The 141307-nt window shown below is 47.0% G+C and overlaps 5 protein-coding genes and 2 non-coding genes across 12 annotated transcripts in view; 4 read left to right on the top strand and 3 right to left on the bottom strand.

Annotated features, from left to right (window-relative positions):
- LOC104665830 (radial spoke head 10 homolog B) overlaps positions 1–39989 on the bottom strand; it is a 47400-nt gene extending 7411 nt beyond the window's left edge. Inside the window, exons 1-18 of the mRNA XM_030932199.1 lie at positions 39926–39989; positions 37214–37334; positions 36759–37097; positions 35243–35318; positions 34095–34163; positions 30029–30202; positions 28027–28112; positions 26979–27099; positions 25420–25596; positions 22055–22199; positions 20300–20421; positions 16680–16869; positions 13155–13269; positions 11984–12063; positions 11389–11537; positions 6162–6269; positions 5178–5321; positions 1362–1490 (exon numbers count right to left, since the gene is read on the bottom strand). Of these exons, the coding sequence (XP_030788059.1) occupies positions 1362–1490; positions 5178–5321; positions 6162–6269; positions 11389–11537; positions 11984–12063; positions 13155–13269; positions 16680–16869; positions 20300–20421; positions 22055–22199; positions 25420–25596; positions 26979–27099; positions 28027–28112; positions 30029–30202; positions 34095–34163; positions 35243–35318; positions 36759–37012 (2139 nt within the window). The 5' untranslated portion in view covers positions 37013–37097; positions 37214–37334; positions 39926–39989. The remainder of the gene's footprint in view (positions 1–1361; positions 1491–5177; positions 5322–6161; positions 6270–11388; positions 11538–11983; positions 12064–13154; positions 13270–16679; positions 16870–20299; positions 20422–22054; positions 22200–25419; positions 25597–26978; positions 27100–28026; positions 28113–30028; positions 30203–34094; positions 34164–35242; positions 35319–36758; positions 37098–37213; positions 37335–39925) is intronic.
- A 2525-nt stretch (positions 39990–42514) lies between these two features.
- PMS2 (PMS1 homolog 2, mismatch repair system component) lies at positions 42515–82935 on the bottom strand. 2 transcript variants are annotated; one of them, XM_030932197.1, is made up of 15 exons: positions 82676–82935; positions 79536–79675; positions 76966–77052; positions 76685–76787; positions 75413–75596; positions 71788–71955; positions 70028–70125; positions 67512–67611; positions 63623–63707; positions 60550–60705; positions 57532–58390; positions 52626–52793; positions 48043–48143; positions 46750–46919; positions 42515–42817 (listed from the first exon to the last, which is right to left on the bottom strand). In XM_030932197.1, the coding sequence occupies exons 1-15, from the start codon at positions 82777–82779 to the stop codon at positions 42674–42676; spliced, it is 2667 nt and encodes an 888-aa protein (XP_030788057.1). In that variant the 5' UTR covers positions 82780–82935; the 3' UTR covers positions 42515–42673. The 2 variants fall into 2 exon arrangements, with proteins under 2 accessions (XP_030788057.1, XP_030788058.1); XM_030932198.1 differs by lacking the exon at positions 60550–60705.
- Positions 82929–98478, top strand: AIMP2 (aminoacyl tRNA synthetase complex interacting multifunctional protein 2). 2 transcript variants are annotated; one of them, XM_010367736.1, is made up of 4 exons: positions 82929–83176; positions 88860–89066; positions 92138–92369; positions 97948–98478. In XM_010367736.1, exons 1-4 carry the CDS (start codon positions 83042–83044, stop codon positions 98334–98336), a joined length of 963 nt encoding a protein of 320 aa, XP_010366038.1. In that variant the 5' UTR covers positions 82929–83041; the 3' UTR covers positions 98337–98478. The 2 variants fall into 2 exon arrangements, with proteins under 2 accessions (XP_010366038.1, XP_010366039.1); XM_010367737.2 differs by having other exon boundaries at positions 82933–83056.
- LOC115898481 lies at positions 90885–91020 on the top strand. The gene has a single exon (XR_004058208.1). It is a non-coding gene; the product is annotated as a small nucleolar RNA SNORA42/SNORA80 family (small nucleolar RNA).
- Positions 98479–99115: 637 nt separating the features above from the next.
- Positions 99116–139715, bottom strand: EIF2AK1 (eukaryotic translation initiation factor 2 alpha kinase 1). Of its 4 annotated transcripts, none has more exons than XM_030932212.1 (15): positions 139459–139715; positions 134539–134697; positions 127733–127866; positions 126620–126657; positions 124147–124246; positions 122907–122987; positions 121287–121386; positions 119622–119682; positions 117528–117855; positions 115140–115251; positions 114001–114101; positions 104250–104364; positions 103945–104027; positions 101992–102261; positions 99116–99782 (listed from the first exon to the last, which is right to left on the bottom strand). In XM_030932212.1, exons 1-15 carry the CDS (start codon positions 139574–139576, stop codon positions 99651–99653), a joined length of 1932 nt encoding a protein of 643 aa, XP_030788072.1. In that variant the 5' UTR covers positions 139577–139715; the 3' UTR covers positions 99116–99650. The 4 variants fall into 4 exon arrangements, with proteins under 4 accessions (XP_030788072.1, XP_010366036.1, XP_030788073.1 ...); XM_010367734.2 differs by having other exon boundaries at positions 102028–102261; XM_030932213.1 differs by having other exon boundaries at positions 119622–119679.
- ANKRD61 (ankyrin repeat domain 61) lies at positions 107055–112783 on the top strand. Its single transcript, XM_010367733.2, has 3 exons — positions 107055–107270; positions 108823–108920; positions 111685–112783. The coding sequence occupies exons 1-3, from the start codon at positions 107055–107057 to the stop codon at positions 112685–112687; spliced, it is 1317 nt and encodes a 438-aa protein (XP_010366035.2). The 3' UTR covers positions 112688–112783.
- Positions 138000–138103, top strand: LOC115898445. The gene has a single exon (XR_004058180.1). It is a non-coding gene; the product is annotated as a U6 spliceosomal RNA (small nuclear RNA).
- Positions 139716–141307: the final 1592 nt, after the last annotated feature.

The raw sequence follows: 141307 nt of genomic DNA, 5'->3' as shown, positions 1-141307 counted from the left end.
GCTGAAAGACCCTCAAACAAAACAAAATAAAATAAAAACCCCAAAGACTTGAAAATGTCCCCTGGGTCTGTTGGCACAGTATTTATTGTATAAAGTTAACCATAGATTCATGTATTAATGGCTTTAATTATTATTATATTTTTTGAGACAGAATCTCGCTCTGTTGCCCAGGCTGGAGTGCACTGGCAGGATCTCAGCTCACTGCCACCTCTGCCTCCCAGGTTCAAGCAATTCTCCTGCCTCACCCTCCTGAATAGCTGGGATTACAGGCACCTGCCACCAGGCCTGGCTACTTTTTGTATTTTTTAGTAGAGACAGGGTTTTACCATGTTGGCCGGGCTGGTCTTGAACTCCTGACCTCAAGTGACCCACCCGCCTCGGTCTCCCAAGGTGTTGGGATTCTAGGCATGAGCCACCGCGCCCGACCTAAGGGCTCTAATTACCACATGTATGCCCTAATGCCCACATTTCCACCTCCAGCTGGAGTTTGCCTTTGAACTCCAGTCTTGCCTCTGGCCGTGCTACTTGGGCCTCAATTCAGGCACCTTTAAGCTTAACTTGTCCAAAATCAACCACTTATTTTTGCTCCCCAAACTCAGCCCCCTGCCTCCGTCTTCCACATCATCTTAAATGGCCACTCCATTCTTCCAATGCTCAGCCAAAACATCTTGGACTCATCTTTGCCTTCTCCTTCCCTCTCAACCCCCGCAGCCTTCAGAACACCTCAGACCTCAGCCCACCTTAGTCCCAGTCACCATCACCTCCCACCGGGATGGTTCCAAGAGCTTCCTCACTGGTTTCTCAACAGTGAAGCCACAGAGCCTCCTGACGCCTCTGCTCAGACGCTGTCCCATCCCATCCCACCTCACCCAGAATAAATGCCAGGGCCCCACCCCAGCCAGATGCCCTTCCTGTCACTTAGACCTCGTAAGTGGGAAGAAGCAGAGCTTGCCGTAACCGGGGCTAATTCTGGAGTCAAACTGCCTGGGCACAAACCCCCCGCTACACGACTCACTGCTTATGCAGCTGTAGCCAAGTTATTTAACCTTCCTGGGCCTGGCTTCCCTCCTAGAGAGAATCACAGCACCTGAAGGTCATCGGGACGCTGAGTTGGTCCCTGGGGACGGCTCGGAGCCAGGTAAACACCCAAAAACGCAATTAGTGCTGTTCGCCTGCTGCTGTGTCCCCTCCTCCCTGCCGTGTCCCCTCCTCCCTCCCGTGTCCCCTCCGCACTGGAACGTAATGTCCATGAGGGCGTGGGTTTCTGTTCACTGCCAGGCCCCCAGCGCATGGTAAAGAGCTCTTCACAGAGCAGGCACTCGGTAGCGGGTGTCTCTACACGGTTAGTTGCCAAGACAAACCTCTGATTTCCTTATTTTGTTAATATCAGGCCAGAGCTCTAACTTGCTGGAAGATGACCTGGCACTGTCAGAGTGAGCAGCATCTGATTCGTGGCTCATGACCGCACTGGGACTCTTGTTCTGGGCATCCTAAGCAAGAACAAACACAGGCGTCAGAGGACTTCTGGTTTCCATAGAGATCCACACAGGCACACACGCGCGCACACGCACATATTTTAATGGGGTGTAACTGATTTACAATGAACTACACATGAAGTATACCCTTGGATGTGTTTTCACATGTCTATACCTGTGAAACCATCGCCTCAGTCAAGACAGTGAACAGAATCAGGCACAGTGGCTCACGCCTGTAATCTCAGCACTTTGGGAGGCGAAGGTGGGCGGATCACCTGAGCCCAGGAGTTTGAGACCAGCCTGGGCAACACAGTGAGACCCCATCTCTAAAAAAATAAATAACAGGCCAGGTGCATTGGCTCATGCCTGTAATCCCAGAAGTTTCAGAGAATGAGGCAGATGGATCACTTGAGGCCAGGAGTGCAAGACCAGGCTGGCCAATACGGTGAAACCCTGTCTCTACTAAAAATACAAAGATTGGCCGGGTGTGGCAGTGCGCACCTGTAATCCCAGCTGCTTGGGAGGCCGAGGCAGGAGAATCACTTGAACCCAGGAGGCAGAGCTTTCAGTGAGCCAAGATTATGCCACTGCACTCGAGCCTGGGCAACACAGCAAGATTTTGTCTCAAAACCACACACAAACACACCCACACCCACACACACCCCCCCACACACCACACACCCACTCCCACACACTCCACACCCACCCCACCCCCACATTCCCACACCCACACACACACTGAACTTTTAGGTACCCAGCCCGACGCCCGTCGTGGATGTGAAGGCTTCTCCACGCTGGGACTGGGAATGCAAACTCCTCCCAGCCCTGCGTGAGTCCTTGAGGTTCCTCCCCTTCTTCCCGGCGGCCCTTCCCTGAGGTCCCAACTGTTCCCTCACATGCGTGCGCACTCAGCTGGCGGCTCAAGGCCAGCCTTCTGCCCGTCTCTGGAGCTTGCTGTCCCTCTTCACAGCACACTTTCCTCCGGGGAACAAAATTCTACCTTTGCCTCCCCACATGACCGGAGTGTGCGAAGCTACCGTGAGCTGAGCAAGAAGGATCGGCTTTAGTAAGTTTGAAGCCGAGCCTCTATGATCTCTAAATCACACTCCCAAACTGTTGGTCAAAAGGGAGCAGTGATTCCCTTGGAGCATGACATGAACGTTCAGGTTCCAGTGTATTCTTAGTAGAGACAGGGTTTCACCACGGTTGGCCAGGCTGGTCTCGAATTCCTGACCTCAAGTGATCCACCCACCTTGGCCTCCCAAAGTGCTGAGATTACAGGCGTGAGCCACCGCGCCTGGCCTGGGTGTCCGTCCTTGTGAGCAAGCCCTGGGGACCTGTTTAGCATCCCACGCACACTCAGGAACTGTTCCCCGACAGATCTGCTCCTGAGCAGGCTGTCCACTCTTAGAAACACTGGATCCATGTAACAAAGCATCTCCTAGTAAAATACCTCTGATTTCCTTTTGAGACGGAGTCTCGCTCTGTCGTCCAGTCTGGAGTGCAGTGGTGCGATCTTGGCTCACTGCAAGCTCCACCTCTCAGGTTCATGCCATTCTCCTGCCTCTGCCTCCTGAGTAGCTGGGACTACAGTCACCTGCCACGATGCCCGGCTAATTCTTTGTGTGTATATATATATACACACACACACACACACATATATATATATATATATATATATTTTTTTTTTTTTTTTTTTTTTTTTTAAATTAGAGACCAGCTTTCACCATGTTAGCCAGGATGGTCTCGATCTCCTGACCTCATGATCTGCTGGCCTCAGCCTCCCAAAGTGCTGGGATTACAGGCGTGAGCCACCACGCCCGGCCAATATCTCTGATTTTCTCATGTGTAGTCTAGTGGCCCACTCGGAATGTCGGTATGCACTGTGACCTTCATTATGAAATCTCTGCTGTGGCTAGGAGTCCACTTTCTGGGTCATGGCCAGGAAACTCATTTTCCCAAACTTAAAAAAAAATCTGTACACACTTCCAAAATGTGAAAAAGACATCTTGGCCGGGCGCGGTGGCCCATACCAGCACTTTGGGAGGCCGAGGCAGGAGGATCACTTGAGCTCAGGAGTTTGAGACTAGCCTGGGCAACATGGCAAAACCCCATCTCTACAAAAAAATGCAAAAAGGCCAGACACAGTGGCTCAGGCCTGTAATCCTAGCACTTTGGGAGGCCGAGGCAGGTGGATCAACTGAGGTCAGGAGTTTTTTTTTTTTTTTTTTTTTTTTGAGACGGAGTCTCGCTCTGTCGCCCAGGCTGGAGTGCAGTGGCCGGATCTCAGCTCACTGCAAGCTCCGCCTCCCGGGTTCCCGCCATTCTCCTGCCTCAGCCTCCCGAGTAGCTGGGACTACAGGCGCCCGCCACGGCGCCCGGCTACTTTTTTGTATTTTTTAGTAGAGACGGGGTTTCACCGTGTTAGCCAGGATGGTCTCGATCTCCTGACCTCGTGATCCGCCCGTCTCGGCCTCCCAAAGTGCTGGGATTACAGGCTTGAGCCACCGCGCCCGGCCTGAGGTCAGGAGTTTGAGACCAGCCTGGTCAACATGGCGAAACCCCATCTCTACTAAAATATAAAGAATTAGCCAGGTGTGGTGGCACATGCCTATAATCCCGGCTACTCAGGAGGCTGAGGCATGAGAATCACTTGAATCCAGGAGGCAGAGGTGGCAGTGACCTGAGATTGTGCCATTGCACTCCAGCCTGGGCAACAGAGTGAGACTCTATCTCAAAAAAAAAAAAAAAAAAAAAAAATTAGCTGGGTATGGTGGCACATGCCCGTAGTCCTGGCTACTCAGGAGGCTGAGGTGGGAGGAGCATGTGAGCTCAGGAGGCCAAGGCTGCAGTGAGCCGTGACTGCACCACTGCACTCAAGCCTGGACGACAGAGTTAATCTCTGTCTCAAAATACATAAAATACGCCGGGCGCGGTAGCTCAAGCCTGTAATCCCAGCACTTTGGGAGGCCGAGACGGGTGGATCACGAGGTCAGGAGATGGAGACCATCCTGGCTAACACGGTGAAACCCCGTCTCTACTAAAAAATACTAAAAAACTAGCCGGGCGAGATGGCGGGCGCCTGTGGTCCCAGCTACTCGGGAGGCTGAGGCAGGAGAATGGCGTAAACCCGGGAGGCGGAGCTTGCAGTGAGCTGAGATCTGGCCACTGCACTCCAGCCAGGCGACAGAGCGAGACTCCATCTCAAAAAAAAAAAAAAAAAAAAAAAAAAATACATAAAATACAGTTTCAAAAGGAAAAAGGAAAGACTTCTTAAATTACTTTCTGGAAGGGTTAGTAAAACCAAGATAGTTTTGATGATGGTTTAACCATTCCAGAATAAAGTCATTCCTTGCTCTGTCTTTTTTTTGAGATGGAGTCTCGCTCTGTCGCCCAGGCTGGAGTACAGTGGTGCGATCTCAGCTTACTGCAAGCTCCGCCTCCTGGGTTCACGCCATTCTCCTGCCTCAGCCTCCCAAGTAGCTGGGTCTACAGGCGCCACCACCACACCTGGCTAATTTTTTTGTATTTTAGTAAAGACAGGGTTTCACCATGTTAGCCAGGATGGTGTCGATCTCCTGACCTCGTGATCCGCCCGCCTCGGCCTCCCAAAGTGCTGGGATTACAGGCGTGAGCCACCACGCCCGGCCCTCCTTGCTCTGTAATTCTAAGATTACCTAATTCTAAGACATTGTGTGTTACCTGATTGAGTATTGTATAAATAGTTTCATGTTTATTTCCAGACACATCATCAGTTGGAACATTTGCACAGGATTTAGTCATTTGGTCAGTAACACAGATGAACGCAAAGCTTAAGAGAGCTTCAAAGAATTCCAGGAAAACCAGCTGAAATAAAAGAAAACACAGAGAGTTTCCATCATTCTGACACACCTGGAGACAGGGCATTGATGGATTGGCGTTATTTCCTGACATCTGAATACGCACACGTTTGCACATGCACAGACATGCAGACACGTGCCCAAATACACACACATGCACAGACACACACACAGACACACACACACACACACACACACACACACATATTCTGTACTTGTGTTCAGACTGCTTTCAATCAAATCTTGGTTCTTAGACTGGTTACAGTGGCTCACATCTGTAATCTCAGCACCTTAGGAGGCTGAGGCAGGAGGATCGTTTGAGCCCAGGAGTTTGAGACCAGCCTGGGTAACACAGTGAGACCCATTCTGTACAAAAAATTGTTTTTAAAAAATCAGCCGAAGGCCGGGTGTGGTGGCTCACGCCTGTAATCCCAGCACTTTGGGAGGCCAAGGCAGGTGGATCACGAGGTCAGGAAATCGAGACCACCCTGGCTAACATGGTGAAACTCCATCTCTACTAAAAAAATACCAAAAAACCAAAACAAACAAACAAAAAAAATTAGCCAGGAGTGGTGGCGGTGCCTGTAGTCCCAGCTACTTGGGAGGCTGAGGCAGGAGAATGGCGTGAACCCGGGAGGCAGAGCTTACAGTGAGCCAAGATTGCGCCACTACACTCCAGCCTGGGCGACAGAGCAAGACTCCGTCTCTAAAAAGAAAAAAAAAAAAAAGTGTCAACGAAAAGGCTAATGAAAAAAAAAAAAAAATCTTGGTTCTTTGTTCTTGGTATCCATGGCAAAACCAACAGCCTGAATTGGATCTGTACCATTTGTGACGGCTCTTTACAAACCTCAGGTTCAAAGTTGCTGTCAACTCCATCATATATGAAAGGATTATCCTCTGCTATGACTTCCATAAATATAGCTGCTGTTAATTCTTTATTTATCATTTTAAAGTCCTGTAAAAAAGAAAATCAAACCATAACTGCCTATAATTGTAAACAGCTATATATTTTAATGTCAATTTATATCAGTACAGTAATTAAGAAAGTGTACCAGAAATTAATATATTTTTTCTTTTTTTTGAGAGATGGATTCTCACTCTGTCGCCCAGGCTGCTGTGCAGTGGTGCAATCTCAGCTCACTGCAACCTTCACCTCCTGGGTTCAAGTGATTCTCCTGCCTCAGCCTCCCAAGTAGCTGGGACTACAGGTGCACAACACCACGTCCAGCTAATTTTTGTATTTTTTAGTAGAGATGGGGTTTCACTATATGTTGGCCAGGCTGGTCTCAAACTCCTGACCTCAAGTGATCCGCCTCCCTCGGCCTCCCAAAGGGCTGGGATTACAGGCATGATACATTGCGCCCAGCCATAAATTAATATCTTAAAGACTGATAATTTTGAAAAGCATTCTGGATTAACATTGGTATGTACGGCCAGGCATGGTGGCTCACACCTGTAATCCCAGAACCCTGTGAGGCCGAAGTGGGAGGATCACTTGAGCCCAGGCTTTGGGGGATCAGCCTGGGCAACATAGCAAGACCCTGTCTCTACAAAAATTAAAAATGTAGGCCGAGCATGGTGGTGCATGCCTGCAGTCCCAGCCACTCAGGAGGCTGAGGTGGGAGGATCACTGAAGTCCAGGAGTTTGAGGCCACAGTGAACTGTGATCACAACACTGCACTCCAGCCTGGGTGACAGAGCAAGACCCTGTCTCAAACACACACATACACACACACACACAATTTACCTCTCTATCCCTTCTCGAGTACCTCCAATATAACAGTATTTTTTGGCACAGAACAGGATATAGAACATGGGAGAACAGAACATGGTCCAGGTGTGAAATATGAACACAATGCTGTAGGCTGAAAAGCACCTGGGGAAACAACGTACTGCACAACAAAACCGGTTTTACCACAGAATAACTGACATGAAGAAGAGTTACGCTCTTCGCATTGGTTAAAGTCACAGTTTCCAAGAACCTATTAATAATGTTAAGTGGGGCTGGTCTCACGCCTGTAATCCCAGCACTTTGGGAGGCTGAGGCAGGCAGATCAGGAGGTCAAGAGATTGAGACCATCCTGGCCAACATGGGGAAACCCCAGCTCTATTAAAAATACCAAAAAATTAGCTGGACATGGTGGCGGGTGCCTGTAGTCCCAGCTAGTCGGGAAGCTGAGGCAGGGGAATCATGTGAGCCCGGGAGGTGGAGATTGCAGTGAGCTGAGATCGCATCACTGCACTCCAGCCTGGGTGACAGAGCGAGACTCCGTCTCAAAATCATGATAATAATAATGTTAAGTGAGGACTTACCGTACCCAAATGTTCAGGTTTCAGTATTTTTTTAAAAATCACTCATACTGATCAGCCTGGGCAACATGGTGAAACCCCATCTCTACTAAAAATACAAAAATTAGCCGGGTGTGGTGGCATGCACCTATAATCCCAGCTAGTCGGGAGGCTAAGGCAGGGGAATCACTTGAGCCCGGGAGGCGGAGGTTGTGGTGAGTTGAGATTGCGCCACTGCATTCCAGCCTGGCGACAGAGTATGACTCTGTCTCAACAAAAAAAAAAAATTAAAAAATTTTAAAAAAAAGTTAAGTGAGGACTTACTGTACTCAAATGTTCAGGTTTCAATATTTTTTTAAAAATCACTCATACCAACCAGCCTGGGCAACATGGTGAAACTCCATCTCTACTAAAAATATAAAAATTAGGCCGGGCGCGGTGGCTCAAGCCTGTAAACCCAGCACTTTGGGAGGCCGAGACGGGCGGATCACGAGGTCAGGAGATCAAGACCATCCTGGCTAACATGGTGAAACCCCGTCTCTACTAAAAATACAAAAAAAAAAAAAACTAGCCGGGCGACCTGGCGGGCGCCTGTAGTCCCAGCTACTCGGGAGGCTGAGGCAGGAGAATGGCTTGAACCCGGGAGGCGGAGCTTGCAGTGAGCTGAGATCCGGCCACTGCACTCCAGCCTGGGCGACAGAGCGAGACTCCGTCTCAAAAAAAAAAAAAAAAAAAAAAAATATATATATATATATAAATTAGCCTGGCATGGTGGCGGGCACCTGTAATCCTAGCTACTTGGGAGGCTGAGGCAGGAGAATCACTTGAACCAGGAGGCAGAGGTTGCAGTGAGCCGAGATCATGCTACTGCAGTCCAGTCTGGGAGACAGAGCAAGACTCCACCTCCAAAATAAAAAATAAAAAACAAAAACAAAACAAAACAAAAACACTCATACCAAGAACCAGGAAGATCTCAAACTGAATGAAAAAAGAGTCCGCGGATGCCATCACCAAGACGACAGGGATGACAGGGATGTTACAACTGACTGACGGAGACTGTAAGACAGTCATCACAAAAACACTTCAATGAGGCTGGGTGTGGCGGCTCATGCCTCTAATCCTAGCACTGTGGGAGGCCGAGATGTGTAGATCACCTGAGCTCAGGAGTTTGAGACCAGTCTGGGCAACATGGTGAAATTCTGTCTCTATTAGCCAGGCGTGGTGGCGAGCACCTGTAATCCCAGCTACTCGGGAGGCTGAGGCAGAAGAATCACTTCAACCCACGAGGCGGAGGTTGCAGTGAGCCAAGATCATGTCACTGCACTCCAGCCTGGGCGACAGAGCAAGACTCTGTCAAAAAAAAAAAAAAAAAAAAATTATTCAATGGGCAATGGCAAACATGCTTGAAACAAACGAAAAACTGAAAAGGGCCAGATGTAATGGCTCACTCCTGTAATCCCAGCACTTCAGGAGGCCCAGGCAAGAGGACTGCTTGAGCCCAGGAGTTCAAGATCAGCCTGGGCAACATGGCAGTAACATGTCTGTACGAAAAACAGAAAAATTAGCTGGGTATGTTGGCACACATGTAGTCCCAGCTACTCAGGAGGCTGAGGTGGGAGGATCGCTTGAACCCAGGAGGTCGAGGCTGCTGGGAGCCAAGATTGCACCACTGCACTCCAGCCTGGGTGAGAGTAAGACCCTCGCTCAAAACAACAAACTATTTTCTCAGTTACACAGTAGGTTATCATCCATTTTTCTTACGTAAACAACGTTACGAAATTTTTAAAAACTCCTTAGCATTAGTATTTGATTCTGTTTAATCATTTGTATTCCCACAAGTACAAATTAAAAGTATCATGGAACAGGCCAGGTGCAGTGGCTCACGCCTGTAATCCCAGCACTTTGGGAGACCGACGCAGGTGGATAACAAGCTCAAGAGATCAAGACCATCCTTGCCAACACGGTGAAACCCCGTCTCTACTAAAAACACAAAAATCAGCTGAGTATGGTCATGCACGCCTGTAGTCCCAGCTACTTGGGAGGCTGATGCAGGAGAATTGCTTGAACCCAGGAGGCGGAGGTTGCAGTGAGCCGAGATCGCGTCACTGCCCTCCATCCAGCCTGGCGAAAGAGCGAGACTCTGTCTTTAAAAATATATATATATCATGGAACAAAAACAACCAATAGTATGAGAACATTGTATAAATAAGATGTTGTCACTATTTTCCCAAGTAATAACTTTTGAAAATTCCATTCTCAATAAACTATAATTGTTTTAAATGACATTCATCCTCCCCACTTCCTTTTTTTTCTTTTCTTTTTTTTTTTTTTTTTTTTGACAGAGTTTTGCTCTTGTTGCCTAGACTGGAGTGCAGTGGCACGATTTCAGCTCATTGCAACCTCTGCCTCCCGGGTTCAAGCAATTCTCCTGCCTCAGCCTCCCAAGTAGCTGGGATTACAGGCTCCCGCCACCACACCTGGCTAATTTTTTTTGTATTTTTAGTAGAAACGGGGTTTCACAGTGTTGGCCAGGCTGGTCTCAAACTCCTGACCTCAGGTGATCCACCCGCCTCAGCCTTCCAAAGTCCTTCCTTTGTATAAAGATTTCAGTTGGCTTTATTGCTATTCTAGGATCAGGCAACACTTTGGTTCGTCAAAAAGAGTAAAGTGTTCCTCCATTTTCCTTTTTTGTTTATTGGGGGATTTTTTTGGGACAGGGCCTCCCTCTGTCAACCAAGCTGGAATACAGTGGCATGAACACAGCTTACTACAGCCTCCCAAGTAGCTGGGACTACAGGTGTGCACTACCATGCCTGGCTATGTTTTTTTATTTTTTGTAGAGAGGGGGATCTCACTGTGTTGCCCAGGCTGGTCTTGAACTCCTAAGCTCAGGTCATCCTCCTGACTCAGTCTCCCAAAGTGCTGGAATTAGGGGCATGCAGCACCGCGCTCAGCCCCATCTTTAAATGGCCGGAGCTGCGTGAATAAAGACACTGTAGGCCAGTCAGGCGCGGTGGCTCACGCCTGCAATCCCGGCACTTAGGGAGGCCGAGGCAGGTGGATCACCTGACGTCAGGAGTTCGAGACCAGCCTGGGCAACATGGTGAAAACCCGTCTCTACTAAAAATACAAAAATTAGCCGGGCATGATGGTAGGCACCTGTAATCCCAGCTACTTAGGAGGCTGAGGCAGGAGAATTGCTTGAACCCAGGAGGTGGAGGTTGCAGTGAGCCAAGATCGCCTCATTGTACTCCAGCCTGGGCGACAAGAGCAAAACTCCATCTCAAAAACAATAAAATTTTATATATTTTATATTATTATTATATATAAAATTATATATATATAAAAAGTGTGTGTGTATATATATATAATATATATATTTATTTATTTTAAGACAATGGCCCATGTTATATATAAATATATATGGCCAAGCTGGTCTTGAACTCCTTGACCTCAGGTGATCCACCCGCCTCGGCCTCTCAAAGGCTGGGATTGCAGCATAAATATATATATATATATGCATGCCATGGGCCATTGTTATAGGCCATAGGCCATTGTCTTGCCCTAATCTGTGAGCACATTGGGCAGGTGACAGCTGTTTCTGTTCCTTCCACAACCACAGACCACTGTTCTGCCAAGAGACTCCATAAACATTCAATGGTTCTGAAAATCTAGCCAGATCGTCACCTGATTATTTGCATATCATAGCTGGAATATCTTGCCTCTCTTTAATTAAAATCAAAGTGCCTGTAAATAGAAAGCCAGTATTGAACTTAGGTGGTTACTTTCAGCATCCAGAGGAAGTGTCTCATCTTCATTGTAGGCTCGTGGGGAGGCGCTGCGCGGGGTCTGCAGTAAGCTAGATAGATCTCCCAGCACTTATTCATGTAATTCATAGAGTAGAGCGTCCGCTGTTGCTCACAGAATAAATTGCCTAAAAATACAATGTTCGAAAAATGATTACAGATTTATATTTTGAGAAAAAAAAAAAAACAGCAGTAAATACAATCCTATTGTTTTTGGTTTTTTCCGAGACAGAGTCTTGCTGTCACTCAGGCTGCAGTGCTGTGGCACGATCTTGGCTCACTGCAACCTCCGCCCCCCAGGCTCAAGCGATTCTCCTGCCTCAGCCTCCCGAGTGGCTGGGATTACAGGCATGCACCACCACGCCTGGCTAATTTTTTGTGTTTTTAATAGAGACAGGGTTTTGCCATGTTGGCCAGGCTGGTCTTGAACTCCTTGACCTCAGGTGGTCCACCCGCCTCGGCCTCCCAAAGTGCTGGGACTGCAGGAGTGAGCCACTGCACCCCCAGCCCAGATTTATATTTTGAGAAAAAAAAAATGGGGCAGTAAATAGAATCCTGTTGGTTTTGTATTTACCTTTTATCTGGCAGGCATTTGGATGAATGTTCTCGGTCATCAGTTTTGTAAAACACAAGAAGAGCGATGGGCTTCTCTTTCTGTGATAAAGATCAAAAGATACGATAATTACTTTTTTAAAAGAGGGAAATTAATTCCCTTCTCCTTGAGCATAGACTAGACTTAATAATTTGCTTCTAATGTACAGAGTATAGAAAGGGAAGGCTGGAGTCAGTGGCTCACACCTATAATCCCAGCATTTTGGGAGGCCAAGGCGGGCGAATCACTCGAGGTCAGGAGTTCAAGACCAGCCTGGTCAACATAGTGAAATCCCATCTCTACTAAAAATACAAAAAATTGGCTGGGCTTGGTGGCGTACACCTGTAATCCCAGCTATTTGGGAGGCTGAGGCTGAGGCAGGAGAATCACTGGAACCCGGGAGGTGGAGGTTACAGTGAGCCGAGATTGGGCCACTGCACTCCAGCCTGGGTGACAGAGCAAGACTCCATCTCAAAAAAATAAATACATAAATAAAAGTTTTTTTTGAAAAATGATATAAAACCACTTTTGCTGTAAGACAGACAAGAAATTGTGACATAAGAAAGAAAAGTTGGTTGTGATTATTTGTTTCTGCATGAAAAACCCCAAGAGATATTTGCAGTATTGACCTGACTCAGATATGAAGGGTTTTCAAAGTTTTGATCTAGTGTCTCACGGCTTTGTGGTTCATATTTGTGGAAACGTTGTGTTCTGAGTCCTTCATTTCAAGGGTATGTTAAAAAAAAAAAAAAAGACTGCTGAGGCTGGGCACGGTGGCTCACACCTGTAATCCCAGCACTTTGAGAGGCTGAGGCAGGTGGATCGCCTGAGGTCAGGAGTTCGAAACCAGCCTGGCCAACATGGTGAAACCCCATCTCTACTAAAAATACAACAACAAAAACATTAGCCAGGCATGGTGGCACACGCCTGTCATCCCAGCTACCCAGGAGCCTGAGGCAGAAGAATTGCTTGAACCTGGGAGGCAGAGGTTGCAGTGAGCCATGATTGTGCCACTGCACTCCAGCCTGGACAACAGAGCAAGACTCTGTCTCCAAAAAAATAAAAATGACTGCTGAAGAAAAGAGGGCTTTATGACAATAGTACAACTTAGCTGTGCTCCGTCCCCCACTGAGGGTCCAGAAATAGTACTTACTGGAATTCTTCGTGATAAATGTGGTACGCCAAACGCAGGAGGTAATTCAAAAATGTTCTCAGAAGTATTGTTGTAAATGGAGAATGGATTTCTTCAACTGGTATGTCATTAGTGGCTAAAATAAGAAAATTGGAGAGGATGTCTGATATTTGCTAGAACCTTCCATTTTATTTGTTCCTGGTATACAATTTGAGGAACTGAATATGAGAGAGTACTTATTTCAAAATGCTCTGAACATGTATAAGCATCCAACTAAAAATTTAAAACTCTATGAAAGCCAGGCACAGTGGCTCACGCCTGTAATCCCAGCACTTTGGGAAGCTGAAGCAGGCAAATTGCCTGAGGTCAGGAGTTTGAGACCAGCCTGGGCAACATGGTGAAACCCTGTCTCGGCCGGGCGCGGTGGCTCAAGCCTGTAATCCCAGCACTTTGGGAGGCCGAGATGGGCGGATCACGAGGTCAGGAGATCGAGACCATCCTGGCTAATAGGGTGAAACCCTGTCTCTACTTAAAAATACAAAAAAACTAGCCGGGCGACGAGGCGGGCGCCTGTAGTCCCAGCTACTCTGGAGGCTGAGGGAGGAGGATGGCGTAAATCCAGGACGCGGAGCTTGCAGTGAGCTGAGATCTGGCCACTGCACTCCAGCCTGGGTGGCAGAGCAAGACTCCGTCTCAAAAAAAAAAAAAAAAAAAAAAAAAAGAAACCCTGTCTCTACCAAAAATACAAAAAGTTAGCCAGGTGTGGTGGTGTGCACCTGTAATTCCAGCTACTCGGGAGACTGAGGCAGAAGAATTGCTGGAACCCAGGAGGTAGGACTTGCAGTGAGCCAAGACTGAGTCACTGCACTCCAGCCTGGGCAACAGAGCGAGACTTCATCTTAAAAAAAAAAAAAAAAAGTCAATCTCGTTCCTTTACAAGACGAGCTATCTTGTCCCAATGTTTTCCACAGTAGTCTGAGACAATCTGATGAATGCTGCTAATTCTAAATGGATTTTAAGTATGTTTCAAACACTAAACTTTGACGTAAATGGGCATTTTTTCTAATACTTTATTTTTCAAGTGGATAATTTGCAGCTTACAGCTCTGCCTCCCAGAATTTGGCTGAAAGAAGTCAAACTTCCAAAGTTGTTAAAATGTATCACTTCAACTTCCTAATTTGAAATCAAGACCAATCCTAAGACTACTTAGGGCCTTTTCCAGACTCTTCCAAGCCAGTGGTGATTCTCCCCATTTCTTTTTTTTTTTTTTTTTGAGAGCGGAGTCTCACTCTGTTGCCCAGGCCTGAGTGCAGTGGTGCGATCTCGGCTCACTGCAACCTCCGCCTCGCGAGTTCAGGCGATTCTTCTGCCTCAGCCTCCCGAGTAGCTGGGACTACAGGCATGTACCACCACACCCAGCTAAGTTTTTGTATTTTTGGTAGAGACGGGGTTTCACCGTGTTAGCCAGGATGGTCTCGAACTCCTGATCTCATGGTCTGCCCACTTCAACCTCCCAAAGTGCTGATTACAGGCGTGAGCCACTGCACCCAGCCTTTTTTTTTTTTTTTTTTTTTTGGTTGTTGAGATAGTCTCACTCTGTCACCCAGGATGGAAATCTTGGCTCACTGCAACCTCCACCTCCTAGGCTCAAGCGATTCTACTCCTACCTCAGCCTCCCACTAAGTAGCTGGGAATACAGGCATGTACCACCACACCTGGCTAATTTTTGTGTTTTTAGTAGAGACAGAGTTTTACCACTTTGGCCAGGCTGGTCTCAAACTCCTGGACTCAAGTGATCCACCTCGGCCTTCCAAAGAGCTGGGATTACAGGCGTGAGCCACAAGGCCTGGCCGTCTCCCCAACTCTGACCTGACAATTCAGTGCTTTTTTACTGTAGATCGGTGGTCGGGGGAGAGGGAGGCAAACTTTCTGTAAAGGGCCGGAGAGTAAGTATTTTAGGCTTGGTGGACCAGACAGTCTGCATCACAACCCCTCCGCGGTGGTGCTTTGGGGTAAAGCAGTCACAAACATGTGAGCAAATGGGCGTGTCTGTGTTCCAGTAAAGCATGATTTAGGGGAACAGGGGCGGACTGGATTTCACCCTGGGACCATGCATGGCTGGCCCTGCTTTTGTAGGTGACCTCGTACTGTTGCTGTTACGTCACGACACTGTCTCTTCAAGTACATCGTAATCACAGGGGAACAAGACCACGTGCTGATTTCTGGAACACTCTTCTCCCAACCTGCGCCTTCACCACTCCCTTCGCATTTCCCACTGCTTTCCAGATAACACTGTGACACTGTCCTTTAAACCAGCGGTCCCCAACCTTTTTGGCATCAGGGACCGATTTTGTGGAAGACAATTTTTCCATGAATGGTGGGAAGGGGTGGGGGGACTGTTGGTTTCAGGATGATTCAAGCGCATTTGAATTACTGCACACTTTATTTCGATTAGGATGACATTGTAATACATAATGAAACAGTTCTACAACTCACCATCATGTAGACTCAGTGGGAGCCTAAGCTTGTTTTCCTACAACTAGACGGCCCCATCTGGGGGTGACGGGAGACAGCGACAGATCATCAGGCATTAGATTCTCCTAAGGAGCATGCAACCTACATCCCTCGCATGCCAGTTCACAGGAGGATTTGTGCTCAGTTCACAGAAGGATTTGTGCTCCTGTGAGAATCTAATGCCCTGCTGATCTGCAGGAGGTAATGCCAGCAATGGGGAATGGCTGTAAAAACAGATGAAGGTAGGCTGGGTACGGTGGCTCATGCCTGTAATCCCAGCACTTTGGGAGGCCAAGGCGGGCGGATCATCTGAGGTCAGGAGTTCGGGACCAGCCTAACCAACATGGAAAAACCCCATCTCTACTAAAAAACACAAAAATTAGCTGGGCATGGTGGCCCATGCCTGTAATCCCGGCTACTCAGGAGGCTGAGGCAGGAGAGTCACTTGAACCCAGGAAGCGGAGGTTGTGGTGAGCCGAGATCCTGCCACTGCACCCCAGCTTGGGCAACAAGAGCGAAACTGTCTCAAAACAAAAGAAAACAAAAAAAAAAAAACAGATGAAGGTTCACTTGCTTGCCCATGGCTCACCTTCCGCTGTGCACAGTTTCCTAACAGGCCACAGACCAGTACTGATCCATGGCCTGGGGATTGGGGACCCCTGCTGTGTGTGTGTGTGTGTGTGTGTGTGTGTGTGTGTGTGTGTGATGGAGTCTTGCCCTGTCGCCCAGGCTGGAGTGTAATGTCACGATCTCGGCTCACTGCAACCTCCACCTCCCGGGTCCAAGCGATCCTCCCGCCTCAGCCTCCTAAATGGCTGGGATTACAGGCATGCACCACCATGTCTGGACAATTTTTTGTATCTTTTAGTAGAGACGGGGTTTCACCATGTTGGTTAGGCTGGTCTCAAACTCCTGACCTTGTGATCCGCCTGCCTTGGCCTCCCAAAGTGCTGGGATTACAGGCATGAGCCACTGTACTCAGCCTGGGCCCCTGCTTTAAACCAAAAGATGTGAAGGATCTGGAATACTCACCACTTAATATCCTGTCCATATCAGCAAGAGTTAGTCTGTGGTGATGAAATTTGCAATCTTTTAGAAATCTCCAGAAGTGAAGCTTTGTCATCAGAAAGGTATTATCCAGAGAGTGGTCGCATCCCAGGCTGCTATAAAAGCTGTAGATTCTTCTTAATTCTGTAATATTTCTTAACACAGCATATTCTACCTGAAAGGAAGAAAGTCATGTGTGGATTAAGAACAAAAGACGGCTGGGCACGGTGGCTCAAGCCTGTAATCCCAGCACTTTGGGAGGCCGAGGCAGATCACCTGAGGTCAGGAGTTCCAGACCAGCCTGGCCAACATGGTGAAATCCCATCTCTACTAAAAATACAAAATTAGCTGGGCCTGGTGGCGGGCACCTATAATACCAGCTACTCAGGAGGCTGAGGCAGGAGAATTGCTTGAACCCGGGAGGAGGAGGTTGCAGTGAGCCAAAATCACGTCACTGCACTCCAGCCTGGGCATCAAGAGTGAGACTGTCTCAAAATAAATAAATAAAATTTAAAAATTATAAAAAGAACAGTCAGGCACAGTGGCTCACACCTGTAATCTCAGCACTTTGGGAGGCCGAGGCAGGCGGATTATGAGGTCAGGAGATCGAGACCATCCTGGCTAACAGGGTGAAATCCCGTTTCCACTAAAAATACAAAAAATTAGCGGGAGAGCAAGACTCCGTCTCAAAAAAAAAAAAAAAAAAATTAAAAAAAAAAACAAAAAACACAACACCTGTGTCCTACATTAAATGCGATAATACAAGTAAAGTAACGGCATTTAGGTCTTTCCACTGTAAGAACTTAAGAAGTGTTTTTTGGCCGGGCGCGGTGGCTCAAGCCTGTAATCCCAGCACTTTGGGAGGCCGAGACGGGCGGATCACGAAGTCAGGAGATCGAGACCATCCTGGCTAACACGGTGAAACCTCGTCTCTACTAAAAAATACAAAAAACTAGCTGGGCGAGGTGGCGGACGCCTGTAGTCTCAGCTACTGCAGAGGCTGAGGCAGGAGAATGGCGGGAACCCGGGAGGCGGAGCTTGCAGTGAGCTGAGTTCCGGCCACTGCACTCCAGCCTGGGTGACAGAGCAAGACTCCGCCTCAAAAAAAAAAAAAAAAAAAAAAAAAAAAAACAACAACAAGAAGTGTTTTTTTGTTTTGTTACGACATGGAGTCTCGCTCTGTCACCCAGGCTGGAGTGCAGTGGCACAATCTTGGCTCACTGCAACCTCTGCCTTCTGGGTTCAGGCAATTCTCATGCCTCAGTCTCCAGAGTAGCTGTGATTACAGGTGCACACCACCATGCCCGGCTAGTTTTTGTATTTTGGTAGACATGGGGTTTCACCATATTGGCCAGTCTGCTCTTGAACTCCTGACCTCAGGTGATCCGCCTGCCTCGGCCTCCCAAAGTGTTACGATTACAGGCGTGAGCCACGGTGCCTGGCCAAGAAGCATTTTATTCTTTCCACCCACCCGCCTTGGTCAATAAAATGCCATCTCCGACCAACAGTAAAAACAAACAAAAAAAAACAAGTTATCTGGAAAACAGACTTCCTTTCACACGGCATGTGCTGGCTTCCTCTCTCAGTGGCGGCAACAAAATTCTACTGTCTGCAGATCCTTATTCCTCATCAACACATGTGCAAAAATCCTCAACAAAATAAGTGGAATCCAGCAATATATAAAGTATAGTAGCCACGCGTGCTGGCTCACGCCTGTCATCCCAGCACCTTGTGAGGCCAAGGCGGGAGGATCGCTTGAGCCTGGGAACTCGAGACCAGCCTGTGCAATATAGTGAGACTGTGTCTCAACTGAAAATTAAAAATTAAAGAAATTAACCAGGCACAGTGGCGAGTGCCCATAGAGTCCCAGCTACTCAGGAAGCTGAGGCGGGAGGATTGCTCGAGCCCAGAAGGTCAAGACTGCAGTGAGCTGAGATCGCACCACTTCACTCCAGCCAGGGTGACACAGCAAGACCCAAGCTCGAAAAGAAAAACAAACAAAACAAAAAAAAAAACGAAGATAATACAGCAACACCAAGTAGCGTTTAGCCTAGAATTGCAAAGCTGGATTAACATTTGAAAAATCAATCAGGGTAATTCACCCTATTGACAGACTGGAGATGAACCAAATGATTCTATCGGCTGAAGCATTTCCTTTTTTTTTTTTTTTTTGAGACAGAGTCTTGCTCCGTCGCCCAGGCTGGAGTGCAGTGGCCGGATCTCAGCTCACTGCAAACTCCACCTCCTGGATTCACACCATTCTCCTGCCTCAGCCTCCCGAGTAGCTGGGACTACAGGCACCCGCCATCTCGCCCGGCTAGTTTTTTGTATTTTTTAGTAGAGATGGGGTTTCACCGTGTTAGCCAGGATGGTCTTGATCTCCTGACCTCGTGATCCACCCGTCTTGGCCTCCCAAAGTGCTAGGACTACAGGCTTGAGCCACCGCACCCGGCCCAGCTGAAGCATTTCACAGAATTTAACATCCATTCGTGATAAGCACCCTCAGCAAATTAGGAATAGAAAGGAATCCCTCAGCCTGATCAATAGCATGTACAAAACATGCAACTCACATCACACATAGGGCCGAAAGTCTGAAAGAAGCACAATTCCGCCATGTGCGGTGGCTCACGCCTGTAATCCCAGCACTTTGGGAGGCCGAGGTGGAAGGATCACCTGAGGTCAGGAGTTGGAGACCAGCCTGGGCAACATGGTGAAACTCCATCTCTACTAAAAATACAAAAAATAGCTAGGCGTGGTGGTGCGTGCCTGTAATCCCAGCTACTCAGGAGGCTGAGGCAGGAGAATCGCTTGAACCCAAAAGCCGAGGTCATGCCACTGCACTCCAGCCTGGGCAACAAGAGGGAAACTCCATCTCAAAAAAAAAAAAAGCAGCAATATTCATGCTGTTTGCTTTACTCACCTCCCTCTGTCACATTTCACCTTTTAGGATTTTCCCCAGACCCTTGATGCCCTTAAGCTGCTCCAAATTCCCCAAACAGGTAGCCCTGCCCTCTGCACAGCGTCCTGTTCTCCAGAACCACTCACCCCATGCCCTACCCTCTTCAATGAGACACTCAGAGAACGCAAAGAACAGGATTCGGGGTCCTAAGGGAGACAGGAAGCCCTGCCTGGGCGGCTTCAGGCATCTGTTACGCTGAGCATTAATTCCTGCTTTTGAAAACGCAGTTCAATTGAATAAACATGTATCGTCTGCCCGATCCAAAGCACTGTTCTAGGCTGGGCGTGGTGGCTCACACCCATCACCCCGCGCTTTGGGAGGCCGAGGCGGGCGGATCACCTGAGGCCAGGAGTTCCAGACCAGCCTGGCCAATATGGTGAAACCCCGTCTCTACCAAAACACAAAAAAATAGCCAGGTGTGGTGGCATACGCCCGTAATCCCAGCTACTCGGGAGGCTGCGGTGGGGGAATTGCTTGGACCCAGGAGGCAGAGGTGGCAGTCAGCCAAGATTGCGCCATAGCACTCCAGCCTGGGCAACAGAGCAAAACTCGGTCACAAAAAAAAAAAAAAGACATTCAACACATGACAGCAGTCACCAGCTATATTTCCCCAGGATGCAATTGATACCAATAAAAAAGATTTTACCTGCTTCTTTTCTTCAGGTCGGGCTGCCTCAGGGTACATGTCTAGGAGCAAATTTAAATCCAGCTCAATGCTCGACCCCAACACAGAATGACTTTCACTGCCATCAAGCTTTCTGATCAGTTCTAATGAAGGAAGGCAAATACAGGGGATAATTATGGTTTGTTTGGTGTTTTTTTGTTTTGTTTTGTTTGTGTTTTTGTTTTGAGACCAGGCCTCACTCTGTCGCCCAGGCTGGAGTGCAGTGGCATGATCTCAGCTCACTGCAACCTCTGCCTCCCAGGCTCAAGCAATCCTCCCGCCTCACCCTCCCGAGTAGCTGGGACTACAGACATGCACTGTCATGGCCCAGCTCATTTTTATACTTTTTGTAGACACAGCATTTCACCATGTTGCCCAGGCTGGTCTCGAACTCCTGAGCCCAAGTTATCCGCCTGCCTTGGCCTCCCAAAGTGCTGGGATTACAGGCATGGGCCACTGCACCCATCCTTGGAGATAACTATGAAAAGCAATGTTAAAATTTCTCAATGTTATGTCACAATGATTTTCTACCAAAATGTGATACAAGAATATTCCAAAAACCTACTAAGAATGCAGGCGGCCAGGTGCGGTGGCTCAAGCCTGTAATCCCAGCACTTTGGGAGGCCGAGATGGGCGGATCACGGGGTCAGGAGATCGAGACCATCCTGGCTAACACGGTGAAAGCCCGTCTCTACTAAAAAAATACAAAAAACTAGCCGGGCGAGGTGGTGGGCACTTGCAGTCCCAGCTACTTGGGAGGCTGAGGCAGGAGAATGGCGTAAACCCTGGAGGCGGAGCTTGCAGTGAGCTGAGATCCGGCCACTGCACTCCAGCCTGGGCGACAGAGCGAGACTCCGTCTCAAAAAAAAAAAAAAAAAAAAGAATGCAGGCGGGGCACAGTGGCTCATGCCTGTAATCCCAGCATTTTGGGAAGCCAAAATGGGAAGTTAAGGCTGCAGTGAGCTATGATGACACCACTGCACTCCAACCTGGGCAACAGAGTGAGATCCTGTCTCTTAAAAAACATTTTTTTAAAAGCAGTTGCAAGCCAGGCACAATGGCTTACAGCTGTAATCTCAACAGTTTGGGAGGCTGAGGCAGGAGGATTGATTGAGGACAGGAGTTTGAATCAGCCTGGGCAACACAGTGAGACCGTGCCTCTACAAAAAGTTTAAAAATTAGGTAGGCATGGCCAGGTGCGGTGGCTCACACCTGTAATCCCAGCACTTTGGGAGGCCAAGGCAGGCGGATCATGAGGTCAGGAGTCAGAGACCACCCTGGCCAACATGGTACAACCCTGTCTCTAATAAAATTACAAAAATTAGCCAAGCATGGTGGCATGCACCTGTAACCCCAGCTACTCGGGAGGCTGAGGCAGGAGAATGGCGTATACCCGGGAGGCGGAGACTGCAGTGAGCCGAGATTGAACCACTGCACTCCAGCCTGGATGACAGAGCAAGACTCCATCTCAAAAAAAAAAAAAAAAAAAAAAATTAGCTAGGCATGGTGGTGCACATCTGTATTCCCAGCTATAGGCGAGGCTGAGGTGGGAGGATCACTGGAGCCCAGGAGTCTGAGGCCGTAGTGACAGAGCAAGACTTTGTCTCAAATTGTTTTTTTAAAAAGGGAGTTGCTCACAGGGGACTTCTGTTTTCTGAAGCGTTCAGGGTATTTTCACGAGTGGACACCATGGATAAAAACAGATAAATTTTATTTCAACAGGTGAATGCTTCCTACCGGCACTTCTGGACAATCTTTGGGCAACTCCTGGAGACAGGTCCAGGCAGCTGATGAATTCAACTTCAAGATCTGGAAACCCGGCTATGTGGTCATTGGAGAATGCGCCTTCGTACACACGCCCGTTCTTGAAAGTTAATCGGCCCTGCAGACAGAAAAACAACTTTATGCAGTTTAGGAAAAGTTTTCTTAGAAAAACACTGGTAAGGCCGGGTGCGGTGGCTCACACCTGTAATCCCAGCACGTTGGGAGGCCGAGGCAGGCGGATCACAAGGTCTGGAGTTCGAGATCAGACTGGCCAACATGGTGAAACCCCATCGCTATTAAATATACAAAAATTAGGCCGGGCGCAGTGGCTCAAGCCTGTAATCCCAGCACTTTGGGAGGCCGAGACGGGTGGATCACGAGGTCAGGAGATCGAGACCATCCTGGCGAACACGGTGAAACCCCGTCTCTACCAAAAAAAAAAATCCAGCCGGGCGCGGTGGCTCAAGCCTGTAATCCCAGCACTTTGGGAGGCCGAGACGGGCGGATCACGAGGTCAGGAGATCGAGACCATCCTGGCTAACACGGTGAAACCCCGTCTCTACTAAAAACTACAAAAAACTAGCCGGGCGACGTGGCGGCGCCTGTAGTCCCAGCTACTCGGGAGGCTGAGACAGGAGAATGGCGTGAACCCGGGAGGCGGAGCTTGCAGTGAGCTGAGATCTGGCCACTGCACTCCAGCCTGGGTGACAGAGCAAGACTCCGTCTCAAAAAAAAAAAAAAAAAAAAAAAATCCAAAAAACTAGCCGGGCGCCTGTAGTCCCAGCTACTCGGGAGGCTGAGGCAGGAGAATGGCGTAAACCCGGGAGGCGGAGCTTGCAGTGAGCTGAGATCTGGCCACTGCACTCCAGCCTGGGTGACAGAGCAAGACTCCGTCTCAAAAAAAAAAAAAAAAAAAAAAAATTAGCCAGGTGTGGTGGCGTGTACTGTAGTCCCAGCTACTCAGGAGGCTGAGGTAGGAGAATCGCTGGAACCCAGGAGGCGGAGGTTCCACAGTGAGCCGAGATCACATCACTGCACTCCAGCCTGGGTGACAGAGAGTCTGCCTCATAAAAGGAAAAAGGAAAGGAAAGGAAAGGAAAGGAGGAAAGGAAAGGAAAAAGGAAAAGGAAAAGAAAGGAAAGCAAAGCATGAGTAAATGTACATCAATAGTTTTCTCAAGGGTTTGGAGCTTTTCGTTTGTTTTGAAAATACGCACTTACTCCACATATAGTCAGGCTCCTGGGTCTCATGCACTGTATAAGTTCTCTCTCTTCCTCCTTCTTCTATTCCTCCTCCTCCTCTCTCTATCTCCCCCACAATCTTTCTCCAATTTTAAGCACCTCTAGGCCACAGAATGTGTCTTATTAAACTAGGCTAGTGACCAGCAGAATGCCCATCACACAATAGAGACTCCCTGATTTTTTTTTTTTTTTTTTTTTTTGTGAGACGGAGCCTCACTGTCACCCAGGCTGGAGTGCAGTAGCATGATCTTGGCTTACTGTAACCTCCACCTCCTGGGTTCAAGCTATTCTCCTTCCTCAGTCTCCCAAGAGGCTGGGATTACAGGTGCCCGCCACCACGCCTGGCTAACTTTTGTAATTTTAGTAGAGATGGGCTTTCACCATGTTGGCCAGGCTGGTCTTGAACTCCTGACCTCAAGTGATCTGTCCACCTCGGCCTCCCAAAGTGCTGGGATTACAGGCGTGAGCCACCATGCCCGGCCAAGACTCCCTGAGATTTGTCAAACCCAGGTCAATAGTCAGTTACTGATTCAAAAGTGGGCAAATGACCCTATTTGGCTCAGTGAAATGAAAGACCCTTTTAGAGAGCTTCTGTCAAAAGTTCCTCCTTTTCTTCTACTTAGTATGGTATGCAGATGTGAAGGCTGGAACCACAGCAGCCGACTTGCAATCATGAGGGAGGAAAAACACAAGGGTGAAAGTGACATGGTGGGAGATGCTATGGATAGATGGAAGAGAAATTCTGACAGCAATGAGTTGCTGAAGCCTACATTATTCTGTATTACACATGGCAGACAACACTAGACGGTTAGTTGCAAACCAAAACCACCATCATACATACAACATACACACACACACACACACACACACACACACACACACACCCCAAAAACTAAATAACCACTAAATACACAGGAAATCAATGAGCATTGAAAATATTTTGCCAGGCACAGTGGCTCATGCCTATAATCCCAGCACTTTGGGAGGCCGAGGCAGGAGGATTGCTTGAGGCCAGGAGTTTGAGACCAGCTTGGCCAACATGGTAAAACCCACGTCACTACTTTAAAAAAAAAAAAAAAAAAAAAAAAAAAAAAGCTGAGCATAGCGGTGCACACCTGTAGTCCCAGCTACTCGAGTGGCTGAGGCACAAGAATCGCTTAAACCCGGGAAGCGGAGGTTGCAGTGAGCCGAGATTGCGCCACTGCACTCCAGCCTGGGTGATAGAGTGAAACTCCGTCAAAAAAAAAAAAAAAAGAAAAGAAAAAAAGTCATGTAATCACCTTAGCAAAACAGTACGTTACCTTATACAAAATAGATAATGCAATTTAATAGAGAATGATAAGCCTTTTGTCAAAAAGAGTTCTGTAGATGGATGGTGATGGTTGCACAACAATGCGAATGTATTTCATGCCACTGGACTGTGCACTTAGAAATTAAGATGGTAAATCTGTGTACTTTACCACAATCAAAAAGAAATCTAGAGTGCCTATACTTACCACAGACAAAATAGACCTCAGAGAAATGAAAATTACCAGGGTTGGCCAGTGTGGTTGGTGGCTCACACCTGTAATCCCAGCACTCTGGGAGGCTGAGGTGGGCAGATCACTTGAGGCCAGGAGTTCGAGACCAGCCTGGCCAACATGACGAAACCCTGTCTCTACTAAAAATACAAAAATTAGCCAGGCGTGGTGGCCCACACCTGTAATCCCAGCTACTCATGAGGCTGAGGAAGGAGAATCACTTGAACCTGGGAAGCGGAGGTTGCAGTGAGCTGAGATCGCACCAATGTACTCCAGCCTGGGCAACACAGCAAGACTGCGTCTCAGAAAGAAAGAAAATTAGCAGGGTTAATAGGAAATTACGTGATGACCAAAAGAGCCAGAGCACCAATGCATAATGACCCTCCACGTGTGTGCATAATGACCCTCCACGTGTGTGCGCCGAACAACAAACTTCAAATATATGAAGCAAAACTGACAGAACTGAAAGCGGAAATAGACAAATCTGCAATTATACTGGGACATGTCAACGGCTTTACATAATTTCAATGGCTTTACATCGTTGTTTGAAATGTGATCTTCCCGGGTCTGTACTCACTGTGCCATGTTTCTTATTGGAAACCCATTCTCCGTCGTACACGGCTCCACTGGCATAATAAAACTTGCCACGTCCGTGACGATGTCCGTTTACAAACTCCCCTATGTATTCATTTCTCAAGGGATACTGGGAACTGGGGATTCTCTTTAGAAACCACGTGTGTGTTCCAAAGCCATTCTGAAAAGAAAGCAGACGGCCGTCAGACAAGCGCAAATCCTCTACTCTTGACCCGAATCCCCTCAAAATTAGGATAAACACAATGAAAACTGCAAAGGGCGAAGAACTTGGACTCTGGAGTTGCACAGACTTGGGTTCAATTTCAGCTCAGCTGCTTATTAACGAGTCTTTCGAACTAAGGCAGATGATTTAAGACTTCTAAGTTCCTCATCCGTAAAACAGAAATAACACCTGCCCTTCAGCTTAGATACAAAGGAATTCGAGACCAGCCCGGCCAACATGGTGAAACCCCGTCTCTACTAAAAAGTGAAGGTAAGTGTATATAAAGTGCCTGGCTTGATCATGACAAGTTTCATTGTTATTTTAAATTTTGGGGTTTATTTGCTTTTATATATTTTTATTTTTTGAGAAAGGGTCTTACTCCATCACCCAGGCTGGAGTACAGTGGCACAGTCTTGGCTCACTGCAGCCTCAACCTCCAAGACTCAGGTGATCCTCCCACAGAAGCCTCCCAAGTAGCCAGGACTATAGGCGCCAGCCACCACTCCTGGCTAATTTTTGTATTTTTAGTAGAGATGGGGTTTCACCATATCGCCCAGGCTGGTCTCAAACTCTTGGCCTCAATCCTCAAGTGGTCTCCCAAAGTGCTGGGATTACACATGTGAGCCACTGCGCCCAGCCTAAATTTTTACTTTTTAAAGATACAAGTTGGGCTGCATGCTGTGGCTCATGCCTGTAATCCCAGCGCTTTGAGAGGCAGAGGTGGGAGGATCACTTGAGCCCAGGAGTTCAAGACCAGCCTGTGTAATAAAGTGAGATCTCGTTTCTACAAAAAAAAATTATTTTTTAATTAGCCAGGCACAGTGGCCGTGGGCACTTCTGTAGTCTCAGCTACAGGCGAGGCTGAGGTGGGACGATCGCTTGAGCCAGGGAGGTAGAGAGCCATGACTGCACCACTGCAGTCCAGCCTGGGCAACAGAGCAAGACTCTGTCTCTAAAAACAAACGAACAGACTGGGCGCAGTGGCTTACACCTGTAATCCTAGCACTCTGGGAAGCCGAGGCGGGCGGATCACTTGAGGTCAGGAGTTCAAAACCAGCCTGGCCAACATGGTAAAACCCCATCTCTACTAAAAATACAAAAAATTGGTGGTGGGTGCCTGTAATCTCAGCTACTCCAGAGGCTGAGGCAGGAGAACTGCTTGAACCTGGGAGGTGGAGGCTGCAGTGAGCTGAGATTGTGCCACTGCACTCCAGCCTGAGTGACAGAGAGAGAGACTCCATCTCAAAAAAAAAAAAAAAAAAAAAAAGACATAATACATGTGTTGAGAATCGGTGGAGCGTCCGCCTCTGGGTATGAACTGCTCCCCCGCCCGGGCGTACCTGGAGGCCCCTTTCCCACCGCCCGGTGTACTCTTCATTGGCGGTCAGCCACCTCATCCTCCCCTCCCCGTGGCGCATGTTGTCTTCCCACTGGCCTTCGTATATATTTCCAGATTTATAACTAGGATGAAAGAAACCGAAGAAAAACAATCAGTTACCTCCTACACAACGTTTACCTTTAAGACATTCTTTTAAACACTCCCCTTGATCTCCTTTGAAGAAATCCACCCCTTGTACCTATACAATCTTCTCTGTATTTAAATTCAGGCCGGGCACCGTGGCTCACGCCTGGAATCCCGGCACTTTGGGAGGCCGAGGCTGGAGGATCACCTGAGGTCAGGAGTTCGAGACCAACCTGACCAATAAGAAGAAACCCCGTCTATCCTAAAAATACAAAATTAACCAGGCATGGTGGCACATGCTTGTAATCCCAGCTACTCGGGAGGCTGAGGCAGGAGAATTGCTTGAACTCAGAAGGTGGAGGTTGCAATGAGCCAAGATCATGCCACTGCACTCGAGCCTGGGCAACAGAATGAGACTGTCAAATAAATAGATAGGTAGGTAGGCAGATAGATAGATCGACAGATAGGCAGGCAGGCATGAGGTCCTAAGGGAGCAGAATGAGTCACTTTATTAAACCTCCTGACTATTTAGTAAGGTGACAAAGTGGGTAAGAGCCAGGTTTTAAAAATCTTTTAATAATTCCCTATTGTATCATGATTAGTTAATATTTGGCCAGTTTTTGAGATGGGACCTCACTGTGTCACTCAGGCTGGAGTGCGGTGGTGCGATCATGGCAGGAGAATTGCTTAAACCCAGAAGGTGGAGGTTGCAGTGAGCCGAGATGGCACCACTGCACTCCAGCCTGGGTGACAGAGTGAGACTGTGTCTCAAAAAAAAAAAAAAAAAAAAAAAAATTCACTCTGCTTAGAGAGAAAATGTTCTGTGCAACGTTTGCACCTTACTTTTGAATATCCGAACTAAACATTATTTGGGCCCACAAACACTTCTTTGTCCACACCCCAAGCGCGGCCATGGTCATACCTACCATCTTATTCCCCAGCCCTTTTTGATGTTTTGCACCCAGTCTCCCTCATACCAACACGTACCCTCTTGATTGTAATAAATGGAGCCCTGAAACAAATAATATCATCTTTATAACCATCAAACCTCACGACACAAACGCTTTGTCAAATGTAAGGATATCAACTTAAAAACTAGAACCTACACAGAGGTCAATGCCATATGTAAGCAAGACATACAACCTGTTATTTTTCTGTTTTGCTGTAAAGAAAATGGTAAAACTGCCGGGCGCGGTGGCTCAAGCCTATAATCCCAGCACTTTGGGAGGCCGAGACGGGCGGATCACGAGGTCAGGAGATCGAGACCATCCTGGCTAACACGGTGAAACCCCGTCTCTACTAAAAATACAAAAATCTAGCCGGGTGAGGTGGCGGGCGCCTGTAGTCCCAGCTACTCAGGAGGCTGAGGCAGGAGAATGGCGTGAACCCGGGAGGCGGAGCTTGCAGTGAGCTGAGATCCGGCCACTGCACTCCAGCCTGGGCGACAGAGCGAGACTCCGTCTAAAAAAAAAAGAAAAAAAAAGAAAATGGTAAAACTGCTGCACAAGGGGAAATGAGAAAATGTTACAAATCAATTTCTCCTTAATAAAGTGCCTTATTGGCCAGGCACGGTGGCTCACGTCTGTAATCCCAGCGCTTTGGGAGGCCGAGGTGGGCGGATCACAAGGTTAGGAGTTCGAGATCTGCCTGGCCAACATGGTGAAACCCCGTCTCTACTAAAAATACAAAAATTAGCTGGGTGTGGTGGCACACACCTGTAATCCAGCTACTTGGGAGGCTGAGGCAGGAGAATCGCTTGAACCTGGGGGGCAGAGGTTGCAGTGAGCCCAGATCGTGCCACTGCACTCTAGCCTGGGCAATAGACCGAGACTCCAACTCAAAATAAAATAAAATAAAATAAAATAAAAAGTGCCATATTAAGGCACAGAATGACTGCACTCATCATATTCAAGTCTATTCATTATATCCAGTAACTATTAGTCAATTAAGTACCTAAAGAAATCCTGTCTGTTGCCACTTGGAGTGAACAGTTGAGCCTTCCATGTAACGGAAGGTCACTCTCTCTTAGGCACCAGAACCATCGTTGTTTTACCCATTTGGACATCCTACTCATTTTACTGCCTTCGAGTATAAGTGAGCATAGTGTACCCTTTGATCTACATTGAAAAGCCTCAAAAGGCTTTTTCACAGGTTTATCTGTGTGTGAGAGAGACAGAAACAGAGAGAGAATTTTTCTATCTTCTCTCTCACGATCAGGCAAACTCATTCCTTCCTGCAGCCATTCAGATGCTGCTGTCTGGAAGTCACCGTGCCCAGTCCCTCCAATATGTCTCAAGCAATCTGCTGTAAGCTAAAACACACACACACACACAAAACAACAACACAACTCAATAAACAGCCTGTTAAAGCCTGCATATGTCCAGGCACAGTGGCGCACGCCTGTAATCCCAGTACTTTGGGAGGCCGAGGTGGGTGGATCACTTGAGGTCAGGAGTTGGAGACCACCCTAGCCAACATGGCAAAACCCCGTCTCTACTAAAAATACAAAAACTAGCTGGGCGTGGTGGTGCACACCTGTAGTTCCAGTTACTTGGGAGACTGAGGCAGAAGAATTGCTTGAACCCAGGAGGCGGAGCTTGCAGTGAGCTGAGATCGCGCCACTGCACTCCAGCCTGGGCGGCCCTGTCTCAAAAAAAAATAATAATAATAATAAAATGCTTAATTTACACGATGTGAATTTCACCTCAATAAACAAAAAGTGAATATGCCCTGGACAGCGCCGCCAGCCCCTACTACCCGCTTCTCTCTCCATGTGGTGGATCAGACCCCCCCCGCCCCGCCCATCTCCCCCGCCCCGCCCATCTCCCCCGCCCTCCACGAGGCCGCACCGCCTACCCGTGGCTGCCCACCCCCCACCCCCGTCACTCCCGCCCCCTCCCCCGCCCTCCACGGGGCTGCCCCGCCCACCTTCCCGTGCCGCCTGCCATTGCACCAGTGGCCGATGTAGGACACGGGCTGGGTGCTGCACTTGAACATCCCGAACCCGTTCCTCATGCCGTTGACCACTTCCCCTTCGTACATGCTGCCGTCCGGCCACGTGTACACGCCGTGGTTCATCGGGACATTCTTCACAAAGTCGCCCTGAAGCAGAATGGCCATAGGGTGACTGAAGGAAGCGTTGGGGGTGGGGGCGGGAATCCCTAGTCCTGTGGGCGGTTCCAGGAGCTGCCTGACCTCTGATTCTGTTCTTGCCTCTCCTGTGGACACGCATTGAACATCCCCTCGCATTCTCTCTCTTCCTGGTCTGCATTTCCCATCCTCTCTCATCCGACCGACCACCTGGCGGAAGCTCAGGCAGGAGGAAATATCTGGGAGGCTGCAGGTCGACCGAGCTCAAAGGAGCGAGCAGGTGAGGTTGGGAAGTGCTGGCTTCCAATCCTGACCCGGGGAACTTCAGATTCTTAGAACTCACCTTGGCAGGGCGCAGTGGCTCACGCCTGTAATCACAGCACTTTGGGAGACCGAGGGAGGATTGCTTGAGGTCAGGAATTTGAGGTCAGCCTGGGCAGCCTAGGGAGACCCTGTCTCTAGAAAAAGATTTTATTTATTTAATTTGTTTTTGTTTTTATTTTCGAGACAGAGTCTCACTCTGTTGCCCAGGCTGGAGTGCAGTGGCGCCATCTCAGCTCACTGCAACTTCTGCCTCTTGAGTTCAAGCAATTCTCCTGCCTCAGCCTCTCAAGTAGCTGGGATTACAGGCACCCACCACCACGCCCTAATTTTTTTGTATTTTTAGTACAAATGGGGTTTTGCCATGTTGGCCAGGCTGGTCTCGAACTCCTGACCTCAGGTGTTCAATCCACCTCAGCCTCCCAAAGTGCTGGGATTAACAGGCGTGAGCCATCATGGCTGGCTTTTTTTTTTTTTTTTTTTTTTTTTTTTGAGACAGGGTCTCACTCTGTCACCTAGGTTGGAGTGCAGCGGCACAATCACAGCTCACTGCAGCCTTGACCTCCCGGGCTCAAGTGATCCTCCCAGCACAGCCCCCCAAATACCTGAGACTACAGGTGTGTGTGCCACCAAGCCTCACTAATTTTTAAATATTTTGTGGGGATGGGGTTTCTCTATGTCGCCCAGGCTGGTCTGGTCTCAAACTCCCAGCCTCAAGTGATCCTTCCACCTTGGCCTCCCAAGTAGCTGGGACTACAGTTGCATGCCACCAAGGTGCAGTGGTGCACGCCTATAATCCCAGCACTTTGGGGGTGCTGAGGTGAGAGGATCTGTTGAGCCCAGGAGGTTGAGGCTGCAGTGAACTATGACCACTGCATTCCAGCCTGGGCGACAGAGCAAGATCCTGTGTCTAACGGAGGAAAAAAAAAAAAAAAGCCTCGCTCGAAGGAAGTGAATTCACTGTTCCCTCCAGGCTTAGTGATGACTGGGGAAGTCCCTCTTTTTCCTTTTTCTTTTTTTTCCCCCAAGAGGGAGTATTGCTCTTGTTGCCCAGGCTGAGTGCGATGGTGCAGTCTCGGTTCACTGCAACCTCTGCCTCCCAGGTTTAAGCAATTCTCCCACCTCAGCCTCCCGAGTTGCTGGGATTACAGGCGCCCACCACCATGTGCAGCACATTTTTGTAGTTTTGGTAGAGACGGGGTTTCACCATGTTGGCCAGGCTGCTCTCAAACTCCTGACCTCAGGTGATCTGCCTGCCTCGGCCTCCCAAAGTGTTGGGATAACAGGCATGAGCCACCGCGCCTGGTCAGAAAATCCTTCTTTCTGCCACAGGTCATCAAAATATTCTGTAAACAAATCAGTCAACAGCCGGCCCCAGGGGCACGTGCTAGGGAATCCGCTCTGCCCAGGACGTCTGAGTGGGCAGCAGGCAGCACGCTGCACACCACGCAGCAGCGTTGGATCCTCTTCCAGGAACCTGAACTCCCTGGAGGCAGCCAAGTCAGCAGAGAAAAGAGGACAGCACAGCCTGGCCTGACCACTAGCCAGGACCCATGAGGCCAGCCGGCCTCTCTCTGAGGATGCTTCTAGGAGACCCCCGAGTCCTGCCCAGAAGCCCCCGACTGGGCTGGAGCGGGGATCTGTGCCTGCAAAAATGACCCCCCCACCTGCCGAGAGTTTCCCGCGACAATGAGGCACGGGGGGGTTCTTGGTAAATTACCATTTAAAGACCAGAAATTGGCCTGGTGCGTGGCTCACACCTGTAATCCCTGCACTTTGGGAGGCTGAGGTGGGCAGATCACCTGAAGTCAGGGGTTTGAGACCAGCCTGGCCAACATGGCGAAACCCCGTCTCTACTAAAAATACAAAAATTAGCCTGGCGTGGTGGCGCTTGTCTGTAATCCCACCTACTCTGGCAGGAGAATTGCTTGAACCCAGGAGGTAGAGGTTGCAGTGAGCCGAGATCCCGCCACTGTACTCCAGCCTGGGCGGCAGAGCAAGACTCTGTCTCAAAAATAAAATAAAATAAATAGTATAAAATAAGGACCAGAAACCTTGCATGTCAGTTGCTGTCGCATGGGAAGAGAGCTGGCATGAATACAAGGTGGGGGCCCAATCCTCAGGCTCCCCTGGAACTTGGAGATCCTCCTCGCCCCTCCAGTGAGGGTCAGTCCCTCCCTCTCTCTCCCTGCTCCTTTCACTGCCCAGCTGCAGTTGGCTTCCTGGCCCAAACTTGACTCGTTTCCATCATTGCCTGGGTGTTATTTGAATAAGTGTATTATGCGCATGTGTTTTAAATGTCATCATTACCATTTATAAACACCATCTGTTAGCAACTCTGCATTTAGGAATTTTAGAATAGCATTTCAGGCGCTCACTCACTTTGTGGGTGGGAATTGAGCCTGGTACAATCCCCTGGAGAACAATTTGGTCCTTGCAATCAGTTTAAAAATACACATTCTCGGCCGGGTGCAGTGGCTCAAGCCTGTAATCCCAGCACTTTGGGAGGCCGAGACGGGTGGATCACGAGGTCAGGAGATCGAGGCCATCCTGGCTAACCCGGTGAAACCCCGTCTCTACTAAAAAATACCAAAAACTAGCCAGGCGAGGTGGCGGGCGCCTGTAGTCCCAGCTACTCGGGAGGCTGAGGCAGGAGAATGGCGTGAACCCAGGAGGCGGAGCTTGCAGTGAGCTGAGATTCGGCCACTGCACTCCAGCCTGGGTGACAGAGCGAGACTCCGTCTCAAAAAAAAAAAAAAAAAAAAAAATACACATTCTCCTCAACCCCACAAGACAGGTGAAATGAAAGCCACATAATGGAATACACGCAGCCAGTAAAAACAGATCTGCATCCATGGATATGGTTTCATCTCAAAATTAAAGGTACAGGCCAGGTGCGGTGGCTCACGCCTATAATCCCCAACACTTTGGGAGGCTGAGGTGGGAGGATCGCTTAAGACCAGGAGTTCGAGACCAGCCTGGGCAACACAGCAAGATCCCGTCTCTACAAAAAAAAAAGTAAAAATAAATTAGCTGGGCACTGTGGAGCACACTTGTAGTCTCAGCTACTCAGCAGGCTGAGCCGAGAGGATCGCTTGAGCCTGGGAGTTTGAGGCTGCCGTGAGTCATGATCTCACCACTGCACTTCAGCCTGGGTGACACAGCAAGACCCCAAGAGAGTGTGTAATAAACTGTGTGTGTTTGTGAAAAGCAAGACAGACTACAGAAGGTCCAGGCTGCCGTGAGTCATGATTGCACCACTGTACTCCAGCCTGGGCAACAGAGCAAGACCCTGTCTCAAAAAAAAAAAAAAAAAAAAAAAAAAGGTAGGACAAGCTGCATACATGTTTGTGTGCTCTCTGTGCTGAGAAGGCGTGGAATACCCCTAGAACACACAAATGAAACCAGTAACAATTCCTCCTGGGTCCGGTGCAGTCATGAGTTACTAGATCCTCTGGTTCTGTGAATTTCTCGTAACCCACATGCTGAATTACATCCACGAAAACAGGCTGTTCAGTTGTGGGAAACTGATTGTTCTATCCAACAATCACAGTTTAGAACTATAACTGGTTATATGCCTCACCTCGTATTTTAATCCATCGGCCCAAATATAAGTCCCTTGTCCATGCATGAGTCCTTCTGAAAACATACCCTTCAAAACAAAGCAACAACAAATGCTTAGAATGCAGTTGACATATATATATGTGTATATATATTTGAGATGGGGTCTGGTTCTGTCATCCAGGCTGGAGCGCAGTGGTGTGATCATAGCTCACTGCAGCCTCGACCTCCCAGGCTCCAGGAATCCTCCCACTTCAGCCTCCCGTGTAGCTGGGACTACAGGCATCCACCACCATGCCCAGCTAGTTTTTGTATTTTTTGTAGAGACGGGATTTCACCGTGTTGGCCAGGCTGGTCTTGAAATCCTGAGCTCAAGCAACGTGCCCAACTTGGCCTCCCAAAGTGCTGGGATTATAGGCAGGAGCCACCGTGCCTGGCCGGCAGCTGACGATGGTCTCCCACAGCTGCCTTATCCCAGTGTCCCGTGTGTGAAGATGCTTGTCTGCGCACTCAGCAGCAGCTGCGTCCTACTGAGTCCTACTTTGAGCTGGCTCCACACTGGGATCCATCCTTCTCTAAAAAGGATCTAAGAGGGCCTCATCTTCATGACCTAAGGATGACCTCAGCTACAAAACTGTGTTCTTAACTGGGTGCGGGGGCTCACACCTGCAATCCCAGCATTTTAGGAGTCTGAGGCAGGAGGATCACTTGTGCCCAGGAGTTCAAGACCAGCCCTGGCAACACAGCAAGTCCTTGTCTCTACCAAAAAGAAAAAAAAAAAAAAAAAAAAATTTAGCCAGGCGTGGTAGCTCACGCCTGTACTCCCAGCTATTCAAGAGGCTGAGGAGGGAGGATCGTTTGACTCCGGGAGGTCAAGGCCGCAATGAGCTATGACTGTGCCACTGCACTCCAGCTTGGGTGACAGTGAGACCCTGTCTCAAGAAATAATAAAATAAAATAATCAGGAAAAGAAGCAAATCTAAAATAACTTGTATTATACTGAGCATTATTTTTACCTTAAATAGGTAATCAGGGTTCAGAATAAAATCAGCATGAAGAGCTTCCAATTTCTTTTGAAGCATCAGTGGATTTTACTGAAGATTTGCAAATCTCGGACCATCACCCCACACCTTCCTCCCCCTCCTGCAGGTTCTCAATTGGGCAACTCACACGATAGGTACAACCGCCTTGAAAGACTGCGAAGCCTTTTCCCTCGTACAGCCCACGAACTTTCTCCCCTTCATAGCTAGAGAGAAATAAAGGGAATTCAAGGTAATGAACAATGTGAATATACCCAGGTGACAGTGGGTTAAAATATATAACTATGTAATGGGAAGAATGAAGTCGAAATATATATACATATATATATACATAGCTAGAAAGTGGAATAGGTCACCACGGGTTTGAAGGTGGGATGAGGAATGAAGGAGTTTGGGGTTTTTTGTTTTGTTTTGTTTTTTTGGGTTTTATTTCGAGTCAGAGTTTCACTCTGTCATTCAGGCTGAAGTACAGTGGCGTGATCTCGGCTCACTGCAACCTCCGCCTCCCAGGTTCAAGTGATTCTCCCGCCTCAGTCTCCTGAGTAGCTGGGATTATAAGCGCATGTCACCATGCCCAGCTAATTATTGTGTTTTCAGTAGAGAGGCAGTTTCACCATGTTGGCCAGGCTGGTCTCAAACTCCTGACCTCAAGTGATCTGCCCGCCTCAGCCTCCCAAAGTGCTTGGATTACAGGCTTGAACCACTGGACCTGGCCTGGAGTTACTATTTAATAGACGGTCGTACAATATTGTGAATGTACTTAATGCCATTGAATTGCACACTTAAAATAATTAAGATAGTACATTTTGTTATATATGTTTCACCACAATAAACTCTCTCTCTATATATATATGCCATGGGGCTCTACGTTTGCCACTTGAGTGATGGGCTTACTAGAAGCCCAAATCTTAGCATCACACAACATGCCCTTGTAACCTGCACATGTAACTCCCTAAATCTAAAATACAATAATTTTTTTTTCTTTTTTTGAGACGGAGTCTCACTCTGTCTCCCAGGCTGGAGTGCAGTGGCCGGATCTCAGCTCACTGCAAGCTCTGCCTCCCGGGTTTACACCATTCTCCTGCCTCAGCCTCCAGAGTAGCTGGGACAACAGGTGTCCGCCAACACACCCGGCTAGTTTTTTTGTATTTTTTAGTAGAGACGCGGTTTCACCGTGTTAGCCAGGATGGTCTCGATCTCCTGACCTCGTGATCCGCCCGTCTCGGCCTCCCAAAGTGCTGGGATTACAGGCTTGAGCCACCGCACCCGGCCCAATAATTTTTTTAAATACATAAAATTACCTTCAGGCCAGGCACAGATTATGTCTGTAATCCCAGCACTTTGGGAGGCTGAGGCGGGTGGCTTACCTGAGGTCAGGAGTTCGAGACCAGCCTGGCCAACATGGTAAAACCCCGTTTCTACTAAAAGTACAAAAATTAGCTGGGTGTGGTGGCGGGCGCCTGTAATCTCAGCTACTCAGGAGGCTGAGGCAGGAGAATTGTTTGAACATAGGAGGCGGAGGTTGCAGTGAGCCAAGATCGCACCACTGCACTCCAGCCTGAACGACAGAGTGAAACTCCGTCTCGAAATAAAATACACCGCCTGACTGGTAGTGTTGTACCCTATGGCACCCCCATTAAAATCACCTCTCCACGATGAGTTTGGTCAGAATGGACTCTTCGTATTGGGTGGCATCTTCATTCTGCTGAACATTTCGGGGGTCTTTTTTGGGTTTCGCTTCGTTAAGCTGCATTCCCAGCAATGGGACGCCAGCTGGGGACATCTCTTGCCTAGTGGTGTTGCCATCTTGTTTGGAAAAGTCTAGATTATCAGAGAGAGATGAGGGAGAGGGGGCCGACTTCTCCCCTCTTTTGTCTGCTTTTTTCTTTTCTTTCACCATTGCCTTGGGAAGATCCAATGGTTACTTGAATCAAATGATTCCTTTGGTTCAGAGCTGCTTGTTTCAAAGCACTGATGAGTTTTATCTGAAAAATAAAAATTACATCTCCAAACACTTGGGGTTTTCACTTGTAGTTAAAATTTTAGTTTTACAACACAATGTCATTATCATTCTCCTGCCAAAGTCTGAAAAATTAGTTACCAGGGCCGGGTGTGGCGGCTCACACCTGCAATCTCAGCACTTTGGGGAGGCTGAGGCGGGAGGATCATGTGAATCCAGGAGGTCGAGATTAGCCTACGCAACGTAGTGAGATGCCCCCTCTCTATAAAAATAAAAATAGGCCGGGCGCGGTGGCTCAAGCCTGTAATCCCAGCACTTTGGGAGGCCGAGACGGGCGGATCACGAGGTCAGGAGATCGAGACCATCCCGGCTAACATGGTGAAATCCCGTCTCTACTAAAAATACAAAAAACTAGCCGGGCGACCTGGCGGGCGCCTGTAGTCCCAGCTACTCGGGAGGCTGAGGCAGGAAAATGGCGTGAACCCGGGAGGCGGAGCTTGCAGTGAGCTGAGATCCGGCCACTGCCCTCCAGCCTGGGCGACAGAGCGAGACTCCGTCTCAAAAAAAAAATAATAATAAATAAAAAAATAAAAATAAAATAAAAATAAATGAGCCAGGCGTGGTGGCACAGGCCTGTAGTCCCAGCGACTAGGGAGGCTCAGGTGGGAGGACTGCTTGAGCCTGGGAGGTTGAGAGATCACACCACTGCACTCCAGTCTAACAGAGCAAGACTCTGTCTCAAAAATCATAATAATTACAAGTTTCAAGCACCATCAGTTTATAAATATACAACCTCAACACTGCATTGGTTGTTCCCAAATTTTTTTTATTTTTGAGACAGAGTCTCACTCTGTCACCCAGCTTGGAGCACAGTGGCACAATCACGGCTCACTGCAGCCTCAACCTCCCAGGCTCAGGTGATCCTTCCACCTCAGCCTCCCAAGTAGCTGGGACCACAGGCATGCATCACCACACCTGGCTAATTTTTTGTAGAGACAGGGTCTTGCTATGTTGCCCTGCCTCCCAAAGTGCTGGGATTACAGGCGTGAGCCACCGGGCGTGGGCGCCTGGCCCAGTTCTGTGTTTGGGTTTTTCTTTTTTCTTTTTTCTCCAGAGAGAGTCTAGCACTGTCATCCAGGCTGGAGTGCAGTGGCAAGATCTCAGTTCACTGCAACCTCCGCCTCCTGGGTTCAAGTGATTCTCCTGCTTCAGCCTCCCGCGTAGCTGGGATTACAGGCGCCTGCCACGACACTCAGCTAATTTTGTTTTTAGTAGAGATGGGGTTTCACTGCGTTGGTCAGGCTGGTCTCAAACTCCCAACCTTGTGATCTGCCCACCTTGGCCTCCCAAAGTGCTGGGATTACAAGTGTGAGCCACAGCACCCCGCTGGTTTGTTTGTTTTTTTTGAGACGGGGGTCTTGCTACGTTTTGCCCAGGCTGGTTTCGAACTCCTGGCCTCAAGCAATCTTCCCACCTTCTCCTCCCAAAGTGCTAGGATTGCAGGCATGAGCCACTGAGCTCGGTCAAGTGCTGTGTTCTAAAGCAAGTTGCTTAATCTCCTCTTCCTCACAAATAGAAATAACAGTACCTTGTATCATAAGAATTGAATCGATGACACACACAAAAATCCCTAAGTACAGGATACAGAGCAAAGTCAATAAATTGAGTGATTATCTCGTCCTTTTCCTGTTTTCAAACTTGAAATCATTGGTTTCCTACTCCCTCTAGCACTGCCATCGATTGAGCACCTCTCATATGCGAGACAAGCAAGGAACGGTGTGCTGGAGTTGCGTTTCCAGCTCATCGTTGCTTGAGCTGTATTTCCAGCGCATCGTTGCTCTAGCTCCATTTCCAGCGCATATCTTTGCTTGTCTGGCATATGAGCTGCGGTGCAGGGTTTCAAAGCCATAGTTCACGACTTTCCTAATCTGGCCCCACCGAAAACACCCTGGTCCATCAGGCAGGATGCATAGTGAGCCATGTGGTGAAGGCCAGGTCTGGTCCCTTTTTTGTAGGCCCCCACGAGTGCAGTGGGCCCTTCTTGCCCTCTTCTTCCTGGATGCCATCCTCTGGCCACCCCACCCTCCAGTTGAACCCACCTCCAGCCTTCTCTCTTCCTCCATTATTTATTTATTGAAACAGGGTCTCGCTCTGTTACCCAGGCTGGAGTGCAGTGGTGTGATCTCGACTCACTGCCACCTCCGCCTCCCAGGTTCAACTTATTCCTCTGCCTTAGTCTCCCAAGTAGCTGGGATTACAGGCGCCCGCCACCACTCCTGGCTAATTTTTGTATTTTCAGTAGAGACGGGTTTCACCATGTTGGCCAGGCTAATCTCAAACTCCTAACTTAAGGTGATCCTCCCGCCTCGGCCTCCCAAAAGTGCTGGGATTACAGGCGTGAGCCACCGCGCCCAGCCAAGCTTTCTCTCTTCCTTCAAACACTACCTTGCTTCTTCACACCCCCGACCACTGTCTCAGCGAAGCCGCCCCGGGTCACCTAGCCCAAGCTGCTCTCACCTCTAAATTTAGAGGGGCCTTTACCACGAGCTTTTCGGTCCTCTGTCAGTGACCTACAAATAAGTGAACTACAAATCAAGCCAATTTCGTTTCTCAGTGCGTGTTTCCTAATGTTGCCTCTGTTCTCCTGGGCTTAAGGAGAGGCCATCTCTCTCCCGTGTCTACGGTGAGGCGGGAAGAACGGGCTCCCTGCACTGGTCGGCCCGGCCTAGGCCCTCCTCGCCCATCCCGCACGTGCTCGGGTCCTGGGAGGCCGCGTCAGTCCGGCCGGGAAGGAGCAGGACCCGGTTGCCACCGCTGTCCCGGCTCCGCATGACCGCGGCCTGGGGCGCTCACCTCGCTCCAGGAGCCCAGAGACCTCGCCGGGCTCGGGAGAGGTGTTGCAGGGCTCTCCTCGTCCTAGATCGCGCTCTGGTCTCCAGGCAACCGCGGACGCCACCTGGCCCGGCCTGTGCACACTCTTAAAGGGGCCGCGCGCCAGCGCCAAGCAGGTGTCCTTCCCTTGCTGGTCCTGAAGGCCAGGGGGAAAGGCTGGGCGCTGGAGGCGGCAAGGCCAGGGGTTTCCCAGCTCTGCTAACTGCTTCATCATAAAATAGGAATAACGCAGGCATTAGTTTTCCCATTGCTGTTGTAAACAAATTACCATAAATTTAGTGGCTTGAAGCAACACAAATTTATTATCCTACAGTCTGTAAATCAGGCCCACAGTGCTGGTTCCTTCCAGAGGCTCCGGGGAAGCGTCCGTTTCCTTGCCTTTTCCAGCTTTTCCAGAAGCGGTCCCCAACCTTTTTGGCACCAGAGACCGGTTTCGCAGAAGACAATTTTTCCACGGATGGGGGTAGGGGATGGTTTCAGGATGATTCAAGCGCGTTGCATTTACTGTGCACTTTATTTCTATTATTTTTACATTGTAACATATGATTAAATAATTCTACAACTCACCATCATAGACTCAGTGGAAGCCTGTTTTCCTGCAACTACACGGTCCCATCTGGGGGTGACGGGAGACAGTGACAGATCATCAGGCACCAGATTCTCTTAAGGAGCGTGCGACCTACATCCCTTGCGTGTGCAGTTCACGACAGGGTTTGTGCTCCTATGAGAATCTAATGCCCACCGCTGATATGACAGGAGGTGGCGCTCAGGTGGTTATACCAGCCATGGGGACTGGATCTAAATACAGATGAAGTTTTGCTGGCTTGCCCGCCCCTAACCTGCTGTGCACCCTGGTTCCTAACGGGCCATGGATCACTACTGGTCTGTGGCCGAGTGCTGGAATTCCTGTTCCAGAGGCTGCTTGCAATCCTTGACGAGTGGTACCTCCTTCCATCTCCAAAACCAGCAAGGCCGCCTCTCTCTAGCCAGCAGGGAAAGGTCTCCACCTTCAAAGGACTCACCCAGTGAACTGGGCCCAACCAGACAATCCAGGATAATCTCTCTACTGCAAGATCCTTAACTCGGCCAGGAAATATGGCTCATACCTGTAATCTCAGCACGTTGGGAGGCCGGGGCAGGTGGATCACCTGAGGTCAGGAGTTCGAGACCAGCCCGGCCAGCATGCAACATGGTGAAACCCTGTCTCTACTAAAAATACAAAAATTAGCCGGCTGTGGTTGTGGGCACCTGTAATCCCAGCTACTCTGGAGGCTGAGATGGGAGAATCACTTGAACCTGGGAGGCACAGGCTGCAGTGAGCTGAGATCACGCTATTGTACTCCAGCCTGAGCAACAGAAGAAAAAAAAAATTCTTTACTCAATCACACCTGCCGAGTCCCTTCTGCCATGTGAGGCAGCCTGGTCACAGGCTCTGGGGATTAGGACACAGCTGTGTTGGGGGCTGTTATCCTGCCATAGCTGCCAGTCTGCAGAGTTCGTAAGTGCGATCCCGCAGACGCCAGCACAGTGCCAGACACGACGGCACAGTTACTACTGTACTGCCTCCTCCATCCAAGGGATTCTGAAGCAGGAAGGGGAGCCCTCTCTTCCTTGAAGCCCAGTCTGGGGAAGGGGTGGGGCAGCAGGGGGAGTCACATCCGTCCTCACTGGGCCCCCAAGAGGACATCTTTACTTCCATTTTCAGCCCAGTTCAAACAGGACAAGGTTCCATGAAAACGACTTGAAAAGACAGACAGGGATTCTTATATTCCCAGAACCACTCAAGGCCAGTAACTGGAATGTTCTACAGTTCACACCCTGAGGAAACCAAATCACAGCATCAAATTATGGGAAAATCGAATTCTTTTTGTTCCCCTGCGAGGACAGTACTTTGCTACCTTGGCCGCACAGAGGAATGTTTAAAAATAGTGACCCCTGTCCCATCCAGTCATTTTCTTCCAGTCGGGCAGAGAATCCCCCTTGTTTAAAAATTTAATGGGAATCAGGACTGAGAATCACTAACCCAAAAGGACCCTAATTTTAAATTTATGAAAGTAAAGATGAATTTAATTATTAAGGGTTGAAAGTTATAGACTAAACTATGTCCAGCCAGAGCAAAGGGCTGAGTGACTTCCACAGTGGTTTGTTTTGTTTTGTTTTGAGACAGAGTCTTGTTCTATCCTCCAGGGTGGAGTACAATGGTGCGATCTCGACTCACTACAACCTCCGTCTCCCTGGTTCAGGAGATTCTCCTGCCTCAGCCTCCCGAGTAGCTGGGATTACAGGCATGTGCCATCACGCCTGGCTAATTTTGCATTTTTAGTAGAGGTGGGGTTTCTCCATGTTGGTCAGGCTGGTCTCGAACTCCCGACCTCAGGTGATCCACCTGCTTCAGCCTCCCAAAGTGCTGGGATCACAGGCATGAGCCACCACGCCTGGCCCAAGTGTTCTTATTTTTATAAAATATGTTCCTGACTGGACACACACACACACACACACACGAGTGCATGCAAACAGGGAAAAAAAAAATTTTGCAAGTAGCGCTCCATCTGGTTTGAAAAGGTTCTCAAGATCACTTTTAAATGGGTCTGATGTGTATTTTTTTTTAAGTAGCAGATTCATTTGAAAACAAAAAAGGTGAGTGAAGACCCTGTCTTTCAAAACATAAAAATCTGCAATAAAACCGATGATTCCATACAGCAACTACTGTCAGTTCTGCGAAATGACACCCAGGTTGGCAATGTGTCTCATGGTTGGCCTTCCATGGGGACAGTTCCAGGGATGGTCCATCTCCCCCATGTGGGTGATCAGTTTCTTCATCTCGCTTGTATTAAGAGCAGTTCCAATCATCACCTGAGGACGAGACACAATGGTTCAACGTTTTAATCGTTTTTTTTTTGACACCAGAATGGCAGTTCTTCAGAAGCACTGTTCTCTAAAATGAGACTGGACAAGATTACAGCTCAAAAACCACCTTCCCTGAAACACCTGCCCCCGGAGAAGCCGAGGTTCTAGATCTCAGCCCTCCTTTCTGTGACATCAGGCCTCTTGTGGCTGCTTCAAGGTGGCACCGCCTCCACTCCAGACGCGACCACACCTGTCCCAAACGCAGCCACTCTCAGCAGCCACCCTGCCCTCTCACCCTGGCAGGTGCAGCAGCCTCCTGGCTGGGCTCCCTGCCCCACTGCAAGCCCTCCAAGCCGCTCTCCACCCAGCAGCCAGTGATTACGTCTAAAGCGCGGTCAGGTCATGTCGTTCCGCTCCACGGCTTCCCCCTCACCTGAATAAAAGCCCCCGTCTGTCCCTGACTTGGCCCTCATTGGGCTGTGCCTGCACCCCCACCTCCAAGCACGAATGCCTCCCTTCCTCACCCCAGCTGCACTGCTACTCCCTTCCTCTTGCACAGGTCCATCAAGCAAACACCTTCCTCGGGGCTGTGGCACTCCTGGGACCCTCTCCCCCAGTGGATGCAGGCGTTACTCCCCCTCTGTTGAGCTCCACCCTGCTGCCCTGGCAGGGTCCTCCAGCCCTGGCCCTGCTGCCTCCCTACCATGGGTCCTCCGACAGGAAGGAGAAGAGACAAGCCTGAAGCCCTCTGTCGCCTCCCTTCTTCCTGCGGCACCCTGAGGGCTCGCCATGTGCCAAGCACAGTCGGAAAGCGGCGACAGCAGTGACAGCAGGGTTCCACCAGGTCGGAGGAGGACAGATAATCAACAAGTCAACAGAGAACCAAGACAGATGGCGCCCAGGAGAGGGGCCTGCTCCGGTGTGGGGAGGGGGTGAAGGGTGAAGGTGGCAAACCCAGGTAGAGAGGAGGGTAGGGAGAAAGGGTGTAAGGCGGGGAGGAGACTGGGCGAGTGTGGAACTGGAAGGCGCTACATGGCTGGAAGCGTGGTAGGGAGGAGATGGGGCTGGAAGGGTGGGCAGGGCTCAGAGCAGGGGCCTCGTGGGCAGGCAGTGACAACACCGGAGACAGAGGAGTAGGCCAGGGCGGGAGGGAAGGAGCAGCCTGTGGTTCCCCGGGCCCCCGAGTCACACTAAAGACTCAGGACGTCAAAACTGACCAGCTATGAGCTTAGCTCCACACTCTCACTCACAGACGCCAATACTGGAAGGTCTACATTAGGTCTTTCTTTTTGGCGAGGCGGGGGTCGGGGGGAGACTCTGTTGCCCAGGCTGGAGTGCAGCAGTGCGATCTCAGCTCACCGCACCTCCGCCTCCATGATTCAAGCAACTCTCCTGCTTCGGCCTCCCGAGTAGCTGGGATTACAGGCGCCTGCCACCACGCCCAGCTAATTTTTGTACTTTTAGTTGGGGTGGGGTTTCACTATGTTGGCCAGGCTGGTTTCAAATTCCTGACCCCAGGTAATCAACCCACTTCCGCCTTCCAAAGTGCTGGGATTACAGGTGTGAGTCACCACGCCCAGCCCATATTAGGTCTTTATCAAAGAAACACTGTGGCTAGAACTCAGACTCTGGGTCCTCTTCTAATTAAACTCTGCCTTTGAGTCATTTCATCTCATCTCATGGCTGTAAGTTACACCTGATGCTCCCACAGCAGGCTCCATCCCACCCACTCCCCATGTGGCCTCCAGCTGCTGCTCTCCCCAGCTGTCGCAGTCAAGGCACCCCTTCCAGTCTGTTCTCTCTCCAAAGCTGCAATCATGGGACTCCTCGTCTGTTCTCTCCAGTGGCTCCCGCCACACACAGCACAGACCCCCAGGGTCTAGGCATGACCGGCAATACTCCACGTGGCTGTCTTCTGGTCGCCGCTCTGCTCACTCCCCTCCCCTCTCCAGGGACACAATCGGCCTCTGGCTTCAGTCTTGCTACTTCCTCCACTTGGAAAGTTCTTACCCAAGAGGGCTCCAGCCTACTTTTTATTTGAGACAAGGTCTTACTTTGTCACCCAGGCTGGAGTGCAGTTGTGTGATCTTGACTCACTGCAACCTCGACCTCCCAGGCTCAAGTGATCCTCCCACCTCAGCCTCCTGAGTAGCTGCTGACTACAGGCACCCGCCACCACGCCTGGTTAATCTTTTAATTTCCCCACCTTTTACATGGCAGCTGAGATGCCACCTGCCCAGATGCTGTTCCCTGACCACCATCTCACCTGGTCACCATGTTTTTCTGTAGTCATTTCCTGTCCCAAAATGCTGTTTTAGGCTGGGCGTGGTGGCTCATGCCTGTAATCCCAGCGCTTTGGGAGGCCTAGGTGGGCGGATCACGAGGTCAGGAGATCGAGACCAGCCTGACCAACATGGTGAAACCCAGTCTCTGTTAAAAATATAAAAATTAGCCAGGTGTGGTGGTACGTGCCTGTAGTCCCAGCTACTCGGGAGGCTGAGGCAGGCGAATCGCTTGAACCCGGGAGGTGGAGGTTGCAGTGAGCTGAGATCACGCCACCGCACTCCAGCCTGGTAGCAGAGCAAGACTCTGTCTCAAAAACAAACAAAAGCGCTGTTTGAATCTCTTGGCTGTGCTCACTGGCATCTAATGGGTGTCGTTTATTTGTGGTGATGTCTGTCTCTCCCCACTGTCCGCTCCACAGGGGCAGAGGCTGCAGCCGCCTTGTTACCCCTGTGTCCCCAGCACCTGGAGCAGGGCAGGCCCCACAGCAGGGGCTCAAGGAGCATCTGCTGAATAAGTAAAGGAATGGCATCCTGGCCTTTCCCAATGGCCAGCTGATAGAGTCACTTTTCTTGGACATCAGGCTAATCCCCACTGCAGGCGTAGCCCCTGCTACCACCTTCCACCACCAACCGGAGCAGCGGCAGTGGTGCCACGTGCAACGACAACCACAGCACCCCGTGAAGCACCCGCTGCCTCGATGACTCTGCAGAACCTTGTCTAATGTCACCAAGTCCTGGCAGCAGCAAACCTTTATCTACCAGTGTTGTTAGGACCCATAAGGTCCACAGACGAACAAGGTGCCTCAACCACTAACTGCGCTGGAGTCAACGAAAGCTCAGATAGAATACTGGCCGGGCACGGTGGCTCATGCCTGTCATTCCAGCACTTTGGGAGGCTGAGGCAAGGGGCAAAAGGAGACCATGTTTCTACAGAAAATTTAAACATTAGCTGGGCATGGTGGTACGTGCCTGTAGTCACAACTACTTGGAAGACAGAGGCAGGAGGATCGCTTCAGCCTGGGAGGTCAAGGCTGCAGTGAGCTGTGATTACACCACTACACTCCAGCCTGGGAGACAGAGGGAGATCCCGTCTTAAAAAAAAAAAAAAAAAGAATACTATTGTTTTTTTTTTTTCTTTTGAGATGGAGTCTCACTCTGTCGCCCAGGTTGGAGTGCAGTGGTGTGAACTCGGCTCACTGCAAGCTCCGCCTCCCGGGTTCTCACCATTCTCCTGCCTCAGCCTCCCAAGTAGCTGGGACTACAGGTGGCCGCCACCATGCCTGGCTAATTTTTTTGTATTTTTTGGTAGAGACGGGGTTTCACTGTGTTAACCAGGATGGTCTCGATCTCCTGAACTCGTGATCCTCCCGCCTCGGCCTCCCAAAGTGCTGGGATTAGAGGCGTGAGCCACCGCGCCCGGCCAGGAATACTATTTAACTGAGGTAACAAAAGAGCAATAATTGTGAGTTCAAGGTCCCAGAGAACGCAGACTACATAGATGCTCAGCTATGCTGTTCCACGTAGCTCTGTGTAAAATGACTCCTGGCCATCACAAAGGCGTTTAACAACCTTGACCAACTCAGGAGCTGGGCTGAGACCTTCCTCAGACCGCAAGCTTGAGCAGCTGCTGACAGCCGGGCTTTCTTTCCTTACCGACTTCCGACAGGCTCTGGAGGCAAACATCTGCTTGACTCGGGACGGCCGGCACATGACTCCAGGGCTGTCGCTTAGCATAAAGATCAGTTCATCGATGTCCTGGGGTCCGAAGGTCCAATTTTTACTAGTTGGCAAGGAAATCAATTTAGCCCTTTCAGTGACTGGAGCTAAAAGAATACAATTTTGAGAAAAACCCATGACTTGAGAAACACGTTTCACTTGAAAGCTACTTAGAGTGAACATCTGAGGCCGGGCGCGGTGGCTCATGCCTGTAATCCCAGCACTTTGGGAGGCCAAGGCGGGCGAATCATGAGGTCAGGAGATCGAGACCATCCTGGCTAACATGGTGAAACCCCGTCTCTAGTAAAAAATAGAAAAAATTAGCCAGGCCTGTAGTCCCAGCTACTCTGGAGGTTGAGGCAGGAGAATGGTGTGAACCCGGGAGGTGGAGCTTGCAGTGAGCCGAGATCAAGATTCTATCTCAAAAAAAAAAAAAAAAAAAAAAAAAATGAACATCTGAAAGAGGACAGTCTCACAAAATGCTTTTTGGGGGAGGCTTTTTCATCTTTTTTTTTTTTTTTTTTTTTTGAGACGGAGTCTCGCTCTGTCACCCAGGCTGGAGTGCTATGGCCGGATCTCAGCTCACTGCAAGCTCCGCCTCCCGGGTTCACGCCATTCTCCTGTCTCAGCCTCTGGGGTAGCTGGGACTACAGGCGCCGCCACGTCGCCCGGCTAGTTTTTTGTATTTTTTAGTAGAGACGGGGTTTCACCGTGTTAGCCAGGATGGTCTCGATCTCCTGACCTCGTGATCCACCCGTCTCGGCCTCCCAAAGTGCTGGGATTACAGGCTTGAGCCACCGCGCCCGGCCTCATCTTTTATAAAATAAAAAAACTGGTCTGTATGACCTGAAAGATTATTCCCAGCTCTAAAAAGACAAGAATCTATAGTTCTAATTTTTTTTTTTTTTTTTTTTTTTTTTGAGACAGAGTTTCACTCTTGTCACCCAGACTGGAGTGCAGTGACATGATCTCGGCTCACTGCAACCCTTGTCTCCTGGGTTCAAGCAATTCTCCCACCTCAGCCTCCTGAGTAGCTGGGATGACAGGCGCCCACCACCACACCCGGCTAATTTTTCTATTTTCAGGAGAGATGGGGTTTCACCATGCTGGCCAGGCTGGTCTCGAACTCCTGACCTCAGGCGATCTGCCCGCCTTGGCCTCCCAGAGTGCTGGGATTACAGGCTTGAGTCACCACACACCCAGCCGCTATGGTTCTAATTAATAACTTACCATTTTCATCAATAACAAAATCAAAGCCATTCTTTCTAAATATTTCCAGATTTTCTATCAGAACAGCTTCATTAACAGCAGTTAAGTTGAGAGTCTGAGGTCTGAAAAACACAAAAATGATTCAAACCACATCCTGAAGCCAAACATTTAGCTTTACAGCAGAAATGAAATGAAAACAACAATATTGTATTTTGAATTCATGTCAAAATAACAACATGAATAACAACACTATTCAGCTAAGTGTCATAAAACTTCCTGAGAAGTTCCTTTAATTTTCTCTTTCTTAAAGTTCTTTTTAGAAGTTAAAGTAACTACAGGCCAGGTGCAGTGGCTCATGCCTGTAATCTCAGCACTTTAGGAGGCCAAGGCAGGCAGATCTCTTGAGGCCAGGAGTTTGAGACCACTCTGGTCAACACGGTGAAACCCTCTCTCTACTAAAAATATAAAAATTAGGCCAGGTATGGTGGCGTGTGCCTGTAGTCCCAGCTACTTGGCAGCTACTTGGGAGGCTGAGGCACTAGAATTGCTTGAACCCAGGAGGCGGAGGTTGCAGTGAGCTGAGATCGCATCACTGCACTCCAGCCTGGGCAACAGGGCAAGACTCTGTCTCAAAAAAAAAAAAGAAAAGTTAAAGTAGCTACGAAAGTAGTTTGCCTTTTCCTCAGTCTGCCACCCCAATGACTCCAACTTTTTCTGAATCCTTTCCTTAAGGATAACAATATCACAAAAATGCTATATTTCCTCCTTCTAATAGAGAATTTGAAACACTGGGTTAGGTCATTGCCAGCATTTGTAAACAGAATGAACAGACAGAATTTATTTTGCTATCCAGTTCCATCCTCTGCCTGTATTATATCTCCATCCTTCTCCTGGAGTTAGTGAGTGCTTTTTTTTTTTAACTTTTTGTTATTGTTTCAAAGATAGAGACAGGGTCTCACTATGTTGCCTAGGCTGGTCTCAGACTCCTGGGCTCAAGCGATCCTCTCACCTCGGCCTCTGAAAGTGCTGGGATTACAAGTGTGAGCCACTGCATCCAGTCCTGAGTGCTGGATAAGACAAACACTGCTAAAGGCAGGAGACAGCCAGTGAGCAAACACAGGCGTGGTCCTGGAGCTAACAGATTACTGGGGAAGAAAGACGTTGAGCAGATACTCATGCGAGTCAATTATGATGACAAACGACAGGAAGGTCAGGAAGAAAAAGCACCCAGTGTCATAAGTGAGACTTCACCCGGGGTCAGGAAGTGACCTTTGAGCTGAGTCTGGGGAGAAGAGAGAGTTAATCAGGTAATGGGGGAGAAGTGGGTGCAGGGGGCAGGACAAGTACTCTAGGCAGAGACGACAATGTGTGCCAAGCCCCGGGATGGACGGCTGATGTTTGCAGAGCCGCACATAAAGACATCCTTCATTCTGCTTAGTGGCCACACGGATTCATCAGGCCTGCCAAGGGAAAAAGAAAGACGGCCAGAGAGGCTCCAGTACAGGGAACGAGAGGAAGAGGAACGGGAAAAGCTACAGAGGTCAACGGGGCCACCCTACGCAGGCGCTGGCAGGGCAGGGTGGAACTGGGCCTTTATCCTTTAATCTTGAAGTGTGGTCCATCTGGGACCCAAAGTGGTCTGTGATTACCTGGGCCAACTTGAGATGTCACAGACGAGAGGTTATCTTTGCAGAATGGCTAAAAAATACAAGACCTCAGCTGGGCACGGTGGCCCCTGCCTGTAATCCCAGCACTTTGGGAGGCTGAGGCGGGTGGATCACCTGAGGTCAGGAGTTCGAGACTAGCCTGATCAACATGGCAAAACCCCCTCTCTACTAAAAATACAAAAATTAGCCAGGTGTGGCAGGCGGGCGCCTGTAGTCCCAGCTGCTCGGGAGGCTGAGACACAAGAATCACTTGAACCAGGAGGCAGAGGTTGCAGTGAGCCGAGATCACGCCACTGCACTCCAGCCTAGGCAAAGGAGCGAAACTCTGTCTCCAAAAAAAAAAAAAAAAAAAAAAGAAAAAAAAAAAAAGAAAAGAAAAGAAAACAAAAACCTCCATTAAGAGGAACAGGAAAGGGATACCTCAGGATTATAAAGTAGCTTACTAAATGTCTTTTTTTTTTTTTTATTTTTTGAGACGGAGTCTCGCTTTGTTGCCCAGGCTGGAGTGCAGTGGCCGGATCTCAGCTCACTGCAAGCTCCGCCTCCCGGGTTCACGCCATTCTCCTGCCTCAGCCTCCCGAGTAGCTGGGACTATAGACGCCCGCCACCTCGCCCGGCTAGATTTTTTGTATTTTTTAGTAGAGACGGGGTTTCACTGGGTTAGCCAGGATGGTCTCGATCTCCTGACCTCGTGATCTGCCTGTCTCGGCCTCCCAAAGTGCTGGGATTACAGGCTTGAGCCACCGCGCCCGGCCTCCTAAATGTCTTTATTATTACCATTGCCTCCTACTGAGAATAAAAACAATTCATGCATTCCACAGGAGAGTACTCAGTAAGCTAGATAGGTTTCTCCAGCTGTTCAGTGATACATTTCTCCATGTGGGATCTACTCGTTGGGATCTGAGTTTACTTCTCTGCGTGGTTTAATTTCCCGCACGAAAATCCATGACCTCTTCTTACAACTTTGCTCAAGATAAGACTTTGGTTTTACACGATATACTATCACACCTGGCCTTTGTAAAGTGATCAGGGTAAAACATCCCAGTTCAGCCGAGGAAAGAGAAATACCAAATTCTGCAGTGACTGTCTTAAAATAATGTTTATATTTTATTTTATTTATTTGTGAGACAGAGTCTCACTGTCTCACTCTGTCTCCCAGGCTGGAGTGCTGTGCAGTGGCATGTTTATATTTTATTTATTTGTTTGTAAGACAGGGTCTCACTGTCTCACTCTGTCTCCCAGGCCGGAGTGCTATGCAGTGGCATGTTTATATTTTATTTATTTGTTTGTAAGACATGGTCTTACTGTCTCACTCTGTCTCCCAGGCCGGAGTGCTACACAGTGGCATGTTTATATTTTATTTATTTGTTTGTAAGACAGGGTCTCACTGTCTCACTCTGTCTCCCAGGCTGGAGTGCTGTGCAGTGGCACAATCATGGCAGCCTCAATCTCCTGGGCTCAAATGATCCTCCCACCTCAGCCTCCTGAATAGCTGGGACCACAGGCACACACCATCAAGTCTGGCTAATTTTTTATATTTGTTGTAGAGACAAGGTTTCACCATGATGCCCAGGCTGGTCTCAAACTCCTAAGCTCAAGGGATCTGCCTGCCTCAGCCTCCCAAAACTCTGGGATTATAGGCGTGTACCCCTGCACTCAACCTGCAGCGACCATCTGACTTCTGATTACTCTACTGTAAATCAAGACTGGCGCACAGGCTGTCTTTCTGAACACATACATTCCATACACTATCCATACTAATACTCGGTACTATAAATTGCCCTCATCAAAAGGAGCTTCTGGCTAACCAGTGATCAACATTTTTAATAGCCAAAAAGGTCTGATACTTAGAGAACATGTTAACTGTGTGAACTTGGGCAGGTTACTCAACCTCTCTGTGTGCCTCAGTTTTATCACTTGTGGAATGGTGATGGTAACAGTAGCAACCTCATTGGTTTTTGAGGATTAAATGAACTAATACACATACATTATTTCAACAGTGCCTGGCAGACACTAGGCATTCAATAAATGGTAATATCACTATTATTATGTAAAAAGTATAAAAATCTGCTATACGAATACTTATGGAAAAATACATATATACATACAGACACATATATAAACTAGTAGATCTCTTTTTTTTTTTTTTTGAGATGGAGTCTCACTGTGTCACCCAGGCTGGAGTGCAGTGATGGATCTCGGCTCACTGCAACGTCTATCTCCCAGGTTCAAGCGATTCTGCTACCTCAGCCTCCTATCTGGAATTACAGGTGTGCACTGCCATGCCTGGCTAATTTTTTGTATTTTTACTTTTTATCATTATTATTTTTTTTTTGAGATGGAGTTTCACTCTTGCTGCCCAGGCTGGAGTGCAATGGCGCGAACTCAGCTCACCACAACCTCCATCTCCCGGGTTCAAGCGATTCTCCTGCCTCAGCCTCCCAAGTAGCTGGGATTACAGGTGCCCGCCACCATGCCCAGCTAATTTTGTATTTTTACTACAGACAGCGTCTCACCACGTTGGTCAAGCTGGTCTTTAACTCCGGACCTGAAGTGATCCATCTGCCTCAGCCTCCCAAAGTGCTGGGATTACAGGCGTGAGCCACCGCGCCTGGCCTTTTTGTATTTTTAGTAGTGGTGGGGTTTCACCATGTTGGCCAGGCTGCTCTTGAACTCCTGACCTCAGGTGATCCACCTGCCTCGGCCTCCCAAAGTGCTGGGATTACAGGTGTGAGGCACTGCACCCGGCCAGTTCGATCTTTTTTATTTTTTACACCCCTCCTTCCTAGATCTCTTCCTTTTTTAGTAGATATGAGGTCTTGCTATGTTGCCCAGGCTCGTCTCAAACTGCCGGTCTCTTGCGATCCTCTTGCTTCGGCCTCTGTTAGATCTTAAATTTGAGGGGGAGTTTGGGAATCAACACTAAAAAAAACTTACGCAATAAGCCTCTGTCCCTGGAGCACGGTGTGCTGTTGCAGCATCTCAAAATTGTATTTCTCATCCGTGGCATGCTGGTCCACTATGAAGATATCCTCGTTCAGTTTGGTTATTATAAATCCCAGGTTAAACTGACCAATGATTTCCATTTCTGCAAACATCGTTTTACTGTAGGTAGAAAATGTTAATTATGAGACACTTTTTTTTTTTTTTTTTTTTGAGACGGAGTCTCGCTCTGTCTCCCAGGCTGGAGTGCAGTGGCCGGATCTCAGCTCACTACAAGCTCCGCCTCCCGGGTTTACGCCATTCTCCTGCCTCAGCCTCCCGAGCAGCTGGGACCACAGGCGCCCGCCACCTCGCCCGGCTAGTTTTTTGTATTTTTTAGTAGAGACGGGGTTTCACCGTGTTAGCCCGGATGGTCTCGATCTCCTGACCTCGTGATCCACCCGTCTCGGCCTCCCAAAGTGCTGGGATTACAGGCTTGAGCCACCGCGCCCGGCCAATTATGAGACACTTTACAAGATTATTTTTCTGATTATGTTATAGACGACTGTAATAAAAAAAGTCAAACAATACAAAAACACAAAATAAAGTCCCCAGTCATCCCATTTTCTTTTTTTTTTTGTTTTTTTAAGACAGAGTCTCGTTCTGTCACCCAGGCTGGAGTGCAATGGCACAATCTCAGCTCACTGCAACCTCCACCTCCCAGGTTCAAGTGATTCTTCTGCCTCAGCCTCCTGAGTAGCTGGGATTACAGGCAAATGCCACCGTGCCCAGCTAATTTTTGTATTTTTAGTAGCGACAAGAGTTTCATCATGTTGGTTAGGCTGGTCTTGAACTCCTGACCTCATGATCTGCCCGCCTTGGCCTCCCAAAGTGCTAGGATTACAGGCATGAGTCACCGCACCTGGCTTAACCATCCCACTTTCTTTTTTTTTTTTTTTTTTTTGAGACGGTGTCTCACTCTGTCACCCAGGCTGGAGTGCAATGGCCGGATCTCAGCTCACTGCAAGCTCCGCCTCCCGGGTTCACGCCATTCTCCTGCCTCAGCCTCCGAAGTAGCTGGGACTACAGGCGCCCGCCACCTCGCCCGGCTAGTTTTTTGTATTTTTTAGTAGAGACGGGGTTTCACAGTGTTAGCCAGGATGGTCTCGATCTCCTGACCTCGTGATCCGCCCGTCTCGGCTTCCCAAAGTGCTGGGATTACAGGCTTCAGCCACCGCGTCCAGCCAACCATCCCACTTTCTAAAGATAACATTAATTATTCATTCATCCAAGTCTCCAGAGAAGGCATCAGTTGCTACTATTAACAATTTAAATGGAATATATCCTTCTAGACCCTTGTCTCTCTATATAAATTTTTTTAATTTTAAAAAACAAAAATGGAAACTTAATTCTCCATTCTACTGTCATCACTTAATGCATCTGAAAGACGTTTGCAGATCTGTACACATAGATCTACTTCATTATTTTTTTATTATTATTTTTCTAAGACGGAGTCTCACTGTGTTGCCCAGGCTGGACTGCAGTGGCGCGACCTTGGCTCAAGGCAACCTATGGTCCTGGTTTCGGGCAATTCTCCTGCCTCAGCCTCTCGAGTAGCTGGGACTACAGGCATGCACCGTCAAGCCCAGCTAATTTTTGTATTTTTAGTAGAGACAAGGTTTCACCATGTTGACCAGGCTGGTCTTGAACTCCTGACCTCAAGTGATCCACCCGCCTTGGCCTCCCAAAGTGCTGGGATTACAGGCGTGAGCCACCACGTCCGGCCTACTTCATTCTTTTTAATGGCCACATAGGAAGTCACTGCGTGAATGTACCATAATTTGTCTGTCAAATTCCCGACTAAAGCACATTTCGGTTGTTTCCAATTTCAATCGTGCACTCAAAGCTGCAGCAAAGACTTCTGTGCATAAACCTACTCATCTGTGGGTGCATGTCTGGGAGACAGACGCTAGAGGGAGAATCACATATGTACTTTTTGATGGGAAATCTGTGAAAATGCACACTCCCGCCATGGTGTCTAAGAGTACCTTTTGCCAACACTGGATATCAATCCTCTAATCTCTGCCAGGCCGACCACTGGGTCCTTTGCTGGGTGGCTTCAACATCTGATGTCATTAGATACTATCTTAGTCAATCCAGACAAAAGACAGACACCACCCCTAACCTTCACACGAGAAACTGATCACTGTCACTCTCAGTCCCACACAAGTAAACGTGGTGAAAACGGATTTTCCACAGTATCAGTGCTGTGACGATAAGAAATGACTCTGTTAAAGCAGCCATGGATGTTTCCTGGTTCTCACCTGGTGTCCTGAGCTGAGGATGAAAGGAGCTGAGATTAGGCTGGGCACGGGGGCTCACGCTTATAATCCCAGCACTTTGGGAGGCCAAGGTGGGCAGATCATTTCAGCATGGGAGTTCAAGACCAGTCTGGCCAACATGGTGAAACCCCATCTCTACTAAAAATAAAAAAATTAGCCAGGCATGGTGGTGGGCACCTGCACTCTCAGCTACTTGTGAAACTAAGGCAGAAGAATCGCTTGAACCCAGGAGGCAGAGGTTGCAGTGAGCTGAGATCGTGCCAGTGCACTCCAACCTGGGTGAAAGAGCGAGACTCTGTCTCAAAAAAAAAAAAAAAAAAAGGAGCTGATACTGTTGTTTCTTTCTATAACTGCTCCAGGAAGACCCGGTCCCATGTCACCATGTCACCATGCTCATCACCATCACAATCAACCACAGGGGATAGTCTGATGAACTATGAGACCTCCACACAGCATGGATTACTGAGCCCACGTTTCCTATTGTGAGGGACTCCACACAGAGCTCAAATACAAGTCATAACCAAACCAATCCCCAAATCTTATCTTTGAGGGTCTGTCTCCTGGTACCAATTCCGTATCAGTCAGAGCACAATCAAGAGACAAAAACCACACTAGTGATTTTAACAGGGATTCTGTTTTTTTTTTTTTTTTTTTTAAAAGACAGGGTTTTGCTCTGTCGCCCAGGCTGCAGCACAATGGCATGATGATAGCTCACTGCAGCCTCAAACTCCTGGGCTCAAGTGAGCCTCCTGCCTCAGCCTCCTGAGTACCTGGGACTACAGGCATGCAGTAATGTACTTGGCTAATTTTTTTTTTCTTTAGAGATGGGATCTCATTATATTGCCCAGGCTGTTCTCAAACTCCCTGCCTCAGCCTCCCAAAGTGCTGGAATTACATGGCACCACCATGTCAGGCCTGAGGAGGAAAAATGTATAATAAAGCATTACACAAACTAGTAAAACGTGGTTAACTACTATGCTAATAAATACAGGAATGGAAAATGCTACTACCTCTAGGCAAGAGGGAGAGTCCTCAGATAAGGAACTCTTTTTTTTTTTTCTTTTTCTTTCTTTTTTTTTTTTTTGAGATGGAGTTCGCTCTTGTTGCCCAGGCTGGAGTGCAATGGTGCAATCTCAACTCACCACAACTTCACCTCCCGGGTTCAAGTGATTCTCCTGCCTCAGCCTCCCGAGTAGCTGGGATTACAGGCGTGCACCACCACATTCCAGTAACTTTGCATTTTTTGTAGAGGCAAGGTTTCTCCATGTTGGTCAGGCTGGTCTCAAACTCCCGACCTCCGGTGATCCGCCCGCCTTGGCCTCCCAAAGTGCTGGGATTACAGGAATGAGCCACCATGCCCGGCAGAAAAGGAACTCTTGTAAGAGGCCCCTCCCCACTCAGGCTGAGTTTCAGACCTCCTTGGAGCAGGAGTGGCTGCAGCCTGCTGGATGGAGAGAAGCTGCCAGAGTGAGTGATGACGCAGGAACTCCTGTACCGCAGGAGGGAAGGGAAAGGACACCCCAGAAGCATCCCAGATACCAGCACAAATACCACCTCCCCTGGTGCTGATCCCAGGCTCTCCCGGGAATTGTCTGAATAAGCCCTGGTTCCCAGTACACAGATAATCTGCTCAAAAGCTGGTGCTGGCCTAAAAGACCCAAGTCTTCCATGTCTTTGGAGTCTATTTCCTGCCACAGAGAACAGTATCTGGCCAAGTGCAGATGCTGGAATTACAACTGTGCACTACCGTGCCCGGCCAATTTTATTATAGAGACAGGGTCTCCCTATGTTGCCCAGGCTGGTCTTGAACTCCTGGGCTCAAGTGATCCTCCCTCCTCGGCTTGGCTTCCCAAAGTGCAGGGATTACAGGCGCAAGCCACCGCACCCAGCTTCAAAATACTCTTAAGAAAAAACTTGGCCGGGCGCGGTTTCTCAAGCCTGTAATCCCAGCACTTTGGGAGGCCGAGATGGGCGGGTCTCGAGGTCAGGAGATCGAGACCATCCTGGCTAACCGGATGAAACCCCGTCTCTACTAAAAAATACAAAAAACTAGCCGGGAGAGGTGGCAGGCGCCTGTAGTCCCAGCTACTCGGAGGCTGAGGCAGGAGAATGGCGTAAACCCGGGAGGCGGAGCTTGCAGTGAGCTGAGATCCAGCCACTGCACTCCAGCCTGGGCGACAGAGTGAGACTCAGTCTCAAAAAAAAAAAAAAAAAAAAAAAAAAAACTTTATCTGGCCAGGGGTGGTGGCTCACATCTGTAATCCTAGCACTTTCAGAGGCTGAGGTGGGTGGATCACCTGAAGTCAGGAGTTCGAGATCAGCCTGGCCAACATGGTGAAACCCTGTTTTCACCAAAAATACAAAAATTAGCCAGGCATGGTGGTGTGCACCTGTAATCTCAGCTACTCAGGAGGCTGAGGCAGGAGAATCATCACTTGAACCTGGGAGGTGGAGGCTGCAGTGAGCCAAGATCACGCCACTGCACTCCAGCTGGCGCAACAGAGCGAGACTCTGTCTCACAAAAATAAAATAAACAAAAATTTAAATAAAAGTAAAAAAGTAAAAAATTAAAACGTTACCTTATCTCTTTTCTTAGCTCATCTTCGGCTGCTTGATTTTCTCCAGGGCAAATCTTTGCCCTAAACTTCCTATAATTCTGTTCACCTTCACTTTGCTGTGTTTCACGATGTAACTGCTTTATTCGTTTAGCTAAAGAACTCATAGAAAAGTCCAGGGCCACAACCTTCTTACGAATTTTAACAGCTACATCAACCTGAGAGGCTGACACATTCTGAGTATTTACTAACTTTTGACAAATGTCAGAACTGGAAAGAATTTCTTCTTTTTTGAAACGCTTTGTGTTTGGGGATGCGAGATCAGTTGGCTGAGGCGAAACTCGAAATTCACACCCTGTGTCTACCTGGTTTGGATGGCAGTCCACATCTGAAAAAGAGTCATCCGTTTCAGGCGCTTTCTCATGTGAGTCCGCATGTTCCTGCGAGCCCCTGTCCTCTGGGGAGCTGGCCGCACACTCGCTGCTGCAGTGGCTGCCCGTGTCTGGGATGCTGAACCCCTCAGAATCCACGGAAGTGCTGCCATGCCCCAAATCCTTCACCTCCGCTCCGTCCGTAGGGTCCCTGGGTCCCTGACTGGAACTCGCTGCCTCTTTCTGAGGTCTCAGGAAGCCTCTGTCAGAGACCGCATCTGAAGTGCTAGAAGATGGCACACCCCTTTTCTGTCCGAGAGGGCTCCTTCTTGCTTCTGGAGTCTTCGGGCTGTGAGGCTTGTTCTGTGTTGTGTGACGAAGAGAAAAGGCCTCTCGCAGTCTGGAAATGGACACATCCCTTTTTTCTTCTCGAGTCCTTAATGAAGGGGAATGATCCTGCTTTTCTACCAGGGGCTTCTCCAAATCCGCTGCATGCATTTTTACTAAGTTACCTAAGCAAACGTGAATGGAGAAGAGGGTCAGGGACTACCCTGAAATGGTGAGAGGACGTGCTTATGTGAACAGATACTTCACAAAAGAGGAGATCCGCATGCTAATTACACAGACAAACACGGTTCCATGTTCAAAATAAAACTATAATATGGGCCAGGTGTGGTGGCTCACGCCTGTTATCCCAGCACTTTGGGAGGCCAAGGCAGGTGGATCACACGAGGCTAGGAGTTCGAGACCAGTCAGGACAACATGGCGAAACCCTGTTTCTACTAAAAATACAAAAATTAGCCCGGTGAGGTGGGGCACATCTGTAATCCCAGCTACCTGGGAAGCTGAGGCACGAGAATCTCTTTAGCCCGGGAGGCAGAGGTTGCAGTGAGCCAGATGCCGCCACTGCTCTCCAGCCTGGGTGACAGAGCAAGACTCTGTCTCACAAAAAACCAACACAATACGATGTGGCCATATACTCACCAGAATGGGCAAAATTAAAAAATAACAAATTCTCACAAAGATCGGGATCAAGTGGAATGACTGAATACCTCTGGTAGGAATGAACCTGGTACAGCTGCTTTGAAAAGCTCTCTGGGAATACCTCCTAAATCTGAATGTATGCACACCTGCAACCCAGCATAGTTACTCCTATCAGAAGTGCCTATCAGCCAGACACAGTGTCTCACGCCTGTAATCCTAGCCCTTTGAGGTCACGAGTTCAAGACCAACCTGACCAACATGGTAAAACCTCGTCTCTACTAAAAATACAAAAAAAAAATTAGCAGGGCATAGTGGAATACACTTATAGTCCCAGCTACTACGGAGGATGAGAATGAGGCAGGAGAATCACTTGAACCTGGAAGGCGGGGGTTGCAGTGACCCAAGATCACTACATTGCACTCCAGCCTGGGTGACAGAGCGAGACTCCCTCACAACAAAAAAAAGGAAGAACTAACTATGCATGCTTGTCAAAAGACATGGATAAGGATGTTCATGACAGCATTCTTCATTATAGCCCCAAACTGGAAACAATTCCAATATTCACAAATTACGGTATCTGACTATAATGGAACACTGTACAGCGAATGAATAAATGAATTTTGCCGCATGACTTGGGTGAATCTCACAAACAAAATAATGAGAGAAAGCAACAAATCACAGAAAAGGACAGACTGAATAACCTCAAATTAAAAACAGATTAAACTATACTGTTACAGTTTTTTTGTTTGTTTGCTTGTTTGTTTTGAGACAGAGTCTCGCTCTGTCGCCCAGGCTGGAGTGTGGTGGCGGGACCTCGGCTCACTGCAAGCTCTGCCTCCCGAGTTCACGCCATTCTCCTGCCTCAGCCTCCCAAGTAGCTGGGACTGCAGGCGCCCGCCACCACGCCTGGCTAATTTTTTGTATTTTTAGTAGACGGGGTTTCATCATGTTAGCCAGGATAGTCTCGATCTCCTGACCTCGTGATCTGCGTGCCTCGGCTTCCCAAAGTACTGGGATTACAGGAGTGAGCCACCACGCCCGGCCTAAATTCTGTTAGAAGTCAGGAAATCCCAGCATTTTCAGAGGCCAAGGCTAGAGGATTGCTTGAGCTCAAGAGTTCGAGACCAGCCTGGGCAACATGGAGAAACCCCATCTCTAATGAAAATACAAACATTAGCCAGGTGTGGTGGCAGGCGCCTGTAATCACAGCTACTCGGGAGGCTGAGGTAGGAGAATCTCTTGAACTCAGGAGGCTTCAAGGTTGCAGTGAGCTGAGATCACGTCCCTGCACTCCAGCCTGAGCAACAAGAGTGAAACTCCATCTCAAAAAAACAGACATGACTAGGGAGTTAAAAATGCAGTCACTGTAGACTTCTTCCAATCATATATCTTATATTACGTCATCCATTTACAATTTACAAAAAACTAGAGGTACTTGGAGGCAGCTACTTGGGAGGGTGAGGCAGGAAGATGGCTTGAGCCCAGGAGTATGAAGCTGCAGTGAGCTACGATAGCGCCACTGCAGTCCAGCCTGGGTGACAGAGCAAGCCCCTGTCTCAAAAAAAAATTAAAAATGATAGTATAAGAGACTTTGTTTCATGTCAAAAAAAAAGCTTGCCTTGGAAAAAATAAGGAAACACATTAGCTGAAAGCTTTAGAAGCTGTTTGTACACAGTATTTTTCTTACCTTCAATATCCAGCAGTGGCTGCTGACTGACATTCAGCTTGTTGACATCACTATCAAACATTCCTATCAAAGAGGTCTTTAAAACTGCCAACAAAAGCTTTTCCTCTTGCAGCAAAATTTGCCTTTTATCTGGAGTAACATTGATATCAACACATTCTAAGGAAAAAAAGAAAACACACTTACTATGTTTAAATTCACTTTTATTTATTATTATTATTTTCAGACACGGTCTCACTCTGTCGGCTAGGCTGGAGGGCAGTGGCGCGATCTCAGCTCATTGCAACCTCCGCCTCCTGGGTTCAAGTGATTCTCCCGGCCTCAGCCTCCGAAGTAGCCGGGATTACAGGCGAGTGCCACCATATTGGCTAATTTTTGTATTTTTAGTAGAGAAGGGGTTTCACCATTTTGGCCAGGCTGGTCTTGAACTCCTGACCTCAAGTGATCCACCCACTTTGGCCTCCCAAGGTTCTGGGATTACAAGCATCAGCCACTGCGCCCAGCCAAATTCACTTTTTTTTTTTTTGAGACGGAGTCTCGCTCTATCGCCCAGGCTAGAGTGCAGTGGCCAGATCTCAGCTCACTGCAAGCTCCACCTCCCGGGTGCACGCCATTCTCCTGCCTCAGCCTCCCGAGTAGCTGGGACTACAGGTGCCCGCCACCTCACCCGGCTAGTTTTTTGTATTTTTTAGTAGAGACGGGGTTTAGCCAGGATGGTCTCAATCTCCTGACCTCGTGATCCACCCGTCTCGGCCTCCCAAAGTGCTGGGATTACAGGCTTGAGCCACCGCGCCCGACCCCAAATTCACTTTTAACAATAGAAATTTCCCCATCTATTATTTCATTCACTTGTATTTATCACAAGTACTATTAAAAAAATACAGTGTCCAGGTTAATATTCATAAATTATGAAATCACCATTCTCATGCTGGCCACGGTGGCTCATGCCTGCAATCCCAGAACTTTGGGAGGACGAGGCGGGTGGATCACGAGGTCAGGAGTTCGAGACCAGCCTGGTCAAGATGGTGAAATCCCATCTCTACTAAAAATACAAATATTAGCTGGGCGTTGTGGCGCATGCCTGCAGTCCCAGCTACTTGGGAAGCTGAGGCAGGAGAATCGCTTGAACCCGGGAGGCAGAGGTTGCAGTGAGCTGACATCGTGCCATCGCACCCCAGCCTTGGTGACAAGAGCAAAACTCCGTCTCTCAAATAAATGAGCAAAAGACAATTTTTGAATAGACACAATATAGAAGGGCTTGAAAAGCTGAATTGTTAAAGGAAAAGCAAATAAACACATAAAAATAATTTTTAAATATGCAAACTAAAATAAGGTATTTTAATCCCCTACTGAATTTAGCTTAACCATTATAATACCTAATACATTATAGGTAGATGTGTAAATTGGTACATCTAGAATGCAATATAGAAAAAGCCTTAAAATGATCATATTCACGGACCCAGTAATTCTACTCCTAGCAATTTATCTTAAGAAGAATTAAAGATGTAGGCTGAGCGCAGTGGCTCACGCCCTGTAATCCCCGCACTTTAGGAGGCTGAGGCGAATGGATAAGTTAAGATGAGGAGCTCAAGATCAGCCCGGTCAACATGGCAAAACCCCATCTCTACTAAAAATACAAAAAATGAGTCAGGCCTGGTGGTGGGCGCCTGTAATCCCTGCTACTCAGGAGGCTCAGGTGGGAGAATCGCTTGATCTCAGGAAGCGGAGGTTGCAGTGAGCTGAGATTACACCACTGCACTCCAGCCTGAGAGACAGAGCAAGACTCTGTCTCAAAAAAAATACAATAATAAAGATGCAGATAATGATTTAATTATAAGGAAAGTATTTGTAATTTCCAAAAACTAAAAACAACTTAAATTTTGAAAAATTTAAAAATTAAAATACCAAACTATAACCATGCATTGGAATATAATTCACCTATTAAAATCACATTTCTGGCCGGGCGCGGTGGCTCAAGCCTGTAATCCCAGCACTTTGGGAGGCCGATACGGGCGGATCACGAGGTCAGGAGATCGAGACCATCCTGGCTAACACGGTGAAACCCCGTCTCTACTAAAAACTACAAAAAACTAGCCGGGCGACGTGGCGGCGCCTGTAGTCCCAGCTACCCGGGAGGCTGAGACAGGAGAATGGCGTGAACCCGGGAGGCGGAGCTTGCAGTGAGCTGAGATCCGGCCACAGCACTCCAGCCTGGGTGACAGAGCGAGACTCCGTCTCAAAAAAAAAAAAAAAAAAAAAAAAAAAAAAAAAAAAAAAATCACATTTCTGATTAATTTTTAGTAACATGGAAGAGAAAAACATTCATATCTAAGGATAAAGCACAGTATACAAAGTTATTTTCTCATTCCAAAGAATATGGGAGTAGGGGAGAGAGAAAGAAAAAGAGGAGAGAAGATATTTTTTAAGGTATGTACATATGTATTTCTAAGTATCTAGAAAAAATACTCAATGATAATAAACCAAAATTTTAACAATCAGAAAAAAAATCTATATGAAATGAATTATTTGTGAAATTAGGAAGAACATTTAGTCTACTTTCTCCCTTGGTTGGCATAAAAAAAATTACATTTTCCTAATAATACAATTAACATAGTCTCAGGTAGAAAGCGGGAACTCTGTTTAAAAAAAACAAAATTACGGGGTCAGGAATGGTGGCTCATGCCTATAATCCCAGCACTTTGGGAAGCCAAGACGGGCAGATCATGAGGTCAGGAGATTGAGACCATCCTGGCTAACACGGTGAAACTCCATCTCTACTAAAATACAAAAAATTAACCAGGTGTGGTGGCACACACCTGTAGTCCCAGCTACTTGGGAGGCTGATGCAGGAGAATTGCTTGAACCCAGGAGGCAGAGCTTGGAGTAAGCTGAGACTGCCAGTGTACTCCAGCCTGGGCGACAGATCAAGACCCCGTCTCAAAAAAAAAAAAAAAAACCAACAAACTTACATGACTATAAATTGTTATCTCATTCCAGTCAGAAAAGAGCTGTATAATTTCATTTTATTCTTTGAGGCATTAGTCACTAGTTGTACTGAAATGCCAATGGAACTTACCTGAATCAACAGAAATGTTAAGAACAACAAATGGATACTGATGTCGATTATACATGTGGTAGACCTCGTTCACAAGTCTGGAGACCTGCACAAAATACAAGGAGTAGAAAAGAATAAATGACAAATGTTCCCAGCCCCCACCACATTCTAACAACATACTATTCTAACCAACCAGCATGTTCTTAAAAGGAGTTTTTTTTGTTTTAGTGAGACAAGGTCTCGCCTTTTCACAGGCTGGAGTACAGTGGAGCAATCATGGCTCACTGCAGCCTCAACCTCTCAGGCTCAAGTCATCTTCCTGCCTCAGCCTGCCATGTAGCTGGGACTACAGGCAGGATTTCTTTTTTCTTTTTTCTTTTTTTTGAGATGGGGTCTCACTCTTGTTACCCAGACTGGAGTGTAATGGCGCGATCTTGGCTCACTGCAACCTCCACCTCCAGGGCTCAAGTGATTATCCTGACTCAGCCTCCAGAGTAGCTGGGATTACAGGCACATGCCACCACAACCAGATAATTTTTGTGTTTTTAGTAGAGAAGGGGTTTCACCAAGTTGGCCAGGCTGGTCTCGAACTCCTGACCTCAGTTGATCCGCCTGCCTCGGCCTCCCAAAGTGCTAAGATTATAGGCGTGAGTCACTACACCTGGCCTAAGAATACATTTTTTAATAGCTTTACTGAGATATGACTAACATAGAGTAAACTACACATTTAAAGTGTGCAATTTCACAAATTTTGACATACACACAAACACCTGTGAAACTATCCCCACAATCAAGATAATGAATATATCCATCACCAAAAGTTTCCTCACAACTCATGAAGTGATATTTCGCTAATCACAGATCCCTAAAACTGAATCTTTTTCCAACCTAAAGTTGCTCTATGAGAAATTCTAGTGAAATGCGGGCAGAGCTTAAATATTCATAAAACACATTCAATGTACATAGAAACATATTTATGACATTAAAATGTCATTAGAAATAAACCAAAATATCACATTAATGATTAATAGTTACAATTAATAATTATGAATCCATCACACTATAGGTTAAAAAATTTAGAAGATCAACCACATCTGGCAGATTATACGCAAACTCTAAAGCATCATTGAAATACAGGGACCGGGCCGGGCGCGGTGGCTCAAGCCTGTAATCCCAGCACTTTGGGAGGCCAAGACGGGCGGATCACGAGGTCAGGAGATCGAGACCATCCTGGCTAACATAGTGAAACCCCGTCTCTACTAAAAAATACAAAAAACTAGCCGGGCGAAGTGGCGGGCGCCTGTAGTCCCAGCTACTAGGGAGGCTGAGGCAGGAGAATGGCATAAACCCAGGAGGCAGAGCTTGCAGTGAGCTGAGATCCGGCCACTGCACTCCAGCCTGAGCGACAGAGCAAGACTCTGTCTCAAAAAAAAAAAAAAAAAAAAAAAAAACAAAGAAATACAGGGACCGGAAGTGGTGGCTCACGCCTGTAATCCCAGCACTTTGGGAGGCCAAGGCAGGTGGATTGCCTGAGCTCAGGAGTTCTTGACCAGCCCGGGCAACACAGTGAAACCCCGTCTTTACTCAAATACAAAAAATTAGCCGGGCATGGCAGCATGCGCCTATAATCCCAGCTACTCGGGAGGCTGAGGCAGAAGAATTGCTTGAACCTGGGAGGCAGAGGGTGCAGTGAGCCGAGATCACGTCACTGCACTCCGGCCTGGGCGACAGAGCAAGACTCCGTCTCAAAAAAAATAAAAAGAGAAAAAGAGAAACAGAAAATATTACTGAGGTACAATGTTGTGCTATAAACATATCAAGATGATCTGTTTAAATTTGAGGCAGAAGCAATCTGAACCCTTATTTTCCTAGGAAAATAGAAAGAATGAAGAGAAAATATAGAAATCTGGAGAAAATATAGAAACCATGTAATCAGTTTATACTGAAAGGTGACACAGAATGTTATAAAATGTTTAGTTTCTTCAAATAGTTTTAGTTTTTATAATAATAAATATACTGGTAATTAATATGTGTTTATATATTTATGTATATGTACACACAACATATATAATGTATATATACACATACAAACACACTCACGTATATGCAATTTAAACAACTATACACAGAGGCCAGGCACGGTGGCTCATGCCTGTAATCCCAGCACTTTGGGAGGCCAAGGCGGGCAGATCACGAGGTCAGGAGTTCAAGACCATCCCGGCCACATGGTGAAATCCTGTCTCTACTAAAGATACAAAAAAATTAGCCAGGCGTGGTGGTGCAGGCCCGTAATCCCAGCTACTTGGGAGTCTGAGGCAGGAGAATTGCTTGAACCCAGGAGGTGGAGGTTGCAGTGAGCCAAGAGTGCACCATTGCACTCCAGCCTGGGCAACAGGGCAAGACTCTGCCTCAAAACAAAACCCAAAAAACAACAACAACAAAAACTGTACACAGATAGATACGCTCCTTGACTTATGATACAGTTATGTCCTGATAAACGCGTAAGTTGAAAATATTGCCGGGGGCGGTGGCTCAAGCCTGTAATCCTAGCACTTTGGGAGGCCGAGACGGGCGGATCATGAGGTCAGGAGATCGAGACCATCCTGGCTAACACGGTGAAACCCCGTCTCTACTAAAAAAATACAAAAATCTAGCCGGGCGAGGTGGCGGGCGCCTGTAGTCCCAGCTACTCCGGAGGCTGAGGCAGGAGAATGGCGTGCACCCGGGAGGCGGAGCTTGCAGTGAGCTGAGATCCGGCCACTGCACTCCAGCCCCGGCAATAGAGCGAGACTCTGTCTCAAAAAAAAAAAAAAAAAAAAAAGAAAAAGAAAATATTGCATGTCAAAAATGCCTTTGTGATTACCTAACCTACTGAATGTCCTATCTCAGCCTTGCCTCAGAATACTTACATTAGTCTATAGGCAAAATAACACACTACCTATTTTATAATAAAATGTTGAATATCTTCTGTAATTTATTGAATACTATACCGAAAAACAATGGTTCCATAGGTACTTGAAGGATGGTATCTACTGCAAAAATAACTTCTGCAACAAGGTAAAGTAGTAGAAAAATATTTGGTTTTTTTTGGCCAGGCGCGGTGGCTCATGCCTGTAATCCCAGCACTTTTGGAGGCCAAGGCGGGCGGATCACAAGGTCAGGAGATCGAGACCTTCTTGGCTAACATGGTGAAACCCCGTCTCTACTAAAAATACAAAAAATTAGCTGAGCAAGGTGGTGGGCGCCTGTGGTCCCAGCTACTCAGGAGACTGAGGCAGGAGAATGGTGCGAACCCAGGAGGCGGAGCTTGCAGTGAGCCAAGATCACACCAGAGTGACGGAGTGAGACTCCGCCTCAAAAAAAAGAAAAAAAATTTTTTTTTTGAGAGACAAACAGGCCTGTCACACAGCCTGTCACACAGGCTGCAGTGCAGTGGCACAATCTCGGCTCACTGCAACCTCCATCTCCCATGTTCAAGCAATCCTCCTGCCTCAGCCTCCCATGTATCTAGGATTACAGGCATGCGGCACCACGCCTGGCTATTGTTTGTATTTTAGTAGAGACAGGGTTTTGTCATGTTGGCCAGGCTGGTCTCGAACTCCTGACCTCAAGCAATCCACCCACCTTGGCCTTCCAAAGTGCTGGGATTACAGGCATGAGCCACTGTGCCCGGTCAGAAAAATCTTCAGTTGAAACATCTTTTTTTTTTTTTTTTTTTTTTTTTTGGTTGAAACATCTTAAGTTGGGGGCCATCTGCAGTAGAATTCTGTAAATGCCCAAAATTAGATAATGTTAAAGCCAGTTTCTGAAAGTCCCGAGTTCCATGTAAACTGCCTATTATCAGAAAAAAAGTTATCCATTAAAAGTCAAAGGCATAAAGAATAAACTAATACAAAAAAATTGTAAATACCTTTGCTGGGTCACAAGGCCGCCGGTTGATAAAGAAAAACTGTCTGTCTGTTGAACTCCTTCCAACTCCATGCGCGCATTGTGAAATGAAACCTGAGATGCTATTCAACATTAATATGGTGAGGACAGATTCCAGAGTGAAAAGGATTAGAAATACGATCACATGGCACATTCTTTTTTTTTTTTGAGATGGAGTTTCACTCTTATTGCCCAGGCTGGAGTGCAATGGCATGATCTCGGCTCACTGCAACCTCCGTCTCCCAGGTTCAAGCGATTCTCCTGCCTCATCCTCCCCAGTAGCTGCAATTACAGGCACGCGCCACCACGCCTGGCTGACTTTTTTTATATTTTTAGTAGAGATGGGATTTCACCATGTTGGTCAGGCTGGTTTTGAACTTGTGACCTTGTGATCCGCCCGCCTCGGCCTCCCAAAGTGCTGGGATTACAGGCGTGAGCCACCACGCCCGGCCAACATGGCACATTCTTAAAGTGAAATGAAAACAAAACCCCAGGTGACGTGCTGATAAGTATTACTATTGCAGTGCATGGGTATCTGTGCTCCAAATCTTGATGAGTCATCAAAGAACCAGACCTCCTGGAATGCTCTGAAGCTCCTACAGTCAACCAATGCACCATAGGTGATGCAGTGGGTCCAACACTGATGTGCTGCAGCTCTCCTTATCCCTCCTGATAAATCCTCCGTAAGAGGAGTGGGTCTCGCTTCAAATGCATGCTCAGAACCTCCGTACTGCCGCCCCCGGTTTGTCAATGAAGTCTACCCACTTGTGCTCAAGATTCTGCCCACATTCCCTCCCCTTTCACAATCTCCCGGTTAGGAAGCTTGTATCTCACGTCTTGGTAAAGCGCTTGCTTCACGAGACCCACCCCGGGGACATGGGCGTTTCCGGAAGAACACCACCTTCACACGAAGACACGAAGCTCCGCGTTTACAATCTCAGGCATAGGCCAAAAGCAAGTGGAAGAAAAAGAAATATAGATCTAAACGCAAACAACAAACAGAAAGAAATAGAGCTCTTAGGCTGGGTGCGGTGGCTCATGCCTGAAATCCCAGAGCCTTAGGAGATCAAGGGGGGCGGATCACCTGAGGTCAGGAGTTCAAGACCAGCCTGCGCAACAAGGTGAAACCCCGTCTCCACTAAAAATACAAAAAATCAGCTGGGCCTGGTAGTGCACACCTGTAGCCCCAGCTTCGCAGGAGGCTGAGGCAGGAGTATCGCTTGAACCCGGGAGGCAGAGGTTGCAGTGAACGAAGATCATGGCACTGACCTCCAGCCTAGGCAACAGAGTGAGACTCCATCTCAAAAAAAAAAACAAAAAAAAACCCCAAAAACCCACCATATATATATAATATACAATATATAATATATATTATATATAGTATGCAAGATATAATATACGTAGTATATATTATATATATTTTATAAATACATATTTTATATATATTATATATAGAGAGAGAGAGAGACAGAGGGAGAGAGACGGAGAGATGTTTACAGGACCAATCCCATTTATGGAAGTGTCTATTTTCTTCTTCTTTTTTTGTTTTTTGAGACTGAGTCTCGCTCTGTTGCCCAGGCTGGAGTGCAGTGGCAAGATCTCGGCTCACTGCAAGCTCTGCCTCCCGGGTTCCCGCCATTCTCCTGCCTCAGCCTCCCAAGCAGCTGGGACTACAAGCGCTCGCCGCCACGCCCGGCTAATTTTTTGCATTTTTAGTAGAGACGGGGTTTCACCGTGTTAGCCAGGATGGTCTCGATCTCCTGACCTTGTGATCCGCCCGTCTCGGCCTCCCACAGTGCTGGGATTACAGGCATGAGCCACCGCGCCCGGCCGGAAGTGTCTATTTTCTTAAACTAAAACTAATGACACTGAACTGCCTTCATCAGATGCCAGAAAAGTCAAAATCATTTAAAATGATAAAATAATTTAAAAGTTAGTCTAACTAAACAGAGCCTTAAAGAAGACTAACTCAACAGAAAACCACCTGAAATGTATCAATTACTGGGAACATGGTTTGAATTAAGTAACTGAGTCCTTTGTATAAATCATCTTTCTTAGCAATAGCACTGCTCACAGTTTTATAAAGGACATAAAAGACTATTATCCCTAGCCAGGCGCGGTGGCTCATGCCTGTAATCCCAGCACTTTGGGATGCCAAGGTGGGCAGATCATCTGAGGTCAGGAGTTTGAGACCAGCCTGGCCAACATGGTGAAACCTTGTCTCTACTGAAAATACAAAATTAGCCAGGCGTGGTGGTGCGTGCCTGTAGTCCCAGCTACTCAGGAGGCTGAGGCGGGAGAATTGCTTGAACTCAGGAGGCAGAGGTTGCAGTGAGCCGAGACAGCGCCATTGCACTCCAGCCTGGACAACAGAGTGAGACTCCGTCTCTAAAAAAAAAAAAAAAATCCATGAAACTAATAGCCCTAAAATCACTATCTTAAAAAAAAAAAACTCAGGATAAAATGTTCAATTGTAGTTCTCTTGCCAGCAATACTTACTAAAAAAGATTATGCAGAGCATCCGAACAGCTCAGACCATACTCTTCACACACGGAGTCACTAGGGGGCAGCTGAACAAAAGGAATGAGGCTTTGCAACTAAAAAAATAAAAAAATTCAGTTACTACAGTTACTTCCTAATAAAGACAGAGTGGACTTACCTGTTTTCTTTCTTAGTCAAGCTATCCACATTACAAGCACAAAAAAATTAAAAGAATCTTTTTTTTGTTTTGGTTTTTGAGACAGGGTCTCCCTCTATTGCCCAGGCTGGAGTGCAATGGCTCAGCCATACCTCACTGCAGCGTCAAACTCATGGGTTCAAGCCATCCTCCTGCCCAGCCTCCCGAGTGAGCAGCTGGGACTACAGGTGCACATCACCACACCTGGCTAATTTTTTAATTTTTTTTGTAGAGGTGGGATCTTGCCGTGTTATCCAGGCTGGTCTTAAATTCCTGGGCTCAAGCGATTCTCCAACCTCAGAATTGTTGGCCAGGCGGTTCAAACACATAATCCCAACCATTTCTTCTCCTGAAGTGCTGGGATTACATGTGTGAGCCATCGGGACAACACTTTTGATTTTATGATACGAGAAAGATGAAACAAGTAGCTACTTATTCATAACCCACACACTGCCCACAATAACTTGTATTTTTTTCAGAGAGAGATTGAAAGGATGCAGTACATGAGTGTCTCTGGAAGAATAAAATGGAACACATTCAGCTCTGAACATTAATTTTGTGATAGGTACTTTTTTTTTTAAGACGGTGTCTCGCTCTGTGGCTCAGGCTGCAGTGCAGTAGTGTAATCTCAGCTCACTGCAACCTCCATCTCCTGGGTTCCAGCGATTCTCCTGCCTCAGCCTCCCAAGTAGCTGGGACTACAGGCGCCCACCACCACGCCCAGATAATTTTTGTATTTTTAGTAGAGACAGGGTTTCACCATATTGGCCAGGCTGGTCTCAAACTCCTGACCTCATCATCTGCCCACCCTAGCCTCCCAAAGTGCTGGGATTATAGACGTTAGCCACTGCACTGGGCCTCGTGACAGGTGCTTTAAAAATCAATTCTTAGTATGGGCGCAGCGGCTCACGTCTGTAATCCCAGCACTTTGGGAGGCCGAGGCAAGTGGATCACTTAAGGTCAGGAGTTCGAGACCAGTCTGGCCAACAAGATGAAACCACGTCTCTACTAAAAATACAAAACATTAGCTGGGCCTGGTGGCACATGCCTGTAGTCCCAGCTACTCAGGAGGCTGAGGCAGGAGAATCGCTTGAACCCAGGAGGCAGAGATTGCAGTGAGCCGAGATCACGCCACTGCATTCCAACCTGGGTGACAGAGCAAGACTCCATCTCAAAAAAAAAAAAAAATCGACAGGTGTAGTGGCTCACACCTGTAATCCCAATACTTTGGGAGGCCGAGGCGGGTGGATCACGAGGTCAGGAGTTCAAGACCAGCCTGGCCAACATGGTGAAACCCCGTCTCTACCAAAGATACAAAAAATTAGCCGGGCGTGGTGTCACGCGCCTGTAATCCCAGCTACTCGGGAGGCTGAGGCGGGAGAATTGCTTGAACCTGGGAGGCGGAGGTTGCAGTGAGCCCAGAGAGCACCACTGCACTCCAGCCTGGGTGACAGGGCGAGACTCCGTCTCAAAAACAAAATCAACTCTTAGATTTTATTCTCCATTCTACTGGAAGGGACAATGGAAAGCTGCCATAACATCTAGAGCAGTAAGAGGCGTTGCAGTAACCAGCCAACGCTACCTGCTTCTGCCCAAACACACAGCCGATATTTTCCTTTATGTTGGGGCTTCCACCTGTGCACACCACAGGCTGTCGTTTTCCTTGTCCAAGCTGATTGGTGCAACTTACACGGATGCCTGCTGAAATGATACAGTATGCCTGTAAGACCTGGACCATTTTGGCATACTCCTGTTTAAAAAACACAAACACAAGATTCTGCGTCACTTTAATATTATAGGAATTACACAGCTCAAGTTATAACATCCAATGCAAGGTTCTCACATCATCGCACAAATCAAGGGAAGCACTGTTGACAGAATGATCTGTAAAGAGGTATCTTCCTATATTCTACAGAAAGGAACGCAGAGCTTTTGGCTCCTGGTCACAGTCCTCTCACTTCCCAATGTGCCATGTGTCCTGGTAAAACACCTAAAAAGTACAGCCTGTAATCCCGGCTACTCAGGAGGCTGAGGGCAGGAGGATCACTTGAGACCAGGAGTACAGGACCAGCCTGGGCAACACAGCAAGACCCTGTCTCTACAAAAAATTAAAAAAAAAAAAATTAGCCGGGCGTCGTGGCATGCGCCTGTAGTCACAGCTACTCAGGAGGCTGAGGTGGGAGGATCACTTGAGCCCAGGAGTTCGAGGCTGCAGTGAGCCATGATTGCACCACTGCACTCCAGCCTGGGTGACAGAGAGAGGTCCTATCTCTAAAAATGAAAATTAAAAAACCGAAATGTACATTGTGTTTGATTTTATAATCTCTCCTTTTGAAATGTATCTTTGTATAATAGAAAGACTGGCACAAGCATTTTGATATGCAAAGAGATACACAAAAATGTTCACTGAAACAATCTCTATGAAAAAATAGAAACAACCTAAGCAAGCATCATCAAGGAGTTAATTAATTAATTGTGGTATAGCCATATTGCAGCAGAATGACAAAGAAGAAGGCAGTGCACACCGACTAAAGAAGACAATCACAATATGCTAAGTAAAAAGTCAGTTATAGGGCCAGGCATGATGGTTCACAGCTGTAATCCCAGCACTTTGGGAGGCTGAGGCAGGAGGATCGCTTCAGCCCAGGAGTTTGAGACCTGCCTGGGCAACACAGATGGACCCATCTCTACAAAAAATACAAAAATTAGCCAGGCATGGTAGCATGGGCCTGGAGTCCCAGCTACTTGGGAGGCTAAAGTGGGAGGATCCATTAAGCCTGGGAGATCAAGGCTGTAGTAAGCTGAGATTGTGCTACTACATTCTAGCCTGGGTGAGAGAGCAAGACCCTGTCTCAATTAAAAAAAAAAACAAAAACCAAAAAAAACTTTCAACCACATACAATTCTGTATTACTTGCATGCTGTACATACTATATTACTTGCTTTCATTATATTAACTTATGGATTTATCTTGAAAATTATTCCAGCAGTTACAAACACATGAAATTAAAAGGAGTCTGAAAAGATATACAAACTGTAAGTAATGGTTATCTCCAACAAACATAAGTTCTACATTCCTGTATTTTGCTAAGGCACTAACTTTTTTACCATAAGATACAAAAAAAGAGTAAGTTTTCTCTATTCTAAAAAATTTAAATTTTGAAAAAATGTAATAAAGTTAAAATTAGCAGCCGAGTGCAGTGGCCTGTAATCCCAACATTTTGGGAGGCTGAGACAGGCGGATCACTTGAGGTCAGGGGTGCAAGACCAGCCTGGCCAACATGGTGAAACCCCATCTCTACTAAAAATACAAAAATTAGCTGGGCGTGGTGGCACACACCTATAATCCCAGCTACTCGAGAGGCTGAGGCAGGAGAATCACTTGAACCCAGGAGGCAGAGGTTGCAGTGAGCCGAGATCACACTACTGCAATCCAGCCTGGGTGACAGAGTGAGAAGACTCCATCTAAAAAAAAAAAAAAAAAAGTTAAAATTAGCACCAAATGCTTTACAGGTAAAATAAAGTTTTTAGCTGCATATGTTTAAATAACTTTTTAGATTATAAAAAATACACATACAAAACAGAAAGGCACAAAGACAGCAAAAACTGCATGGGATCTCACATCCAAGGATAACCGCTGAGAACATGAAAGTGCTGACTCTTCCAGCCTTTATACTATACACATCTAGGCCTGTTGTTTTGTTTTTATAAAACTGGAATCATGTAATACAGACAGTTTTATAATCTGCTTTTTAAACACAACAACTATACAACATTTAGCTGTTTTCGTTTGCATTCAAATTCATAAGGGTTCCAATAACTCATTTCTCAGAAAACCAAGAGAAATATTCTTTTTTTTTGAGATGGAGTCTGGCTCTGTGCCCAGGATGGAGCGCAATGGCGTGATCTCAGCTCATTGCAACCTCTACCTCCTGGATTCAAGTGGTTCTCCTGCCTCAGCCTTCCGAGGAGCTGGGACTACAGACGCACGCCACCAGGCCCGGCTAATTTTTGTATTTTTAGTAGAGATGGGGTTTCACCATTTTGGCCAGGATGGTTTCGATCTCTTGACCTCATGATCTGCCCGCCTCAGCCTCCCAAAGTGCTAGGATCACAGGCATGAGCCACGGCGCCTGGCCAAGAAATATTCTTATTAAAATGTAAGTACATAAGGCCAGGCATGGTGGCTCAGGCCTGTAATCCCAGCACTTTGAGAAGCCGAGGTGGGTGGATTATCTGAGGTCGGGAATTCCAGACCAGTCTGGCCGACATGTTCAAACTCCGTCTCTACTAAAAATACAAAAATTGGCCGGGCACGGTGGCTCAAGCCTGTAATCCCAGCACTTTGGGAGGCCGAGACGGGCGGATCACGAGGTCAGGAGATCGAGACCATCCTGGTTAACACGGTGAAACCCCGTCTCTACTAAAAAATACAAAAAACTAGCCGGGCGAGGTGGCGGGCGCCTGTAGTCCCAGCTACTCGGGAGGCTGAGGCAGGAGAATGGCGTAAACCCGGGAGGCGGAGCTTGCAGTGAGCTGAGATCCGGCCACTGTACTCCAGCCTGGGCGACAGAGCGAGACTCTGTCTCAAAAAAAAAAAAAAAAAAAAAATTAGCTGGGCGTGGTGGCGCACACCTGTAATCCCAGCTACTCAGAAGGCTGAGGCAGGAGAATCGCTTGAACTTGGGAGGTGGAGGTTGCAGCGAACTGAGATTGCGCCACGGTACTCCAGCCAGGGCACCAAAGTGAGACTCCATCTCAAAAAAAGATAAAAATAAAAAATAAATATATACGTATATATATTTTTCCAGACAAGGTCTTACTCTGTCTCCCAGTCTGAAGTGCAAGGGCGCAGTCATAGCTCACTGCAGCCTCAAGTTCCTGGGCTCAAGTGATCCTCCCACTTCAGCCTCCCAAGTACCTAGATACTACAGGTGCATGCCACCATGCCCAGTCAATTTTTTTTTTAATTTTTCATAGAGACAGTGTCTCACTATGTTGCCCAGGCCTAATAAACACTATGTGATGAAAAGAAAAAAGTAAATAACCCTAAAGTCTTTAATGTTAAGTCTTTAATGAGAAATGCAAATAAATCGTGTCTCAGTAAATTACGAGAAGAGAATCAACTGCAGAATAAACATCTTTAGTAAATCTTTTGCTCATGTGCATTAACTAACACTCTTGAAAACCAGGATTAATTTGCTGTACCTTCTTAATATTCCTTTGAAATTCCTTATGGCGCACAGGTAGTGTAGCAAATAACTGCTGTACGCTGACTGTGGTCCCTCTGGGGCGGGGGTAGGGGGCTTTCTGGATGATTTTCCCATTGTGATCAAACACCAGTCGAGTCCCAACCTTTGCTGATGCATGGCAGGTGGAAATGGTGATGTCGCTGTGAGAGAATACCAGGCATGGTGTGTTCAGTGACAGGCCCATGATGTTGGGCACTGACTACTCTTTCCTTCGCTTGCTTTTCCCTCAAAACTTCCTAAAAACCTGATGATCCCTTTGAGATCATCAAGATCTAAATGGCTGAGGAGTCATCATAAAATCTAAGTTTTGGCATCTAAAAGACAGTGAGACAGAGAGCACTAAACATGCTTTGTTTTGATACGAGCTTTGATTTCATTTTTCAGCTTGAACTGCAAAACCATAAATGATCTCAAGATTCATTTATTCACAAATAGAGATTTGTTTTGTTATTACTCTTCGAACAAATTTTTTTAAAAGAATCTAAAATACATTATAATTAAAATGTATATGTAGGGCAGAGTGCGGTGGCTCATGCCTGTTATTCCAGCACTTTGGGAGGCCGAGGCGGGCAGATCACTTGAGGCCAGGAGTTCGAGACCAGCCTGGGCAACATGGCAAAACCCCATCTCTACTAAAAATACAAAAATTAGCCAGGAGTGGTGGTACACGCCTATAGTACCAGCTCCTCAGGAGGCTCAGGCACGAGAATCACTTGAACCTGGAAGGCAGAGATTGCAGTGAGCCAAGACTGTGCCACTGCACTCCAGCCTGGGTGACAGAGCAAAACTCTTTCTAAAAAAAAAAAAAAATACATATATATACACACATACATATATATATATATATATATATATGTATATAATTATTTATAAAAATTCAGTATCTGTGCTATAATTAAATAGTGCTTTGGTTAAATGTTTCCCTAAAAACTGATAATGAAAACCAATGGTAACTATCATTTATTACCTATATGTTATGTTAAAATTGAGAAGTTACTGTTTTAATAAGGGTAACCATTTTTTTCAACAATACTATTTGCTTCGTTTCATTCATTTATTGCTCACATTTCAGAAGTACTATGACTTAGATTGGCAGTGAGACAAAAGAGAATTCAGAAGCTAGAAGCTGAGATGCTGAGATAGAAAATTGTCAATAATGACGATTCCAATTAATTTTCAGAGAGGTTTTTCTAAGGGGTCAAGTGAATGGATAAAAATATTGTATCACCTCAGTGCACAAAGTGAGCTCAGAGCTTCCCCCCGAAAGCCAAAAGTTTCAACCTGAGTTAGGTCAGCAAACTCTTGAATCTTAGATGTGTGATGTTTCAGAGCTGAAAGAGAGTGTAAAGTAAGGATTAAGATCTCTCAAGTGCTGTAACAACAAATATACATGATATCTAGTAACTGGCTTTAAAAAACTGCTTTTGCGTTTCCCAAGACAGTGTTACTCACAATTCTGGGACATGTAGCCCAATTATTTTATAATAGGATTAGAAAAAGTCAACTTACTTAAGCCTTCGAAGTTTTCTTCTTCTACCCCACATCCATTGTCTGAAACTTCAATGAGATCCACTCCATAGTCCTTAAGCTTTAGATCTAGAAAGTTTAAAATGTTTACATATTTATTAAAAATGGACCCATGCTATAAGTTTTTATATTGACATTATTTATAACATATGCAAATTTAAGAGTCATAACAATACCTTTAGTTACATATACTAGTGTCGTTTTGTATATTTCATTTTTATAAAGTCCTTTCTGGTTATTTACTAGCCCAGACTAAATAGTTTAGCTTTTTCTTTCTTTCCTCTTTTTTTTTTTCCTAGGCTAGTCAAGTGAAGCAGTTGGAGTGGAAAAGGAACAAAAAATATCTGTAACTGGTTGTGATCAATTAGTTGTAAAACCGTTGCACTTTGACCAGCCTTTTCTTTTGAAAGAAATAATTTTAACATACCCAGTAAAGAGAAAAGGGGCTGGGCGCAGTGGTTCATGCCTGTAATCCCAGCACTTTGGGAGGCCAAAGTGAGCAGATCATCTGAGGTCAGGAGTTGGAAACTAGCCTGACCAACACGGAGAAATCCTGTCTCTACTAAAAATACAAAATTAGCCAGGCTTGGTGGTGCATGCCTGTAATCCCAGCTACTCGGGAAGCTGAGGCAGGAGAATCGCTTGAACCCAGGAGGCGGAGGTTGCAGTGAGCCGAGATCGTGCCGTTGCACTACAGCCTGGGCAACAAGAGCAAAACTCCACCTCCAAAAAAAAAAAAAAGAGAGAGAGAATGGGTTCTGGAATCAGACTTCCTGGATCCTATTTTATTAGCTTTATAATCTCAAAAAAAGGAAATTTCCTATCCCTTAATTTCCTCATCTGTAAAATGGAGATAATAAGTTCTATCTCATAAAGTTATTCTGCAGATTAACTTTTTATGTTTTTTTATTTTTTTTATTTTTTTTATTTTTTATTTTTTTTGAGACGGAGTCTCGCTCTGTCACCCAGGCTGGAGTGCAGTGGCCAGATCTCAGCTCACTGCAAGCTCCGCCTCCCGGGTTTACGCCATTCTCCTGCCTCAGCCTCCCGAGTAGCTGGGACTACAGGCGCCGCCACCTCGCCCGGCTAGTTTTTTGTAGTTTTTAGTAGAGCCGGGGTTTCACCGTGTTAGCCAGGATGGTCTCGATCTCCTGACCTTGTGATCCGCCCGTCTCGGCCTCCCAAAGTGCTGGGATTACAGGCTTGAGCCACCGCGCCCGGCCTATGTTTTTTTATTTTATTACTTTCTTTTTTTTCTTTTCTTGTCTTTTTTTTTTGAGATGGAGTTTTGCTCGTCACCCAGGCTGGAGTACAGTGGCATGATCTTGGCTCACTGCAACCTCCACCTCTCAGGTTCAAGCAATTCTCCTCCCTCAGCCTCCTGAGGAGCTGAGATTACAGCCATGCACCACCACATCTGGCTAATTTTTGTATTTTTAGTAGAGACAGGGTTTCACCATGTTGGTTAAGCTGGTCTCGAACTCCTGACCTCAAACGATCAGCCCCCCTCAGCCTCCCAAAGTGCTGAGATTACAGATGTCAGCCACTACTCCAGGCCTATTTTATTTTATGTTTTTGAGACAGTCTTGCTCTGTCCTCAGGCTGGTGTGCAGTGGCATGATCTCGGCTCACTGCAACCTCCGCCTCCCGGGTTCAAGCAATTCTCGTGCCTCAGTCTCCCAAGTAGCTGGGATTACAGGCTTCTGCCACCAGGTCCAGCTAATTTTTGTATTTTTAGTAGAGACAGTTTTACCACTTTGGAGAGGCTGGTCTCGAACTTCTTTTTTTTTTTTTTTTTTTTTTTTTGAGACGGAGTCTCGCTCTGTCGCCCAGGCTGGAGTGCAGTGGCCGGATCTCAGCTCACTGCAAGCTCCGCCTCCCGGGTTCCCGCCATTCTCCTGCCTCAGCCTCCGGAGTAGCTGGGACTACAGGCACCCGCCACCGCGCCCGGCTAGTTTTTTGTATTTTTTTTTAGTAGAGATGGGGTTTCACCGTATTAGCCAGGATGGTCTCGATCTCCTGATCTCGTGATCCGCCCGTCTCGGCCTCCCAAAGTGCTGGGATTACAGGCTTGAGCCACCGCGCCCGGCCATTGAACTTCTGACCTCAGGTATCCACTCGTCTTGGCCTCCCAAAGCGCTGGGATTACAGGTGTGAGCTACCACGCCCGGCCTACTTCAATTTTTAATAGAGACAAGGTCTCACCATGTTGGCCAGGTTGGTCTTGAACTCTTGGCCTCAAGCAATTCCCCCATCTCAGCCTCTCAAAGGGCTAGGATTACAGGCATGAGACACCACGCCCAGCTATTTTGCGTATTAAATATTTCTGTGTAATTCTTAGCATAACACCTGCCTGGCACACCATAAGAACACAAAAAAGGCTGTTATTACTACCTAGCTAAGTACTAGGCACATAATAGGTGCTAATTTTAACTTAAAAATAATACTTTACGACTACATCAACACTTGACAGTCTTGTTTCAATAACAAATGCTTCTTGACTACAACATTCACTGATCATTTCTTGTGGCTTAAAACTCTCCCAAACTTACCAATATTAGTGGCACCAGCATCCAGACTGTTTTCTACTAACTCCTTCACCGCAGTGCTTAGACTCAGTACCACCTGCCCAGAGCAAATCTGATGGACTGACTTCCAATCAATAGGTTTGATGGCCTTAGCAGGTTCTGTACTAAAGAAATCAGTTACAAGAAACAAAGCAAGTATTCAGCTATATATTTTCATCCTGATTTTCACTGTGGGAAATGACTCAACACTGTAAATAGTTTATGGGTCTAATCTATTCATTTATTATATTAGCAAACACATTTATTATATCCAGAAATAGAAACACTGCTTTACAATCCTTAAACATGTACCCAAAATACTTCTGGATAGATACTTCGAATTCAACAGATCCTTACTATCTAATTATACTAGGATCCACATGGAGAAAACATACATTGTATCTCTCAAATTACCAAAATCTTTGGCAACAATGGTGTCTTCTTTCTTGAAAAGTGAAACCATGACTGGCTGCAGTGGCTCATGCCTGTAATCCCAGTACTTTGGGAGGCAGAGGCAGGTGGATCACTTGAGGTCAGGAGTTCGAGACCAGCCTGGCCAACATGGTGAAACCCCATCTCTACTAAAAATACAAAAAATTAGCCAGGCATGGTAGTGGGCGCCTGTAATCCCAGCTACTCAGGAGGCTGAGGCAGGAGAATCGCTTAAACCCGGGAGGTGGAGGTTGTAGTGAGCCGAGATTGCGGCATTGCACTCCAGCCTGGGCGAAAGAGCAAAAAAAAAAAAAAAAAAAAAAAAAAAGTGAAAGCAACATAATTTCCCACATAATTAGAAAAACAGTATGCTAGAAAATACACAATGTTTAAGTCAAAATCATATTGGAATTTGGGTACCAGTTATAAAACTCTTCCTTCTACACAGTTGCCTTTGCCTTTGATACCCTACTCCAAATTGAAGCTGCCAGCTGCTATCTCAGCAAAGACCCTCAAAGTTCTTGCTGTACGAGCTTTAAGAGTTTTATAACGGTTTCATCTCCCTTCATTCCCTGCTCCAATCCATCCTCCACTCTATCACCAGAGCTATTTTTGAAATCACAGATCTGGTCAAATAATTTTTCTGCTTAAAAATTTACTAGTGCCCCACTTCCTACTATATGAAATTTAAAATCTAGTCATCACTGCACCCAAAACTACCTTCTTTTCAGAATCTCTCTAATCCTTTCCCTTCATCAAGTCCCCTACGTTAATATTATTATTATTAGTAGTAGTAGTAGTAGTAGTATTTGAGACAGAGTCTCACCCTGTCGCCCAGGCTAGAGTGCAATGGCATGATCTTGGCTCACTGCAACCTCTGTCTCCCAGGTTCAAGCGATTCTCCTGTCTCAGCCTCCCAAGTAGCTGGGATTACAGGCGCCCACCATCACACCCGGCTAATTTTTGTGTTTTTAGTAGAGACCGGGTTTCACCATGTTGACCAGGCTGGTCTTGAACTCCTGACCTCAGGTGATCTGCTTGCCTCGGCCTCCCAAAGTGCTAGGATTACAGGCGTGAGCCACCGCAACCGGCCGTCCCCTACATTGTACCACAGTGAACAACTGCTTCCTGAACATCACAAGCTCTTTTAGACACTACAGTGTATAAGCAGGTCTCTGTCTAAACTGCTCTCCTCTTCCTCCTCTGCCCAACCAATGTCTGCTCATCCAAAGAATGTATCCTGTGTGTTCATTAACGTAGCAATTTCCAGTAAACAGTTTAATTGATAACTTGTTAAGAGAAGGCAGGAAACCTCCATGAAAGAGAAATCACTGGGTGTTTCCTACAGCATTTAACACATCAGAGGCCTTCAATAAACCCTTATGAAATAACCAAACCTCTTTACTCTTCATTCTACCCTGCTAAGAATCTCACCCAAGTCTGTCTACCATGTGAAACTGCAGATGATCTCAAAGAAAATGGAAAGAAGTATCTCTAAAAATAAGTTTATTTGGCAACACACTATAGGCTACAGGTCCACTTCTTTTTTTTGAGATGGAGTCTTGCTGTGTTGCCCAGGCCGGACTGCAGTGGCGCAATCTCAGCTCACTGCAACCTCCACCTCCTGGGTTCCAGAGATTCTCCTGCCTCAGCCTCCCAAGTAGCTAGGATTACAGGCTCCCGCCACCATCCCCGGTTAATTTTTGTATTTTCAGTAGAAACGGTATTTCACCATGTTGGCAAGGCTGGTCATGAACTCCTGACCTCATGATTCACCCACCTTGGCCTCCCAAAGTGCTGGGATTATAGGCGTGAGCCGCCGCCGCCCGGCCCACTTCAGATATTTATTTTGAGGAGGAAGCGCATTTAGATACAGACCCCAGATTTATTTAAATGTCTCAATACATTTAAATGTAGTTACCTAAACATATCTAATATATTTAAATGCAGAAAGCAAATTTGCGTTTACAAATCTGACACGGAATGCAACTGTGCTAGCCAAGATTCGGTGTAGCTTACCATCCAGAAATCACATACCCTAACAGGTAGAAATCACATACCCTAACGGGTAGAAATGCATTGCATTTTTTTTAAACTGCGCGGCTATGCAAATTAGGATGTGTCTGGACGCTTTACCGTCCCCAAAATAATCTCAATTTTTTAAAAAGGCCAGGCACAGTGCATCACTCCTGTAATTCCAGCACTTAGGGGTGCCGAGGCGGGCAGATTGCTTGAGCTCAGGAGTTTGAGACCAGCCTGGGCAACACAGCGAAATCCCCGGCTCTACAAAAAAAATTAAAAATAAAATAATATAAAAATAAAAATAAAAATAAAAAGGAAGAGAGAACAGGTGGAAAGAAAATGCATTCAGTCTATGGGGATTTCACGCTCCGGTTTCAAGTCCACGGCCCTGTGATGGGATGTGGGCAAGGCCTGTCTGGGACGGGTCGAACCCAACTCCTTACAGGGCCGAATCCTTTGCCCGCAGCCCAGGACCCCGAAGGAGCTTGCTTCGGCCTCAAGGCGCACCCAAGGGGCACCGGATCGCTGGGGCGCTGAGGTCGCTGCTCCGGGGCCTCCACGCGGCGGCTTCGCCACGCGCCTCGGCCATGTTTCCCGCATTTCCAGGGAGGCTGGAACGCCGTGGTTGTCAAAGAGGGCGCGCGAGAGGGGAGACCGCGAGCCCGGCTCACCTCGAGCTCTCAGCTCGCTCCATGGATGCAACACCCGATCCGCCTGGGGACTGGGAAAGTTCCCTCCACGGCTCCCACAGGCGCTCCGCCTCCTGGGCTCCCATTGGCTGCTTTCGACGTTGTGCTCCACCCTTTCCGGGCGGGGCGGCAAAAATACTTCCCGTCTCCCCTTTTCGCCTATTGGCTCTGTCAGAGGTCGAGTCCGTGACGTCAAAAAGCCTGGGTCAATCAGAGCACACCAGACTGCGTTTTCCCAAACGCCCGCAGCAGGGTCAGAAGGGAGGTGGCCGCCCTCGGTCGTGGCCTCTGACGGTTTCTGAGCGTTGGTGGCTGGCACGCGCTCCCCGCTCTTGCTTTGGTTCTGCCATGCCGATGTACCAGGTAAAGCCCTATCACGGGGGTGGCGCGCCTCTCCGTGTGGAGCTTCCCACCTGCATGTACCGGCTCCCCAACGTGCACGGCAGGAGCGGCGGCCCGGCGCCCGGCGCTGGCCACGTGCAGGTAGGAGCGCGGGTTCCCCCGCCCAGTGCGCACGCGCGGCGGCCGGCTGCTGGACCGGGTCCCCACAGGCCGGAGCGAATGCATCCCACCCGGTTCACGGCCCCACCCCGGCATCTGTGCCGGCCGGCCAGGGACTCACCCAAACTTTTCTCTTTTAAAAGATTTATCCAGGCCAGGCGCTGTGGCTCACGCCTGTAATCCCAGCACTTTGGGAGGCCGAGGCTGGCGGATCACCTGAGGTTGGGAGTTCGAGACCAGCCTGGCCAACATGGTGCAACCTCGTCTCTACTAAAAATACAAAAATTAGCGGGGTGTGGTGGCAGGCGCCCGTAATCCCAGCTACTCGGGAGGCTGAGGCAGGAGAATCGTTTGAACCCTGGAGGCGGGGTTTGCAGTGAGCTGAGATCGAGTCATTGCATTGCACTCCAGCCTGGGCAACAAAAGCGAAACTGTCTCAAAAAAAAAAAAAATATATATATATATATATATATATCTTTCCAGGTCGGGTGCGGTGGTTCATGCCTGGAGTCTCAGCACTTTGGGAGACCGAGGTGGGAAGATCGCTTGAGCCCCAAGAGTTTGAGACCAGCCTGAGCAACATAGCGAGACCCTTGTCTCTATTTTTTAAATGTTTTAATTAAAATAAAAATCTGTCCTTTTTATGTATATATATATATATGGTTGCTTAAACATTTTAGTTCAGAGATTCTACCCTCTGAAGAGTGAATAGCACATAAATGCTCATTTTGAGGAATTACAAAGCGAACCCCAGGGTCACCACGGTCCAGGTTGACACACACTGTCACCCCTCAATTCTTTCCACTTAAACCTTCCCTCCCCACCCCCAACCCCAGGTCCTGATTTTTTATGGTAATTATGTCCTGCTTGTCTCTATTATTTTGTCAACTCAGTATTTATCCCTAAACAACATAGTCTGGTTTTTTGTTTTTTTTTGTTTTTTTCAGACGGAGTCTTGCTCTGTTGCCCAGGCTGTAGTGCAGTGGTGCGATCTCAGCTCACTGCAACCTCTGCCTCCCAGGTTCAAGCAATTCTCCCGCCTCAGCCTCCTGAGTAGCTGAGATTACAGGCACCGTCCACTGGACCTGGCTAATTTTTGTATTTTTAGTAGAAACGGGGTTTCACCACGTTGGCCAGGCTGGTCTCGAACTCCTGACCTCAAGCGATCCACCCGCCTCGACCTCCCAAAGTGCTGGGATTACAGGCATGAGCCACTGCACCCGGCCCCTAAACAATAGTCTTTGATATAGGTAAGCATACAGCATATAGTCTGATGTGTCTGGCTTTTTTTTTTTTTATATGTAGAGATGGGGTCTCACCCCATCTCTACCTAAAAGGTGGTTATCGAGACCCGAGGTGGTCTCGATCTCCTGGCCTCAAGCGATCCTCTAACCCCAGCCTCCCAAAGTGCTGGGATTATAAACATGAGCCACTGGTGTCCAGCCCTGGCTTCTTTTTTGTAGACATTATTTTAGGAGTCATTTTATTGTAACATCAGAAGTATTCATCTTCTCTGTAGTATACTGTTCTATTGCATGGCTCTCCACCATACACTTAATCCATCCTACTTGCTCAGGGACACTGGATTATTTTCCATTTTAACCTGCTATGAACAATTCTGCAGTGAATATTCTTATACAGAGGAGCAAGCATGGGGTATGTACTAATGAACGGGACTCCTGGCTCAGTGGCCCACCTGGCTTTCCACTCTACTAAATTGTTTTCCAGAGTTGTTATACTGGTTTACATGCTCACTCACTGCTTACCTCGCTCACTGCTTACCGGCAGGGTGGAAGAATTCCTGATATTTGCACCCTGCCCAAAACTGGTGGGTGTAGCGTGGTATCCTAGGGTAGTTTTAGTTTGGATTTCTCCAGACTTCTCTAAGTTGAGGACCTTTTCATATTCACTGGCCGCTTTGATTGCTCTTTTGTAATGTACCTGCTCAAGTCTTTCACTCTTTTCTCATTGCAAACATACATCCTAGGTTTCCAGCAGGAGAAACAGGCCTGTCTATTCTGACACAAGATGGGTGAATCGGTAACTTTTCTGGTCTGTTTTCCCACTGCTTGTTATCCTTCTGCTTTCTTTAATGGCTTTCTGCCTAGATCAGGAGGGACGGACTTTCTTTTGAAACCCAGTAACACTACGTGTTATTTCAGTACAGAGCTAAGACAGAAATAGCAGACATGGTTCAATGGTCCCTGCACCTAGACAGTGCCATGGAAACAGGGCCCAGTCACCCTCCAACTGCACAGTTCCATGAAACCAGAAAGACAACCCAGGTTGGAGAATGTCACCTTTCATTGAAGGCCAAGTTTTGCAGGGTCTGCTTTACTTGTGTTTAAGTCTGCTGCCTAACTTCCTGTGGCCTTTTGTGAACTTACAACTTAGAGGACACGTAATCCCACTCTTCCAGCAATTTTTCTAGGAGATGATAACAATGTGGACAAATAATTAGCAATAAAACATCTTGGCCAGGCGCGGTGGTTCACGTCTGTAATCCCAGCACTTTGGGAGACCAAGGCAGGAGATCACTTGAACCTAGTTCAAAACCAATCTGGGCAACATGGTGAAACCCCATTTTTACAAAAAGTACAACACTTAGCCAGGTGTGGTAGCATGTGCCTGTAGTTCCAGCTACTCAGGAGGCTGAGGTGGGAGGATCACTTGAGCCCAGGAGGTCAGGGCTGCATTGAGCTGTGATCGTGCCACTGCATTCCAGCCTGGGCAACGGAGTGAAACCCCGTCTCAAAAAAAGCAATCAAGCATCTCCAGGGTAAAGGAGAGCAACATGAAGAATAAGCTGTTTATAAATACATATAAATTGAAACAAATTGATAAAAACAGTATACCACATCACAATCTAGTCTCAGCAAGGAAAACAGCAGGCCAACATTACAAGGCACCAATGACATAAAACAGATCTTGAACATTTTGGTATTACTCAGATCATGAAGGACTAGATCAGGCTGCACTCAGGGCTTAAAAATCACAAGCCACATTACACATATAGTACTTCAGACAGTCTTCATTCCTGACTGGGTTTTGTTTTTGAGATGGAATCTCGCTCTGTCGCCCAGGCTGGAGTGCAGTGTCGCGATCTCGGCTCACTGCAGCTGCCGTCTCCCGGGTTCAAGCAATTCTCCTGTCTCAGCCTCCCCAGTAGCTGGGATTGCAGGTGCCCGCCACCATGGCCAACTAATTTTTTGTATTTTTGGTAGAGACGGGGTTTCACCATGTTGGCCAGGCTGGTCTTGATCTCCTGACCTCAAGTGATCTGCCCGCCTTGGCCTCACAAAGTGCTGTGATTACAGGCGTGAGCCACCGCGCCTGGCTCTGACTGAGGTTTGAATCCAGTAGGTGCATTTTTGGCCCTATTGGAGCAGACACCCTACTGCCATTTGTGGAAATTAGCAAGCTTATACACAAACAATGTACAGATAAAGGCTGGTTAAGAGAGATTGGAAATATGACTCAGGACTTACCATTAAGTAACAGAATATTACACAGGTAGTAGCCCTCCCTGTTACACATCTTGCTTTCAAATTTATTTTCAGTCAGCACCTAATTTTTTTTTTTTTTTTTTTTGAGATGGAGTCGCCCTGTCCCTCAGGCTAGAGTGCAGTGGTGCGATCTCGGCTCACTGCACTCTCCACCTCCTAGGTCCAAGTGGTTCTCCTGCCTCAGCCTCTGAGTAGCTGAGACTACAGGTGCTCACCACCAAGCCCAGCTAATTTTTGTGTTTCAGTAGAAATGGAGTCTCATCATGCTGTCCTCTTGAACTCCTGACCTCAAGTGATCCACCCACCTGGCCCTTCCAAAGTGCTGGATTTACAGGTGTGAGCCACCGTGCCTGGCCAGCACCCAATAATTTAATTGGCATACTGAACTCTGTTCCACCCAGAAGTCAGTGGACTTCACATTGCTCTGCTGTTTGATCTTAAATAAGAGCAGCAGGCTAGGAGAGGTGAGAAAGTGCTGATTAAGCCCGAGGGTAAATAGGAGTTAAGCAAAGAGAAGAGGGAAGAGTGATGCAGATAGAGGGAAAAGCACAGGAAGATCCTGTGGTCGGAGCCAGCGTGGTGTTTTAGGAACTCCTAGGACAGTGTAGCTAGAGTACAGAGCAAAGGAGGAAATTGGGTGAGGTAAGGTAGCCAGAGGCCAAATGATACAAGATGTCTGTAAAGCCATGTTAAATGTTTGACATTTTATCCTAAGCACCTAGGAGGTTAGCAAGGGGGAGACAGTGACAACATCTGAAATTATTTTTTTGAGACGGAGTCTCGCTCTTGTCACCCAGGGTGTAGTGCAGTGGCGCGATCTCTGCTCACTGCAACCTCCGCCTCCCAGGTTCAAGCAATTCTCCTGCCTCAGCCTCCTGAGTAGCTGGGATTACAGGCACCCACACCACACCCAGCTATATTTTTTGTACTTTTAGTAGAGACAGGGGTTTCACAATGTTGGCCAGGCTGGTCTCGAACTCCTGACCTCAGGTGATCTGCCCGCCTCGGCCTCCCAAAGTGCTAGGACTTACAGGCATGAGTCACTGCGCCCGGCCCTGAGTTTCTTTTTAAAAATCTTTCTAGCTGCCATCTTAAAGGATGGATCGCAGGGATGGACTAGAATGGGTGCAAGGTGGAATAGGCTAGGCGAAATGGTGGACTGGCTGGGCGTGCTGGCTCACGTCTGTCTTCCTAGCACTTTGGGAGCTGAGGTGGGAGGATGGCTTGAGGACAGGAGTTTGAGACCAGCCTGAGCAACATAGCGTAGTTCTCTGTCTCTACAAAAAAAAATTAAAACTTAGCCAGGCTTGGTGGTGCACATCTGTAGTCCCAGGCACTCAGGAGACTAAGGCAGGAGGATCACTTGAGCTCAGGAAGTCAAGGCTGCAGTGGGCCATGATCACACCATTGCACTCCAGCCTGGGCAACAGAATGAGACCCTGTCTCCAGGACAAAAGAAAAGCCAATAAAACGATTTGGGGAATTGATTAGCTCCATGGGTATGCTTCCAAGCTAAAAAACTGTTTTAACCCATGTTCCCTTTTCCCTATTTGTATAAATTACTGAGTTACATTCTCATTGCTACTTATTTAAGCAAAGTATTCTTAGTTTGTTAAGAACAAAGAACTAAAAATTGTGTTCATTTTCTATCTTTCCCTGTTCTTAGACTAAATTACGTGAAATCGGAACCATACAATTTCAGAGTGGCTTTCAGCCACAACTTTTAAGTTTTTTTTTTGTTTTTTTTTTTTTGAGACAGAGTCTTGCTCTATCACCCAGGCTGGAGTGCAGTGGTGTGATCTCGGCTCACTGCAACCTCCACCTCCTGGGTTCAAGCGATTCTCCTGCCTCAGCCTCCCGAGTAGCTGGGATTATAGGCATGCGCCACCACGCCAGCTAATTTTTGTATTTCTAGTAGAGACAGGGTTTCACCATGTTGGCCAAGCTGGTCTTGAACTCCTGACCTCAGATGATCTGCCTGCCTGGACCTCCCAAAGTGCTGGGATTACAGGCGTGAGCCACCGCACCCAGCCCATAGTGTCCTCTTTTAAAGGGTGGGAGGTTTGGTGAGCGCATGGCAAAGTAAGACAAGTGATCAAATTTAAACAACACTGTTCTGATGGGAGAGGAAATGAACATTTGGCTGTTGGTTTGTTTAGGAAGAGTCTAACCCATCTCTGCAAGCTCTTGAGTCCCGCCAAGATGATATTTTAAAACGTCTGTATGAGTTGAAAGCTGCAGTTGATGGTCTCTCCAAGATGATTCAAACACCAGATGCAGACTTGGATGTAACCAACATAATCCAAGCGGATGAGCCCACGACCTTAACCACCAATGTGCTGGACTTGAATTCAGTGCTTGGGAAGGTAAGTTCGTTTTGAAAGCTGAAATGTTAGTAGATGCTGAGTGGTTAGTACAGGGAAATTGTGCTACTGTGATTAAAGCCTTAGCTTTCAGGCCGGGCGCGATGGCTCACACCTGTAATCCCAGCACTTTGGGAGGCAGAGGCAGGCGGATCACAAGGTCAGGAGATCCAGACCATCCTGGCAAACATGCTGAAACCCCATCTCTACTAAAATACAAAAAATTAGCTGGGTGTGGTGGTGGGCGCCTGTAGTCCCAGCTACTCAGGAGGCTGAGGCAGAAGAATGGCGTGAACCCGGGAGGCAGAGCTTGCAGTGAGCGGAGATCGTGCCACTGTACTCCAGCCTGGGCGACAGAGCAAGACTCCGTCTCAAAAAAAAAAAACAAAGATTGGGCGCAGTGGCTCAAGCCTATAATCCCAGCACTTTGGGAGGCCGAGACAGGCAGATCACGAGGTCAGGAGATCGAGACCATTCCGGCTAACACGGTGAAACCCCGTCTCTACCAAAAAATACAAAAAAAACACTAGCAGGTCGAGGTGGCGGGCGCCTGTAGTCCCAGCTACTCGGGAGGCTGAGGCAGGAGAATGGCGTAAACCCGGGAGGCGGAGCTTGCAGTGAGCTGAGATCCGGCCACTGCACTCCAGCCCAGGCGACAGAGTGAGACTCCGTCTCAAAAAAAAAAAAAAAAGCCTTAGCTTTCTGATTTTCAAAGGCACAGCCAAGAGCATATTCATATTTTTTTCCTCCTCTAAATGAGTGTGCCTTTGCACAGAACAGATTCACAAGGCAGGAGTGAAGTCAAAACAAGCTCTAAAGCCTCTTCTTGACTTCTCAGACCAAGTAGAGGACAGGGAGGATGTGTAGGCAGAGGAGGAGTGGAGGAGAGTTACAGCCTCTGCCAGTCCAGGCATGGGTCCAGCAGCCTCTGAGCCCTGGAAGAACAGATCTCAGCTTGTTTGCTCAGTGTTCCCCAGAGGTTCAGCAGAGGCAGCCCAGACTCTCTTTGATAGTAGGCCAACTTTTAGAACCGTGACTGCCCAAGCACAAAAATCCTACCCGTCCTTTTGAAATGTATTGCTCAGGCCAGTCACAGTCTCATATTTCAAGTGCATTTTGCTTGAATTCAGTTTGCTGTATTACAAGTAAGTTGCATCAGCCGGCTCTCAGGATTGAAGTTTACAGGGTTTAGCTAATTTAGGGGAGAATCTGATATGCAAAGGAAGACCATCTCGTTTGTTACAATGAAGTGGTATTTATTTGAGGATGCAAAAAGGGTTTGTCCCAAGAATCCCTACCAATAGCCTCCTCTAGAATGGGTGATAGAATAGCACTACTTAAAGCCCTGAAAAATGCAAGCATTGTGGTGTCTCACCCAGGGCTGGGATATTTGGTAACCTCAGTACCTCTGCATTCATGTATTCCTTCCACTGCTCCCTCATTCATCCAGTACTTGTTGGCATGCACTGAGGACTCAGATGAGGCGCAGCCAGGCCCTCAGGGAGCCGGAGCCTAGCAGATGAGTTTTCGAGCATGAGCAGCCATAACAGTCATTTCTCAGGGTGCTGGGGAGGCATCTCAGAGCATGTGGTGCTCAAGATGAATTTTGAAACCTCAGAAGACCCAGCGTCAAGTAATACAATATGTTCAGGGAACTGCAAGTCATTCCGCGTAGGCTGACGTGTGGGACATTGGTCAGGAGTGGCAGGCGGGGTACAGAAAGCCAAGGAGTCTGGCTGTGAGTGTTCACATCATCGCATTCATTATTTCGAGTGAAAGTGTAGAAGAAATAAGAGAGTCTTTATCTAAAAAGGCTGTCATGCATGGGTTTGGATTTATAACAGGCCCATCCCCCTGGACCTCTCATAGTGCCCCATGCCAGAGCAAACTGTGGCCCCGAACCATTGCCTGGCCTCTGTGCCCATGGGTCACTGGCACTGAAGAGGGTTACCCAGTGGGAAAAAACAAGGCTATGAGTCTGAGCACTTCAGTTAACGCCTAGTATTTTAGAATCTCCCCATCCCTCATCACCAGTGATACCTTGAGCCAACACCCCTTCTTAAGGGGTTCTTCATGGAAACATCTTTACACAAATTGGCTGTGGTCAGCTGTTCTGTTGGAAAGATTCAGTAGCTGGAATAATTGCAGGTTAAAAGGGGCAAATAGAAGTGTCATTCCTAGGCCAGGCACCATGGCTCCCATCTGTAATCCCAGCACTTTGGGAGGCCAAGACAGACAGGTCATTTGAGGTCAGCAGTTTGAGAACAGCCTGGGCAACACGGCAAAACCCCATCTCTACTAAAAATAATTTTTAAAAAAAATTAACCGGGCGTGGTGGCAGGCACCTGTAGTCCCAGCCACTCAGGAAGCTGAGGCAGGAGAATCACTTGAACCTGGGGAGGCAGAGGTTGCAGGCAGCAGAGATCATCCACTGTACCCCAGCCTGTGTGATAGAGTGAGACTGTCTAAAAAAAAAAAAACAAAAAGTGTCATTTCTGATATGCTGTTTTATTTGACAGTGGAGTCAACTTTTTTTTTTTTTTTTTTTTTTTTTTGAGACGGAGTCTGGCTCTGTCGCCCAGGCTGGAGTGCAGTGGCCAGATCTCAGCTCACTGCAAGCTCCGTCTCCCGGGTATACGCCATTCTCCTGCCTCAGCCTCCCGAGTAGCTGGGACTACAGGCGCCCACCACCTCGCCCGGCTAGTTTTTTGTATTTTTTAGTAGAGACGGGGTTTCACCGTGTTAGCCAGGATGGTCTCGATCTCCTGACCTCGTGATCCGCCCGCCTCGGCCTCCCAAAGTGCTGGGATTACAGGCTTGAGCCACCGCGCCCGGCCAAGTCAACTTTTTATTCTTTGGGGGTAAGGGGGTGGAGTCAGCTCATATCCCAGCTCCACTCCATCCTGAGCGAGTGGCCTTGGCGAAGTTACTGGCTGCAACCTGGGGAAGATGCTAGTGCCTTCTTCATGGAAGTGGAGGAGTCAGATAACCCTGGTTAGGTTCTTAGACTCGCACCTGGCACAGTGGCACTCTCCGATTACTGTTATTCCTACAATGTCTTGCTCTTTCCCCAGGATTATGGGGCGCTGAAAGACATCGTGATCAACGCGAACCCGGCCTCCCCTCCCCTCTCCCTGCTCGTGCTGCACAGGCTGCTCTGTGAGCACTTTAGGGTCCTGTCCACGGTGCACACGCACTCCTCAGTCAAGAGTGTGCCTGAAAACCTTCTCAAGTGCTTTGGAGAACAGAATAAAAAACAGCCCCGCCAAGAGTATCAGCTGGGATTCACTTTAATTTGGAAGAATGGTAAGTAGATGGGACTGAGTTAAACTTACACACGGCTGCCCCTTGAACACCACGAGTTTGACCTGCATGAGTCCATTTACATGTGGATTTTTTTCTTTTCTTTTTGAGACAGAGTCTCGCTGTGTCACCCAGGCTGGAGTGCAGTGGCACAATCTTGGCTCACTGCAACCTCCACCTCTGGGTTCAAGCGATTCTCCTGCCTCAGCCTCCTGAGTAGCAGGCATTATAGGCACGCGCCACCATGCCCAGCTAATTTTTTGTGTGTTTTTAGTAGAGACGGTTTCACCACGTTGGTCAGGCTGGTCTCAAACTCCTGACCTCGTGATCCACCTGCCTTGGCCTCCCAAAGTGCTGGGATTACAGACGTGAGCCACCATGCCTGGGCCTCATGTGGATTTTTTTTCAAATAACTATCTTGGAAAATTTTTTGGAGATTTGCAACAATTTGAAAAAACTAGCAGACAAACCACATAGCCTAGAAATAGCAAATCAAGGCTGTGTGCGGTGGCTTACGCCTGTAATCCCAGCACTTTGTAAGGTCAAGGCAGGCAGATCACAAGGTCAGGAGTTTGAGACCAACCTGACCAACATGGTGAAACCCCGTCTCTACTAAAAATACAAAACTTAGCCAGGTGTGGTAGCGGGCGCCTGTAATCCCAGCTACTCGGGAGGCGGAGGCAGGAGAATCTCTTGAACCCAGGAGGCGGAGGTTGCAGCCAGCCAAGATCACGCCATTGTACTCCAGCCTGGGCGACAGAACAAGACTCCATCTCAAAAAAAAAAAAGAAAGAAGAAAAATATCAAAACAAGTAAGAAAAAGCCATGAGGCATAAAATATTTACATACTAGGCCGGGCGCGGTGACTCAAGCCTGTAATCCCAGCACTTTGGGAGGCCGAGATGGGCGGATCACGAGGTCAGGAGATCGAGACCACCCTGGCTAACATGGTGAAACCCCGTCTCTACTAAAAAAAAAATACAAAAAACGAGCCGGGCGAGGTGGCGGGCGCCTGTAGTCCCAGCTACTTGGGAGGCTGAGGCAGGAGAATGGCGTAAACCCGGGAGGCAGAGCTTGCAGTGAGCTGAGATCCAGCCACCGCACTCCAGCCCGGGTGACAGAGCGAAACTCCGTCTCAAAAAAAAAAGAAAAAAAAAAAAAAAATTTACATACTAGTCTATTATTTGCTACCACAAAATGTACACAAATCTATTTTAAGAAGTTAAAATGTATCAAAACTTACACACACACACACACACACTATACATGGCACCACCTGCAGTTGAGAGAAATGTAAACAAACGTGAGGATGAGCATGAAATCCTAACTGCGTAACATTAACTGTAGAACAAACATACTGTACTGCTGGAATAATTTCACAGCCGCCTCAAGCGTGGGGAGTGTCTGCTTCATTCTGCTTCAGACACCCTGTGACGCCAGTCATCTCGGTGTGAGCAGCTAATTCACCTCTCCAGGAAATTGCATGTTGCAGTCAAAAGTGATCTCTTGGGAGGCCAAGGTGGGTGGATCACGAGGTCAGGAGATCGAGACCATCCTGGCTAACACGGTGAAACCCTGTCTCTACTAAAAAATACAAAAAAAATTAGCCGGGCATGGTGGCAGGTGCCTGTGGTCCCAGCTACTTGGGAGGCTGAGGCAGGAGAATGGCGTGAACCCGGGAGGTGGAGCTTGCAGTGAGCCGAGATTGCGCCACTGCACTCCAGCCTGGGCGAGACTCCGTCTCAAAAAAAAAGTGATCTCTTGAGGTTCTTGGGTATTTTTCATCATGTTTTGGGTATGTTTCCATCGTGCATGGCCATAAACCTTGACTAACACTGTGGGGCACTTACAAAGTGTCTCTTGTGATACTGAAAGTGCTCCCAAGAAGCAGAGAAAAGTCAAGATATTACATGAAAAACTTGAATTGCTTGATATATACCAGAGGTCTGCAGCTGCCACTTCAAGATAAATGAATTCAGTGTAAGAACCATTGTTTTAAAAAAGGGAAATTTTCGGTCAGGCACAGTGGCTCACGCCTGTAATCCCAGCACTTTGGAGGCCAAGGTGGGCGGATCACAAGGTCAAGAGATAAAGATCATCCTGGCCAACATGGTGAAACCCCCTCTCTACTAAAAATACAAGAATTAGCTGGGCTTGGTGGTGTGTGCCTGTAGTCCCAGCTACTCGGGAGGCTGAGGCAGGAGGATCACTTGAACCTGGGAGGTGGAGGTTGCAGTGAGCCGAGATAGCACCACTGCACTCCACAGCCTGGTGACAGAGCGAGACTCCGTCTCAAAAAAAAAAAAAGGGAAATTCATGAAGGCATCAATATAGCTTTACCAGGAGGTGCAAAAACCTTGCACTTTTTGCAAAATACCTATTTATCTTGTATTGAAAATGTAGCTTTTGGCCAGGTGCGGTGGTTCATTCCTGTAATCCCAGCACTTTGGGAGGCCAAGGTGGGTGGATCACCTGAGATCAGGAGTTCGAGACCAGCCTGACCAATATGGTGAAACCCTATCTCTACTAAAAGCACAAAAAGGAGCCCAGCATGGTGACCTTCACCTGTAGTCCCAGCTACTCGGGAGACTGAGACAGGAGCATTGCTTGAACCCAGGAGGCAGAGGTTGTAGTGAGCCAAGATCGCGCCAGTACAGTCCAGCCTGGGATACAGAGTGAGACTCCATCTCAAAAAAAAAAAGAAAAGAAAATGCAGCTTTTATGTGGGGTGCAGGATTCCTGTTAGAAAGGCATACCTATAGACTCTCTTATGAGTTGAGAAAAAGCAAAGTCATTATATGACAACTTGAAGCCAAAGGAAGGTGAAAGATCTAAAGCTGGAGAGTTTAATGCCAGCAAACGATGGTTTGATAATTTTAGGAAAAGGTTTGGCTTTTAAAAATGTCAAGATCACAGGAGAAGCAGCTTCTGCTAACCAAGAGGCAGCAGACAAGTTCCCAGATGCCATTAAGAAAATCATGGAGGAGAAGGGATACCTGTGTCAACATGTTTTTAATGCAGACAAAACTGCCCTAATCTGGGGTGGGGGTGGGGAACCACAAAGGACATTTATTAGTAAAGAAGAGAAGTGAGTCCCAGGATTGAAGGCAGGGAGTGCTAGGCTAACCCTCCTGTTTTGTGCAGGTGCAGCTGTGTTTATGATCAGGAGAGCTCTTATCTGTAAAGCTGCTAACGCCCAAGACTTCACAGGAAAAGATAAACACAGCTGCTCGTCTTTTGGTTCTACAACACCTGGACAAGAACCCTTTTTCTGGATTAATTCCATTGGTGCCTTGTCCCTGAAGTCAGGATGTACCTTGCCAGTAAGGGACACCTTTGAAAGTTCTTCAGTGCTCCAGTCACTCAGAGCCCCATGAGTTAACACCAAGGGTGTCAAAGCCATCTGCTTGCCCCCTAACACAACATGGATCAAAAAGTCGTAAGAACCTTTGAGGCTCATTACACACAGTATTATATGAAAGAATTGTCAGTGCTATGAAAGAGAACACTGGCTAGGCATGCCTGTAATCCCAGCTACTTGGGAGGCTGAGGCAGGAGAATTGCTTGAACCCGGGAGGTGGAGGTTGTAGTGAGATCCTGCCACTGCACTCCAGCCTGGGTGACAGAGCAAGACTCCATCTCAAAACAAAAAGCAAAAGAGAGAGAACCCTGATAGAACATCTTGAAGAGTCTGGAAGGATTACATCATTGAAGAGGCCATCATTGTATACAAAGCTGTGAAAGCCATCACGGTGAAACAGTACACTCCTGCTGGAGAAACCTGTGTCCAGATGTGTGTGACTTCACAGGATCTACGACAACCAAGGAAACCATGAAATAGATCACAGATGGGGCAAAAGTGGGTGGTGAAGAGTTTCAGGGTACAGATCTTGGAGAAATTCAAGGGCTGACAGACACTGCACAGAAGAGTTAACATAAGACAGCTTAATGGGAAGAAGTGTTTCCAAGCCAGTGCCAGATGTTAAGGAAGAAGACCTAGGAGAAGCCGGGCTGGAAAACAGATTTCCATTGGACAGTCTGGGAGAAGGCCTCTGATCATTCGAGGCTGCTTTTGACTTCTTTTATGACCTGGAGTCTTCTATGATACAAGCAGTGAAACTAAAGCAAACGGTGGAAGGGTTCATGCTGCATAGAACTATTTTTAGAGAAAGCAAAAGGCAAACAGTCAGACAAATTATGATGTATTTCCCTAAAGCTACACCATGCTTGCCTCTCCTCCTTTCCTGCCTCCCTTTCCACCTCTGCCACCCAAGACAGCAAGACCAACCCCTCTTAGCGACATGAGGACAGTGGGATGAAGACCTTTAAGATGATCCGCTTCAACTTAACAAATAGTAAATTATCATTTTCTTTTTAAGAGGCAGGGTCTTGCTGTGTCACCCAGGCTGGAATGCAGTGGTACGGTCACAGCTCACCACAGCCTCAACCTTCTGGGCTCAAGTGATCCTCCCACCTCAGCCTCCGAAGCAGCAGGGACTACAGGTGTGAGCCACCATGCCCAGCATCCTTATTATTTTCTAACATTTTCTCAAGTTTATCGTAAGAATATAGCATATGATATATAGACCATACAAAGTGTGTGAATCAACTGTCATGGGTAAGGCTTCCCATCAATCTTAGTGCTTAAGATTTGGAGGAGTCAAAAGTTTTATGTGGATTTTCGCTGCACGGCAGTGGGGAGTCAGTGCCCCTAACCCCCACACTGTTCAAGGGTCAGCTGTCCTGTATGATGAGATGTGCAACATGGTTTTGATACGAGGCAGCAAGGGGTTAGGACACTGTGTGGCATACCGGCCATACAGCGATTTGTATCAGGTCAGATATTCTAAGTCTAGAAAGCCTGTGGGGTAGTTCTAGAGGAGGAGCAGAGATGAAACACCGCAAAGATGCCCTTGTTCCTCTGCAAAGTTTAGGGTCTCTGAGTGAGACACAGCTCAAGGGGGGACTGTGAGCATTGGAGGAAGGGGGTTCTGTCCAACCAGGCAAAGCAGGGGAGTCATGGCTATCACAGCCATCTTGCCCTCACATTCTAGAACTTACTGTCATAGGGACATTGAAATTATCTTCTCATATGGCCATATAAAGATAGGATGTCAGGTACTCACTATCCCACAGATGTATGCCTCTTCTGGTTATGTTGATATGGAAGGAAGCAAGTTCTTGTCATTCATACCTTAACTGCCCTCAGCCTCTCAGAAAGCGATTATGAGGCCAAGAGCCTGGGAGATGCAACTCCTGGGTTTCCAGCCCTCAGCCCCCAAATCCTTAGGCAGCAGGGATTGGAGCAGGTGGTCTGAGGTCCCTTCCAGCTTCAGAACTGTCATAATCAAATACCAGGAATGGCTTTTTGGTTACTTTGTTAACATAGTTTGCACTTAAACCCTTTTCAGTATTAAGCATCTTAAGAGACTGACTGAAAATGTGATGTTCTTATTGAAAACACCCTTTCCCGTGTCATCAGTCTATGGTGTTTGGTGACTGTCCCCTTCCCCATTGTGCAAGTACTTCCCTCACAGGGCTGCTCTGGTGATGCTACCTCTCATGTGTTTTTTCTTTTCAGTGCCGAAGACGCAGATGAAATTCAGCGTCCAGACGATGTGCCCCATCGAAGGAGAAGGGAACATTGCACGTTTCTTGTTCTCTCTGTTTGGCCAGAAGCATAATGCTGTCAACGCAACCCTTATAGATAGCTGGGTAGATATTGCGATTTTTCAGTTAAAAGAGGGAAGCAGTAAAGAAAAATCTGCTGTTTTCCGTTCTATGAACTCAGCTCTTGGGAAGAGCCCTTGGCTCGCCGGGAATGAACTCACCGTAGCAGACGTGGTGCTGTGGTCTGTGCTCCAGCAGACCGGAGGCTGCAGTGTGACAGTGCCAGCCAACGTGCAGAGGTGGATGAGGTCTTGTGAAAACCTGGCTCCTTTTAACACGGCCCTCAAGCTCCTTAAGTGAATTTCCGTTACCGATTTTAAAGGGTTTAGATTTTAAGAATGGTGCTCTTTCATGCCTATTATCAGTAAGGGGACTTGTATTAGAGTCAAAGTCTTTTTATTTAGGCCAGTTGTCAAATGTCAATAAAAGCATCATGTAATTTGTGGTTTTCATTTTATTTAAATTCAGCAAAATCATATGCCATCTACCGTGATGACTGCCAACTCCATGGCAGACCCTTTCTGGGATTCAAAAATCACTTCTTCAGATCGCTGCCTCTGAGGGATGTACAGATTGGCTGGGGAGTTGAGTGCTACAATAAAGGAGGAAGTACCAGGGAACGGGAACAGTGCAGGGCAAACACGGGAAAGAGATCTGAGCTGCCTGGAGATCACCTGGGGTGAGGAGTACAAAGCTTTGCAAGGGTGTGGTTTTGGAATGCCGCTAAACTGAAGGTGGAGAAAACAGATAAAAAGATTGGAAGTTGCGGCCGGACGCGGTGGCTCACGCCTGTAATCCCAGCACTTTGGGAGGCCGAAGCAGGCAGATCACGAGGTCAGGAGATCCAGACCATCCTGGCTAACGCAGTGAAACCTCGTCTCTACTAAAAATACAAAAAAATTAGCCGGGTGTGGTGGCGGGCGCCTGTAGTCCCCTACTCGGGAGGCTGAGGCAGGAGAATGGCGTGAACCCAGGAGGCGGAGCTTGCAGTGAGCCGAGATGGCGCCACTGCACTCCAGCCTGGGCAACAGAGACTCCATCCCAAAAAAAAAAAAAAAAATTGGAAGTTGCACACTATACACTGTTAAGAAGTTGAGCTTTTATCTTAGAGGCAGCAGCAGGTTTGGAGCCAAGGAATGAAATGATCAGGCGTCCTTCAGGTAATGAACTTTGGCTGCAGTGTGAAAAGGGTAGGAAGACTGGCAGCTGTCAAAACTGGAACAGTCCAGTGAGTATGTGCAGGCCTGGGCTTGGGCAGTGACAGGGGCACACGTCAATTTCTGTGGTAGAACCTTCTAGAGAAAGACCAGACAAAGGGTCAACAGAGTTGAAAGGAAAAAATAATTGAGGATGAGGTCCCAAGTTTTTTGTTTCAGAGACTGGGCATATGGTAATATTTAGGTAGGAAATTCAGGAAAAGGAGCTTGTGAGGCAGGAAAGGAAGGAGCACCAGCTTGGGGCACTCTGACATCTTTAATAAGTCTTGTAAAGGCTTACTAAATACAACTAAGAATTATACCAACTATACCCTAATGAAGATTAAAAATTTACATTCCAGTTAACTACCTTAAAAGTTAAGTCCACTTTCATCCTACAGATACAGCCTGAGGAAGGTTAGACAGATAGGCCCCCATCCTTTCCGTCATCCCTCACCCCTTTGTCTTGAGAAAGGAGGTTTAGCTGCTTCTTTAGTTCTGCAATTTCTTTTTCTTGCTCTATTATCTTCATCTGTAGAGTGAGGTTAACCTGTAAGGAGAAAATATTTTAAACTCTATTAAAATAACTTACTACTTTTTTTTTTTTTTTTTGAGACAGAGTCTCACTCTGTCGCCCAGGCTGGGGTGCAGTGGCGCGATCTCAGTTCACTGCAACCTCCACCTCCCGGGTTCACGCCATACTTCTGCCTCAGCCTCCAGAGAAGCTGGGACTACAGGCGCCCACAACCACGCCTGGCTAATTTTTTTGTATTTTTAGTAGAGACAAGGTTTCACTATGTTAGCCAGGATGGTCTCAATCTCCTGACCTAGTGATCTGCCCACCTCAGCCTCCCAAAGTGCTGGAATTACAGGCATGAGCCACCGTGCCTGGACTGTTTTTCCCCCCGGAGCTGTTTTTTGTTTGTTTTGAGACAATCTTGCTGTTGCCCAGGCCGGAGTACAGTGGCATGATCTTGGCTCATTGCAACCTGTGCCTCCCCAGTTCAAGCTATTCTCGTGCCTCAGCCACCCAAGTAGCTGGGATTACAGGCGCTCTCGTACAAGCCCAGCTAGTTTTTGTATTTTTAGTAGAGATGGGGTTTCGCCATGTTGGCCAGACTGGTCTTGAACTCCTTACCTCAATCACCACCCGCCTCAACCCTCCAAAGTGCTGGGATTACAGGCATAAGCCACCACACCCAGCCAAGGTTTCATTTTATACAAAAAACTTTTGCAAGATAGTAGAAATCCTTACCATAAATACTAAATAACTATGGTCTCTAATAGCTGTCTTAACTGAGCATTAGAAAATCCCCTTCATGTGTGAAGATAAATGTTTATACTTGGTTTTAAGAACCACATCTGTGGCTGGGCGTGGTGGCTCACAACTGGCTAATTTTTGTATTTTTAGTAGAGACGGGGTTTCACCATGTTGGTCAGGCTGGTCTTGAACTCCTGACCTCATGATCCGCCCGCATCGGCCTCCCAAAGTGATGGGATTACAGGCGTGAGCCACCGCGCCTGGTGCTTATAACTCTTAGAGTAGACAGGTGGTAGGGAGTCAACCTGCTTACGTGGACAGTGAATACAAGCGTGCTACTGGCATTCAACCTAGTGCTTGATACAGTCAGGGAACTCTGAGAATGGGTTTAAATATTTTGTTTGCACAAATAGGAGTCTAAGCTCGACTACTCACTGAAACAGGATTCACTATTTATTTTGAGACAGAGTCTCGCTCTGTCGCCCAGGCTGGAGTGCAGTGGTGTGATCTCGGCTCACTGCAACCTTCACCTCTTGGGTTCAAGTGATTCTCCTGCCTCAGCCTCCTGAGGAGGTAGGATTACAGGTGTGCACCACCATGGCTGGCTAATTTTTGTACTTTTAGTAGACAGGGGCTTTCACCATGTTGGCCAGGCTGGTCTCGAACTCCTGACATCAGGCAATCTTCCCGCCTCGGCCTCCCAAAATCCCATGCCTGGGATTACAGCATGAGCTACCCCGCCCGGCCAGGATTCACAATTTAAACAAATTCTATTTTAAGCTTCATATTTTCCTCAGCATTAAAAAAAAAACATGTACAGAGACCATGTCCAGGGCAGCAGCTGCAGCCAGACCCCCACACCAGGCCACCCCTGCCTCTCCTGGGTGGTCCGCAGTGGCTGTGTACTGCGCAGGGACGGCAGCAGCCCCCTGGGGCACACTCTTCAGCACGACCCGGGGAGATGCCAGCATCTACAACCTGAAATTCCGACAGAGTGCTAAACTCATCAGTGACCAAAACACCCTCGAGGGACCCGCCCACCACTTCAGGGCTCACCAGCCCTGCCAGTGATGAGCCCCCGACTGACACCCAGACAGCCCAGAACAGCAGGCAGGTGGTGAAGAGTCAGACTTTGACATGGACATTTTAAGGCCCAGCCATCAGAAGGGGCAAACCCAATGGGCCCCTCTGGCCTTTCTGGGGAAGAGTCACATCCACCAGGCCTCAGGAAGCTTTCCTACCCGGCCTTAGCTGTGGGGTTGGCTCCCGGCCCTCCACTCCTCTTTGTGAACACCAGCAGATACCTCCTGTGCCTGCTGGGGCCAGAGCTGCTACCCTAAGGGGAGTGAGTCCTGCCAGCACGCCCTGCAGGTGAGTGGCAGGAAGTGGATGAGAATAAATAGGACCCGCCTCCAGAACCATCGTCTGGCTCTTCCAGCCCCAGCCTCCAGGGGCACTACCCACCCCTTCCTTCCCCAAGAGAGGAAATAAAAATCACCTTCACTCCAGGACCAAGAAAAACAAAAGCACATACATTTCCAGAAGTTTGGAAAAGTTCGCTCTGCAGCAGCTGAATAGCAGATGGTCTCTGCGATGAGTTCCTTCTCGTTAAGTGCTGGATATACTTGGCTTGCACTGGACACCTTTTACTGAGGGATTCCGGCAACTGACCAGTTCTTAAACCTGTTAGAACTTCTGCTCGCTCCATTTCTGTTCCAAATGGCTGAAAGAGCTCTAGCAGGATCACACCCAAGCTGTACATATCTGACTGGAAAAAGAAAAAAAGGGGGAACTCAGTAGTGAAATACAGAGTGAGAAGAACGTTTCCATTTCCGTGTTCCACCCTCCAAACAGGAGAGGGTTTCTAAGAATGAGGATATACAGTCACCCACAAGGAAGGGAACAGAGCAGGATGGCTCATCAGAGACAGGGACTTTCACGACCCCAAAAAGGGGCATCCGTGGGCACGCAGAATGGATGGTCAGGTGGAGGGCAGGGATAATCCCCACCCACAGCAGTCACGACCATACAACTGTCTTCAGCACCCCGTAACAATCCAGGCCTGACCCAGGGAGAGGGACGTGAGCTCACGCCTGCTAGTGTCAGCTGCGGGGAAGCCACAGTGGGTCGCGGGTTCTCCTCCGGTCTCACCTCTGCCTCCACTCATACTTACCAAGTGTCCTTGGTGACATTTAACAAACTGCATAAAATCTGTGATACTACTCCTAAAAACAGATTTTTTTAGAAAGGTCTTCACTAGACAAGATTTTAGGGGCAGCCATCATTTTTTTCTGACAGCTCTTTCCCAATCACTGAAAAGCTCAAGGAGCCATCAAAAGGAAGAAAATTTTACTAGGCTGTTGTTTTGAAAAATGGATTTTAGCATTTCTTCAAGGAACAATGGGGATTCAAACTTTACAGCATGTTCATTCTATTTCAAGGGTAGTCAAGGGGCAGGCTTCCCCGTGGTGTTTATTCACCGAAGCCTGAAAAAAAAAAAAATCAGAAGAAAGGCTGAACACAGGCTTCCGTGAATTCTAGTGTCCTGAGGTGAACCGTGATGTTTTAAAGGGAAAGCTCATTTCAAAATCGATTTAGGCCAGGCGCGGTGGTTCATGCCTGTAATCCCAGCACTTGGGAGGCCAAGGGAGGAGAATCATTGGAGGCCAGGAGTTTGAGATCAACCTGGACAAAGCAAGACCCCATCTCTACAAATATATATATATATTTTTTTTAATTAGCTGGGTGTGGTGGCACAACTCTTGAAGTCACAGCTACACAGGAGGCTGAGGTGAGAGGATCACTTGAGCCCGGGAGTTGGGGGCTGCCATGAGCTATGATGACACCACTGCAATCCAACCTGGGCAACAGAGTAAGACCCTGTCTCAAAAACAACAAATGAACCAACAAAAACAATGTGTGACACCTGTGGATTTTGAAATGGTAAAGTAGGCAACACAGATTCTACTGAAAAGTGAGGCTTCTTCTTAGGGCAGTTTGAGCCAGTTAGTAATCTACAGTACTCGGTTATCTCCAAAAACATCTCTATGACAGAGCTTCTGCATTTCATTGTACTGTTTGTATTTTTTTTTTCTTTTTTTGAGACGGAGTTTTGATCTTGTCGTCCGGGCTGGAGTGCAATGGTGCGATCTTGGCTCCCTGCAACCTCTGCCTCCTGGATTCAAACGATTCTCATGCCTCAGCTTCCAGAGTAGCTAGGACTACAGGCATCTGCCATCGCACCCAGCTAATTTTTGTATTTTTAGTAGAGACGGGGTTTCACCATGTTGACCAGGCTGGTCTTGAACTCCTGACCTCTGGTGATCCACCCACCTCGGCCTCCCAAAGTGCTGGGATTATAGGCGTGAGCCACTGCGCCCGGCCCTGTACTGTTTGTTATTTACAACTGCCAAATAAGTTGAATGAGAGGACAGAAAGCAACAAATACTACCTTGGCATCATACTCAGATCCTTCCAACTGTTCAGGTGAAGCGTACAGACAAGTACCCACTCTGGACGTATGTGTTGGTGTTCCTATCATTTCAAAAGTCACATATTAAACACTGCATATTAAACATTGTCAACATTAAATGACATTTACTATGAGCAAGCAGTGTAGCTCCTAAGGGAACGACGGTTGCTTTTTATCTTTATCTCATCTTTGCTATTAAATCTTTATGATTCTCTTTAAATACTAACTTGTGCAACCATGTCTTTTGCTTATGCAAAGAAAACAAAACAAAACCAAAAACTTACTCTTCCCGTTTCTATTGGTCCAGTCTGTGTTCTTCTGTAGGATGTCTGTGCAGGCCAAACCAAAGTCTCCTATTTTTACTTGCTGATCAGGGCCATGAAGAAAAATATTTCTTGGCTATCAACAAACAAAACAAGTCAACTCCTTGTCTTTCTTAAAACAAACAGTAAAAACTTGTAAATGTTTTTAAGTGTTTGGAACTCAGGAGCAAGCAGCCCCTCAAAAGTTAAATATTTGAGGAATAGTTCCCAAATTTGCCTGCACATCAGAATCATCCAGGAGTTTAAAAAATCTCAACATCCAGCCGGGTGCAGTGGCTCATGCCTGTAATCCCAGCACTTTGGGAGGCTGAGGCAGGCAGATCACCTGAGGTCAGGAGTTCGAGGCAAGCATGGCCAACATGGTGAAACACCATCTCTAAAACATACAAAATTAGTCAGGCGTGGTGGCACGTGCCTGTAATCACAGCTACTGGGGAGGCTGAAGCAGAAGAATGGCTTGAACCTGGGAGGCAGAGGCTGCAGTGAGCCAAGGTTGTGCCATTGCACTCCAGCCTGGGCGACAAGAGCAAAACCCCGTCTCAAAAAAAACACCTCGGCCAGGCGCGGTGGCTCATGCCTGTAAACCCAGCACTTTGGGAGGCCGAGGCAGGTAGATCACCTGAGGTCAAGAGTTCAAAACCAGCCTGGCTAATATGGTGAAACCCCATCTCTACTAAAAATACAAAAATTAGCTGGCCATGGTGGTGCTCGCCTGTAGTCCCAGCTACTCAGGAGGCTGAGGGAGGTGAATCACTTGAACCCAGGAGGCAGAGGTTGCAGTGAGCCAAGAATGCACCACTGCACCCCAGCCTGGGTAACAGAGCAAGACTCCGCCTCAAGAAAAAAAAAAAAAACAAAAAACAACATTCAACCCATTCCCCAGGCCAACTGCATCAGAACTCCTGGGGGGTGGACACAAGCATCAGTATTACTAAAAGTCCCAAGGCTATTCTAAATTTGGAGAATATTAATGTAGAGCATGCTTTGTACACAAATGCCTCCCAATCCTTAATGCACATCATTACCCAAGAAGCTCTTAGAAATGACTGTCCTCGGCCGGGCATGGTGGCTCACGCCTGTAATCTCAGCACCTCAGGAGGCCAAGGCGGGTGAATCGCCTGAGGTCAGGAGTTCAAGACCAGCCTGGCCAACATGGTGAAACCCCGTCTCTACTAAAAATACAAAAATTAGCCAGGTGTGGTGGTGCATGCCTGTAATCCCAGCTACTCAGGAGGCAGAGGCAGAATTGCTTGAACCTAGGAGGCGGAGGTTGCAGCAAGCCGAGATCACACCACTGCACTCCAGCCTGGGCGACAGAGTGAGACTCTGTCTCAAAGACAGAAAAAAAAAAAAGGTAAGGGAAAGGGAAGGAAAGGAAAAGAACTGTCTTGTCGCATCCAGAGATGTGATTTTCTATGTGTGAGAAAACATTTTAAATGGCTTTTTCAAGGCATGATAAATCTAAGCACTGGCAGCTAGCCTGCGAATGTAACAAACCGCATGGCTCATCCACCTAGAAGATCACAATAAGCGAACAGGATGTAAAGGAGAAGTCAGCCCATAAAAGGGAAGACAGTTTCATTATTGGGAAATCCAAACTTAAGTGGGGAAGGGACCAGGGTATAACCTTCTAAGGGGATAATGCAACTCAGGCGACTTCCAGGAAGATCGTAATCCTGTAGTCCTTGACCAATGAGGAACTGAGGTAGGGACTTGCACGCTAGGAGATAAATTACCTGTTGTAACTGCCCTGGGTGTACCTGCCTACCAGACACACGACCTTACAAGACTGCTATTAAAAGTCTGACTTTCACTGTTCTTTGTGCCTCCAAGTTCATTCTTTGGGTCTGGATGGGTGAGCATGCTTCTTACACTATGAAAAAACTTTGATTTCTTTTTTAAAGACAGAGTCTCACTGTATTGCCAGGCTGGAGTGCAGTGGTGTCATCTTGGCTCACTGTAACCTCTGCCTCTCAGGTTCAAGCAATTCTCCTGCCTCAACCTCCCGGGTAGCTGGGACTACAGGTGCACGCCACCATACCTAGCTAATTTTTGTATTTTTAGTAGAGACGGGGTTTCACCATGTTGGCCAGCATGGTCTCAATCTCTTGACATCGTGTTCTGCCTGCCCTGGCCTCCCAAAGTGCTGCGATTACAGGCGTAAGCCACCACGCCCAGCCAACTTGAATATTTCTTAAAAGCTCCCAGATAACTCATATGTATTAGCCAGGGTTAGGAACTAATAAATCACACTAAATGGCTTTATTTAAGCAACGAGTGCAGACCCAAAACATTTCTCAAACTATTCCTATGCCAGAGAAAAATGGAACCTGTAATGGGGAGAGGGAAGATTCTATTATAATAAAAACTAAAAAATGGGTTAAAACTTTTCTTACTTTAAAAGTAATAATTTTAACTTTGTATTTTAATGTATAAATTCCTCTTTTTTAGCTTTGTTCATTGTTTCAGCTACACTTGAACTGGAGAGAAATCAGAAATAAAGGTGTAAGATAATAGCTTGGATATGTCTTTATGATAGAGTAGAAAACCCTAAAAACTGCTGACATTTGACATTAGGAACAAAGACTTTGACAAGGAACAAAGTCTAGACGCTTGGTTCCAAACTTTGATGGACTGCCTTCACAGATACAATTCTTGACAAATTCTAGAACAGTTCTAGAACTGAACTGAAAAAATCATCATAAAGAGACTGAAACTGACCAATTCCATAACAACATTTTCCCCTGAAGTCTTAACGTTTTTCTCATGGGGAATATACCCAGGAAAGGAAGCAGAGACCTGGTGGTTGACAGTGCCATGTCCCTGGAAGATGGCCCATCCGCAGCACTTCACTCGAAACTCTATGAAGCCATCATGAGAGAAGACTGCACTACAATCGAGGTACTCCTGAGAAATCACCCTGTCAACCAGCCCATCACCATTCTGCCCAACTCCACCAGCAGCAGATTACTTCTGAGCCAGGTACCCTCTTTTCTGCTCAGTCACTTCTGGAAAAAAGTCAGGCTGCTTAGAAAGGAGCATCATCTAAAGCTGGTGAACCTGCTGAGCTCACAGCCCTTACGAGGCACAACCCCAGCTCACTCCACACACACTGCAGTGCTCCCCCAAGCCCGCAAAGCCTCCCCTGCACATGTCACACACAAACCAACATGAGAAAACACCAGATCCTGTGTGGCTGGAAGACCATTCATGTCACCTCTCAAACATACCCATGGTGCTAATCTCCGAGTGGTCAAATTAGTTTTTCCCTTTTTTGGCCAGATGCGGTGGCTCATGCCTGTAATCCCAGCACTTTGGAAGGCCGAGGTGGGTGGATCACCTGAGCTCAGGAGTTTGAGACCAGCCTGGCCAGCATGGCAAAACCCCGTCTCTACTAAAAATACAAAAATTAGCCAGGCATGGTGGCAGGAGCCTGTAATCTCAGCTACTCAGATGGCTGAGGCAGGAGAACCGCTTGAACTCAGGAGGCAGAGGTTGCAGTGGGCCGAGATCGTACCACTGCACTCTCTAGCCTGTATGACAGAACGAGACTCCATCTCAAACAACAAACAAAAAATAGCTTTTCCCTTTTTAATATATACATTTTCAGTTTCTAAATGTTTATACAATGATTATTACCTTTACAATTAAATTTTTTTTTTCAAAAAGGAAGTCACCCTCTCTTGTACCCTACTGTCTTATCTTATAGCCACGGTGTAAAACCTCTACTTACCTGTGTGTATTTTAAGAGTTGGCGGCCGGGCACGGTGGCTCAAGCCTGTAATCCCAGCACTTTGGGAGGCCGAGACGGGCGGATCACGAGCTCAGGAGATCGAGACCACCCTGGCTAACACGGTGAAACCCCATCTCTACTAAAAAAAATACAAAAAACGAGCCGGGCGAGGTGGCGGGCGCCTGTAGTCCCAGCTACTCAGGAGGCTGAGGCAGAAGAATGGCGTAAACCCGGGAGGCGGAGCTTGCAGTGAACTGAGATCCAGCCACTGCACTCCAGCCTGGGCAACAGAGCGAGACTCCGTCTCAAAAAAAAAAAAGTTGGCACAAACAGCTCTACTAATCATAGACAGAACATATGCTGCGTTATATTTGAAAACCCTTAAGATTCAGGTTTTACTGCTGATAATACAACTTTGGCAACGACACAGCACCTACTTGTCCATCACCCTGTGGGTTAATTTAAGGACTAAGTGACTTCATAGCAAGTACCATTAATATCACACCACGGGCTCTTCGGAAGAAATCAACTTTCAAAACTTTCCAAAGCTTTTGAGTGTTATTTCTGTTGCCTCAGTAAATGTGCGTTTCTGTAAAACACAGATTTTATAGTAGGGAATCCACTGAGTTTTGATCATTTAAAACAGGTAGTAGAAAAGGAAACTTTCAATGCACATACCAGAAAAAGAGTGAGCCAATGAGACAGTAAATAAATGTATTGCCTTTGAAATGGCAAGCTAACACAAACAGTATTTTTAACTACACAGGGTCACTTGTAATGTGTTTTGTTTTCCCTCCAAAGCAGACAGAGTCCATCATCCCCATCCATCTGGCTGCCAAGTACCACAAGGCCCAGAGTCTGCTCTGCCTGTTACAGCATGGCGCTGATCCAGAAGTCAGGTAAGTTAACTCCACCGAAAATCGTATCTTTTTTTCTTCTGTTTTTTTTTTTTTTTGAGGCAGGGGTCTCGCTCTGTCGCCCAGGCCGGAGTGCAGTGGCACAATCTCGCCTCACTGCAACCTCTACTTCCTGGGTTCAAGAGCTTCTCCCACCTCAGCCTCCCGAGTAGCTGGGACTACAGGCGTGCACCACCATGCACAGCTAACTTTTGTATTTTTAGTAGAGACAGGGTTTCACCATGTTGGCCAGACTGGTCTTGAACTCCTGGCCTCAAGTGATCCACCTGCCTCGGCCTCCCAAAGTGCTGGGATTACAGCCTTCAGTCACAGCACCCAGCCTCACTGGCAATCATTTCTAAGTGAGGATATACCTGATACAGATTTTTTTCAGTTCATACATTTTTTTCCACTTAGGTTTGGACTTGCTTGTTCTTCAAGGTGATAGACTACACATTATCACGTTATGAATGAACCAATGTCTTTACTGAGTAGATGAGATAATCTGAAACACTGAGAAAAATCCAAACATCACAAACATTTTGCCAAATTAATGCACATTCTGAGGATTAAGTGCTCAATGGTGGTGTTGTAAGGAATGCAGTAAAGTCCTTGCCATGGCCCTCAATAAGTTTAACCACCAAAGTTAGGTGTGAAAAATAAAATATAGATAGACAATAGATTTTCTTTTTTGTTTGTTTTTTGAGATGGAGTCTCACTCTGTCGCCCGGGCTGGAGTGCAGTGGTGCAATCTCGGCTCACTGCAAGCTCCGCCTCCCGGGTTCATGCCATTCTCCTGCCTCAGCCTCCCAAAGTGCTGGGATTATAGGCCTGAGCCACCGCGCCCGGCTGATAATGGATTTTCTTGTTTATTACTCTCCACTAGAAGGTAAGTCGCATGAAAGACAAGTTCACCTTGTGCACCACTGTATCTCCACTACCTCAACCAAATCAATGCCTGACACTTAGCAAGTGCCCAGTAATACTATCTGAGTGAATAAAAGAATTAAGTAGTAATTGATGACGGTGACTCACGCCTGTAATCCCAGCACTTTGGGACCCCGAGGTGGGTGGATCATGAGGTCAGGAGTTCGAGACCAGCCTGACCAACATGGTGAAACCCCATCTCTACTAAAAATACAAAAATTAGCCAGGCGTGGTGGCAGGCACCTGTAATCCCAGCTACTAGAGAGGCTAAGGCAAGAGAATCACTTGAACCCATGAGGCAGCAGTAGCAGTGAGCCGAAATCACACCACCGCACTCCAGCCTGGGCTACAGAGCGAGACTCCATCCCAATAATAATAATAATAATAGAACTTCTTGCCCCAAATCCTTACCACGCTCCAGAAGAACCCACCCGACCTGTCTTGCTCTCAGACTCTCCCTGAGCACCCCACCCCAGCTCTGCAAGTCCTCTCGAAGTCCCTTCCACATCTTGACCATCACAGACTCACCCCGTTCTCCTCAGGGGACCCTTTCCTACCCTGCATACTGCATGCGCTATGTGAGGCTTCTGCACCCCTCTAGAACTCTGCCGGCTTCCAATATTTACTGAGGCGTTTCACTGTTTCACGTCTATCTTCCCTGCTAGACTGTAAGCCCTACAAAGGTAGGGGCCACCTGCTGTTTCACCATATCCATAGCCTAGGGCCTCACGCTAAACAAATATATGTGAACTAAAATCATTTTCTAACTTCAGCAGAGCAGTTAGATTTACATAATAAACCTTCCCTTTTCTCTGCCAAAACAAAGGAATTTTTGGAAGTGCTTCTGCGATGAGGGCCAAGTTGTAAAATGCTCATTCCACCTGGCTTGGAGCAGGGAATGAACTTCGGAATGACCACAGGTCTTCAGATTCAACCCGTCACTTCTTCTGCTCCCTACACACTCACGCGTAAAAATGTCAGGTAGGAGAGCAGAGACAGAGACACTAAGAAAGGAGTCAACGGGAGTTCGGGCCTTCATGGCTCACTTCTATGGTGATAACAGATCACACTCAAGTCCACACAATTTCACGGAAAGCCAGTAACCCAGCCCAGCACTATGTGAGGTGCCAGGCTGCAGAAATCACTAAGACACAGCCTTGAAGGGACACAGCCCTAGTGGGGGCAGCACGGGTAAAAATAGGCTGCTCCAAGAAGCTGGGCCTCCTTCATGACATTGTAAAAAAGTGAAAAGAATTAAAAAAAAAAAAAAAAAAAATTTATTTTTTATTTTTTTATTTTTATTTTTTTTTGAGACGGAGTCTCGCTCTGTCACCCAGGCTGGAGTGCAGTGGCCGGATCTCGGCTCACTGCAAGCTCCGCCTCCCACGTTTACGCCATTCTCCTGCCTCAGCCTCCCGAGCAGCTGGGACTACAGGCGCCCGCCACCTCGCCCGGCTAAATTTTTTTTTTTATTTTTTAGTAGAGACAGGGTTTCACCGGGTTAGCCAGGATGGTCTCGATCTCCTGACCTCGTGATCCGCCCGTCTCGGCCTCTCAAAGTGCTGGGATTACAGGCTTGAGCCACCGCGCCCGGCCTAAAAAAATTTATATATACAAAAAATGAAGCTAGGCCCCATCGTGTAGGGATGCGTCCCACCACATCCCCCGAAAAACCCTGGGATAGCGAGAAACTACCCAGCAATACAGATTGCGAAACACATCCTTAAGGTAACTAAAGGGTCTGACTTCAAATAAATATTGGCTTCTTAAGCATTAACTGTTCACGTAGAGCCATTCCCACTGTGAACTCAGTGTAACGTGTAATCAATACCCATTCTAGGGACACGACAGGCCTCACCACACTCAACTTAATGCTACTGCACTGGCCAGTCACTTCCACCACGTGGGCAAAACCAGGCAACAGAATGCACAGGATCCTAACAGACATTCAGAATAACGCCATCACGTGTCTCCGCATCTTGTGTGCACACGGGGCTCAAGTTAACGCTCAAGGGGAAAGCAACAAACGTTCACCACTCCACCTGGCCATAGCATATGGTTGCTATCCAGTTCTCTCCATTTTGGCCCAAAATGGTGCTGATGTCAATGCTATTAATGAAGCCAGCATGACGCCCCTTCACATGGCCGCAAACATGCTGAATAAGGAGATGATGGAAACGCTCATTGCCTGTGGAGCAAACGTCAACTGTGCTGTCTCTTCCACGGGAAACACGCCCCTGAAGCTTGCAGTGTGCACCGCATCAAGCAAAGCAGGCCGACTGCTTGGGGCGGGGGTCAGCTGCATCCATCTGCTGCTCACTCACGGAGCCAAAGTCAACGCCCAGGACTACAAAGGCCAAACAGCCATCCACGAGGCATGCTTTGGAGGCAGAGAGGCAATCATCAATCTCCTGCTTGACTTTGAAGCAAATGTTAACATTTTAACAAGAAACGGGGAATCTCCAATTTATATGTACCTTCAGCGCAGTTTCAATGTAAGAGATACGGCACTTCTGGCCAGGCTACTTGATCACACTTATCCTCTGAGAATGACCAATAACCAAGGAATTCTCCCTGCAGGAATCATGCTACCAGAATTCCGCCTCTTAAGGGACACCCTAATAAAGCAATCGCGAAAACCTTTATCCCTACAGGGTATCTGCAAAAGAAACATCAGGAATATTTACGGGGAGAAATACAAACAGCACTTGAAGCAACTTCTCCCGGTGGCGATATGGAATTCTGTCTACTGCTGTTACGACCTGGCAAACCTCCTGAAACAAGACCTCCCAGCTTCACAGCAGCAGGGACTTTCAGCCACTCAAACTGCATTTTCTGGCTAGACATGTCCCAGAAAATGCTTAACTTATCACCTTTGACATCCCAAATGTACAAACTACTGGTTCTTGAACACTTTCCAAAAAATAAAATGATGTGCCTATTAACATTTTTGTTCCTAGGTTTGTTTTTTCGTGCCCTTTCCATGATTTAACTTCGGGCTGAAAAGTAAGCAAATTAATGTCAGTCTCTTCAACCAAAGACACAAATGTATTTTCTCTCTTTCTTGATAGTCTTTTGTGGATAAAAACCAAATAGTCATTACAGACTTTTTTAAAACAGCAAAAAAAAAAAAAAAAAAAAAAATTCCCATTTTGTTAAACTTTAAGATGAATAATTATAGAGTTTACCTCTAAGTCTGCAACAATAAATGAGTATTTCTGTCAGCACTAAGTACATTTAGCACCACTGATTTTATCAGTTCTCAGAGCACACTTACTACCTGAAAAAAAGTACTCATACTCCACAGAGGATTTTCAAATGCCCAAAAATTACTACTTTAAAAAAGTCAACTTACAACCAAGTGCAGTGGCTCACACCTGTAATACCAGCACTTTGGGAGGTCGAGATGGGAGGATCACTTGAGCCCAGGAGTTCAAGATCAACCTGGGCAATACACCAAAACTCCATCTCTACAAAAAAATTGGCCAGGCACGGTGGCTGATGCCTGTAATCCCAACACTTTGGGAGGCCAAGGCGGGCGAATCATGAGGTCAGGAGATCAAGACCATCCTGGCTAACACAGTGAAAACCCGTCTCTACTAAAAATACAAAAAATTATCTGGGCGTGGTGGCGGGCGCCTGTAGTCCCAGCTACTTGGGAGGCTGAGGCAGGAGAATGGTGTGAACCCGGGAGGCGGAGCTTGCAGTAAGCCGAAATTGTGCCACTGCACTCCAGCCTGGGCAACAGAGCAAGACTCTGTCTCAAAAAAAAAAAAAAAAAAAAAAAAAAAAAAAAAAAAAATTTTAAAAATTAGCTGGGCAAGGTAGCACATGCCTGTAGTCTCAGCTACCAGGGAGGCTGAGGTGGGAGGATTGCGTGAGCCTAGGCATTGGAGGCTGCAGTGAGCTGTAATTGTGCCACTGTGTTCCAGCGTGGGTGACAGAGATGCTGTCTCAAAAAAAAAAAAAAAAAAAAAATTCAACCTAATGTTTTCTCACTCTGGATCTATTGAACAATGATTTGTCTGACAGTAATTATAACCTCCTAAACAAATGAACTAGGACATGTAATCTTATTTAATTCAATGAACCAACATCAAGTCATCCCTGATACAAAGCTACCACTGCTTTCAATGATTTCATCGCCCCCACTTACCTTCAGATCTCGATGCACAATTCCCATGTTATGTATGTAAAACACACCTTCTACCAATTCTTGAAAAATTTTTGTTGCAACATTGGCCATAACATAAGGACCTTGAAGTAAAAAAAATAGCTTTATTTCTGTGATTTTTTTACTCATTACATTGGCATTTGAATATTAATGTCGTTCTAAATATATTAACATCTGACACTTAAGAACAATCAGATTTTCAACAAAGTCAAGGCAGAATGGTCTGAAACCTAGAAATAAGCAGAAAGGGTTCCTCAGCTAGCAAACAAACCATCACAAAGCAGCACTCAACAGTTGATGGACTCTGTCAACCAGAAAGAAAGTACCTCTAACTTCACTCAGAGCCCTCCCCTGTATTCATGACTTTTTTAAAAATAATTCTTGGGTATCAAGCAACTAGATGTGATAAAGTTTAAGTTCCCTTCAATTCTTGACATTCTGGGATTTAATGCTAATAAATCTGGTATCCTAGCCCACAGAGGATTAAAGATATTATTACAAATAATGGAGTAAGAAAAAAGATAAAATATGTTAGTTCCAGGGGTATGAGTCAATCATCCAGAATGCTTCACTTCCCAAACATGACACAGCATATGGCCGCAAAAATGTAAGTCCATTAATTCATCTATTAATATGATGACATACATTTAGAGGATGGAGAGGTTTTATAGGACTAACACAAAAATTGGTAAAGAAAAAATTCTGGCCAAGCGCAGAAGCTCACGCCTATAATCTCAGCACTCTGGGAGGTGGGGACAGGAGGATTGCTTGCGACCCAGAGTTGGAGACCAGCCTGGGCAGGATAATGAGACCTGGTCTCTACAAAATTTTTTTTTTCAAAATCAGCCAGACATAATAGCAAGCACCTGTAGTCCCAGCTACTCAGGAGGCAGAGGTGGGAGGATCGCTTGAGCCAGGGAGGCCAAGGCTATAGTGAGCAGTGAATGCACCACTGCACTCCTGCCTGAGCAACAAACAGAGCAAGGCTCTGTCTCAAAAAAAAAAACAAAATAAAGAAAAAAGAAAAATGAAAACAAAGCACCTGGAGGCAACTCCTACATGAGATGGGGAAGATGTGACTGTGTCTATTTCCCGGCCCGGCAGACCCAGATGGTACTCACAGGCAGACTCGTCCACACACTCCCGGCTGCGCTTGTTTCTCTCGGCTATCCAGTCCCACAGCGAGAGCTCACACAGCTGCATCTGGATGTGCAGCATCAGGTGGTACTGGGCCTAGGAGAGGAGGTAGTGCCAGCTCCCATCTTTGCACGATTCACTCGCATTATTCATTTAGCCAACAAATACTCATCTGCCTATTCTGGGCCAAGACAGTAGGCCTCTAGGGAAGTCATTTAATCTGTGTGGACTTCCCTTTGCAAGACAGAACTGCTAAGGACACAGGCCCACCCAAGAAGGCCAAAGTCTAATGAAAGCAACAGATAAGGAAAGCGATAATTAAAACAGGGTGTTGTAATACCAGCAGAAGGGGGGGCCAGGCTGAAGTCAGGCAGGAGTCCAGTGGCAGAAACTCTCAACTGTGACCCGGAGTAACTGGTCCTGAAACTGGGCTGCTTGCTACATAAACAGTTTTTAAAGCTAAGAGAAAGCAACAAAGAATGGCTGTATGATATTCTACTACTCTACATATTTCTACAAAGTATATATACTTTGTCTGGCTTCACATCGTACATAACTAATAACTTATTCAATAAAAAGGTAAGCAAACATTAAGCTGACTGTAGCCCACTGTATATACCATCTGAATGAGGCATCGAACAAAATTTTCCAAATAAAATACAGAGAAATGAATCAATTCTGATTAAGAGTCCCCCAAACTCAAATCATCCAGATTCAGGTGAAAGTGTTCAAAGTTCTATGTTTCATAAAAAAGCACAGACTCAGCCAGGCGTGGTGGCTCACACCTGTAATCCCAGCACTTTGGAAGGCCAAGGCGGGCAGATCATGAGATCAGGAGTTCGAGACCAGCCTGATCAACATAGTGAAACCTCGTCTCTACTAGAAATACAAAAAAATTAGCCAGGCATGGTGGCGGGCGCCTGTAGTCCCAGCTACTCAGGAGGGTGAGGCAGGAGAAGCACCTGAACCTGGGAGGTGGAGGTTGCAGTGAGCCAGGATCGCACCATTGCACTCTAGCCTGGGCGACAGAGCAAGATTTTTTGGAGACTCCATCTCCAAAAAAATAAATAAATAAAATAAAAGCACAGGCTCGGTTGTGTACAGTGGCTTATGCCTGTAATCCTAGCACTTTGGGAGGCCGAGGGGGGCGGATCACTTGAGGTCAGGAGTTCAAGACCAGCCTAGCCAACATGGTGAAACCCCATCTCTACTAAAAATACAAAAAAATTAGCTGGGCAAGGTGGTGGGTGCCTGTAATCCCATCTACTCGGGAGGCTGAGGCAGGAGAATCGCTTGAACCCAGGAGGCAGAGGTTGCAATGAGCCGAGATCATGCCACTGTACTCCAACCTGGGTGACAAGAGCAAAACTTTGTCTCAAAAAAAAAAAAAAACAGACTCAGAAACACATTTTCCATGACAAGAATTAATTCTGCACTGTGTCTATGTAGATGGTATACACAGTTTTATAATCATAACAAGACAGATTATGTGTAGACCCTGTTAATTTTCATGGTTTTAGTTTTATTTATTTATTTATTTTAAAACAGAGTCTTGCTCTTGTCACCCAGGCTAGAGTGCAGTGGCGCAATATTGGCTCACTGCAACCTCCACCTCCCAGGTTCAAGTGATTCTCCTGCCTCAGCCTTCTGAGTAGCTGGGACTACAGGCACACACCATCACGCCTGGCTAATTGTTGTATTTTTAGAAGAGACGAGGTTTCACCTTGTTGGCCAGGATGGTTGCAAACTCCTGATCTCAGGTGATCTGCCCTCCTTGGCCTCCCAAACTGCTGAGATTACAGGCGTGAGCCACCGCACCCAGCCCAGTGTTCCTGGTTTTAATATTACTACTTAAAATACTGGTGAAAGCATTGTGGCAGCACGACCATGGAAGGAGGGTTATATCAGTATAACCCTCAACAAGAGCACCCTGAAAACTACAACTAAAATAAAACCAATTTTAAAACGAAAGAGAGTATCCTGAATACTGACCTGGTAATCCTACTGGGACTCACCTAAAGTCATGCTGCAAAATCTTTTTGCATAAATATATCTTTAGGGCATGATGCTAACATACAACAAACAGAGCGTGAGTGAGGCCGCTAACTCCAGGGTACACACTCAAGATGATCTGGAGCTGAAAATGGCCGGGGAGGGGGGAGGCCAGAAAAGGATGTGGAGGAGTTAAGTAAGTGAAGAAGGGAGAACTGAACACAAAGGTCACATGGCAAGGGGAACATGGGTAGCACAAGAGACCGAACGCAGGGCAGAAGTGCCGGAGCTGAGAGTGGGTGAGAGAAGGCCACACACCTGCACAGTCCTCAATACAATCACTACTGGACAAACTAGGAAGGTCTGGGAAAGTAATCTACCTCTGTCTGACCCAAAAAGTTGACATTTTCTTCGGAAGATTCTTCGGTGAATGTGAAACTATCCTCTAGGTGGGTATTACGCCTGAGTGGCAGCTGCTGTTCCACAATTGAACTGGTAGACAAATCAGCCGAGTCATTTTCCTGGAGCTCCAGGGTTGACTCAAGTTCACCAGAGTCTCTTATGACTAAACTGGTGGTATACTTCACCGACTTGTTATTCTGATTTTCAGTGTCAGATTCTCCAAAGCGTTTTCCTTTTTCTGGGGTGGGCTCAGCAAAGACAATGGATGAGCTGCTACTTTCATCATTTTTAACATCATATTGTTCTCTGAAAAAAAAAAAAAATAGTAAACATAAAAGTCAATGGGCTGAGCGCAGGGGATCATGCCTTTAATCCCACACTTTGGGAGGCCGAGGCGGGCGGATCACTTAAGGTCGGGAGTTAGAGACCAGCCTACCCAACATGGTAAAACCCCATCTCAACTAAAAAATACAAAAATTAGCCGGGTATAGTGGCATACGCCTGTAATCCCAGCTACTGGGAAGGCTGAGGCAGGAAAATGACTTGAACCCAGGAGGTGGAGGTTGCAGTGAGCCAAGATCGTGCCACTGTACTCCAGCCTGGGCGACGAAGTGAGTGAGACTCCGTCTCAAAAAAAAAAAAAAAAAAAAAAAAAAAAAAAAAAAAAAAGTTGGCCAGGTGCAGTGGTTCACACCCGTAATCCCAACACTTTGGATGGCCAAGGCAGGCAGATCACAAGGTCAGAAGTTCGAGACCAGCCTGGCCAATATGGTGAAATACCATCTCTACTAAAAAATACAAAAATTGGCCAGGCATGGTGGCATGCACCTATAGTCCCCAGCTACTCAGAAGGCTGAGGCAGGCGAATTGCTTGAACCTGGGAGGCAGAAGTTGCAGTGAGCCAAGATCGCACCACTGCACTCCAGCATGGCCAACAGAGTAAGACTCTGCCTCAAAAAAAAAAAAAAAAAAAAAAAGTCAATGTACAGGTCTGGAATAGTGGCTCTCGCCTGTAATCCCAACACTTTGGTAGGCCAAGGTGGGAGGATCACTTGAGCTCAGGAGTTGGAGGCTAGCCTGAGCAACATGGCAAAACCCCATCTCTACAAAAAATACAAAAATTAGCCAGACATGGTAGCACAAACCTGTAATCCCAGCTACTGAGGCAGCTAAGGTGGGAGGATTGCTTGAGTCTAGGAGTTGGAGGTTGCAGTGAGTTGAGATCATACCACTGCACTCCAGCCTGGGCAAAAGAGCGACACCCTGTCTCAACAAAAATAATAAAAAATAGGCCAGGCGCAGTGGCTCACACCGGTAATCCTAGCACTTTGGGAGGCCAAGGTAGGCATATCACCTGAGTTCAGGAGTTCGAGACCAGCCTGGCCAATGCGGTGAAACCCCGTCTCTACTAAAACTACAAAACTTAGCCAGGCATAGTGGTGCAGGTCTATAATCCCAGCTACTGGGGAGGCTAAGTCAGGAGGATCGCTTGAACCTGGGAGGCAGAGGTTGCAGTGAGCTGAGATCACGTCACTGTACTCCAGCCTGGACAATAGAGCAAGAATCCATCTCAAAAAAAAAAAAAAAAAAAAAAAAAATACTGACAGGAAATATCTGAAAGGAAGAAATAATTTAACATTTTGTAATGAAAATAAGCAAAGTCGAAAACACTCCTCCTAAGGTCCTTGTAGCAAAAGACAAAGATAGCTCAATGCAGGCCAGGCGCAATGGTTCACACCTGTAATCCCAGCACTGTGGGAGGCCAAGGCGGGTGCATCACAAGGTCAGGAGATCAAGACCACCCTGGCTAACATGGTGAAACCCTGTGTCTACTAAAAATACAAAAAATTAACCAGGTGTGCTGGTGGGCGCCTACAGTCCCAGCTACTGGGGAAGCTGAGGCAGGAGAATCACTGGAACACAGGAGGCGGAGGCTGCAGTGAGCCGAGATTGAGTCATTGCAATCTAGTCTGGGCAACAGAGCAAGACTGTGTCACACACACACACGAAACCCAGTGCAGGTGACAAGAGGTAATGTCCTAATATACAACAGGACACACCAGTTCACATACCTGTCCTCTTCCTGGTCGGAGAGTACTTCCAGAGTTGGCAACTCAATGGCAGCTCTGTCTGCTGCACAAAAACAAACAATCATCTTCAAACAGCCCAGTTTTTCAATTTGTAGTCAAAGACTGAGTTAAAATATACAAACTGTGTCAAATGAGACTATAAGTCTAAAACTGTCATGACCTTCTGGCAAAGTACAAAAAGTTTATTCAAATGGCACGTGTTAGGAACCATAAAAACAAAGCCATGCAACTACACTAGGGGTCGGCAAACATTACAGAGGACTTGATAGTAAATATTTTAGGTTTTAGGGCCCTCTGGGACCCTGCTGTAACTGATCAATCCTGTTACGGTACAAAAGCAGCCATAGGCCCAGTGGCTCATGCTTGTAATGCCAACTCTTTGGGAGGCCAAGGCTCAAGGATCACTTGAGCTCAGGTGTTTAACAACAGCATGCACAATATAGTGAGATTCCTGATCTCTATTTTTAAAACAAAATTAAATTTTTTTTTTTTTTTTTGAGACAGATTCTTGCTCTGTCGCCTAGGGTGGAGTGTAGTGGCATGATCTCAGCTCACTGCAACCTCCACCTCCCGGGTTCAAGTGATTCTCCTGCCTCGGCCTCCTGAGTAGCTGGGACTACAGGTCCTCACCACCATGCCCAGCTCATTTTTGTATTTTTATTAGAGATGGGGTTTCACCATATTGGCCAGGCTGGTCTCGAACTCCTGACCTTGTGATTCGCCTGCCTCGGCCTCCCAAAGTGTTGGGATTATAGGCATGAGCCACCGCCCCTGGCTAAATATAAATGTAAAAAGCAGCCACAGACAATATATAAATGAATGAGCCTGTGTTATAATAAGCTTTATTTATTGACATTTAAATTTTGGGCCAGGCACAGAGGCTCATGCCTATAGTCCCAGCACTTTGGGAGGCCGAGGCACAGGGATCACTCGAGGTGAGGAGTTCGAGACCAGCTTGGGCAACATGGTGAAACCCCGTCTCTACTAAAAATACAAAAATTAGCCAGGCATGGTGGCGCACACATGTAATCTCAGCTACTCGGAAGGCTGAGGCAGAATAATCGCTTAAGCCCAGGAGGTGGAGGTTGCAGTGAGCAAAGATCATGCCACTACACTCCAGCCTGGGTGACAGAGCGAGACTCTATCTCAAAAAAAGAAGTTATTTTCACAAAATCTTTTGATTTTGTTTAAATATTTAAAAATATAAAAACTGGCTGGGTGCGGTGGCTCATGCCTGTAACCTCAGCACTTTGGGAGGCCAAGGCAGGCAGATCACGAGGTCAGGAGATTGAGATCATCCTGGCCAACACAGTGAAACCCATTTCTACTAAAAACTACAAAAAAAAAAAAAAAAATTAGCCAAGCGTGGTGGCAGGCACCTGTAGCCCCAGCTATTCAGGAGGCTGAGGCAGAAGAATGGCATGAACCTGGGAGGCAGAGGTTGCAGTGAGCCAAGATCACGCCACTGCACTCCAGCATGGGCAACAGAGCGAGACTCCATCTCGAAAAAAATAAAAATAAAAATAAAAATAAATGTAAAAACCATTCTCACCTTGGGGTATGTACAAACACAAGGGCAGGCCAGATTTAGTCCACGGGCTGAAGTTTGCCAATGCTTCAACTACCACGTCATCAAAAACGGCTTACCTCGTGGCTGAATCACGTGAACATGTTCTATCCAAGCAGTGTGATAGCCAACGATATTGGGGTGCTGAAGACCTGCCAGCACCTTCACTTCCCGTAGGACCTAGAAAACAAATGGAATTAGATCTGCCTTTTGCAGAAAACTTGTTAAATGTTTATGCAATACTTCTTGTTCCAGAGCAAACTACAGATGGCCCCTGACTTACAATGGTGTGAAGACATCACAATTTTTGACATACTTTGAATTTTGATCTTTTCCCTGGCTTGCAATATGCAGTGCATGAGATATGTGGTATTTTATTATAAAATAGGCTTTGTGCTAGATGATTCTGTCCAACTATTGAGTGATGTAAGTGTTCGGAGCACATTTAAGGTAGGCAGGGTAAGCTACAAAGTTCGGTAGGTTATGCATATTAAAATGCATCTCCATAGCGTGAACCCAGGAGGCGGAGCCTGCAGTGAGCCAAGATCGCGCCACTGCACTCCAGCCTGGGCGACAGAGCGAAACTCCATCTCCAATTTACAATATTTTCAATTTATGATGGGTTTATCAGGACATAATCCCATCATAAGATGCAGGAGCATCAGTAATGAAAACTCCTCTGTATAAGGCATCTACATTATGTTAAAATAATGGAATTTTTTTTTTTTTTTTTTTTTTGAGACAGAGTCTCACTCTATTGCCCAGGCTGGAGTGAAGTGGTGCCATCTTGGCTCACTGCAACCTCTGCTTGCTGGGTTCAAGTCTTGCTGGGTTCAAGTCATTCTCGTGCCTCAGCCTCCCGAGTAGCTGGGATTACAAGCATGCACTACCACATCCGGCTAATTTTTGTGTTTTTAGTAGAGACATGGTTGTGCCATGTTGGCCAGGCTGGTCTCACGCTCCTGGCCTCAAGTGATCTGCCTGCCTCGGCCTCCCAAAATGCTGGGATTGCAGGCGTGACCCACTGCACCCGGCCAATATAATGGAAATATTTTTGAGAGACAAACGGCAATTGTTATAGCAACTAAATAACATATTTATATAGTACTTTACACTTTTTATAGCACACTTATCACCATTCTCTCTTTTGATTCCTACCCCAGTCCTCCAAGGTAAGTAAAATCACTACTGTCACTACTATTTCAGGGCAGGTGACAGAAATGGCTCCGAGGACTGGGCAACTCATCCAGAACCACACAGCATGTCAGGGAGAAGACTGAACTGGAACTGGGCTCCTGTTTTTTCATAACTAGCTATATTATATATCAATCATTCATTTTAAGAAACTAATATATTTTTAAAATTATATATATATATATACACACAAATTAAACAGGCGTGGTGGCAGGCACCTATAATCTCAGCTACTTGGGAGGCAGGAGAATCCTTGAACCCAGGGGAGTGGAGGTTGCAGCGAGCCGAGATCACGCCACTTCACTCCAACCTGGGCAAAAGAGTGAAACTCCATCTCAAATAATAATAATAATAATTTAATTTTGGTACTTTACTGTAACCCCGTTGCTAGTAAACTAGAAATCCACACTGCCTACTTTTGCCAAATATACACACATACATGTATAACTTTCAAAAAGAACTAAATACACAATTATTCAAAATAAGTAATTTTAAAAAAATCATACCTTCATGCAATCTGTTTTAGTTGCACCCTTAATCAAGATCTTTTTTATTGCATAATACTGACCATCTAATTTATTCCTGACCTGAAAAGTAGAAGAAAAGACAAAGTATATCGTGTCATTCAACTTTAACTGAATAAAGAAGTTCTTTTAATCTGAGCTTAGACAATCCAAACTAGTCAAAGAGTTAAAATATAGTTAAAGACATGTCTCCTTACTATGTTCAGGGAAGTCAGCCAGATCAAGAGCTTTTCAGATAGTGTTGGGAGTATAGCTCTGAGGAAGCTCTCAGTTGAAGAACAGGAATGTTAGCAAAAAGTCTATGTAAGCTCAAAACACAGTGGCACAACTTTTTTTAGTAACACATTTTTTTTTTTTTTTTTTTTTTTTGAGACGGAGTCTCGCTCTGTCGCCCAGGCTGGAGTGCAGTGGCCGGATCTCAGCTCACTGCAAGCTCTGCCTCCCGGGTTTACGCCATTCTCCTGCCTCAGCCTCCGGAGTAGCTGGGACTACAGGCGCCCGCCACCTCGCCCGGCTAAATTTTTGTATTTTTTTTAGTAGAGACGGGGTTTCACCGTGTTAGCCAGGATAGTCTCAATCTCCTGACCTCGTGATCCGCCCGTCTCGGCCTCCCAAAGTGCTGGGATTACAGGTTTGAGCCACCGCGCCCGGCCTAGTAACACATTTTTAATTAAAATTAACTATAGGTCAAAAATTCAAAGTTTCCAAAACCCATGTAAAGAATCAACACAGTTAGAAAAACATTACAACCTGCCCACTTCCCCGTAAATGACAAATGTTAAAGAAAAGTAAATACACGTGATTTCTTGGAATTTTCCTTTGAGTACTTTATATAATAATAATGAAAACAGGCCAAGCACGGTGGCTCACACTTGTAATGCCAGCACTTTGGAAGGCTGAGGTGGGTGGATCACGAGGTCAGGAAATCAAGCCCATCCTGGCCAACATGGTGAAATCCCGTCTCTATTAAAAATACAAAAATTAGCTGGGTGTAGTGGCGCATGCCTGTAATCCCAGCTACTCAGGAGGCTGAGGCAGGAGAATAGCTTGAACCAGGGAGTCGGAGGTTGCAGTGAGCTGAGACTGCGCTGCTGCACTCCAGCCTGGCGACAAAGTGAGACTCCGTCTCAAAATAAATAAATAAATAAAAGAATAATGAAAACAATGTCTGAAAACACAGTTATTTAGGGTACTAGGTCAAAACAAGTACGTGGAAGATTACCTTGTACACTCTTCCGTATCCACCTTTTCCTAAGATGGCAACTTCTTCAAATTCATTTAAGTAACGTGAAGTCTGTGCTTCAAAGGCTACTTCCCTTGATCTGAAAGTTAAATACAATCAATCAATATTAAAACGTGAGAGAATCAAAACGTTCTAGGATACTTCATGCTCACGGGATTACTAACCTCACAAACCTCATGTATCACTAAGTTGTGCTGATTTGGAAAGGATGGGCTAAAATGAAATTTTTCATCCCTATGAAGAAAACACAATCAAGTGTTTTACCAGTAACTGGTATTCCAAGTAGAAATCATTACCAGTGTTGTACAGCAGAAATCCTAAGAATCACTAACAGCCAGCAGTTGGTTTGCTAAGCTCAGAAATAAATTTACTGAAATTTCAGCTGGGCGTGGTGGCTCACGCCTGTAATCCTAGCACTTTGGGAGGCCGAGGAGGGTGAATCATGAGGTCAGGAGTTCAAAACCAGCCTGGCCAACATGGTGAAACCCGTCTCTAGTAATAATTCAAAAATTAGCCAGGTGTGGTGGTGGGTTCCTGTAATCCCAGCTACTCGGGAGGCTGAGGCAGGAGAACTGCTTGAACCCAGGAGGCGGAGGTTGCAGTGAGTCAAGGTTGTACCACTGTACTCCAGCCTGGGTGACAGAGAAAGACTGCGTCTCAAAAAAAAAAAAAAAAAAAAAAAAAAATCACTGAAATGTATTTTTTATTTCTTTTTCTTCTTCTTCTTCTTTTTTTTTTTTTTTTGAGACGCAGTCTTTGTCGCCCAGGCTGGAGTGCAGTGGCGCGATCTCGGCTCACTGCAAGCTCCGCCTCCCGGGTTTCCGCCATTCTCCCGCCTCAGCCTCCGATTAGCTGGGACTACAGGCGCCCGCCACCGCGCCCGGCTAGTTTTTTTGTATTTTTAGTAGAGACGGGGTTTCACCGTGTTAGCCAGGAGGGTCTCGATCTCCTGACCTCGTGATCCACCCGCCTCGGCCTCCCAAAGTGCTGGGATTACAGGCTTGAGCCACCGCGCCCGGCCTATTTCTTTTTCTTCTAAGACAGGGTCTAGCTATGTTGCCCAGGCTAGACTGCAGTGGCTATTCCCAGGTGTGATCCTGCTACTAAGCAGCACCAGAGTACTGACCTACTCTGTTTTCAACCTGGGCTAGTTCACTCCTCCTTAGACAACCTCGTGGTCCCTTGCTCCGGGGAAATCAAGGTCACCATACTGATGCCAAACTTTATGCGGACATCAGACTGACTTAGTGCACTATAGCCCAGGACTCCTGGGCTCAAGCAATCCTCCTGCCTCAGCCTCCCGAGTAGCTGGAACTACAGGTATGTGCCACCACACGCAGCTACTTTTCTGTTTTTTTTTTTTTTTTGAGACGAGTCTCGCTCTGTCGCCCAGGCTGGAGTGCAGTGGCCAGATCTCAGCTCACTGCAAGCTCCGCCTCCTGGGTTTATGTCATTCTCCTGCCTCAGCCTCCCGAGTAGCTGGGACTACAGGCGCCCGCCACCTCGCCTGGCTAGTTTTTTGTATTTTTTAGTAGAGACAGGGTTTCACCGTGTTAGCCAGGATGGTCTCGATCTCCTGACCTTGTGATCCACCCATCTCGGCCTCCCAAAGTGCTGGGACTACAAGCTTGAGCCACCGCGCCCGGCCTACTTAAATTTCTTAATGATGTAGACCAGTTAGATTTTTTTTTTAAATATAGAGTGCTTTATTTTTATCAAGCTATAATTCACACATTGTCAAATTCACCTCTCTCGAATGTACAATTCAGTGGTTTTTAGTACATAGAGTTGTGCAACCATCCCTGCTACCTAATTTCAGAATATCTTCATCACCCCCAAAATAAACACTATATCCATTAGCTTTCACTCCCCATCCTTCCCTTACCCGACTATTTACCCACAACCCCATATAAAACCCCTATTTACGTCTCCATGGATTCACCTACTCTGGACATTTCATAGAAATGAAATCACACAATATGTGGCCTTTTATGACTGGTTGTTTTTACATAGGATGCTTTCAAGATTCATCCATATTGTAGCATGAATCAGTACTTCATTCCTTTGAATAGATTAATAACACTTTATTGCAGGGATAGACCACATGCTTATCTATTCATGAGCTGATGAATATTTAGGTCAGACCAGTTAGATTTTAAACTAGTATTTAAACTAGCCAAAATTCAACGGTCCCCCAGCAGAGCCTGGGTATCAGGAATCTGAATTAAGAGTGTGACCATGGAATCCACGCTAAATGCTGAAAGGCAGAGGATCAAAGAGGAGGGAATGAGAAGCAAAGTAAGTCTTGGAGCAGTACTCAATTGCTGAGAACCAAGTGTTTCATGTTCATAAACAATACTAACGATATTATGTTTTAACCTCAAACCAGTATTTTCTTGATATTGATTTCTTTTCAGTAGTCTGCATAATCAAGAAAGTTTCTCACACATACCTGATTTTCTGAACATGAGAAATATCCTCACAGGGATCCTACAATTAAAAAATTGTTTTTTAAAAGCATTTGGAAAACTTGCATGGAATAAAGAATCTATCAAAATTCAGTATCACATAACAACCCCAAATACACAAACAATATTTTAAAAACCATTGGCTTCTTCAGTATTACTTAAGAGTTTACAAATGAAAATATTTCAAAGCTGAGAAATGACCAGGAAGGAGACAAAACTGACATCATCTTCAAAATCCATGCAGGAGCTCCCCACCCCCCTGCCTGCCCACCTCTCTTGCGTGTATGGTGGCACCTGGCACCCTGCTTCTGCCTGTGCCCCCTCAGTTCATTCTCACCACAGCAGCCAGTGTGACCCTGCTAAAATGTAAGTCAGATTGTGTCACTCCTCTAATCAAAATCCTGTACCACTTCCCATTTTACTAAGTAAAAACCATAAATTAGGCAGGGCGCGGTGGCTCATGCCTGTACTCCCAGCACTTGGGAGGCTGAGGCAGGCGAATCAGGAGGTCAGGAGTTTGAGACCAGCCTGGCCAACATGAAGAAACCCTGTCTCTACTAAAAATATAAAAAAGTAGTTGGGCATGGTGGCAGGTGCCTGTAGTCCCAGCTACTTGGGAAGCTAAGGCAGGAGAATCACTTGAAACTGGGAGGCAGAGATTGCAATGAGCCAAGATTAAGCCATTGCACTCCAGCCCGGATGACAGTTCAAGACTCCATCTCAAAACAAAACAAAACAAAACAAAAACAATAAAATCATCTCATGATCCCAGTCCATCTATGCCCTCTCCTTTGCCTCTCCTCTCTCTCTCTTTTTTTTTTTTTTTTTTTTTAGGCAGGTTCTCACTCTGCTGCTCAGGCTGGAGTGCAGAGGCACGATCATGGCTCACTGCAGCCTTGAACTCCTGGCCTCAAATGATCCTCCCATCTCAGCCTCCCAAAGTGCTGGGATTACAGGCATAAGCCACCACCCCTGGCCTAGAGTTTATACTTTTAAAAACTTGTTTTATAATTAGAATTACATAGTGCTTTAAAATATGTTCTCTTAAAATTAAAGGATATTTTTGTCATACCCAAAGTACATTTTTTAGGGCTTACCTGACGAACTCTCTCTTTAGCGGACCTCATTAGGTGAGTAATAGCTCTGTTGTGATGTAGTCTCAATGAGCTAAACTCGTCACTACAAGTGAAAGAAGACAGCAGTCCCATTTTGATAAAGGTCTGGCAAAGTACTATAAAAAGAATATGAAAAACTATTATTAGAAACATCTTTAATGGCAATTTTAAAGCGTACACAGAGAAGAGTGTGTAATAACAGCAATATATACCAAAACCTCAATAGGAAAAATACTACATTTATAAACACGTTAAACTTGGAGAATGTTCTCTAGAATAACTTAAAAGAAAATTTTTTTTTTGGAGGGACAGTCTCATTCTGTCACCCAGGCTGGAGTGCAGTGACAATTATCTTGGCTCACTGTAACCTCTGCCTCCCAGTTTCAAGTGATTCTCCTGCCTCAACCTCCCAAGCAGCTGGGATTACAGGCATGCACCACCATGCCCAGCTACTTTTTCTATTTTTAGTAAAGATGGGGTTTGGCCAGGCTGGTCTCGAACTCCTGGCCTCAAGTGATCGGCCCAACTCCACCTCCCAAAGTGCTGGGATTACAGGCGTGAGCCAACATGCCCAGCTCTTAGATGAATTTTTTTAAAAAGCGAAGAAATTTGGGGAATGATTCTCTAAAAGGAGCAACTAGTACACTACACGCATTGATGAAAAGCACAACTATACTTACTTCTCTTACCCTGTACAGTCACTTGTTTACCAAGACTAGTCAGTAAAGTACTAAGCTCTTTCTAAAACAAGGGCAAACAAAAAAAAAGAGTAAACAAAGTTTTCTGACATTCCACACATTACTCTTTGCTGTTAGTCAGCAAGAGAAGAATAAGGGCAGGAGAGCAAACATATGATGAGAACTTACCACCAAAGTGACCATTCGTCGTCATGAAATACCTTTAAACAACATACAAAGAGCCCATGGTACACACGTGTATAAACCAAATACCAAGCTCCTTAGAAAAAGAAGTTTCCACAAAGGTGTCTTGGCTCCTACTCATTCAACAAATACAGATACCAAAGAGGATATTGTTGGGTTTTTTTTGTTGTTGTTGTTGTTTTAAGACAGAGTCTCGCTCTGTCATCCAGGCTGGAGTGCAATAGCAAAATCTCGGCTTACTGCAACCTCTGCCTCCAGGGTTCAAGCAATTTTCCTACCTCAGACGCCTGCGTAGCTGGGATTATAGGTGCACACCACCACGTCCAGCTAATTTTTTTTTTTTTTTTTGAAACAGAGTCTCACCCTATTGCCCAGGCTGGAGTGTAGTGGCATGATCTCAGATCACTGCAACCTCTGCCTCCTGGGTTCTAGGGATTCTCATGCCTCACTTTCCCGACTAGCCGGGATTACAGGTGCCCGCCACCACACCTGGCTAATTTTTGTGTTTTTAGTATATACGGGGTTCCACCATGTTGGCCAGGCTGGTCTCGAACACCTGACCTTGTGATCCGCCCACCTCGGCCTCCCAAAGTGCTAGGATTACAGGCATGAGTCATCATGCCCCACCAAGGATATTCTTTCTACATCAAAAACTCTACATTTATGAAAGCCAAATTTGTTGCTTAAAATAAAAAAAAGAAAGAAAGTTCTCCATTTAGGGCCGGGCGCGGTGGCTCAAGCCTGTAATCCCAGCATTTTGGGAGGCCGAGACGGGCGGATCACGAGGTCAGGAGGTCGAGACCATCCTGGCTAACACGGTGAAACCCCGTCTCTACTAAAAAAAATACAAAAAACTAGCCGGGCGAGGTGGCGGGCGCCTGTAGTCCCAGCTACTCGGGAGGCTGAGGCAGGAGAATGGCGTCAACCCGGGAGGCGGAGCTTGCAGTGAGCTGAGATCCGGCCACTGCACTCCAGCCCGGGCGACAGAGCGAGACTCCGTCTCAAAAAAAAAAAAAAAGAAAATTCTCCATTTAGATTATCAACTCACTGATCACATCAAAAACATTTATTTACATAACCTGGTTTTAAAATTCAGTCATCTAGGCCAGGCGCAGTGGCTCACGCCTGTAATCCCAGCACTCTGGGAGGCCGAGGCAGGCAGATCAGCAGGTCACCAGATCGAGACCACCCTGGCTAACACAGTGAAACCCTGTCTCTACTAAAAATACTAAAAAGACAAAAAATTAGCCAGACGTGGTAGCGGGCGCCTGTACTCCCAGCTACTCAGGAGGCTGAGGCAAGAGAATGGCGTGAACATGGAAGGCGGAGGTTGCAGTGAGCCGAGATCACGCCACCGCACTCCAGCGTGGGCGACAGAGAGAGACTCCGTCTCAAAAAAAAAAAATGTTCTCTTAAAATTAAAGTAAATCAGTAAATTTTACTAATAAATTAAATCAGTAAAATTCACAGGATTGCTTTAATTATGGGGAAGATTGCTGTATTATCCTAATCTGCTTCTCTATTTGATGAGACTAATACAATAATCCCCAGGTACCAACGCTTCAGAACCTAAGGAACACACTTTCTGTTTACCCCACCTCCCACCACATATGCCACTGCTTGGAATGCAGAGTGTATTATTTGCTTTATTCAAGAAACAGTAAGTATACAATGTACAGATATTTGTACCATTTTTCATGTCCAGTCAAGTTTATCAAAATGATAATGTATCTTTTTGTTTTGTTTTGTTCTGTTTTGAGACGGAGTCTCACTCTGTTGCCCAGGCTAGAGTGCAATGGTGGAATCTCGGCTCACTGCAACCTCTACCGCTCGGGTTCACGCAATTCTCCTGCCTCAGCCTCCCCAGTAGCTGGGATTATAGGCGCCCGTCACCATGCCCAGCTAATTTTTGTATTTTTAGTACAGACGGGGTTTCACCACATTGGCCAGGCTGGTCTTGAACCTGACCTTAGGTTGACCTGATCCACCCGCCTGGGCCTCCCAAAGTGCTGGGATTACAGGTGTGAGCCACTGTGCCCAGCATTGATAATGTATCTTTAACTAAAACCGCATTCAGTTTTAAGACCACATAAAAGTGTAAGTTTGAGACTCTTTTGGTAAAAAAAAAAAAAAAAAAAAAAGAACCTCAGAATCTCTGGCTGGAACTATTCTTTTTTTATTTTTTCTCTAGAGGCGGACTCCTACTATGTCACCCAGGCTGGAGCGCATTGGCTACTCACAGGCATGATCAAAGCACACTGAAGGCTGGGCTACTTGAGAGACTGAGGCTTGAACTGGGAGGAGGAGCTTGCAGTGAGCCGAGATTGCGCACTGCACTCCAGCCTGGGGTCAGAGCGAGACTTCGTCTCAAAAAAAAAAAAAAAGCACACTGAAACCTTGAACTCCTAGGCTCGAGGGCTCCTCTCACCTAAGCCTCCCGGGTAGCTGGGATTACAGGCATGTGCCACCATGCCCAACTTGTGACCAGAACTATTAAAGAAGCCACAATGGTCTCAGGCAATAAACTGAACCATAAACATCATAATCTATGATTCTACTCACTTTTGTGCTCAAGTTTCTCATATAAGTACCCTACAGGAGGTATAAAAATAAACATTTTCAACCACACAATGTGCAGTTGGTTCCAGTTCTCTGGTCAAGAATTGGTTCACAATGAGTTTATGTGATTTTCTTTTACCTGCTCACCAGCTACACCATAACGGAGCTTCAAAAATTGTATGAATTAGTTGGGCATGGTGGTTCAGGCCTGTAATCCCAGCACTTTGGGAAGAAGAGGTGGGTGGATCACCTGAGGTCAAAAGTTCGAGACCAGCCTGGCCAACATGGTGAAATCTGTCTCTACTAAAAATACGAAAAATTATCCAGGCGTGGTGGTAGGTGCCTGTAATCCCAGCTACTCAGGAGACTGAGGCAGGAGAATCGCTTGAACCCAGGAGGCAGAGGTTGCAGTGAGCAGAGATGGCACCATTGCACACTCCAGCCCGGACAAGAGCAAAACTTCATCTTAAAAAAAAAAAAAAAAAAGGGCCAGGTGGTGGCTCACACCTGTAATCCCAGCACTTTGGGAGGCCAAGGCAGGCAGATCATCAGGTCAGGAGTTCGAGACCAGCCTGAACAACATGGTGAAACCCTATCTCTATTAAAAATACAAAAATTGGCCGGGCGCAGTGGCTCAAGCCTGTAATCCCAGCACTTTGGGAGGCCGAGACGGGCGGATCACAAGGTCAGGAGATCGAGACCATTCTGGCTAACACGGTGAAACCCCGTCTCTACTAAAAATACAAAAAACTAGCCGGGCAAGGTGGCGGGCGCCTGTAGTCCCAGCTACTCGGGAGGCTGAGGCAGGAGAATGGCATGAACCTGGGAGGCGGAGCTTGCAGTGAGCTGAGATCCGGCCACTGCACTCCAGCCTGGGCCACAGAGCAAGACTCCGTCTCAAAAAAAAAAAAAAAAAAAAAAATACAAAAATTACCCCGGCTTGGTGACACGCGCCTATAATCCCAGCTATTTGGGAGGCTGAGGCAGGAGAATTGCTTGAACCTGGGAGGTGGAGGTTGCAGTGAGCAGAGATCACACCAATGCACTCCAGCCTGGGTGACAGAGTAAGACTCCCATTTCAAGAAAAAAAAAAAAAAAAATTTGTGCATTATCATAGTATAGATGCAAAAGAATTATCTTTCATTTATCCAATTTTATGCAATTATGGGATCCACAGTTAATATATTCATAAGGAATTACTCAAAGGAAAATGTAAGCTGAATTGAAGTGGGGAAATCATTAATATTTATTTCCTCCAGTTTTTGTATACCAGCTGCTTTCCAGACTCCCAGCATTAAACAACATACTTTATTTTGTATTTTTAATTTTTGTGAGTACATAGTAGGTGTATATATTTATGGGGGTACATGATTTATTTTGATACAGGCATGTAATGTGTAATAATCGCATCAGGATAAATGGGGTATCCGTCATCTAAAGCATTTATCCCTTCTTTGTGTTACAAACAATCCAATTATACTCTTCATTATTTTTATTTTTTGAGACAGTCTCGCTCTGTCACCAGGCTGGAGTGCAATGGCGCGATCTCAGCTCACTGCACCCTCCGCCTCCCAGGTTCAAGCAATTTTCCAGCCTCAGCCTCCCGAATAGCTGGGATTACAGGTGCCCACCACCATGCCCAGCTAATTTTTGTATTTTTAGTAGAGACAAGGTTACACCTTGGTGGCCAGGATGGTCTTGATTTCTTGACCTCATGATCTACCCGCCTCAGTCTCCCAAAGTGCTAGGATTATAGGCATGAGCCACCATGCCCAGGCCCATTCTTTTTTTTTTTTTTGAGATGGAGTTTTGCTCTTGTTGCCCAGGCTGGAGTGCAGTGGCATGATCTCAGCTCACTGCAACCTCCACCTCCTGGGTTCAAGCAATTCTCCTGCCTCTCAGCCTTCCAAATAGCTGAGATTATAGCTGTGCGCCATTATGTCTGGCTACTGGCTACTTTTGCATTTTTTTTTTTTTTTTTGAGATGGAGTCTCGCTCTGTCGCCCAGGCTGGAGTGCAGTGGTGTGATCTCCGCTCACTGCAAGCTCTGCTGCCTCCCGGGTTAACGCCATTCTCCTGTCTCAGCCTCCCTAGAAGCTGGGACTACAGGTGCCTGCCACCACGCCCGGCTAGTTTTTTTTTTTGTATTTTCAGTAGAGATGGGGTTTCACCGTGTTCGCCAGGATGGTCTCAATCTCCTGACCTCGTGATCCGCCCGCCTCGGCCTCCCAAAGTGCTGGGATTACAGGCGTGAGCCACCTGGCCCGGTCTACTTTTGTATTTTTTTAGTGAGACGGGCTTTCACCATGTTGGTCAGGCTGGTCTCAAACTCCTGACCTCAAGTGATCCCTCCGCCTTGGCCTCCCAAAGTGCTGGGATTACAGGCATGAGCCACTGTGCCTAGCCGTCTTTTTGTTATTTTTAAATGTACAATAAATTATTGCTGACTGTAGTCACCCTGTTGTGCTACCAAATACTAGATTCGATTTATTCTAACTATATATATATATATATATATATATTTTTTTTTTTTTTTTTTTTGAGACGGAGTCTTGCTCTATCGCCCAGGCTGGAGTGCAGTGGCCGGATCTCAGCTCACTGCAAGCTCCGCCTCCCGGGTTCACGCTATTCTCCTGCCTCAGCCTCCGGAGTAGCTGGGACTACAGGCGCCCGCCACCTCGCCCGGCTAGTTTTTTTGTATTTTTTAGTAGAGACGGGGTTTCACCGTGTTAGCCAGGATGGTCTCTATCTCCTGACCTCGTGATCCGCCCGTCTCGGCCTCCCAAAGTGCTGGGATTACAGGCTTGAGCCACCGCGCCCGGCCTCTAACTATATTTTTATACGCATTAACCATCCTCCACTATCCTCCCAGTCTCTGGTAACCATCATTCTACTCCATCTCCATTAATTAAAAACTGTTTTAATTTTTACCTCCCATGAGTAAGTGAGAACAGCAACACAGTATTTTTACAAGCTTTATTTATTTACTTATTTATTTATTTATTTATTTATTTATTTATTTTTGAGACAAAGTCTCACTCTGTCGCCCAGATGGGAGTGCAGTGGTACTGTCTTGGCTCATTGCAATCTTCACCTCCCCCATTCAAGTGATTCTCCTGCCTCAGCCTCCCGAGTAGCTGGAGTTACAGGCACCTGCCACAACACCCGGCTAATTTCCATATTTTGAGTAGAGAGGGGGTTTCGCCATGTTGGCCAGGTTGATCTCAATCTCCTGACCTCAGGTGATCCACCCACCTCGGCCTCCCAAAGTTCCAGGATAACAGGCATGAACCACAGAGCCCAGCCTTTACAAGCTTTATTTAGCAAGATTAATTTATTCTTACTTACACTTAAACACCTGTCTTGAACGAAGTGGGTTTGGTTCATGCACATGGCTCAAGTGCTCCAGCAAAGAAACAAGCAAGAGTTGGTTTGCAACTGCAAAAGGGAAGGTTGGCTGTTGTAGGGGTTCTTTTAACACCTGGAGTTCTGCTGGAACATCAGATTCTAAAAATTAAAAAGGAAAATATTTTTAAGTTAATGGTAAACCTGTCTCATAATGACAAAACAGTATATTCTAATTACTGAAACACAAACTATTTAAATGTAAGCAGATAAAAACCGAAAGAATAGTTATGCTGAGTTGGGTTAATCAAGAAAGGCTTTCTGGAATTGAGTTTGGAGTTGAATCCTGGAAGCTGGAGGATCAGCAGAAAGATGCCATGAGACAGAGGAGAAACAGTTTTCTGATGTGTCCAACAGTAGAAATAAATCAATATGCAAGGAAATGGGACTAGAATGGCCTCCTTCCTTTGAGAAGACAGCCAAGACCCAGGCATAAAGAAAGAAGTTAGGCAGAAGACGGCTGGGCACGGTAGTTCAGGCCTATAATCCCAGCACTTTGGGAGGCCGAGGCCAGTGGATCACCTGAGGTCAGGAGTTTGAGACCACCCTGACCAACATGGAGAAACCCCGTCTCTATCAAAAATACAAAATTAGCCGGGCATGGTGGCGGGCGCCTGTAATCCCAGCTGCTAGGGAGGCTGAGGCAGGAAAACCGCTTGAACCTGGGAGGTAGAGGTTGTGGCGAGCCGAGATCGCGCCATTGCACTCCAGCCTGGGCAACAAGAGTTTAACTCCATCTCAAAAAAAAAAAGAAGTTGGGCAGATGAGAGAGGGAAAGATAGGAAAAATGGAAACTGTTCTTGTTGAGCATGTGCCATTTATGTACATGCACAATCTCCTTCAATGCTCAAAAAATATAAGGTAAGTGTTCGTGTTCATCCCCATTTTACAGATGAAAACACTGATCTCAGAGCGGCTGAGGAACCAGTGAACCAGGCAGATCAGACTGACTCCCAACCCCATCCTCTTTGTGCCATATGAGACCATGCAGACAGACAAGCTGGCACTAAGGCTGAAGGTCGTAAGTTCTCACTTACTGTTTATTTAAGACATTACTAAACAGGTTTTAAAAAACTGGCTGGGCGTAGTAGCTCATGCCTGTAATCCCAGCACTTTGAGAGGCCGAGGCAGGCAGATCACCTAAGGTCAGGAGTTCGAGACCAGCCTGGCCAACATGGAGAAACCCTGTCTCTATGAAAAATACAAAATTAGCCAGGCATGGTGGCGCATGCCTGTAATCCTAGCCACTCGGGAGGCTGAGGCAGGAGAATTGCTTGAACCCGGGAGGCAGAGGTTGCGGTGAGCTGAGATGGTGCCATTGCACTCCAGCCTGGGCAACAAAGTGAAACTCTGTCTCAAAAAAAAAAAAAAAAAACCAGCCAGGTGTGGTGGCTCACATCTGTAATTCCAGCACTTAGAGAGACCGAGGCAAGCGGATCACCTGAGGTCAGGAGCTTGAGGCCAGCCTTGCCAACATGGTGAAACCCCGTCTCTACTAAAAATACAAAAATTAGCTGGGCATGATGGTGTGCACCTGTGATCCCAGCTACTCAGGAGGCTGAGGCAGGAGAATTGCTTGAACCCAGGAGGCGGAGGTTGCAGTGAGCAGAGACTGCGCCACTGCACTCCAACCTGGGCAGCAGAGCCAAACTCCATTTCATTCAATAAATAAATAAATAAATTGCCAAAAATGTTAAAGTTACATTTAGGTTTTGAACTTTCTGACTCTGCCATTAGCCGGCAGAGTGACTTCTTCAAATCATACAGACTGCCTGCCAGAAATTATTTACTTATTCATTTTTACATCGAGTGAAAAACGATCAGGTGAATTCTAGTGTTCTAAAATTAAAAATAAATACATGCAAAAATAAAAAGAAAAAAATGAAATGGGCCGGGCACAGTGGCTCACACCTGTAATCCCAGCACTTTGAGAGGGCAACGCATGAGGACTGCCTGAGCCCAGGAGTTCAAAACCAGCCTGGGTAACATACTGAGACCCTGTCCCTACAAAGAAAAACTATAAAAAATTTGCTGGGCATGGTAGCGCGCACCTGTATACCCAGCTACTCAGGAGGCTGAGGCAGGAAGATAGCTTGAGCCTGAGAAAACAAGGGTGCATTAAGCTGTGACTATACCATTGCACTGGGTGACAGAGCGAGATTCTGCCTCTAAAAAAAGTTTTAAAACATAAACTGTGGGCTGGATGCAGTGGCTCACACCTGTAATCCCAGCAATTTGGGAGGCTGAGGCGGGCAGATCACGAGGTCGGGAGTTCAAGACCAGCCTGGCCAACACAGTGAAACCCCGTCTCTACTAAAATCTACAAAAAATTAGCCAGGAGTGGTGGCGGGCGCCTGTAATCCCAGCTACTCAGGAGGCTGAGGCAGGAGAGTCACTTGAACCCAGGAGGTGGAGGCTGCAGTGAGCCAAGATCAAGCCATTGCACTCTAGCCCAGGCAACAGTATACGACTCAGTGTCAAAAAAAAAAAAAAAAAAGGACGGGCACGGTGGCTCACACCTGTAATCCCGGCACTTTGGACGCAGGTGACTCACATGGTGAGGAGTTCAAGACCGGCCTGGCCAAGATGGTGAAACCCCGTCTCTACTAAAAATACAAAAAATTAGCTGGGTGTGGTGGCAGGCATCTGTAATCCCAGCTACTCTGGGGGCTGAGGCAGAGAACTGCTTAAACCTGGAGGGGAGGAGGTTTCAGGGAGCCGAGATCGCGCCACTGCACTCCAGCCTGAGCGACACAGTGAGACTTCATCTCAAAAAAAAAAAAAAAAACAAAAAACATAAACTCTGGACATTCCAGGCCTCTTTGGAAGAAAAGGCCATACGTCAGCACAACAGTATTATCGGCAACCCAGGAAAAGAAAAATTTTAAAAGCTTATCTAAGATCACTCCCTTCAAGAATAATCTTTAGTCTGCAGAAACCCTTATCACAATGTTACAGAAAAGACACACTTGCATGTTTACAGCTGGGACTTTTCCCATGACATAACACTTTCTGTATTATTGGGCTATAATATACCTACCACCTTATATGTGGTGGAAAAGTTGTTTGTCCGTTAAAAAATAGTTTTTAAAATTTTCTTCTGTTGGCTGGGCGCGGTGGCTCAAGCCTGTAATCCCAGCACTTTGGGAGGCCGAGACGGGCGGATCACGAGGTCAGGAGATAGAGACCATCCTGGCTAACACGGTGAAACCCCGGCTCTACTAAAAACTACAAAAAACTAGCCGGGCGAGGTGGCGGCGCCTGTAGTCCCAGCTACTCGGGGAGGCTGAGGCAGGAGAATAGCGTGAACCCGGGAGGTGGAGCTTGCAGTGAGCTGAGATCTGGCCACTGCACTCCAGCCTGGTCGACAGAGCAAGACTCCGTCTCAAAAAAAAAAAAAAAAAAAACTTCAGCAGCACATATACTAAAAACTGGAATGACACAGAGAAGATTAGCACAGCTCCCGCACAAGAATGAAACACAAATTCCTGAAGCATTCCACAAAAAAGAGGAAAAAAAAATCCCTGAATCAATATATTCTTTTTTTTTTTTTTTGAGACGGAGTTTCCTCTGTCTCCCAGGCTGGAGTGCAGTGGTGCGATCTCGGCTCACTACAACCTCCGCCTCCTGGGTTCAAGCAAGCGATTCTCCTGCCTTAGCCTCAAAAGTAGCTGGGATTACAGGCGCCCGCCACCATGCCCAGCTAATTTTTACATTTTTAGTAGAGAGGGGGTTTCACCATGTTGACCAGGCTGTTGTTGAACTCCTGACCTCAGGTGATCCGCCCACCTCAGGCTCCCAAAGTGCTGGGATTACAGGCGTGACCTCACTCGGCCAATGTATTCATTCTTAATAGCACAATTTAATTTTTAATATTGCTAAAACACCTGGCAGCAACTAAAGACTCTATTTCACTTTCATAAAAATAGTGGACACTTTTACCTAGAGTCAATGTTTTAAGCATCTCTTACTCTATGCTAAGTAACTTAGCTACCCCATATCTCCTAGTAACCAAAAGCCTCAAGAAAACTTGGGGGCTGAGAGTGGTGGCTCAAATCTATAATCCCGGCACTTTGGGAGGCCGAGGCAGGAGCATCGCTTGAGGCCAGGCATTCGAGACCAGCCTGGGGAACACAGCAAGATCCCATCTCTGCAAAAAAAAAAAAAAAAAATTAAAAAATTAAAAAATTAGCCGGGCATGGTGGTGTGCACCTGTGGTCCCAGCTACTCGGAAGGCTGAAGCTGGAGGATCACTTGAGCCCAGGAGTTGGAAGCTGCAATGAGCTATGACTGTGCCACTGCACTCCATCCTGGGTGACAGAGCAAGACTGTCTCCAAAAAAAAAACTTGGGCCTTTGTATTCTTTAAACCAAAGACGTTTATTTATTTCCACGCTGCCTCACTATGAGAAATCTTTAGTTCTCCTTCCAATTAAGCAAAAGACAAGAAAAGTTACAAATTACAACTCTTAACCCAAACTATTCAGCTTACAGTTTGCGAACTCTCGCTGCAGTATTGAAAGAAGATCGTTCTCAACCAATGACAAAACCCAAGGCTTGGGGGCAGGACGGTGACCTCAGGGATGTCCCCAGCCGTCCGAGGGCCTCAGTCCCCAGAGAGGAAGCCAAGGAACAGAAATGTAAACAAAGGAGCGAGAAGCAGACGTCCTTTTCAAATAATATTTACCTTACCCCGACGGCCCGCCCGCCGCCCCCCAGCACTGCGCGGCTGGTCCTCCGGTTCAACCCTAGAGGCAGCCGAATTCACCCGGGTCTTCAGGCAAACCTCAGGGCTGCCTATACCGCCCGCAAACGCGGGTGGACAGAGAAAGCAGAGCTGCGACACCGCGATCCGATCCCTCACCGTCATATTTGGGGTCCAAGCTCTCGGCGGGAAAGTCGATGGCCGGCGGCGCAGCCACAGCCCCCTCCCCGTCGCCCTCCTCTTCGCGCTTGCGGACCCCAGAGTTGCCCCCCTGCATCGCCGGCCGCGCGCGGGCCGCAGCCCGGCCAGCCAGGCACTACCACACTAGGCGGCTGCACCTCGCGCCGTCCGACCCGGAAGTAGCCCCTCACCAGGCGGAAGACCAGCCCCAGCCACGCGCGCACCTTAACTAGGGGGCGGGGCTTGTAGCAGACTCCGCCCTTTTTCGGACCAGAAGAGTTGGGCGTGTCCGACGCCGGAGCACCCCCTGCGCATGCGCTCTAGTGGGCTCATCTGCCGGCGGCGGGGCTTAAGCGGCGCCCAGGTAAAGCCTGGCCTAGTTCCCACCTACCCCAGAAGGGTTTAGTGCTCACGTTTCACGTCCAGACTCGAGTGTCAGTGTAAGAATCAGGTGTTTGCGGAGACTAATCGAAATATATTTACCTTTTGCGGGTACAGCAATGACTTTGGTCATTGCTTTTTCCAGGAAAAAAATTTTAAAAAGCATTTTCAAAACCTGTCTCAATGAGACCTGAACCTATTTTGGTCAACCATTATGCCACAAAGAAACGGGAGGTGCCAACTACATTCCAAAATGCAAAGTGAATTCAACCTAACAGAAATTCCTCTTAGAATTTACAACTGAAATGTTTTCCTTAAACAAAAAAGAAACAACAACAAAAAAAACTTTCAGGTTCAGGGATACATGTGCAGGTTAGTTTTCCAAACTAAAACCCCCCGCCCTGGCCACACTCCATCCACTATGGTTTGAAACCCTCAGATTCAAAAATCCACCCTAAGCCGGGCGCGGCGGCTCACACCTGTAATCCCAGCACTTTGGCAGACCAAGGTGGGCGGATCACCTGAGGTCAAGAGTCCGAGACCAGCCTGGCGAATATGGTGAAACCCCCGTCTCTACTAAAATACAAAAATTAGCTGGGCTTGGTGGCAGGTGCATGTAGTCTCAGCTACTCGGGAGGCTGAGACAGGAGAATCGGTTGAACCCTGAAGACAGAGGTTGCAGTGAGCACACAACAGACCACTGCACACTGCACTCCAGCCTGGGTGACAGAGCAAGACTCCATCTCAAAAAAAAAAGAAAAAGAAAAAATTATCCTTAATTTTCATGGATCAGCTACAGTTGAAATAAAAATATTTCAGATTTTGGACCTCAACCACAGCACAATGTGTAAAAGTGGTATTGTTTAAGAATTCTATTTGAACTTGTTTTCCATAGACAGTCATACTTGGATGCACTCAGCCTGGTAGAGGCAATTAAAGGTGTAGTTCTCTTAAACAGCAACTCAAAGTACTGTAAAGATAGATAAAGAAAATAAAGAAAGAAAAATAAAAAATAAAGGTGTGTCCTCCAGATAGATTAGATTCCAAACATTAGAGTTGGGCCAGGCACGATGGTTCACCTCTGTTATCCTAGCACTTTGGGAGGCCACGGCAGGTGGATCATCTGAGGTCAGGAGTTCAAAACCAGCCTGGCCAACATGGTAAAACCCCCGTCTCTACCAAAAACACAAAAAATTAGCCAGGCGTGGTGGTGCATGCCTGTAATCCCAGTTACCTGGGAGGCTGAGACAGGAGAATCGCTTGAACCCAGGAGGCAGAGCTTGCAGTGAGCTGAGATCCAGCCACTGCACTCCAGCCTGGGCAACAAAGCAAGACTCAGTGTCAAAAAAAAGAGATTAGAGATGTTCCTTCCTGTGCCTTGCTGATGTTCCAGAAGAGCACGCCCCTTCTGAGGAGTGTTTTGTCTCTATGTATTCACAGCTTTAAA

Source organism: Rhinopithecus roxellana, chromosome 6 (genome assembly GCF_007565055.1).
Source record: "Rhinopithecus roxellana isolate Shanxi Qingling chromosome 6, ASM756505v1, whole genome shotgun sequence".
In the NCBI taxonomy this organism is placed as follows: Eukaryota; Metazoa; Chordata; class Mammalia; order Primates; family Cercopithecidae; genus Rhinopithecus; species Rhinopithecus roxellana.
This window is presented reverse-complemented; position numbering and strand designations above follow the sequence as displayed.

Excerpts from the sequence above, each read along its gene's own strand:
- EIF2AK1 (XM_030932212.1), bottom strand. The coding sequence starts at position 139,576 with ATGCAGGGGGGCAACTCTGGGGTCCGCAAGCGCGAAGAGGAGGGCGAC. Across the intron at positions 122,988-124,146 it reads GATACGGAAGAGTGTACAAG|GTCAGGAATAAATTAGATGG; the intron begins GTAATCTTCCAC and ends TCTACTTTTCAG. Across the intron at positions 115,252-117,527 it reads ACTTTTTGGGTCAGACAGAG|GCCCAGTACCACCTGATGCT; the intron begins GTAGATTACTTT and ends CTCCTCTCCTAG.
- PMS2 (XM_030932197.1), bottom strand. The coding sequence starts at position 82,779 with ATGGGAGCCCAGGAGGCGGAGCGCCTGTGGGAGCCGTGGAGGGAACTT. Across the intron at positions 77,053-79,535 it reads TGCTGGTGCCACTAATATTG|ATCTAAAGCTTAAGGACTAT; the intron begins GTAAGTTTGGGA and ends TAAACTTTCTAG. Across the intron at positions 67,612-70,027 it reads GCTCTGCATAATCTTTTTTA|CATCTCAGGTTTCATTTCAC; the intron begins GTAAGTATTGCT and ends AATGTTGAATAG.
- AIMP2 (XM_010367736.1), top strand. The coding sequence starts at position 83,042 with ATGCCGATGTACCAGGTAAAGCCCTATCACGGGGGTGGCGCGCCTCTC. Across the intron at positions 83,177-88,859 it reads CCGGCGCTGGCCACGTGCAG|GAAGAGTCTAACCCATCTCT; the intron begins GTAGGAGCGCGG and ends TGGTTTGTTTAG. Across the intron at positions 92,370-97,947 it reads CACTTTAATTTGGAAGAATG|TGCCGAAGACGCAGATGAAA; the intron begins GTAAGTAGATGG and ends TTTTCTTTTCAG.
- ANKRD61 (XM_010367733.2), top strand. The coding sequence starts at position 107,055 with ATGGGGAATATACCCAGGAAAGGAAGCAGAGACCTGGTGGTTGACAGT. Across the intron at positions 107,271-108,822 it reads GCAGATTACTTCTGAGCCAG|CAGACAGAGTCCATCATCCC; the intron begins GTACCCTCTTTT and ends TTCCCTCCAAAG. Across the intron at positions 108,921-111,684 it reads GGCGCTGATCCAGAAGTCAG|GGACACGACAGGCCTCACCA; the intron begins GTAAGTTAACTC and ends TACCCATTCTAG.